A 130935-nucleotide genomic window follows, 5' to 3' on the forward strand; every position below is an offset into this window, starting at 1 on the left:
ACTTCAAACTCCTACTGCAAAATACCATATGGGCTAGGGCTCCTATAAAATGACCTAATTAATCTTGATAGAGGCAACAATGGACCACTTAATACAAAGGCATCACTTGACACCTTTTCCTCTCCAGCAGCAATGCAGCATACTTGTACTGCACTAAAAGACTGAACGAACGGTGGGGAAACCATAATCCTTCAGTCTTTCCTTATATATTATGACACAGAATTTTGAAAGTCTTCTATTCCATTCCTCAAACCAATTAAAGCTAGTTAACATATTTATAGAAAAAATATCTTTCTCTACTTACTTATCAATTTTGGTCTTAACAACCTTTTTTTTTGTTGTTGTTTTTGATGAAGTAAATGAAACAGTGCAAAAAATGTTACTAATACATGTATATACATGTGCTGCACACAATTGCATCAGGGGTCATGCAATTTACATATTTCAGGAGCTGGATTTTGCCTGCAGCCATGCACTCAGTTTCTTGAAGGTACTGAGTAAATTCCTGAGGCTATGCATGGGGAAAGGAAGAAAAAGAGTGAGGAAGAAATGACACTAAAATGTAGGTCTTCAGCAATTCATGTTAGAAGACTTCCACAGAAAGTACTGAAGTAGCTCTTGCAGAGACATTTTATTAATAGTGCTCCCTTTTGTTGCATGAATACAGAATATATGATACCGAAGCCCTGGTTTTGGCTGAGATGCATAGCTAGTGTTAAAATAGACATATGATATAATGAACACATTCTGTAGACATCTATTTTATAACAAGAACAGAACTGCATTCTTTGCATGTAGGTCTTGCAGGTCAAGAAATCAGGAGATCAAAAATAAATAAATGAATAAATAATATATTGGCCAGAATGTCTTTTCTTCCTGAAAAAGATTTATATCTCTATTTTACAGTTGCACCTTCACATGTGACAATGAGGTCCAGGAAGAGAGTTCTGTTTCTTTGAGATCTTAATAACAGAGAAATTGGTTAAAGGAGAGGAGTTCAATATATAAGTCTGATTTACAGGGAACAAAATCACTACAAGGAAGAAAAAAAAAAAGTCTAAAAAGTCTTTGTCTCTAGTTCCCATCTTTTGCGTGCAAGTGTTTCATTTTGTATTCCACATGAGTGAAGGCAGGAATTTTGAGAAAAACCACTTCTATTTATTACTTTAATTTGGAACCATTTTTGTAAGGTACTGATAAAAAAAAAAAAAAAAAAAAAAAAAGGAAGATATAAAAGTCCATAAAAAGTTATATACTCTCAGATTTCCTAGTGAAAGAAAATGAGTCTCATTTTTAAACCCATTATTCCTTCCTTTAGATTGAGTAATGCATCTGACCTAGCCTGTGCTTCCTTGTTTCCATCCTTGTTGATGAGACACATGAACAGCATTTATTTTCTGGCTGCCCTCTTCTTTTCTCCTCTCTTCTCCGTCTCTTCTCAAGTACTTGGATGCACATATAGCATATTTCATCTTCATGCATCTTCTTGCATGATGAAGCATCTGCCGGTGGTGCTGAAGCTACTGGCAGTGCCTGTGTTTGCCCCAGAGCACATTACAGATGGTAGTGTCATTGCAGATAATGATAGCCTGATATACTCGTGGTAGCAACAGGGGACAGCTGCTGCTTCTATTCAGTTTTCAGTGGCAGATCCACACTGCAGAATGGGGCGAAGGGGGGAAACTCAAAATAAGCAGACCTGGCAATTTAGGTAATGGCCACTGGGTGGGGCAAAAGTGCACATCATTAAAAAAAATAAATAAAAAATAACGCATCTGATGATTTGTCAGAAACAACATAACATGAGAATCAGAAGCACGACTCTTTAGGGTGGCCAGGAGATTCTCAAATATGTGAAAATTCATTGTCTACATATGAAATAATTCTCCATGTATTACTTCCACAACTATTACAACAGATTACATCCCACATTGGAGTATTTCAAAGCACTCTGTCTCTCAGGATATGAATGTGAGTAAATCACACCCTATAATCTTCCAGCATTCTCAGTGCTTTTTACAGGGGGGATTTACACTTATACACAACATAAGCACTTAAAAACCCACTAAAAAATGGCTAAGGACCTTTCTTACAGAGACTGTAAGCATCTAAAGTACATGCTTTTGGCCTTTGTGCAGCATAGTCTACAAAGAAAAGCCGGGACAGACCATGATAATAAGTAGAAATTTATCACTATTTTTATTGAATTATTTTTATTTTGACAGATTACATTTGTCCTATTTCTCAGCATAATAGCTTGAGATCCTAAAAGAAAATGTACGTGTTTTTAATGATTAACATGATTTTAGTGCAAATCAGCATTTTGTCCTCTTACAGTCAGCAAAAATAATAAGAGCATGGGCTTCAGATTATCCTGCATCCATGTTCAGCCAATGTATCAGAAACATAGGACTCAAGACAGCAGCTGAACAAAAAATCTCCCTGTGCATGACCTTTATTTCTTGTAGATCATCTTACCCATACTCAGATCTGCAGTCTGTTTTCAGCACTAATATGACTATTCTGCATCAGGTTCTTGAAAAGACTTATTTCCAAAGAACCGCTTTTCTTTGGTATTTTTTAATGTGAAGAATTACTGGCATGAATTCAGCAAGTCCTTAAGAAAGAAGTCATGGGGAAGAAGGGAAGAAGTAATTTTGACATTTTTAATAATATCTCCCAGACTCATCCCTGAAGCGTTATCATAAAATAAATAAATAAAAGAATCCCCATTGTGTTTCTAATGCAATTTCTGTTTTCTAAATTAGTCAAAGGAATTAATCCACATGCAGTTGTCTAAGCACTGAATTAGAGTATTGTCCTTTCTCTTCAGAGAAGGTCTTAAAAATACATATACACACATATATGGATATATATATAAAAATATTTTTCCTTGTTATCTTTCTAGTTCTTCCTGGCTACACCCACCTCTAAGTCTAGGACTCTGTATTTATGAACTCTGTAACTATTTTCACATATGTGATAGGGTCAGTGGACAGGGAAGCCTATACAATACAGTAACATTTTCTAGAGGGAGAAAACACCTCTGTATCTTATTTTCAGCAAAAATACTAAAGCAAGGTGATAAAAGCCATTATATTTCCTCAGCCATTTAACTCCATGGCACCATTTTTTCAAAACTAGTTCTTTTTTACCAGACATCTTGATTAGATCTACTTCCTATGACTAAAGTAACCATCTGCCAACATTGCCAGTCCTTCTGCTCCTAGAGAGGACTATTTCATCTAACTCTTTTTAGAGGAACTGACCACCTGGACATATTTCTACTTGCAGTGCTTGGCCTACAAAAATGAGCTGCTGATTTCAGTCTGTTTCCTGCTAGTGAGGCATAACAATCAGCAAAAATCATTAGAACAGATGTTGCTATCTGTTAGTGACTTTAAAAGAGGAGACATTGGAGAGCTGAACTACTTTTCAGAAGTTTCCAGATGTCAAATGGTCTAATGCACATCACTTTTCTTAATGGTCCTAGCCTGTGGATAAGTGAAATTAATTTTTCACTGTTGCCAACTTTGCATTTTTCAAAATATTAAAAACTAAAATTAAGGAAAGCAAACACAGTCACAGATAACAGTGAACTTATCCACAGAGCTTTGACTGCAAGGAATCATTTCGAAAGGAGTGCCTTTTGATTGCCATGCTGAGACAGTAATAATAAAAAAAAAAAAAAAAGACATTGAAAAAAAAATAATATCAACAGTATACGTAGTTTTACAAGAAGGGGAATGACTCAAATATAGAGATGCTACCCTATGCTCTCCAAGAATGTGCATAATAAAGTATATTATTATATTATGTATGTGATATTGGATATAGAACTCACAACTTCTGTCCTGTAATGACAAGATCATCTTCCCACTCCAACAAATTTATTCTTGCACTGCAAAGCTAAGCTAATAGTGCTTCTTAATAAATGTCATTACTGATAAAGCTTATTACTTAAAAGATTACACACAGTTGTAGTACAACTGCCAGTCAAACTGTATCTACTTATACCAGGGCTGAAACTGCTTTGTAAATCATTATAAACTCTGAAGTACTTCACACATGTAACTAACTATGACCCTATAAATGAAAATACTGAAACGTAAGTTTGGGACTTTACTCTGCTAACTTTCTCTTCTATCACTTGTACAGTAAAAAGCTGTCTTTCAAATTTATTCGGTTTTGGGGCCCTGTGTTGGCTTCAGCATAGTATAACTCTGCTTTCCAAGATATCTTCTTCCAAACATTAGTAGTCTGTAGGTTGTTCATCTTCAAAAAATTAGTCATGATCCCAGTATAAAATAGCTAAGACCTTCCTTTCCAACCTACACAGTGAGTGCAGTGAAGATTTCCATTTAGATTTGTATCTCCTAACTTACCATCCTTGGTAATGGCTTAGACCATTGAAAAGTTCTGCTTTGTAGCTCCTTTTTCGTAATTGTGTTGGGAATTAAATGTTGCAATACATTCAACCTGGATTTGATATTCAATAAACTATTGTCAATAGCAACTTGAAATATTCATTTAAGGCCTAAAGTAAATTTAATAAAAATTGCATATGAGTTAATTAACATAAAACAGCCAAATGCAAAATGAATTACATAAACTAAAATAAAGTTCATGTTTTAATCAGCAAAGCCTTGTTGCTTAACAGCTCCTTCAGGCTTAATGTTCAGCTTAGTTTCTGGATCACACACTTTCAAATTGCTCCACAGAGACATAAATCTGACTGTAGCTACTGTATACTCTTGTGAGAGTGAGTACATGTGTATATTTCTGAGTCGGAATGTAAAATATAGTGTGCTGGTACATTGCATATGCATTAATCTTTTCTGTAGTAGAAAAAAATATATTGTAATATTTTTATCGTACAGAACACTGTCAAAAATCTTCAATTTTCTTTTGTTTGGGGTGGCACTATTGAAATTCAAGATCGTTAGACTCAATGAGTATGCATAAAAACAGAATAAGGTTATTGACTTCACTGGAGTTTTTCAGAATAGACGTCAATAGGTTTAAAGTCCAAAATAGTCCAAAATTTCCTCCATTGAAGTATCTTCACTGCTATATTTTTATTTTCTGAGACTAAACATTCTTTTCACAATCTCTTAATTCATCATTTCAAGACACACAAATTTCAAAATTATGTCAGAATTTATACCTAAAACCAGTCAACTAGATAAATTATCCAGATTATGCCACATGCACTAACCTGTTCTGACTGATTTGCTGTGCTTCATCATGCATTCCTCTGATGACCATGATCACAAGTGAAAATACAACTTTGAGATGTCTATTTTTTTTCCTCCAGTTTCTTCCTCAAGTTAAGAAAAAAATTGACCACCACATGCTCAGTGCAACACAGAGGCCATCCTGAAGCTTCAGTAGAGAAACACAATATAGTTAGGAATGTTGTTGATTGACAAGATAGAGAAGTAAGTGATCAGTACATTAGTTGGCCACTTCTTGAATCTAAAGTGAGTAGGCTGAACTCCCAGCAGATGTCCACTGCTGACCCCCTTCCCCCCCCCCCCCCCCGTCCCCCTTCCCTGCCCATTACTCTGCCCTGGCTGTTGTGTCCCTTTCTGGGAAGATACAGAGAGAAAAGTTTTCCAACACTATTTGCAGCACAGGGTCCATATATGGTCTATGTATCAGAGAGGTATTTTTGGTGGTGGTAGCTGGCTCTTTTTTTGAGGGGGAGGGGTTAATGGGGGGGGGGGGGGGAGGTGTATACTCAAAGGTATGCCTGAGCATTCCAGATAAATGTGGGGAAAAAAATAAAAAAGAAAAAGGGAAAAAAACAAAACAAAACACAACAACAACAAAACAACAACAAAACAACACAACAACAACAACAACAAACACTTTATTTTCTGTCACTTTCTACATGGAAATCTGCTTGTATTATTTTACATGCATACTAAGAATCTAGTCTACTCTTCAGTCTCTGTTTCTGTTAAGGACTGATGATGTAAAATGTCTTGAGTTTTTCTTTTCTACTTTTCCCTATCTGTACAATCCTAATGGTGCTAGCTTGTACCACAAAGACTGTGCAATTTAATAGAAGGGTTAGGAAGAGCTTTTTGAGCCTCAGGTGGAAAGTTTCACACAAGTGCAAAGTGTCTTTTTATTTTCTGAAGGCTATAAAAGAATCTGCAGCTCAGAACAACCTTGTGAAAAGCAGTTCTCAGAGGCAAAATAGTTTATGATTCTATCTAAGCCAAGCAGGTAGATGCTGTTGTGGAAGTTGTGTAATTCATGAACAACTAATTGAATTCTAGAAACTTTTATGTGGCAGCAATCACTGAATGAAAAAATTATAATATTCACAATGAGTATCTGTTGTTGTTTGTTTTGTTGTCTGTTTTTAAGCAGTACAGATTTCAAGTACTGGGATTGGTGATTGCTGTTAAGGAAGGTCCCCTCTGCACACTATATTTTGCAAGAAATGTTTGTGAAGAAAATTCTGGTAATTCTTTTACTATTTATTTGACTTAAAGAGTCACTACATGGAAATTTCTGGAGTTAATCACATATTGAATGCAAATATTTTTAAGACAACCTATCTGACAGCTGGAAAACAAGAATCCCTCAAGTACATGTTTTATTTTAAGCTAAGTTACTAAAATACAAGCTTTTGATAACTAACATTTAAAATTGGAAATGCTTTCTCAGGAACCAACAACTCTGCATCAACATCTCACCATTAGATCCACCCTGTAAAACTGGATATGGAGGAAAGCACTCAGGCTTCTTTATATATTATTTCCACTAATTTTTCTTTGCACAAACTTTTCAAAAGAAAGAGGCCTAGTGGACTCCCAAACCAGTTTAAAGACAACAAAGTCACAGGAACATCACAAACTGTGAAAATAACTATTGAAATGAAACTATCAAATAAGTATTGGCAAGGGCTTTCCTTGTGTTGTACCCAAGGCTGTAATTTCACTTGTCCCAATGGAATCTTCTTTGGTGATACAGAGGCAAATAATACTCTTCCTAAAATAATATTTCTTGGAAAATTTTTGTTGCCTGACCACTGATATTTTCCATAAGAGAGGATGATCCTGATTAAGACATAGAAGAAAGCATGGTAAGAGATTTACTTCCATTTTAAAGCAGATCACATGAACTGAAACAGAGAAAGGATATCAGTCCTAGAGCTATAACTTGTGCAGTCTTTCCATCAGGTTCAGATACAGCACATGCTGTTGCAAAAAGAGTCACAGTGAGATTGTCAGTAAAATGCCCCCAAATCAACACAAAACTAGAGGTCAAAACAAAAGTGGAGGAAAAAATCACTTCCTGAGCAATCTCCAAAGAACTGCAAGGCCAGGTTAAGTGCAGTTTATGCAATTCTTCCTAAAGAGGAGATTCTATATATTTATAGAGCTGCAATCCTGATGCTCAGGCTCAAGCAAATGAAAGCTGAGTGCAGAATACATTTTCTTCGTATCAATCTTAGCTGTTGTGCCACAAACAACTGACCCTGTAGATGGCTTGCATCACAAGTTCTATCAGTCATTGGATCTTTCAATTGCTGTGTTTCCTTACCTGGGATCTGTGCCCAGCAGCATATTTTGTGTTCTGAGAGACTGTTCATCAGTTGTAAGGAGAACCATTCAGAGTAAAGCAGAGAATCTCACTGGACAAGGAAGAGAGGCTTATGTGCCAAGATATAACTAAAAATAAAATATTCAATATCAAAGTTAATATGCCTTACAATTAAAAATAGCATAGTTTTTAAGAACTTGCTTATTTGTAGAGTTGTTTCTAAATACAACTTACATACAATTCAAAACCTTTTGAGAAACTATATATACAAACTACAGAATCCACTTTACTGTATAAAACATTTTAATTTTAATCTTTTAATCATCTTAATAGAGCTTGTAAATAGAGCTGTAAATTCAGCATTTACGGTCATTCTAAATAGCATGGTTTTATTGATTTGACTTATAATGTCCCAGCAGATCAGTTTCATGCATTTTTTCCTCAAAACCAAGCAAATTGACTTGAAAAGTGAATTCACATTTTAGTTTCTGATTATGTCTCAGAACTACTGCTCAATATTAGATGAACCAAACAACAAACTGAAATTGTCATATTCTTGCAGTTCTTATTTTCAGAGCATATTTACTTCTTAAGATTTGATAGAAACATCCATCAATATATCTCCCAGATACACGGAACTGACTTTGAGAACTAAAGGTAGAATGATCAAAGTGTGAAGAATTGACACCTTCACAACAATGAAGATCTTACAGTACTGGGATTGTTGTTTTCAGCTTGCTCATCTGAGCATGGATGGCTTTGCTAGGGACAGAGGTTTAAGTTTAGCAAATCAGCCTAGTTTACCACATACTTAAAATTAGTTTCCATAATGATCATCACTGACTTTGATTTCAGGTGCATGCTGTAATTTTTATTTTCTCCCATAGAATAAGGCTGTGAAATCAGCATCTTGCTTTACACTGATTATTTCTTAATCACCATAGAAATTTATATATAATAAATAAGGAAACATACCCTCAAACGTTTTTTTTTCTCTCTCTCTATGTTTTTCTTCTTGTAAAAACAGATTTCTGTTGACTATTTGTATTCTGCTTTAAAATATTCTTTTTATTTCCAAAATTCATTGCTTCAAACTTTTACTTGTGATTTCTTCATTTCACATTGCAGGAAAATAGATGAGTGCATTGAATTGCTTTTTATAGGTTTCAGTGTCTAATGACTACAATTTTAAAAAATATAGAGGGCACTTGATATCCAGTTCAGTTCCTTCATGTCTATAGGAAAGTAGAAACCTCATCAGACACCAGCTTTGTAGGCTGATTCTTCTTTTCATTTAAGAAATGTTCTTTTAAAATGCATTTTCTTTTGAAAGGTCTTGTAGGAAGCAGTCATGGAATGACCTTTGCCATAATCTCTGTAATTAGAGATCAGGCCTGGGACAAAGTGACCCTATGTATTCATGATACTTCTGAAGAAATTTAGTTTGTGTGCTATTTGGGAACTTTTCTGTGTTAACATTGTTGTATTTACTGAATGTAAAATATCTTATACTAGAAAAAGTACTGTTTAGGTTCTTCAAGATGATTTTTCTACCAAGAGAAAATAAGCACTGAATTAAAAAAAAACAAAAAAACAAAAAAAACACACACACAAAAAAAACTCCTCTGATTCGTGCAAAGAAATCTTAATCTCTGTCCACATAAAAGGATGCTAATAAAAATCTAAAGTCTAAACTGTGGCTTATTCCTGTCTGTTTTTGGTAAGTTTATCCTGCTACCTTATGATGAACTTCACTTAAGTTCTGTACCAAAGGATAAGAACTGCTTTCAGGAAAAAAAAAAAAAAAAGTCTGTTTGGAACAAATAATTGGTCTAACTGGACCAAGTAATTTTGGGTGTAAATCTATAGCAGAGTTCTTGTGAAGAAATTGTGTGAGTGTTCTTACTGTTTCTGATTGTAAGGTGAGATAACCTGTATATCCCCTAGGTATCCTACAAAGACAAAAACTTTATCAAAAGTGTCGTGTTACATCAGAGTACCTGATACATTAAATAACATTATATACCTCATTATACCACTGTATATTACACTGTAGCTATTTGTGGGAACTGCCTATGAAACTGGAATTTATCTAAATTTCTGAGTTTAAACAGTATTCAAATACATGTTCTAAGAGCATGGATTGAAGGTTTCGAAGTCAGGTAAGTAGTTAGAACACCTTTATAACTGTCTCCTAATGGAAAAGCATCACAGTTATACTTGAAGTCTAGCCAAACTGAGAACAGTGTTTATTCTGAACTGGAAGTATCAAAAGTAGTCTAAAATTGCACTTCAAGTATTTTATGAAGTAGATGTTATCAGTATGGCTTAGTCTCAAATTATCCTACAGGTTGTGTTCCCTCCCCACCCCCTTATTTATTCTTAACTTAAATAGCATCCAAAGAAGTACCAGAAAATGTATAGAGGGAAAATATACTGCATGAAAATGAACGTATTAATGAAAGCCTCTGGTCTGGAAGGGAGCTTGTTCTTCTTCATGATATGCTACCCAGTGGCATTTCTTCAGGCTTAAGTAGCCTGAAAGAGTCAGGGAATATTACTTTATGGAACACTTTATCTTGGAAAGACATCTGTATCCTAAATCATCACTTTATGGCTAGTACAATTTTCCTTGTCTTCAGTGAGAGTTTTATCTAAATAAATAGTGAAGGACCTGTAGATATTTATATACACACACAGATGCATAGACATACATATATAAATACGGAATAGGCAAATTTCAAAATAGGATAAATGAAAAAGAATAAGAAGGATAACAGTAAAAAATGAGTGTCAGGTTTTAGAAATGGTGAAAATACCATTTCAACTGCCAAGTACATTGAAATTTAAACGTAAAGTGTTTCTATTTCAAAAAGAAAGCTGATGGCATTAAATTCTGTGTTATAAGGAATTTTTAGCATTGATTTTTGTCTGTTACTTTTCCTAAGGTAAAAGAGTTCAGGGTGATTCATATAGGAAAATAAGTGTTAATATATACTCTTTGGAACAAGTAGTTCATGTTTGTAAAGTGCTTTGAGGAAGCACTGTACATAGGAGGAGATATACTGCACAACTCCTCTGGCTATATCCCGTTCACACATTATGACATTTTATAATTTTTAACTGATCAGTAATTGATACAGCATTCCTTCCTGGACAAAAGCTGAGTGAAAGAGCTTATCATTGGATTGGTTCTAGTAAGGTAAAAAGGTGACACAACATATACTTAGACAAGTTTCTGCAAGGTAACTAGTTCTGTGACTGCATTATTCAATTATTATGTAGGATTTGCAGTACACATTCAGATCTGTATTGGGCTCATGTGGCAAGGTTTTGTTAGAGGGGAGGCTACAGAGGTGGCCTCTGTGAGTAGGTTTCAGAAACTGTCCCAAGTTAACTATGAGACAGTCCCAGCTAGCTCCAAAAGGGATCCGCCACTGTCCAGAGGCAAGCCAATTAGTGACACAGGTTGCGCCTTTGTAACAGGAGATTTAAGAAAGGAACAAACTGCTATGCAACATCTAGGAAAGAGGAGTGAGAAAATGATAAGAGAACCAGCTCTGCAGTCAGTGCAGCAGGAGGGCAGGAGGTGCTCCAGGCACCAGAGCACAAGTTCCCCTGCGGCCTGTGGAGAGGCCCCAGGTGGAGCAGGCTGTCCCCCTGCAGCCCATGGGTCCCACATGGCGCAGATCTCCATGCTGCAGCCCATGGAGGAGTCACCAGCGGAGCAGGTGGATGTGGCCTGGAGGAGGCTGAGGCACATGGAGAGCCCCCGCAGGAGCAGGCCCCAGTCTGGAGCTGGAGAGGAGCACATGCAGAAGCAGGGGTGGTCTGGGGGGGGGGCTGCTGCCCATGGGGGACCCGTGCTGGAGCAGTCCTTCCCTGAAGAACTGCACCCCATGGTATAGGCCTGTAGCTTCATGAAGAGCAGTTTGTGGGAAACCTGTCATTTCAAAACCTGTCCTGATCATTTCAGGAAGGATGGCATCTTATGGGAGAGACCCCATGTTGGAGATTGGGAAGGTCATTAACATGAAGGAATGGCCTAGAAGAAGTGTTATGGACTGACCAAAGTCCCCATTCCCCTGCACCACTCAAGGGAAGGGTGTTGGAGAGGGTGGATGGGATGGGGGGGGGTTAGGTGGTTGGGGGGGGGGATAAGGAGGAAAGAGAGGAAGGGGAAGGCATTTTCAATTTGCTTTTAGTTTGTCACTGCTCTAATCTGCTAATGATTAGACAATAAATGATATTAATCTCCCTACTCTGAGTCTGTTTTGCCTGTGACAGTAAGTGGTTCTTCAAGTCTTGAGCCCTTTTTCATTGTGTTTTCTCCCATAGTTGCTTTGAGGTAGGGTAGTGAGAGGGCAGTTCTGGTGCAGTTTAGCTAGACAACGATGTGAAACCAGCACAGGATCCATAGCCTATCATGAGCAGAGCCCCCTCTGAGAGAGTGTTTGGGATTGGATTCTTTAAAGTCCTGGAGCCCATTCCCCAGTCACTCCATATCATATAGTCTGCCCTGAGTTTTGAAATGTTTTTGGTTGCAAGCAATGATTCATTGGAACCCCAAGCACAAAATGTTTCAATATGTTTCAATATACAAAAATCTAATTCTTGCTATTTCCTTTGGGAAGATTTCCTTTGGGAAGTTTTTGCATTTGTACACAGACTGAACCAGTGGGCTACCATAGCTCTCATAATTATAATCATCATGAGGGATACTCAAGGAATAATGGTGTGCACAAACTCCAACTCTTGTCTGATTTTCATTCCCTAAAAGCATCTTTACCTCCATCATATCATTTTTAGTCAACTAAATTGGATCCATGTTCTGATTTTATTTCTCTGAGGTATTATTGTACTGCTTGGAGATGAAAGTGCAGTGTAAATTTCTGTATATGCTAATCCTCTCATTTATAATCTTTTCCTTATTCTGGGTTTAAACTAAGCCAAGATCAAAAACCTTCATAATCATTCAGTTTGTGTTTGGTTCAGATTATTTTGTTGATAAATCTTACTTTCCAGAGAGAAAAAGGATACTGCACAAGTGGGAAAGAGTGAAGCTCCTTTACCATGAAAACATGACTGGAGTTTTTACTAAAACCTGAATTACATTTTTAATTTATTGGCATTTCAGTCCATATTCATTGTACCTCCTATGAGCCTCTATTTAATTTAAACAAGAGAGGAGAGTAGATAGCTTTTTGCAATAGAAGACTTATTACTTTGTAGAGAAGTTGCTTACCATAGGCTCCTAATTTCAATAGGAAAAGAGTAACTGTAGTTGGTAGCCTCAAGGGCCTGGCAGAGTAAGACTTGTGAACTAAACTGAGATAATGAGTTCTCATAGGGCTATGCTCTATAGTCACCATAGTGTTGTTATGAGTATCACCTGGCCTTTCAGCATGGCCATATGCAAATGGATGCCAGAGGTTCTTGTTACTGAGAACCGTTCATAACTGAAGGGAGACCTATGAATGTCCATGAATGGATAGAATGAGCACAGTTTAACCTGAAGGGTTCCCATGGATCCATTGTGGCCTAAATCTCTGAACTGCTGTCCAGTCTTCTTGAAGGTCCTTGATTGCCCTGAGATTGCCAACCAACTACATGTAGTCATGTAATATAAGCACTAAATTAACCAGGTGATCAACCTGTATGCTAACTACAGACAACAAAAACCATGGCCTCTATAGAGAATGAAGCCACTTCAGAGATGAATGAAAAACCTTTTGGTTTCCATCAGCTTGTTTCAGGTAGAAAAAGAAAGACCATGTGGATGTTTTCATTTCCTTATAAATTCTTTCTTCCAGGTAAATAGTCAAGAACAAAACTATAACATATTGTATCCTTCAGACTAGCACATCTCTGTGGTATACCCAGTCCTAGTGTAATACAAAAAATTAAAGTTTTGAAATTGTTTTTATTTGTTTTTCCTTTAATCTGTAAGGATAGTAGATAATAATGAATGTGGTTTGGTGCAGATAAGGCTAGTTCTGGCACTGCTGTGGAAAGAAACTCACTTCTAAGTTGTGAGCAGGAATACATTCTTACTCTGTTTTCTGTCTCCTAATTAGTTTTTAATCCATAACATGACTGTGCATCATCCCCTCTCATCACTTAATATCCTCAGAAGAATGATTTTTTCAAAAGACACTTGAAATTCTAAATAAGTTACGTTGCCTGCTTCTTTATGTATTTTGTTAACTATCCCAAGTAGTAATAGTCCTTTAATAATGTAAAACTCTCTGTAATAATAAACTTTGTTGTTTGTTTGTTTGTTTGTTTTCCTTTTCATGTTTTACTCATCAGAGTTTCTTATGAACCCTGAGTGAGTGATACCAATTAAAACCATAGACATTCAGACTTAGTTACATAGTGGTCTTTCCTGTTCCTATCAGTACTGAAATTGCCTGGAATGTAATACATGTGATATGGATAACGCATCTACTAAAATATGCCTTAACTATAGCCATCCATTAATTCTCTGTAACACTGAGGGTTTAAAGATTCTTTTCTCTGGTAGCTTCTCTGCTTAAATTTTAAGGGTTAGAGTATTTGGGTTTCAGCCTATGGTCTTCTGAGGTCTATTTATGTAAGACCAGATATCACCAAATAATTTAGATATCATCAAATAATTTTGTATACCTGAATATTAATATTTGAACCATCAAAATGACCTGATGTTGTTATTATTTTTTTTTCAATATGATTTGCTACCCAGAAGGGGCTGGCACAAGCTTTTGCACGCTCAATTGTGGCATGTGTTTTTTTTTTTGCTAGTAGCATCCCAGATGAGAACTTTTTTCCTTCAAAGCATTAATCAAATCCCTTTCTGTTCGCTTGTGCCTATCTTATTAAAGTGCGTATCACCTTGGACTGACAACTGGCAAATACCCATACCCTTCCTGCCTGTCTCCTCAGCTGTATTTGACACTGTCAGTCATACATTGCTGCTTCCATGCTGTACAAATCTGGCAAGTGTAGGCAGAAGCATGCAAGTGACTGATATTTTCTGTCAGATTAATCACAGAAGTCCCCATTTCTATATCCAGATCTTACTATTGAAGTAAGATTCATTAGTAAGATCATTAGTAAGATTCAATTCCTTCCTCTTTCTCATTCAATGTCTATACTTGAGGAAATTATGACTGCAAAGGTTTGGAAAAAGACCAACAAGAAGAACATATAACCCACTAATAGAATGAGATAAAAAGAAGATAATATACCAGCAGATGTACCCAAAGACTGTTTATGTTGAGGTTCCCCAGGTTATGTGGTTGCTGAAGGAAATTTACAGTGAAGATTTCCTTATTGCTTGTTCTTGCTCTCTCATCCCTGCTATTTGTTCCACCCAATTGTGCTGATACAGACTTCTGCTTAAAAGTTGATCCTGGAAGAGGAAAACAAATGGGAAAAATCACTTTTTTTTTTTTTTTCATTGTCTAATTCAATCTGAATCATCGAGCAATGCGTTTTACTATGTAGCCTCACACACATGATGTCACCCCAGCTGACAGGAGATGGTGAGCAGTAGCACAGGGATAGGAAGGAGAAGAGGAATGTTTCAGCTGTCTTTGTTGTCAGTGTCACCAAAACACACAATTCCACACTTCACATAGCTGAAAACCATCCCTTATTTAATAGGCATTGGCCACTGTTTATTTTGTCTTGTATATTACAAATAGAAGTGAGTTTTTAGATGCAGCTCTTCAAAATTCATACACATATTATTTCCTGTGCCTTAGAGAAAACAAAGGTTTAACAAGTTCTATGAGGAAAATTTCATGATACAAACTAATATTGTCTTTAACCAGGAAAATAACTGAACTTTTATCTTGAAGATACAGACTTATTTGAGTCTTTTATTTTAAAACTCTTATTTCAATATACAGCTTTTATTTTATTTTTCCTAATATCTGTGTAACAAGCAATAGGATGAAATAGTAAAGAAAGATTGAGATATATCTCAAATTTTTATCTGTTATTCAATGAGTTAAAACCTGTTTTGTTTTGTGTTCTTGTTAAGTCAAGTAGCAGAGACTAGCATACTGCTTGGTACGTTCTTTTCTACAGCTCAACTTTTTTGAGTCAACAGGAGGGTTTTTACATATCTTTTCCCCTAGCTTCCATTTCTATACCTGTTAACTAAGCACATACAAAGATCTTTTTCCTTTCTTCTTCAGCATATTAAACTGCCTCATGAATGAGTGTATTTCAAAGGTCATGTGTTAGACTTCCATTTGAATGCACACACAGAGTAAATGCTGTAATTGCTAATTTCCCCAATCTTAAATTCTTAAATCCATGGTTTTATGAATTAACATAAACATTTTTTTTTTTTTTTTTTTTTTTTGGAGGGGGAGAGGGGCAGTCTGGTGGAATTTCCCACATACACACAGAGATTTTGCTTCCTGTCAGAGGCATCAAATAATGATGCCTCTTTTGAAGTGGTAAGTGCTTGGTGCTATGGCTTAATGCAGTACTGTATTGTTTTGTTTGACCTCAGCCTCAGAGAGCTGTTGGTCTGATCCTTCGCACAGTAGAAAATACTGTGACCTGATATCTGGGACTGAATCAAGTAATTGTAGGAGATTGGCTGTGCCAAGGAAAGGGGGAGGGTTATGCCTTCATCTTTCCCTGCTAATATGCTGTATGCTCTTATCTCACTTGATAGATTAGAAAGAATTTAAAAAGAGGTAAATACCAAATCTACATCATTTGTATTTTTTTTTCATCTCCCCTGACCCCTTAAGTTAACGGCTGTGTGGCAGTTTCGAGCTACTGAAATGGTTGATAAGATGGTAAGAAATGATGATTATTCCTCTCTAGAAATTGACAGCAGGAATAGTTTAGAGAACTTGTTGGTAATGTTTCTAACAATATTATAGCGGGGGAGAAACTGGTCTGTAATCACACTTACATCAATAATATTCCATTAAGGGTTAAAACAGCAAGTTGTTCCCCAGCCTGAACTGTCTGTGTTACTGTTTTAAATGTTTGCCAATTAAATAATTAGGTGTAACTTAATAAATGTTTGAACATCATTTTCTCTCCCCTTCTCTCAGTCCAACTGTCTTGTAGTTTATGTCACTATGGCCTACTTTTCAGCAAGAGCATGTCTTAATATTGAGTGTATCAAATCTAATCCTACGGTTTATTGTGGGCAACCCCAGTTGGTCCTGTTCTAAGGCTTTCCCTCCCTTTCTGGTGAAAAGCACTTGTACCATGGCCCTGCTGGTGGCCTGAATCACCTCAATTTGTTCTAGCAATCAGAGGCAGCTGCTCCATGTGAAAGGAGTGAGGACCACTGAACAGAGCATTAGGACTGACCTCAGGCTGAATGGAAAAGGCTGAGCCCTTTTTGCAAGGCCAGTCGAGCATGTGCAAACAGATTTGCTGAAGTACAAAATGGTCCAGTGATTTAAAGCAAGTTTTCTTCTCTCTTTCTCTCTTTTCCCTTTCAGAAATGAAACAGGATAGAGGATAGCCTGGGTACAATCTTAGCAACATCTGTTGCCTTTCACTAGGGTCTTGGCCAAGGACAATATCTATTCAAAGAGGTACTGACATTTTATTGAAAGAGAAAAAAGCCTTAAATAGAGAAGCATTTGGACATGTTTCCCAACACACACAGTTGGGTCTTTTTATGGGTCAGAATGCTTTTGGTGAAACACTTTTTTTCCTCTCTTCTCTCTCCCTTTTCTGGTGAAAGTGTCAGAAAACAAATCTTCAGAAAATTATAGAGCTCAGTGGACTTACAATGCTGAAGAACAGTTAAATTTTCCCTTGTTGCTTTCATTCTCTGAACTAAAGAACATTTGACAATTGAAATCTTAACCATGCTTAATAAGAAGAGTGAAGGAATTTATGCTTAAGATTCTTTCACATCTGTTATTTTCTAATTTCTTTTATCTTTTAAAACAGCTACTAATAGAGCTGGAGCAACTGCAGCACTTTGATGTTATTTGTTATGTTTGTTTTCCTGTATACTCTTCTCTCTTCCCCATCACCTCACTCCCCCCAAACACTAATTCTATCCAGCACTTAGGAAGAGGCAATTACCTGTTTCTGTCTCCTTTTTTTTTCCTCACACAGCTTTTCACAGGCAATTTTGCTCTGTCCAACCATGACATGCCTTCATAAAAATGACAGATGAAGCAGCTGAGTAACTGGTGGGTATATTATCCTCCGGAAGGCATCTGCTGCTGAAAAGGTACCTATTCTTTTGTTGGCCTTGGGACTGAGAATGTATATTGCATCTCATACATGAAGCCATTCTTATCAGCTTTCCAATATTTTGAAGATGATCACAGTAAATTAAATAAAAGCTATTCAAAAGAAGTTGAGTTATTCAATTATATAGTTTAGTAACAAAGCTTTGTGTAAGTACAAAATTTTAGATGAAGATAGTGCTCAAGAAGAAATTCTGCAGTGCCTCCAGTTTTATTGAATTTTGTTTGGGTTGTCTGGCCATGGTCATTAAGTAACATGAAAATGTATGGATGAACACTAACTCCATGACATGAAATGACTTAAAAGTAGCTGGCTTAAGTGTGTATTGTCTGGATGTGGGTAGTAAATTATTAATATTTATGTGTACGGTGGTAGTTCCCCCTAGGAGTTCTGTCTGTCCTGTGGTTTGTAGAAATATGTGACCTAAAAAGGTCTTGTCTTGGAAAGTTCACAACAGAAATATGACCCAAACTTTAGTGACTAAAAGAACAAAAGCAGTGCTTCTGTTGAAAAACCAAGGCATGTAGGACTGGTAACACTAAGGTCAATGTTGCTGAATGATCAGACACAGCATCCTAGTGACCAGCATCTAGTGTTTCTAAAGGCCAGACTGGAGGAAATACACTGAAAGTGTGAAGGGGATTGAATTGTTCTTAATTCTGGTGCCAGGGCACTACACCATTAACCTCCTAAATGTGGGAAGAAGAACATTCCAGAGGACTGTTATGTTCTTTCAACTGCCCTCAGCCTTTTTCTTTCTCCTTACACCTACAGGCACAAGAAGTAAGAGGAGAAAATAGGAACCGATAAACCTCGATATTGATTCCTGCAACACTATCATGTATATACTGTCTTGGGATATGCATCTTCAGAGCAATGAGAAGAGATTTTCACCGCATTCATTAGGACTTGAGCAAAGTGCTGTGCTCCATACCCTGAGTTAATTTTCAAACTGACAAGGACTTAGATGTTTCATAAAACATATTATTCTCTTATCAAATCCAGTGGTTTTTGTTCTGTTTTGTTGTTCCCCCCCCCCCCCCCCCAGTTTTAATGAACACAGAATCCATCCCAAAACAAGTAGAACTTAGATAGGATTAAGACATTTGTAATGCTTTTAATAGTTTTAACATAAAAGTAATGTTTCAGTTGATTCCTAAGAGGGGAGTGTGTGGGGGGGGGGAAGTTGGAAGCTGATTTTATTAACTTTGTTGAAAATTGATATATATAATGATGTCTCCTTTGGCCTTCACAACAAATGTTAGAATGAGCAGTTCAATATGGTGGAGATAGTCACATTTTTTTTTCTATATTTCACTTACAAAATAATTTCTATCTGCTTCCTGTACAACTGCTTACATGTCATTTTAGAATTCTCTCTCCATAAATATTCAGGTATAGGAGTTTAGCATTTAGCTTAACATTCAGACATGAAAAGTTTGATTGCCTGAAGGTGAAAAAGTAGGGTCACCAGCAAGATCCTTGCGTATAGTGTTTCTAGTGCATATAATGCTTAGACTGTACATTTTGTAAATGTTAGTGTTGTTGCATTTTATTTTTATATTTTGAAGGAGAGAGAGAGCTTGTCCAATTATTGCTGTGGTCAGGGGAAAAATATACAAATAAAATCTGTTTACTCTGCTAATGTGTTCACACAGGGAAGGTTATGAGATCTTGAATATCAGTCATGATGCAATAACGTAGTTTTAGCTAATTATTCAGAAAATCTTTCTAAAATTGCAGCTGTAATCTCTGATTTTGTTTATGAAAATATTTGAGTTTGTATTGACAAGCTATGGGCTTAGAGGTCAATGAAGGAGTTATTCACATTAGTTTCATACAGAAATGCAGAATCCAGGCTGTAACTTGAAGTGATACATCTTGCTGTGTATGAGCTTTTACTGTTGTTTTTTCTCTTTCTTTCTTTCTTTCTTTCTTTCTTTCTTTCTTTCTTTCTTTCTTTCTTTCTTTCTTTCTTTCTTTCTTTCTTTCTTTCTTTCTTTCTTTCTTTCTTTCTTTCTTTCTATATAAAATAGGGATTTTTCACATATAACTTAGCTGCAGATTTTCAGAAGGCTGTTACACAGTAGTAGCCCCCTGGAGCATGTAAAAATCCCTAAAGTCAATTGGACTTCCTATGCATAACTTTTCATAGGATCAGACAAATGCTCTCAGTCTGCAGCGCAATTCCTCTGAAAAATTGACCTTAGTTTTGCCACAGTGTGAATGCCCTGAAGAACTGAGCCTAATACCCAGCAGAAACTTATCTAACCTAATTTTTTTCTGCATACATCAGAAAAGAGAGAAGTGTTTATTATAAAAATGGTGATGCCTCTCCTCCACCAGCAGGATCTTGCTGGTATGAAGCATTAATTTGAGACCCAAGTGTTTGTGGATGTATTTGTTTGCAGTTTGAGCTATTATGTTCAACAGTATTTTAGAGATGGTCATAAATGTTGCTATGTGAGAGATCTGTTGGAAAGCTACTTTTTGACATGAGTGACACATCGTGAGGTCCAAGGATACACAAGTAGTCAGCACTTTGTTTACACTTCTCAGGAACTAGGTTTTCTTCTGTTGCTCCTATCCTGATTGTGCCTTTCCTAGCATTGTTATTTGAATGATCTCATCAAATGAAAGAGAAAAAAAAGTCTGCTTTGAAGCATTCTTCCTCTCTTAATTTTCTTATCATAGTATCTTATTTCCTATCCCTTAGTCCTAGCTCCTATTTTATAAATTCAAATGTTTTAAAAACTATTTTAATGTTTTTATTCTCAGTATCATTCTTTGCCTGATGATTCTTTTTTTCCTTATTGGTAATCCATACTTCTTGCAGAGTGCTTAGAGCACAACACTGCCAGCTTTGTCCTGCCATACTCTAGCTCAGCGCTGGCCAACTTGGTACATCCACTTATAATATGATGAATAGTATCTGGCGCCTGGCCACACATCCTACATTCTAGCGTTAGGGTTTTTTAAGCCATCTATCCTTGCTTGTACAAATTGCTCATTCCTGTGTGGCCATAATGAAATTCTTCATTTCTCTTTTCAGTCTTCTGACAGCCTGCTTAACATTTGCCACAATCTTCTCGCGAGATTTTTGAATTTATTTTTTTTTTCCCCAATTGTTTTCTGCTTGTGCTATTCTTACTACTATGTGAATGATAAATTACTCTAATTGGTAAAATCTTTTTCTTTTAATTTTGGACCCTTTTTAGGATTAAACAATCCAGTTTTCTATCTACACTTTCTTAAAATTACACTTCCTTACAATATGAACTCCATTTTTATCTGCATTCACATTTATTACCTTAGGCAATAATAAATTCTTATTAGTTTTACAGTTATATTCCCTTATATTAATCCGATTTATTTCTGAAGAAGAATAACATTCTTGAGAATATATCACCACATATGCCAGCATATGTGGGCCCACCATGTCATCAAAAGACTGTGGAAATCCAAGAGAAGATACAGAGAAATGAGAGAAGGACAGGTAGAGCTGTGATGCTAATACTGATCTGATAAAGTACCAATTCCAGAGTGGAATGGGTGATTGTGGAGGCTTAATATTTTGACCAATTGAATCACCTTTACTTTTCTTTTCTACAATTTAGTTCATATTATTATCTCAGTTGGGTTGCCAAGTCTTTAGAGGATATTCTGCATAAAGTCTTCTATGAAGCAGGTTGATGAACTTTGGGGGATTATTAAGTAAGTCCCCATAGTTACTGTGGCTTGATGGGAGGTTTCTGGAATATGGGAAACTCCTGGAACCTAGGCAACAATGTAATTAACTAAAAAACTCAGTTTAAGTATGGAATTAAGTCATAACAGGGTGGACAGAGAATGGCTGAGACATCCCTGTATTGAGTATCTTGTTAAAGGCAGTAAGTGTCTTAAATTACAATAGGATTTTTGTTTTTCCTTCTCCAATTTATAGAATTTAGAATAAAAGAAAACTAAACATCAGACAAGCAATACTTCATTTTAGATCTGAATCTGAACTTCTGTAACCACAGAAATGGATGGTGATATGAGAGGTGAGAAATGTACATCAGAATTATAGCCACCTGTAAATAATATCTCTGGACAGCAGAAGCCCGAATTTAAAAGCCATTTATAATTGCATTAGTACTCATACTAATGTGCTAATGTTGGTTAGTAATGTTTTCATTTAAAAATGATCTTAAACTGCAAGCTCTCTTATTTGCCTCATGAAAACCTAATATCTGTATAAGATTTCAGGAAACATAATGAAAAGTTAGTATTTGCCTCTAAGCATATCAAAGGAACTCTGCAAGCTGCTGCTGAGTGCATTATAGAAGTTATTTCTACCTACATAGTCAATGATTTACCAGCATCCAGGTAGCAGTTACCAGATGTTGTTTGTTTGTTTGTTTCTGAATGCATACTTTTTAAGGATAGAAATATTAATATTGAGAGACTCTCAGTGGTTCAGGGAACTGAAGAGAACTATAAAAGTTTTCCATTTTCTGCCTTAGGTCAAAATGCTCTCTAAGCAGTGCCCACCAAAGCCCTCATTGTATAAGAAGTATTCGAGAGTGTGTGAGAGCATGTTTTCTGGTCCTAGATCTGCCTATGGTTCTGCTATATAGTATGGGATCACAACTCAAATTGTTCGTTGGCATACATGACACTGAGAAGTCAAAGGAAAGGTGCCAGAACCAATAGGCTCTTTGATGCCTGCAGCTGTCTTTACAGGGCCTAAGATGCAGGTCTAATATTTGTTTTGACAAACGGTAGACTGTCCCATGGAAGTGGTACATACGTACCTCTCACGATGAGTAAATACACTACAAACCATATTAGAAAGAAATGCAACAGCACGTCAAGTATGGACTACAGCCAAAATCTTTCGGTCAATGTACTGGAACGGACTGACTCACTGGCAAAAATACACCAATAAGACAGTCAAGAACAAATTGTATTAAAAAAATATACATTTGGTTGTGTTACTAAAAATGGTGGATTGCCAAAACTGACTAAGAATAATTGCTTCTTTATATTTTCTTCTGCCAGGGCAATGAAATTAAATTGGTCTGCTTAGTCATACTTTTTGCTTGGAGTCACCGAGCTGTTTTGCTCCTGTGAAAGTCAAAGGGTACAATACATTTTATTTTGATGTGACTGTGTAAGCAGTTAGAAAAAAATAATCAGACAAAAATATCTATCCTATTTTCACACAGTAAAAATAAGTTCAAGCATTTTCACAGACATACAGTTTAATTAAAGGTTTTGCTTGAGAGAATATAGATTTTTGGAACATAAACCACATCCTTGAAAGTGGTCTGTTAAGTTAGTAGGAATGTCATGAAATACGCTGTAAAAGTCTACACATGAAAGCTTCTTAATTGGGTGATATTTGGCTATTCCAATTCTTGATTAGGAATATCAGGATCAGAATCAAAATTAAGGAGAAATAATCCTTCTATTCTAAAGATTTAAAATGATGGTAAAATTATTTAGTCCATATTTTGATTCTCAGGAACAAAGAAAGAGCTTGAAGGTGGTAAGTACAATTTATGAAGATCACTACCTTTTGTAGATTCTTCTTTCATTTTATCCCATCCCCAAACAATGAAATATTCTTAAATAAATAAATAAACCTTCATTTTTCATCACTGAAGTTACAGCTTTCAAATTAAGTATGAAAAGATAATTTTCCCAAGTACTGGTTTCATTACAGAATGAGTTTGAAAGAAGATAGAGCAAAGGTGTTTGTGATATTTTGTGAGTGAAAAGACAAATTGTCCTTGAACTTTGCTCTTTAAGGATCAGTGCAAAGAGTCTTCTTTCAATTAATTTGTGAAAGATGCATTAGGGATTGGGGGAAGGAGGACAAAGGAAAGAAGAATCCTTAATTGCAATCTTAAGCAATTGCATGCAATCATGTTTCAGGATTTTCTTGCCTGAATACATCCTATTGCATTGTAACCACACACTCGGATGCTGCTGAACATCCAGAACGAAGATTGCTTCTAGTTGCCCTCTTTAAACCACTTCTCCTGTCCTCAAATGCCATGTTGCTGAATTGCCACTCTCCGGTTAGAAGGGCGACACATCAGAAATTGCATCTCTGAAAATGAAGCTACAAGACAAGAAACACACAGAGATTAACTATTACATTTATAAAAATATATATACTTTGCACTTTTGAATTCAAAGGCTACAACCACATCCAGAAACTAAAATTATATTAAAAAAAAAAAGGAAAAAAAGAAAAATCCTGATATAAATCAATTATTTTATTTTTTAAGAAGTGACTTTGTCTTCACATTACTTCATTATTGTTGACACTACACTTTATTGTATATATATGAGGAATTAAAATTAATTACAAACACAGATTATTAGTCTGTTCATAGTAGGTTGAGAATGCTTTCCTCATAGAGCAATAAATCAAAAGACATTGGCCAAGGCTCATTTCTTGCTATTGCCCTTGGTTTGATCCATTGTTCTAAAAACAGTAAGTTAAAAATATTTTTGTCCGTGGAAAATGTCAGTTCAGCAGCTCTGCTAGCATTTGGAACCTCTGCTGCCCCCCTCCTTTTTTTTTTTTTTTTTTTTTTTTTTTTTTTAGCAGGAGGCATCCTGAGTCCTGGGTGATCGCATTTCACTGTCAGACCTCGTGCATGCTGCAGACCCAAAAGGCTTCAGTAGTGCTGAAACGAGGCAGAAAGTTTGTGCTGCCGCTTTCCCAGCCGAACCAAGTCCAGACAAAGCAGATATTCACTGCCCAGAGCTGCTTCTCCGGGCAGCTCTGGGGATGCGGGGCTGTGCGCAGCCTCCTCCTCCTACCGGTGCGCAGAGCTCCAGCACGGGCACACTGCCCCTGGCACAGGCGCCTCTTTCACCGTGTATTCTACGAGAGCACCTGGTTTATTTATTCCAGCTATTTACACACACTTTATTTTATTGTTATTATTATTCCCCCTCCCCCCTTGCAAACAGAGCTGGGGAGAGAGGAGGGACAGCGGCACTGGGGAGGCTGCGGGCACCAGGGTTGAGGGGGTTGCGGTCGCTGCGGTCGGTGACAGCTCCGTGCCCAGCGGCCCCGCGACCCCCGGCTCCCCCAGGGCCGCCCAGGCCATTTTGGGGGTGGGGTGCTGCAGGCTGGAAACACGGCAGGTTGGGGGGGCTGAAAGGGCAGAATTATGAAGGAGGGACCCCGGGTACTTTGCGTTAGTTTTGCGACTTTCCCTTCACGCCTCGGATGCTGAGTTGATCACGGCTCCTAGGACAAGCTTGTGTATGAGCGGGAAGGGGGGGAGGGGGGAAGGGGGAGAGCTGGGGGAGGGGAGAGGAAGGGAGTATTAAAAAAAAAATATCTTAAACTCTTTCCTTCAGCTCCGTGTTTTCAAATGCAAATCGGGAGATAGATTGGCTCGCGCCCCACCCCCTAGCCCTGCTCCTGATTTTTATCCAAAGGGCTCCATCTGTATATCCTGTCGAGGAGGAGAGGCGGGGGGCTCGGGGCGCGGGGCCGGGCAGGCTGCTTGCTCTCCGGGTCCCTGCTCAATAGGCACCGCTGGAGGTACAAAAAGTCGCCCTGCCTCCTCCGCGCCCGCGGACCGAGCTGGCAGCCGGCACCGGCCGCTGAGCGGTGACATCCCCTGCCCAGAGCAGCATCCCCACCTCCTCCGTCTCCTTCCCTCCCTCCCCCCTCCTTCCATCCATCCATCCCTCCCTCCCTCCTCTTTCTCCTCTTCCTCCTCCTCCTCCCGCAGCCAGGATCCGCACCCAGTCGGAGCTGGGCTTGGCACCGGCGCCCACTTCTCCCTGCGTGCGCCCCGCTGCTGGCCGCGCTGTGCCGTGCCGTGCCGTGCCGTGCCGTGCCGCGGAGGAAGAGGAGGAGGAGGAGAAGGAGGAGGAGGAGGAGCGGGGCAGCGGCGGCACTCCTGCCTCCGCGGGTGCGGGCGAGTGCGCGAGCGGGCGCGCAGCCCCGATGCCAGGCGGGTGCCCGGCCGCCGCCTGGGAGCATCCCACCAGCACTTCTCCGCAAAGGCACTGCCGGCCCTTGGGATTAAAATACTCACTGCGCTGGGCAGCCGAGGGACGGCAGGTGAGTGAGTGCCGGCTGCACCTGCCCCCGCCGCCTTCCCGTGCGGGCAGGGGGGGGTGGGAGCAGCTGCGGGCAGGGGGCTGAGCGCGGCTCCTCTCCCCCGGCCCCGCACCGCTCCTGCTCGGCAGCGGCCGCGGCAGCAGCGGCAACTTTCCTCCGTGTCTCTCCGCCGTGGTCTCCTCTCTGCCGTGCCGGGGGGCGGCGGGGAAGGGAAGAGAAGGGAAGGGAAGGGGCTGCCCGGGGCACCGCGGCTGGCAGAGGCCGCCCAAGCGCCGGTTGTGGCCGGGGAGTGGTGGGAAGTGAGAGGGAGCACGGATGCTCTACGCTTGTGTGCACCTACTGCAATAAGAAGGGAAAAAAAAAAAAAAAGAAGAAGAAGAAAAAAAAAGAACAATAGCAACCCTCTGACTCTTCGGAGAAGTCTCGCACACAAGGGGGGAGATGGAGTGGGGGAAGGGAGGGCTACAGACTTGTGTAAAATGTAGGCAGCACCAAGTCCCGACTGCCTCGGTCCTTTCCGCTAAAGCAAAGCGGTTGCCTTGCTGGCTGAGTCCAGCTTTCATGCTACAGAGCAATACTGCGGAGGCCAGGAAATTTCCCGAGAGTTATTTCCCAGAGCTTTCTTCCTTTTATGTCAAGGATGTTCTGGAGTTTGCAAATGTGAAAATGATGGGAGCTTATTTCTTTGATTAGCATTCAGCTGGTAAGGCAGGCTCTGCAGTGCTTGGCAGTTTGATACTGACCCTTCCCCCCTGCCCCGTTCCCTCATTTATCCACATATCCACACACAGACAGGTCCTGCTTTCCTGTAATAGACCGTGTGCACTAGTAGGAAGTATTTTGTGATCTGGATCCAACTTCTAGTCAGTAAACAGAGGGAAATATCCCATTTTGATATAGGATTTAGCCTTCATACCCCATGCTTTCCAAAGGTGAGGTAGTTCAGGTGAGCCAGGATTCTGCAAACAACGATAGCTTTCCCAGCAAAGCAGAGGATTTAGGGAGGGAGGGGAGACTGAGACTAGTGAAGCACTCTGATTCTAGGAACTGAAATGCTGATACTTTAATCTTTTTCCCATTGCAAGATTAAAAAAACTCTCATGTTCTGATAGATAACTTCTCAAGTCAAAGCAGAGACTTGAAAGGGCAGTGTATACTTTATAGTTTCTCTAACAAGACAAAGTGCCTTGCCATTTTCTCAGCTAAAACATAGGTGATCCTAAAGCTTTGCAGAAAACAAATTGCTTTCCAGGACAAATAAGTAAATAAGTAGATAAAGGAGCCAAACTCTTGCATGTCATTTTCTGTAACAGCCTCTCTGTGATAGTGATATGTGACTTTACTTTTTTACCTTTATCGTATCTACTAATTTTGTTACATGTTGTGAAGTCTGTAGGAGATTGTTTCTGGTAAAAGGTAGATGTTATTCTGTTTCTGGAAAAGATAGATCTATCTAATCTCAGGTGAAGAGCTATTCAGATGAGCAAGTTAAATTAACAGCATGCAAGTTGTATAAATAAGTTTGGTTAGAATTTTGCTTTTGAATGTACAACAGGTCAGAAGATAAAGATTAGTTGGGAAATGGTGCTGGTTTGCTCTTAGTAATATCCTAACAGTTTTAAAAATGCAAAAGTGAAATGAGAATGTATAGAAACAATAAGCATGCCTCATTTGAAACTAGTTCAGTGTGACTGTGGTGTTATCATTTTTGGGGGGGGAGGGGGAGGCACCAAAAAAGTCCAAACCAACTCTCTTGGGACCAAATGTGACATTCTGTTTAAATTCCTTGTACACACTTTTCTATCTCTCACAGCCTGCAAATACCAGAGGATCTAATCTAGACACGCTTCTTTTGGGGGGACATGAAGAAAGCCTAAATAAGATTAAAAAATAATTACAGTAAAATCCACAGGAAGCAGAGCAGAGCAAAAACGCTGAAAGCTGACTCTGACAACTTTTTATGTTATGTGGAATATTCTGGGTTTGAGAATTTAGTAGATTAAAAACTGCTGGGTTAATTAACTAAGTATCCAAGTTAATAATCTGAGCTACCACTGCATTTTAGAAATGTGAGTGAATGTGAAGAAAAAAAACAATCTCTGGTAAGTTAGAGTGTTTTCTTGAAACAAACAGACAAAAAAAATCATTTAATACTGGAGTTTTAGTCAGAGGGCATTTCACCCTTATAATGGAAGACTTTATTGTAATTAAAGGCTGCTGTAGGTCATTAGAAATGTGTTTGTTAATAATGTACCGCATGACAGCTTCAGAGTTCTTTTAAGTCTACTTTTATTGATATAATTGCAAAGCACTCTTGGTTATTTGCTATTGATTTAATAGCAAGGAAATCTTAACATAGAAATCTTACCATAGAATGGTTTGGGTTGGAAGGGACTTAAAGATCGTCTAATTCCAACTCCGCTGCCATGGGCAGGGACACCTTCCATTAGACTACACATATAAAAAGGTAATTGTGAATCATTTGTTTAACTGCAGATTACCCATGACCTATCTGATAAGCAGAATGGATCCTTCTCATGGATCCTCAGTGTGTTCTATCCATGTTTTTCTATGTTTCTTCAGTTGTCAGATGCTTGGCTCAAGAAAATCATTATTAATGCAAAACCCTGGTTGTTTTACTCTAAATTAAAGTCCTACTTTGCTGTAAACCTGGCTAAGCCTTTTCTCAAAGGTAATCAGCACAAAAACTGACTCCAACGTGCAATGAAAATAGAAGGTATTTCCAACTAAAAATGCTTGTCATATGAATATACTACTCAGAAGGCAGATTTAGTGGCAGATTGACTATTTTTTTTTTTTTTTTTTTGGATATTGATGTAATATCTGATCTGTTCAGTGTTTCTTCAATGAATGCTTTTCCTGAGCCATCCAATTTATTCAATTTATTTTAGTTATTTTAGTTTAACACTTCTTCTCTTCTCTATCTCTCTCTCTCTCTCTCTTTTTTTTTTTTTTTTTTTTTTTTTTTTTTATGTATGCTTTCATGCTACTACTGGGTATTGTTTTCTTGTAGGAATAAAAATCATTAAATTCTAGCTGAGGAAGGGTGTATAAAATATATGACGGCTACTTCAGTCCTGCCTGTCAAACTAGGTTTAACTCTAAGCAGTAATGCAGGAGTGCCTCCTCTGGGAATTCAGTGGTTCTGCAAGAAAATGCCACGAAGTCATTTCTTCCCTTAGGTATTATGTGAAATTCCTCAATTTAAATGAGGCTGCAGAAATTGAGCTTGTGGAAGTTTAAATATTTGACTTGATTGGTCTCACACATACAAGTACTGCTAGCGTTTCTTTTCAATAACTGATCTAATTAGCATTTTCCTTTCCAGCAACTCTAGATCTATAAAATGTACCAATGTACCATAGCAAGGTGAAAAACCAACAAAGCACTTTCATATGGAGAAAACGATATAAAATTTCTTTCGTCATTTTTTTCTAGAGGGAGGGAAAAAAAAAAAGTATGAACTCTCCAGTGACATCAAGTCTTACAATCAACTGCAGAATATTGTGAAACACCAAAAACAGTCGCTTGGTTTTCTTTCTGCATTTTGTGAAGCCATATCATTTATTGAAGTGTGCCTGGTGTTTTTCTGTTGTGTTGTCAGGTCCTTTCACCTGAGTCAGAGGGTATTGGAGCCAGCTTAGTGTAACAGTGCCATATGTTTGGAGCAGTGATAGTTTCTTGCTTGATAACCAGATGCAGACTTCAGGATGTGCTCTCCATTTACAGATCTCCCATGTGAATATTTAGGCCAGTTAGCTGCAGGAGGTTGTGGTCTGTAGATGTAATGTCATTTGGCACAGGGAGTTAACAGGTTTGATCATACTGCCTTGACTCACAGACCTTCATTTCATGGGAGGGTCCCCACTTCACTTGCTCTAAGGCACCCTCCTTTTTATTTTATTTATTTGTTTATTTCCATGAAAAAATGTTGCAACCAGATGTTGCAATCTGCAACGTAATTAAACATGTTCTCTTCTCTAACCCTTTTGTCTCAAGGATCACAGAGTTCCTGTACCTGCAAAAAGAGTCCCTGTGATATTTCAGATGTGTGACATTGTTGTGAGCTTACAGCTCCTCCAAGGGGAATTTCCTCTTCCACAGAAAGTGATACCTTTTCCAATGGGCATTGTAAAACTGAATGTCAAAACATAAATATTTCAGCAAGATTAGTTCAGCTGTCAGGGGGCTCACTTGCTGATTCTGCTGTGCTTATGGTATCCTGGTTCAAGATCCAGTGGCAATAGTCACCCTCAGAATTATCTCAACATAAAGGGTCTTGTTCTATTGAAAGGCTAAAGTGTGTATGGGGAAGGGGTGAGAGGGGAGGTTGGTAGGGGAGTGAGAGGGAGGCTGGGAAGGAAGGATAACTGTGTGCTATTGATCAAGCTAAAATAATCAAGCTAAAATAAAATTTACTCACAGGTATTTTCAGGGCTGCCATTCCAGAGACAGTGAGATCTGAGTTTAAACAGTAAATTTTTGCTATAGTATCAAAAATTGAAGCAATCTTAGGAGAGGAGAATAAGGGGTGGGGGAGGCAATAGAAATGAAAAACTCTTCACTTAAACCTTAAATGGATGCTCTGAACTGACACTGAGTTTTCAAAACAGAGAAATGTAATCCAGTCAGGTGGAGTCTAGGAAAAGGTATTGGATTTCCACCTCTTCTTCCTGAAGTATTTTATATGTTGCAAAGACTTTAGGACAATATATGCTGATGGACAAAATTCTATGTTTGGCTGACAAGGTTGATAGGGAAATAATATGGTTCATATATTAAGCTGGCACTGTGATACGAGCAGCAATGTGTGAGTGGAAATCTGTAGAAATCTGTGCTTTGGCTGAAAAGTTTAGGTGGCACCAAAAAGACCTCAAGAGCTTTCACCAAAGGCCCAACGAGACCACGGAAAATTCAGAGGTGGGGAAGGAGGCCTTTCATGAGGACATCTAGGGGACTGAATACATGTTTTGTCCGTATCTAGTGGGGCTCAGGGGTACATGAGTATAGCCAGGACTACTCTTGATGTGTTGTTTTAGAAATTATGGAGTGAAACAAAATATTCAGAGAGATTTTCAGTGGGTGTAAATTGCCCTTAATTGCTTGCAGTGAAGGGAACTATTCCTTAAAGCTGAGGATCTTATTCATGATCTGAATGTTTTCATCAAATCAAGATTGCCCCTTGGAGACAGTGCATAATGGTGTCTTTTTGACACTAGCAGATTGTTTTGGCGAAGTAGAGTAGTAACATTTTTCAGATTAGCAGTGTTCACGAGAACACTTCTGCTACTAGTCTGTGGCTTAAATATAGCCCGACTTCTCTACAGCAGATGGGAGAAAATGTAAATTTTATGGTATATATTGAATAAGGAGGTTATTATTTTTTCAGATGTGTATTTTTCATTCTGATGTTTTATAGATGAACCAAGTATTTAAGAACACACCATGAGAGAGTTGATATTCAGTGTGTGTTTGTGTGTGTGTATATATATATATATATATATATGTTCAAAAAGTATGTTATGTGATTTGGACTGTGCTTGTAGTGTGTCTTACCATATCAGTAACATGCTGTCTAAGTGAACAACTGCAAGAAATCCCATCCTCCCCCCCCCAAACTTCACATATATATTCACATGTATATTCACATATATATTTTTGGGGGGAGGATGGGATTTCTTGCAGTTGTTCACCTAGACAGCATATTACTGATATGGTAAGACACACTACAAGCACAGTCCAAATCACATAACATACTCTTTGAATTGCACACTGGTTGTTTGGGTTTATATTTTTTTATATTTGTGAATTTTGGTACTATATGTAAAGTAAATAAGGAATACGAGCTTAGATGTAGAAGGTAGAGCATCTTGCTTAAAATACATGAGCAGTCAAATTCATTTTATTTTTAAAAGCTAAATTACTTTTCATGAAGGAAAAGCTTGAAGAGACATTATTGTACCTGAGACCCCGTTTGAGGAGGGAAGTAGCATTTCATGGAATTAGAAACATTATATGAAGATGTACTAATTTCCTAGAGTAACTAAAGACATTAATTACAGGTACAAATATTTCTCATTTCTGTATACTCTGTTTGTACAGAACAGGTTACCATTTCATAAATGAGAATGCTTAAACACAAAACAGTGCAGGTCAATTTTGCCTTCATTTCTCACTCAAGTGCATAAATGCTGATGATAGAGAAGGCACCTAAATCAGAGAGCTTCATTCCATCTATTGATGTCATTGTTCTTCATATCTGTAGCTGCAAGTGCTCTCAGAACATTAAGTTTATGCCTTGGTGAAGAGAAAAAAAGCAACCTTTTAGTTTACTTCTTAGTTTTCTGAATGCCATGATATTGTTTGTGTTTTACATATCGACTTCATACATAGGCATTTCACAAAGCAGATGATAAAGTGCTAGTTATGCTTGAACAAAAACATAATATATATACATTTTACACATAACCATAAAAAATTCATATAAATATATACATCTATATCAGAACAAAAGATACAATTTAATACAATTTAAGAAGTAATTATTCCCAAAACAGAAAAAAGAATTAAACACCAGACACTTTTACTTCTGTTTTGGGAAGTATGACACTCAAAAAACAATGTGCTGAAAGAACTATAAATAAAAACCTTAAAAAAAAGGGGGGGGGGGGGAGGGTGCACTCTTAGAGGAATGGGAAGATTCCTCCTGAAGGGGAGGAAGGGAGGGAAGAGTGCTTCAGTACAAAGTGCTGCCACACAGCTGAACAAAAATAATTGGAATTCTGGAGACTGTGTGGTGAAAAGATTTGAGAATGAGTAAATGACAACATTATTTATTTATTTATTTTTTTTCCAGGGGGTGTGAGTATTCTGTTTTTCATCAGATTGTGCTGTCTAGCATATGGACTGTTTTTCAGTTGGTATTTTGGGTGCGTTTTTCAGTTCTGTGCTGTGGTGTGTGGCTGGGGACCATGGAGCTCCATATGGTGGCTTTCATACTTCCCTGCAGGTGTAAAAGAAAGGATATAAGAGAACACTGTTCGAGATAAAGGTTAGAGCAATTCTAGATTTGAAATGTCTGTTCAGAGCAAGAACAAGACATTTCAAACTGCTTAGTGGAAAGACTCTAACATATTGTAAATGTTTTACTGACATTTCTTAAGAAAATCCATTTCATATTTTTATCTCTGTTAAGTAACAATCTGCTGCTTCTTTGAAATAAACTGACAGTTTATCAATATCAGATGTATTTAACCTAATGTAGCTTAGATACAGAGAAGGAAACTAAAGGGTGTGCAAACAGCCTGTAATACAGACAATATGTTTCATACTTGAAAGGAGTGGTAGGAAGTGAATATGCCACTTGGGAAGCCCAACTACTCTCCTTAACACCTATGGTAGCCCTTTTGGTTATTACAATGTCACCTGGTCATGATTTACCCTATGGCCCACATCAAAACCTAGCTATGACTAGTTGGGATTAATCATTTTAAATTACGCTCTGCTAGTGACGATGGCACCTGCATGTTAATCCTGCTGCCAAAAAAAAAAAAATCTTGGTGCAGATTGGAGGGATGTGTTTTATAACTGTGCATCACATTTTGAAATTTAGAATGTTTAGGTAAGACAGCACCTATTCCCATTGTTTTGCATGTATAGAGACACTAAATTTTCACATATGGAAGCTTTCAAATAGCTGCTGCTTAGCATACATGCTCAGTGGGTTTGTGGTTTATCCCACCATTCTCTAAGCAAAGCCTTTCTGGTGCAGGGCAGTACCACAGAAGGGATTACTATAAAAAGGCTTTAAATACAGTCTATAATCAGAAGAGCTTTTTATTTGTTTCGTGTTTGTGCCCTCTAGGTACCTTTGGCTGCATGGTAGGTACATAGTATTGTAGCTAAAAGAGCCTGACATAGTGAAATCAGATATCAGAGATCGCATTCCAATCACTTATAATAGTAGTGGGTAGGAATATGAGTTTATCTAGAGCATTTAATGCATACGTGATTTAATGTCTACTGCATAATGTGATTTAATATAATGTATAAAGGATGCAATCTTCTTTCTTCCATGGCTTCCTAAGTAGCAACAGCTCACTCTAATTGAAAGCCTTGTTATCCGTTTTAATTTCATCCTCATTTTCACCTTGTATTTGGCACTTCTTAAATACTTCTTGTCTGCCTTATTGCTCACTCAGACAAGGAGAATGCCTGTTTCAGAGACAGCATTGCTTACTTGGGCTTAATGCAGATGATTCCCTTGAAATACAAAGCTGCATTTGGTTCTGGCTAACAGAACTTGTATAATCATTATATTATGTATATATTTTTACTTGGCCAGAGAAGGTTTGTAACTGTAAGATGCACTTTAAAAAAGGATTGATTTAAATGTTGTTCAAAGTTTTTATAGTTTTTGTAAATGATTCTTTATTCTTGGCAAGTTCCACCAATTACTAAATGATCAAGGTTTTGAAAAGGAAGCAGACAATATGCACAGAAAAATAAAACTTATGTGTATTTTTGTTGAAAAATCATTCATCATTAACGTAAGGTTTCACTGAAAACGCAAAATCAAATAATTTTCTGATCTTGCTGAACATATATGTGTTAAAGTAAGTACATAAGCTATTCTAACATGCTTCTTATCATGCCTGATATTTGCTTTAGAAATGTAGAAAAAATGAGTGGGGACACTCGGAGGGCTTTTTAGCCAGTCAGATTCAGATAAGAACAAATCATAACATCTGGTCTACTGTGACTAAGAATCAATCAAATTTTTCTGATTCATCTTATACTCCATTATTTTACTCTTCAGTTATATGGAAAAGAGAAGCTAACATATGTCCTTTCCATTAATATTGCTTCCCGTCTGTAACTGTTTTATAATTATGTCATAGTAATGTCAAGTAAAGCTGACTATAACAGGCAGAGGAGGAAAAATCAAAGATAATAACTGTAAAATAATTACACTTGTTTTGCTTATTTTAAGGAGAAGAAAATTCAGCCTTTGTACTGGGGAAATGGGTATATTAAGAGAACAGTCACAAGAAAACTTTATAAATAAAAAATACATATTGATCACTAGTAGCAAAATCCAAGGAATGAAGTCTAAACTCACAGACTAATTAGTAAACTCAACTGTGTTGATGATTAGAAAAATCATAAATAAACATTTCTGCATTATGTAAATGTTGCAAAGAATTTACATTAGTAAAATAAATAAATAAATGAAATTCCGACAACAGTTCTTGCCTTTTTTTTTTTTTTTTTTTACAGATAGGTACCTGTTATGCCATTTCTTTGGTGAAGGCTACTCAGAAGTGGTGACCACTCCACAAATTATTATCACTGGACTCCCAGCTGACACCCTGCTGGAAGCTAGAGCTGCAGAGACAACTGGAATTGTGCCTGCTCTTGTCAAAAGGAGAAAAAAAAAAGATGAAGATGGGCAAAGTGGAGTTCTGCCATTTGTTGCAGATAATAGCTCTTTTCCTGTGTCTTTCTGGGATGAATCAAGCAGAGCCCTCAAGGTCCAGGTCAAAGCCCTACTTTCAATCAGGGAGGACAAGAACCAAACGCAGCTGGGTGTGGAATCAATTCTTTGTGCTGGAAGAATACATGGGCACAGACCCACTCTATGTAGGAAAGGTAGGGGATTTAACCAAACATTGGAAAGTACAGATGCCTGCTTTTTGATGTGTTTATCTGGTGTAACCTGAAAATTGAAACGCTGTCAGTGTGTCTGACATAAACCAGGATGGGACAAAAGTTATGCAGATTGAAAAAGAAAAACCTTTAGCACTTCAAAACAGCAATGCATCATGTTTCTGATCGCTCTCGTGATTTTCTTTAAGAGTTTAATCTATTGTCTATGCTTCTTTAAGGGAGTACAATAATGAAAGTGCTTTATGATTACTGATACAAAGACAATATTTTATTACTAATATTAGTTGTTTTGTTACGTGGGAATACAGAAGTATAATAATGCATATTCTTTCCTAAGAACAAAAAACTAGTCCCAGAAAACAGCATTTCAATATTATCCTGTTTGTTCCCTAAAGACTGGCACTATTATGGTCAAGAGAGAAAGATTCAGGCATCTAGGGGTGTGACAAGTGGAAAGGAGGGCACGTCTACGTTGCTGCTATGCTTTGATGTTGCTTGGCTGGCAGAGCGGCACCTTGGGGGCCTCACTGCCCTCTGAGCATGGCATAGCCTTTTGGCTTTACCCACCCTCTGATGGGCACCAGGCCAGCACAGAACAAGCCCTTGCATCAGGGCATCCCAAATGGCTTATTGTCAGCGGCCGTAGCTGCATGTGGAACACACTGAGCACAGCTGTGAATCTGTGCCTTAGCTCATTCACTGCGTTGTGCTGGTGAGTAATATGCTTCAGCAAGTATTGAGCAAAAAAAAAAACCACCACACAAAACAAAACAAAAAAACCATCCAGCCTTCTTGTACTTCTATGTAACATTTATGTGTAATCATCTTATTGAAAGAAAAACTCATTTCTCTATGTAATATGAGAATCAATAAATGCAGTTTCTCATTAAGATATAGCAAATGCATAGAAAACAAGGGAGTGACAAATTTTTGCAAAATGGTAGGCTTACAGAAAAAAAAAAATGTAATCTGAAATCCACTACTTCAAATGTACGAGTGCAGGGAATTTCAGCTTACTTGATTTGCCCTACTGAGACAAAAACCTTAATGTTTTTGTTAACACAGCTAAGTACTTAGAATTTAATCATGCCATCAAATAATCAAGTTGAATGGCGATCTGTTCTTGTGACTAAGGCTATGGTTGTGTTTACGTGTTTTTCTGAACTGGAGCTAGTATTATGCACAACTGAGCACTAAAGGAGAACTAGAATAAACAAATATATGTATATTTCATTTCAAGCATCATGAAAGTTTTTGTTAAGTTAGAGGTTAGGTAGCAGTTTCAACTTGGAAACTACTTGGCTTTGTAAGGTCTTTTTTTTTTTTTTTTTTTTTTTTTTTTTGGAGGGGGGTGGAGTGAAGAGGAGTGAAGAGGAAAGGGAGAATAATATATTTGGAAAGGAAAATAGTATATTTGGCATTTTTACCTGGTGATATAAAAGGATGTGTGGCTTACAATTTAGAATTTCTCTCCTGGAAAATAAATGTCTTTAAATACTTGACAGAAGTCTGGTTTTGATCTGTAGCAATTCTCATATTCACTAGATTATTGTGTTTTGGCCAAATATGCTGTGGTAACACTGGAGTACACGACGTGATTATTTTTAGCTTCACAGTCTGCTTTTTCCAGTCCTTTCCAGGAGTCCTAGCATTCATATATATATATATTCTGAAAAGCAACCCCTTCACGTCTATTTTTATTTATTTTTTTACTAGTAACAGTCTGTGCCCAGCCTGCCTTTGTATCAGCAGTATGAATTGTTGGCTCAAGAATTCACATTTGTACCGGCATTTTGTAGGAAAAGCAGACATAAATTTGCACTTTCAAAAGGAAGCACATTTTCCTGGAAACAGAGCCCTTGCTGAGCATCTTATAAGATAAGATGTGCCCAGTTCCTAACCTTCACTCTGGAGAGGCTTTTTACTGTGTGGTTCCTGAGGTGCAATCACGACCAAAGCTGCATTCCCATGCAGGGGAGAAAAGAGGTGAAGAAGTGATTTTCGTTCTGTGTGTTAACATATTATATGGAGTACCACTCTGAAGTGAGCAGCAGTCACCTTCCTCCCCCTTTCTTCCCCCTAAAAATATTGCTGTGCCTGTTTCAAAGCCTCTGTAGGCAGGTAGGGACTGAGGAGATTGAGATTTGGATAGAAGGGTAGGTTTTTTTCCTTCCTCTTGGTGAGGAAAGTGAAGAGCTGGCATAACTCACTTCTCTCATCAAGTGAAGTGGAAACAGCAACCAGACTCTGCTTCATATTCTGCAGAGCATTCTGCTCCTGGGGAGGTCAGTCCTATGCTACCTGAAGTTCAGGATGCTTTGCAGGGTGCCAGTCTGACCGTGGACACCCAGGAAGGAGGAACCTGCCTTCAGATTTTAATGGCTGTGAGAGAAACTGCTTCAGAAACAAGCAGGCAAATGGAGCTGTGCTAGGGAATATTTTCTCTCTGCCACTATCCAATTTTAAAACGCCCTAGGCAGTTCTGTTTGGATGAGGCAGTATTTGGAGAATGTTAGGGTTACATTGCAAATTAGTTAAAAGTCATGAAATACCAATGTTAATTCCATGTTTGGCATTAATTCTGTCCTTCTGGCTGCATGCAATTTAACATTTTAATTACATGATCATGCAAGGTAAAATCCAATTCCTTGGAAATTATATAATAGGATTCCTATTCACTTTGTTAAGATGAGTCTTTCACTTAAAATATTTTTTTTTCAATGTTTTCATATTTAGATTTCAGATCCATATCATAAGTGTATTGAATTATTGATATGTTGTTTATTTTCAGTGGTGTTTGTTTGTTTTTAAATGTATTTATTTTTTTTGAGGTAGCAGGGTCCTGTTTCTCCCATCACTCTGGAGAAACCTTTGGAGAAACACCAATAGTTTTACAATAATTAATAGGAATCAGAGGTGATTGAAGTTTGTTGCTGTTACTGGTAGTTTGTTTTTGTTTTTTGTTTGCTTTTATATGTAGGTCTTTCCTCTCTGTGGTATGAATTTTAATCATCTTGGATTCAATCCTGAGTAATTCTGAGTGCCTCTTGGGAGGTGCTTAACAGTCCAGATTGTGGACTGAAACATATACAATTTCTTTCTATCAATCAGCACAGCATATTTTTTTTTTATTATTATTTTATTTTTAATAAAACAGTTGAAGAAATTAACTATTTAGCCCATTTACCCATCCAGATAGTCCCCATTATTTTCCAGACATTCCATGTAGGAATTGAAGCAGTTAACTATGATAATAATTTAGCTGGAAGCTTAGGTGGCTTCTGTTTTCCAGAAACAGTTTACTATTTCTCTATAAAATGTCTTACTCTGTATTTTCCATATAAATGAATTTAATTGAATCTACTTGGATATAAAAATAATAATATAGAACAGTTTAAAATGATTTGATATAAAAATACCTAAAATTACAAATGTATATAGTATAAATGTATATAGTATATTCTATAATACTGAATATTTTAAAATCTGTTTAAAGTCACATAGTTAAAATCTGGATAGGTATGCAGAGGCAAAAAAAAAAAAAAAGGATGCAGTTGAAGTCTAATTTTATGTCTGATATTCTTTTGTTGTTTTCCCATGTTTTTGTTACATAATTATGCAAACATTGTGTGTGTGTTTTTGTTTTTAGTTTGAAGGACTTTGTGTTTGTGTCCTTTTTGTTTGTTTGTGGGATTTGTGCTTTTTTGTTGTTGTTTTGTTTTGTTTTGTTCCTGGTTTTCTTTTATTTAGTTTCACCAGTGTTTGCCTGCAAGAATGTTGGTCTCCTCAAAAGCATTGGAATGACACAAAGCCACAGACAGTAATTCTTTTATTTGTCTAAGTAAACAAGCAAAAAACAACAACTGAATCAAAAGCAGCCCACAAATAAACTTGAAGTGAAACAAGGCTGAGAACTCCATGTGATTGAGTGTGAAAATTGATGGCTGACTTTATTATTTTCTTTTGAACCCAGACCAAAACTCCTTTTCCAATGGCTCTAGATTTATGGATGGTTAGAGACAGAGACAGTTTCAAGCACATAAGCACAATGGTTACTGAGATAAACTTTTAAATTATTATTATTATTATTATTATTTTATTGAGACCTTTCTAAGATGTGAAGGGCTGATAATAAAGGGTAACAAAGAAAATCATTGATACAGTGATATATCAAGCAGAATTTGCAGTTATGCACTGAAGCAAGGTGGAGAAAGGGCTTTCTAAGTAGCAGAACAGCAGAATAACCAGAAATGTATATTATTTGTTGGTATAGACTGTAGAATGCTTCTTCCAGACTCATCAGTTTGGAGGGAAGAAGGCTGTGGGTTTTTTTTTGTTGTTGTTTTGTTGTTTTTTTTTTTTTTTTTTTTTGGTGTGACAGAATTATTCACATTTGATATTTACCTATTGCAATATGTTTGCAATATGTAACAAGCCATACAGACACAGTGAAAAGTGCATCTCTTTTCCTGGCTCATTGCCTGCCATTTTCAAATGTGCGTGGTAACTTTTGGACTATGTTGGATAATAAGTGTTCTTGGTAAAATACTTTAAATCGGTAAGTACTGTGAAAGCATTGGCCACACTCTTTCAAACTCATAGCAGTGTACCAAATACCAGTCACTGAGAAACAGAGGGAACTTCATCTGTGAATGAGAAAGCTGAGAACCTCTGAATAGAAATAAGTCCAGTAGCTTTTCATCTCTCTAGAAACCCACTACAACAACTTTACTGTCACTTTGGGAAATGGAGAGGAGAAGAAGGGAAGTTATAAGGGCTAAATTTAGGCAAAATGGGCTAGGCTGCCACATTTATAGATAAGGGAGCAGGAGGCAGGTTGGTTGTGATTCTTTTTCCTCTTGTTGTCTGTGGAGGTAACCCATGGAGACCTGAGCCCAGTCTCAGCCTTGGGCTTTTGCCTCTCCAAATAGCCTGCATAAGATAAATGTTCAAGTCTGCTCTGAAAAACTGCAGCTGAGCACCCAGCTGAGAGTAGCTACAGCTCTGCACAGAAATATTTTTTTTTTTTTTCCCAAGTCCTTTTGAGAGGAAAAAAAAAAAGGTCCTTATCTTTATTTGTGTACACTATGTGGAAAACAAAGATAGCATAACGAATCAGAGAAACTTCCTTCCTCATTGTTACATATATTTTTATTCTTTTTCTATTTGTTATCTTCATTTTAACATAATCTTTGAATCAGTATTGTTTTATATACTCCCAAAAGTCAACTTCTGAAACTGAAAATGCGAATCTGCTCTTTCTGATATTTATCCATTGCAGCGACTCTTTGTTGTTCTGTGCTGTGAAAATTGATAACAGATGACCTTTTAAGAAAAATCGGACATAACCACTCTTGTCAATATTATTCCACCACAAGTTCTGCAAATGAAACAAATGACTAATCAAAATACTCAAGTACTGCATATCTGCTTTGTAGAAGGAATAGGTCTTGGTAAAAGGGTACCCCAGAAATACAGAAGAGGTATGAATTTACCAGCTCAACTTGTTATTTATAAGTTGCTAGTAGCACAGACTTTTCATCGCTGGGGAGTCACTATGGGCTTTGTGTTATTCCATGCTTTATTTTGTTTGGATTACCCCAAATAACAAAGTTGACAACCTGAATGTTTCCTACTTAGCATGTAGGGCTAAAGTATCTCTGGGGAGAACAGTGAGATTAAGGCACACAGGAAGAATTATCTGAAGGGATAACCCAAAATCTACTGTTTTTTTCTTGGTTTATTTCATTAGCCTGCACAGCTATAGTGTACTTTCCTCTTTCCCTATTTGTAGGAAGTCATTGTCTTACTCACATAGCTGAACGGATACAGAAATGGGTTTTATGCAGGGGATTTAAAGTGATGACAATTCCGCATGCTCAAGCTCTAAAAGACAATTTATATGTAATTTCATTATTAAAAGCGATAATAGAGTTGAGAGACTTATGGTTGGATACTGAACCAGGACATGAAGCTTTATGATCTTTTAGTATAATATAGAACATTGATGCTTAACATGTGGCATTACAGAAGAGGAAGGTTAGTGAAGGTGATGACAACATTTGTAAATTAAGTAGCCCTCATCACAGCTTTTTATTCGGTGGCACAGCTATGCTATTTGTATAATCGTGTAATACCAGTGCTGTACTTCAGTAGACTAATAAGCTCTACCTGCAGTGCTCTGCTCTAGATTTCTTTGGGACGTTATTTTAAACTATATTTTATGGGTCTCTCTGAAAAATCAGAAAAACAAGAGTAAAAGCTAATTTTCATACCATATGTAGATGTAAGTCTCCTGTATGCTTGGCTGGTTATCAGGAAATGCTTTATTTTCATGAGAGCTTGAGAAGTTTTACAGTTTTGATGTGAGTGAAGCTCTTGTTGCCTCAGCTGACTATTTTTTTTTTTTAATCTTTTATTCTAACATTTGCATATGCTAAAAGTGTTTTCTGTCCTATTGGCTCTCTTTATTGTCTGTCACTTGTTATCCAGTTTTACTTCTGTCCTCTAGTCTTACTGATGGTGTTGGAAATGCAGGGCTGTAGGACCGGGGCTACCAAGAAGTGCCAGTATTCACATTATTATGTGAATTCCATTATTGTTAGAGATGTCCAGTCAGGAATCAAATCCCCACCATGAGCTAGGTGCAGTGCAGGCTAAGACAAACCTCTGCCCTGAGACAGAGGTCTTGTAAAACAAGAGGCAGTAACAGATTAAGAAGTAAGAATACAATCCAGTGAAATATGGAGATATCAACCCACATCCCCAAAATAACTTGAGAACAATAACTCGCTCACATCCTTTTCCAATAAGATAAAATATTGCTTATTCTAAACACGAAAATCAAAACTATGTTTTAAACAACATGAATAGATAACAGAATGTCTTTTCCTGCCTTTATGTTCTAACCTTTATAGGTGACAATTTGGTTGAAATTCCTAAGGACGGATCTATGTTAGTATGAGGCTACTTGTCTAAAAATCTTGTTTCAGGACAGTGAAGATAAAGGAAGTTTTTCTATTGCTTTCAAAAGTTCAAACTGCACATGCTTCAAAGTTTTATATCTTGTAACCTGCTATCACTCTATATTTTCCATGTTGTCTTTTTTCTTATACCTATACTGTTCAGCACAAGTATCTGTCTACAGGTCCATTGGGTGTTCATTCCACGTATTTAGCGCTTTTCACCTCACATTCTAATATTCCATCACTATTGCTGCTCTGTCACATTTTTTTTTTTTTTCTGCCAAATTTCTTCTTTGCTCCATGGCATCTTTGTTGTTGTTGTTTTTCAATCTCACGCTTCACAACTTAAATTCCTTTTTGTGTGTATGTATGTGTGTGTTTTGGTTTTTGAGTACTCAATAAAATTATACCATGTATGTATGTCAGATTTTGATGTTAACTTTTACCTGCTGAGGTGAGTATCTGGGACAATATATTAGAGATCCTGAAAAGTCAGGCAATGGTGCTTTTGTGTCCAGTAAACCGTCTTTAACATAAGTGGTAATTAATGCTGGAAAATCTCTGCATTATAAATCTTTGTCACAACATCATGAAGTTCTCTGGAAGAAGTGGCTTAACCATGTGTTGAGGTTGGAATGGCTGAAAGAAGAAAGACGTGAATACACTACGTTGCCCACTTCTGTCAGAGTACCTGTTAGCTACCTTGTACTACCAATGTATATCTTCTTATATCTTCTCAGTGCTTTTTGTGCTAGAAGAGACAGTTTTGTCACATAAATTAGAGACAAGTTACTCTTAGAAAAATTGGTGTAAGTTATGCTGCTAGGTGAATCCTAACTGTTCAAATTATATATCCAAATATGATTACCAGCACACACTGTGAGCAGAAGTTTGAGGAGGTCCTAATGCATACTGTCATAGCTTTAAGGCTGTAAGAAATCTCTTATCTTTTATTTTTATTTTTATTTATTTTTATTTTTAAAGGGGGTAGTGAGTTTACATGGTAAAAAAATAAAAAGATAATAAAAAATAATAATGTCAACACCTAATTATAGATCACATGCCCTTCCCAAAACCCAGGAAAAAGCGAGTATATTGACACATGTTAGCTCAGCTCCGAAACCTTGACTAACTTTGTTCCAGGGTCATTACAGTAGAATTTTGTCAGTCCAAGAGAGAGACTATATTTCTCTTTTTGGTATTTTAAATAGTGACTTAAATAGATTTTACTTTCAGAGCTTTCTAATATATTTTTTTTTGACTGATACGTATTAAAAGCAGTGCAGCATAACAATTATTTTTGTTTCATTCAGTATTTCAGGAGAAAAAGGTAGTTGAAGAGAAAAGGAACACCCTTACAATTTTTGGTACAAGAAGAAGTCATGTTTGAGTTCAGGAAAATCAGTGGCTTATATCCCTCCAGTTACTATAAATGCAATCTTTGCTACATATTATGTTTGGCGGATAGTTCATCATAGTGTTGCATTTGGATTATCAGCAATTGAAAATCTACCTAAACTTTTTCAAACTTATAAGAAAAGATTTTATTATAGTAGCATATTATTGCATTTTTTATATTTTGCAGTGGCTTCATTTGAAAGAAAAAATCATACACATAAATTAACAATAATATTTTTCCTGAGCATTCCATTTTGAACAAAAATATAATACATAAATATGTTGTTGCTAAGTTATGTTCTGAGAGAGCTGGGTGGATATGATAGAAGTAAGCTCACATTTCATTTTACCCAAGACACTGATAAAAGTAAAAGAAATTAAACTAATCAAAGTAAATTATGATTTTAAATATATATATATTCAAATACTGTTGGAAATATAGAAAATAACCATTTCACCTGCATCCTAATTATAATATTGAAATCCAAATTTAAATATTTTCATGGTATCAACTGCATTTTCTTAATCATTACATTCCATACATTCAACTTTATAATTTAAATGGTAGAGAAAACATTTATCTTGTTTATTAATGTGTTCTATTTGCATTAAAAAAAAAACCACCAACAACAACAAAAAAAGCACAAATTTTGCTACTGTGTGTTTCTCCTATGTATTACTGTGTTAACTCAGTTGGGTTAAGTAAAAGAGGACAGTGATATATCTGCATTAGCATTTTTGCTTGGATCAGATGTGCATTTCTGAAGTTAATGTCTGTTGTTTCCATTTAGTATATTCCAGTTGTGGAGCAGGATTTCAGTGGGCAAGCTAGATTCCAGTTAGTCAAGACTAAATTAGAAAAGTAAGATCCATAAATGCACCGATTAAACTCCTAGTGGGACCACACTGGTCTCATTGCTAGTCTAAAGGAAAACCCCAGGACATATAGTGTGGACACTGGTCCCTCAGCACCGACTGTTTCTCCCTGAGTATCCCGACCCATTGTATTGTACTACTTGCTGACATAGCCAATGAAGGAACTCTGTTAATGACAAAAGAACCATAATAAAAGGGTGCTGATCATCAAAATCAGTAAATATGCTCATAAAGTTATACTATATATATTTAGGATTCATTCTTGCAAATGTTTGTGATTCAACTTAAAACTTGCTAACATTAATAGTGCCTTTCATTTGGTACAGTATTTGCTGGTGTTACATGCCTGTGCATGCCTGTGCAAAATGTGGAATTTTGTCCTTTATGTTGGTTTAGAACACACAGTACTGTAGTAGCACTACTACACAAATCACATATCACAAATAATATAACAAAGAATCTTTTTTTTTTTTTTATTTTATCTTTCAGGTAAATAGAAATGCCAAGACAAATATAGCTCTTTTGCACATGAAAATGTGAGAAAATACAAAATATACTTTGCTGTCTCAGGATGTTTTTCAGAATGCTCCCCTGGGACAAGGTAGTTGTAAACAGCTGAGAAAAAGGCTTTATTTTATTTTATTTTATTTTATTTTATTTTATTTTATTTTATTTTATTTTATTTTATTTTATTTTATTTTATTATTTATTTATTTATTTTATTATTATTATTTTTAATATATGCGGCTTTGTGTATTTCATGGAATAATTGAAGATTTAAACCAGAATCTTGAGAAGATCACTTTTATTTACTCTAGAAAGCCATCTGAGATCATTATTTTTTGGAATAAAACTATTTATCCATTTTAATTGATTTTTTAACTGATATTTTATTTCACTGTTTATTTAAAGAAGAATACTGCAGATTGATTGACAAGAGGTAGCAACACATTTCACATTTTTGACAGTGAAAAAATTACCTTCCTTTTGTATAGTCACATAGTGTTCTTTGAGCTCTGAAGGTCTGCTTTATGGTGTTTCATATGGGTGAATAGGATATATGTTGCAAACAGCTAAAAGCAGTCCAACATAATGTTCTACCTAAATCACAAAGGATTCTTTGGTCCTTTCCGAGTAGAAAGAAATATACCTAATAGTATTTTCCAGGTAGTACAAGAAGATTTTATTGCATGAATTCCATGAACTGTTGCCATAGTCATACCGTCCCATTTGCTCTTCCTATTTAAGTAAATCATGAGAAATTGCATTGAGGACCAGAGAGACATGAAATTTTGTTGCTGTGGAGTGCATGTGAGAAAAATTAAGCCCATAATGTTATTTTCCATTTGAAACGTTTCCAAAATGCAGAAGAACTTGGTACTTGGATACATGCATAAGGATGATAAGCTGCTTAAACATTTCATACCAAAGTATCAAATTGTAACCCTCCTGACTAGGAAATCAAACAATTCACTTTTTTTTTTTTTTTTTTTTTTTTTTTTTTAATTTCTTACAAAGTAGACAGGTGCTGCATTAGGTAAGGTTTAGCTTGTTATTCCATAACAATTGAAAGTTTTCAGACACAGCTGTGAAAAGCAGATGGTCATTTCTTAAGTTTCCATAATCAGGGTATAATAACAATACCATAAATTAGCCAAATACTTATCTTTCTTATACAATTTGCATATATCATATGGATAGAGTAAGCATTTGTGAAAGTGCTTGGCATATTTCTATGTTTAAAAACAAACAAAAAAAAAACCTACAACAAACTTTCAGGGATTTAATACTGCATAGCATTTATATGGAAAACTTTAAAATAATCCCTCTTGTTTCTGGATGTTCTTAATTTTTATATATATGTAAGCTGTCATCCTTCACACCCACATCTTCCATTTTACCACATAACCATTCCTTACCAAGCAATATATATTTCACTATTTTAAAAGCTTTCCTAGTCAGCTTTGTAATCTTTTGTTCATCTTCATGTCTCGTCTATTCACTAGGTCTATTTTTTCACTGTCTTCTTGACATCAAGGCCAGGCAGGAAAGGGCCTTGGCCAACCTGACCTAGTGGGTAGCATTTATGCCTGTGGCCGGAGGGGTTGAGTTAGATGATCTTTAAGGTCCCTTCCAACCTGAATCATTCTGTGATTCTGTGATGTGGCATGGAATATCCCTTTGGTCTCTAAGTCAGCTGCCCTCACTGACTCTCCCCACTCTTACTTCTTGCCCTTGGAGGGGGGAGGGGACCATCCACCAGATGGTCCACCCATCAAATCCATGTTTCCAATTTAGCGATTATGATGTCATGTGGGACTGTGTCAAAGGCCTTACAGAAGTCCAAGTAGATGACATCAGCAGGTCTTCTCTTGTTGACTGATGCAGATACTCCATCATGGAAGGCCACCAGATGGGTGATGCACAATTTACCCTTGAAGAAGCCATGCTGGCTGTCTTGGATCACCTCCTTGTCCTGCATGTGCCATAACATTGCCTCCAGGAGGATTCATTCCATGATCTTGCCAGGCACAGAAGTGAGACCCACCAGTCTGTAGTTTCCCAATTCTTCCTTTCTACTTTTTTAAAAAATTGGAATGATGTTTCCTTTTTTCCAGTCACCAGGGATGTTGCCTGAATGCCATAATTTTTCAAATATAACAGAGAATGGCTTGATGACTACATCAGCCAATTCCCTCAGAACCCTGGAATGCATGTCATCAGGGCCTAGACTAGTACAACTAGTAGACTAGTAACAACTAGACTTGTAGTTGAGTTGTAGTTAACTTGTAGTTAAGTTGCATCAGGAGGTCCTGAATTTGCTCTATGCTTACTTACAGTGAGTAAGACTCTGCTCCCCCACCCCCCACCTAGAGGTTCAGGGGCATGATAGATGTGGGATGCCTGATCACCAGTATATATCAAAGCAAAGAATTTTTTAAGTACTTCTGCCTTTTCCTCATCTGTTGTTACCTGTTTTCTGTCTTCATTTGTCAGAGGTGGTATGCTCTCCCTAGCATTTATTTTGCAGCCAACGTACCAGTAGAACCCCTTCTTGTTATTCTTTGCTTCCCTTGCCAAGTTTACTTCTGTCAATGCCTTGGCTTTCCTGATCCCATCCCTGCACATCTAGACAACATTTTTGTGCTCTTCCCAGGGCACATGGTCCTGTTTCCACCATCTGTGCATTTCCTTCTTTTGCCTAACTTTGACCAGCAGATCCTTAGTTAACCATACTGGTTTCCTACCTTCCCTTCTTGATTTATTACACATGAGAATAGAGAGCTCTTGCACTCCAAGGAAAATATCTTTAAAGGGTTGCCAGCTCTTATTAGATCCTCTATCCCTAAAGACCATGTCCCATGGGGTCTCACCTACTAATTCTTTGAACAGCTGGAAGTTGGCTCTTCTGAAATTCATTGTCCTGCCTTTGTTCTTAGCCAGGCCCATATCCCTCAAGATCACAAACTCAACCAGAGTGTGGGCACTGCAATGTAGGCTTCCTCCAATATTAATCTCTTTAATGGGCTCTTCTGCATTGGTAAGCACTAGGTCCCATGCCACACTCAACAACAGAAGCTGGGAAGGAGAAGAGGGGGCTCTTGTTACGAACATGTCTGTTCTCCCAAAGAACTGTTATATGTATTGAGGCACCCTGCTTCCCAGGACATGGCCAAACATTGAACCTTGCTCATTGATAGGGAGTAGAGAATAATTGTGCTGTTTTGTTTATTTATTTATTTATTTGTAACTGCTAATGTTAGCTGACTTAGGCATTGTTAGTTTAGATGGGGAAAAAAAGAGGATCTAGCCATAGATCCAGACATATTCTGGTTTGAGAATTATGCAGATGACTAGGTCTGCTAAATAGAAGGCTAAAAGGGACAAAAAGGTAAGGAAAGATCACTTGTAATGGAAGGAGGAAGATACCATGTACGACAAGGTAATCTACGTGTATGACACTTGGGAGCAGCAAAAACAAATACAATCAAGACAAAAAGTAACGGAAAGGTGATTTGATGTTTCTTTTCTGGTAACAGGGAAGCAGATGACATAAAAGGAAAAAATTAATTATTTCTTATAAAATATTTCTGCAGTAAACCAGGAAAATCAGCATTTGACCTGAATAAGTCTTAAACACGAGTATCACCATGCCAAACAACATAGGACAAGACAGAAAAGCCTCCTATCAGTATGATGTCCAAGAACTGCTGAGCCAAGCAAGATGGAGTGTAGATTAATGAAGGAGAGACAGATCTCAAGAAGTCCAAGCAAGACTAAGCTATTAGAAACTGGGGAGAAGGATGTAAGTATGTATAGCCATCAGGGCAGCATCTGGTCCTTGTCCAGCCTGTTTCCAAAGTAAAAGCTAAAAAGGAAAGGGATTAATACTGTGGTTCACCACTAAGGAAAGCTGCCTGCACCTTATGAAGTAAACTTCTTGTTGGAGTCAAGGGGATGAAATAATGATACCTCTGGGTCTTCAAGGGCTTTCAGTTTCTCTGTAGATACCTTCCCTTCTAGACTGATATTTTAACATTCATAATTTCATGTCATTGTATTTCCTTCAACCTGTTTGCAGGCTACATGAGAACATTTCCTTCAGACTAATTTTAATGTCTTATCAAAATTAGATTTTTTTTCATGTTATGTAAGCTACAGTGCCACACTCAGAACTTTCCTTTTATCTATTAATTTATAAGTGGAAGGAGGGTAGAAGGTGATGGTCCATTATGCTGGATTGATCTTATGCTGAAAAATTGTATTTTCCAGACAGTTTTTGCAAATTTTACTTCCAGAAGCACAAAGTGAAATCAATGAATGCTTTTCATAAGGGATGTTGCAGACTGAGAGCCCAGGTGCTTTGTCTTGCTTCCAAAATTATTGCCAAGTAAGCAATGAGACTGTGAGGAAGACAACGATAAGAGGAGCATCCTGATGACAGATCCTTCTGAAACCTTTAAAGATATAAGGGTCTGTCTGCAAACTACACTAAAAATGCAAGATACTTACCTTTGAATCAGGAATAATTTTACCTTCTGTGTATTAGACACAGCAGTTCACCTTTCACCTCTGACCATTTCATGCTTTCTTTATTACAATCCTTAGGCTGCAAAGAACAATTTGGAATACAGTTTGGACTGTAGCAGGGAGAGCTAAGAGGTTGTGGATCAGATTCAATTCACCAGAAAATCATTTTGTGAGGTAGCAAGATACAGGAGAAACATGCTGCAGCTTAAACATCAAGGTCAGAAGAGTTAAGTATATTACAGTGAGGAAATTTGTCAGCGATATTACAGATTTTTTCTGGAGTCTAGCATTCTTGCATATGTAAATTATCTTTTCTAACAGAACTCTGACAGAACTGATGCAAACTCAGAAGTGCCATCATAGAGAGTACTGGGATGAAACCAGAACTTTTTCCCTGATAACTATTCTGACTTGTTGGAAATAAAAATACAGTAATGATGAATGGCATGACACTTTCTTATTTTTTTTCTTGATATCAAAGTGCACCTTTGGTTTTGTTAGTGGCAACAGAAATAATGCAATTAAATAAGCTTTTTTGTTTTTGTATTTTGTATTTTTTTATTTTTTAATGCTAAAGCATTAAGATTCTATTTAATAGTGTTTGGTAGAAGACATCTTTTTTTCTGAGTGATGACTTGGAAGGCAAAGTAAGAGTTTTTCATACTCCTAAAGTTGTGTGTACCATTACCCTTCCTGAAGTTTTGCTGTAATGTTAAATACTTTTTTTTTTTTTTTAATATACTTTATTATTATTATTTTTATTTTTTTTATTTTTACTTCAAATGAAGGTTTGGATACCTTCATGGTGGAGTGTGAGACTGTCAGAAGCAGCAGCATGGAAAATGCAGCTCAGAAACATGAATCTCCACACCTTAGGTGTCTTCACTAAGTACAACAGTCAAATATGTGTCTGATTGTTTGCAGAGTAGCAGAAAATTTGCTCTTAAAAGTGACTGGATAAAATTATACTTAGTTTCTCAGTAGATGAATTCCATATGTGAGTCACACCTGCCCATTCTGCAGATAATTTTTCCTACTTATTACTGCTATTAGTCCTGCTGAGCTAACACAGCTGAGAGACAGCAAACTGCATTCTATTATTTCTTGAGTGCCATCCATGGACTTGTTTGTTATGTTCCACTAAGTTACACCTGCACAATCCCATTGTAAGCTAAGGGACCATACATTTTCACAATGAGAACAGAGTCTCAAGACAGCAGGGGTTTTACTTATGTAACCAGAGGCATAATTCATCTTGTGGAACGAGAGTTTGTCTTTACAAGACTGTACCAAGGTTGCAACACAGGAAGCCGATGTATGACTTATCCATTTAGTCTGTTTGCAATGTGAATTGCAGAAAGGCATTGCTGTTTTTGTACTACCACTTTTCAGCAAGTAGAACATTAAAAGAAAGCCTGTTCACTGTCTTAATGCCTTTTAGTGATAAAATTGGTTTACTGTGTTAATTCAGTTTGTTCTTTGCCTCTTAATATTTAACTCACTAGATTCAATATTGAACAACTATTCTCCTTCCACTCCTGTCACTATTACCACAATTTTTGAATATATATGAACAGAACTTGGGTCTCTTACTCAACTGGTACGCTTTCTCCTTGAGAAAAAAAGAGCAGTAAATAGAGCATTCTAGTTCCTGTTATACAGTCATTGTTTTTGTCTTCTAGTCTTCCACCTGTTCTAAAAGTAGCTGCAGAGCAAACTTAAGGATATTCCATATCCAGTGCTGTCATGAGCACTGACCACCAATGTTTGTTCACTTTTGTGGATAACACATTTCAAAGTTTCTCATGTACTCTTATTTGAAAACAGAAAAAATATCTTTTTTCTTCCTCTCATTTTATCTATAAAATATGAATAGAGATTGATGGTGAAACAAAATAGAAAGAAGCAATAAAACATATTTTGGAAAAAAAAAAAAAAAAAAGAAAGAAACAAAAGAGCTAATCAGCCAACCACAAACTCCCATAAGACTATGGGATCTGTGGGACCATTAAGAGGACAAACAGTTTGCCAGTTAGCAATGTGAGGAATAGAGTGAGGCTGAGGAAACACAATTGCATTTGGAAACGTATATAAATTAGGCAAAGGAGAGGAATATAAATTTCAGCTGTGAACTACAAGTGAAGTGATTAAGCAGACCTTTGTTTACTTTAGAATGCTTAATTTTAAGTGTATTTGAAGCTTATATGTCCTTTATCTTCGTTAGTTCAGCAGATCTGCTTCTGATTTTTTTTTTTTTTTTTTTTTTTTTTTTTTTTTGTGAATGTGTGGAAACATTTATTTGTGTTATTTTCAAAAGCTATATCTCCTTCATTCATAAGTAATATAACTTAGTAAACTGCATTTGTATTTAAACTACAGTCTGCACATCTTTGAAGGGAAAAAGTATGCAAAACCCAACCATAAATAAGAGATTTTTTTTTTTTCATGTGCAGAAAGTTATTATTTGGAAAATTATTGTTGAATTAAAAATAAAACTTTCTTTTTGAAAGTTATTAAATTTTATCAGTATCTAGTAATGTACAAAGCTCAAAATTTTATGAATAAGGTTATATATTTTTCCTTAAAAATATACGAGCATCTTCTCAATGATTGGAAATTGTTCTCTCTTTGCAGACCACTAAGCTGTGCTGATTCACACCAAGTGAAGCACCTTACAGAACTTCCCTGAGGGGGGTTATTTGGCACAGCTTGTTTGTTTTAATGGACCACACAGAAGGTATAAGACAAAAGTTGAAAATGCTTTGAGTATGAATTTCTGAACATTACAATTAGTGACAGAAGGCCAATCAATGAGACAATAATCCTATCAAAATACAGAAGGATCAGATTGCTTGTAGAATTAGAATAGCTTTAATATGGATGTATGCAAGGGGATAGCAAAGGAGCTGGAAAGTTTCCATCTGCTTTGTATACAAAGTGATTAGATTGTGATCACTTAGTCCAAGAGGACAGAAATGATGCACAATTCTGCCAGGATGAGACATGCAAATTGGATCAATTAAGCTTTGAGAGTGCTTAGACAATCTGGTAGAGAAGTTTACATGCTGTGTCAAGTGAAACTTAGCAAAGATCAGTCTTGAATGCTGGGGGCAAGCATGACAGTGGTTTAAACTCTAATCTCCAAAGGTAATCCATTGTTTTAAGATTTCTTTATAGTAAGAAAATGGTCAGATAGCTTAATAAAAGACCCCTTTAGGACATTCTTGATGGTATGTATATACAAGAAGTATGACAGAAAAATTAGTAACAGTCAACTAATGTCAACAGTTTAAAGTAGATGAGAATAAATTCAGATGGCTGATCTTATTTGCAGTTAATGGAATATATAATACTAACATCTTATATACCTTCACGATACTTTACAACCCCATGCAATGCTACAGGGTTGGGACAAAGTGGCTGGAAAGCTGTGCAGAGGAAAAGGAAATGGGGGTGCTGATTGATGCTCATCTGAACATGAGCTGGCAGTTTGCCCAGGTGGCCAAGAGGGCCAACATCATCCTGGCTTGTATCAGGAATAGTGTAACCAGCAGGACCAGGGAGGTGGTTGTACCCCTGTACTCTGCTCTGGTGAGGCCACATTTCAAGTTCTGTGTTCAGTTATGAGCCCCTAACTTCAAGAAAGACGTCGTGGGATATGTGGGATAAACTGGGATACTCAGCCTTCTGATCTGGAAGTCTGGGACGAGGAGCCCCCCACAGTTCAGGTGGAAACAGTTAGAGACCTGCTGCTCCACCTGGACTGTCACAAGTCCATGGGGCCATATGAGATCCACCCAAGGGTGCTGAGGGAGTTGGCAGATGTGATTGCTGGGCTGCCTTTCATCACCTATCAGCAGTCATGGTCATCCAGAGAGATCCCGGATGACTGGAGACTTGCTAATATGACACCCATCTATAAGAAGGATCATAAGGAGAACCCACAGAACTACAGGCCTGTCAGCCTGACCTTGGTGCCAGGAAAGGTGATGGAAAAGGTCATCTTGAATGCAATCACACAGCATATGCCGGACAGCTGGGGAATCAGGCCTAGTCAGCATGGGTTCATGAAAGGCAAGTTGTACTTGACCAACCTCATCTCCTTCTGGGTGACCTGTCCGGCAGATTAGGGAAAGTCTGTTTATAAGTCTACCTAGATATCAGCAAAGCCTTTGACACAGTCTCCCACAGTATTCTCCTGGAGAAGCTGGCAGCCCATGGCTTGGACAGGTACAGTCTGCTGGGTTAAAAATTGGCTGACGGCATCCTGGCTTGTATCAGGAATAGTGTAGCCATCAGGACCAGGGTCCCCTTGTACTCTTCTCTGGTGAGGCCACACCTTGAGTGCAGTGTTCAGCTTTAGGCTCCTCTGCAAGAAAGACATTGAGGCCCATGTCCAGAGAAGGGCTACGAAGCTGGTGAAGGGCCTGGAACACAAGTCCTATGAGGAGCAGCTGAAGGCACTGGGGTTGTTTAGTCTGGAGAAGATGAGGTTCAGGGGAGACCTTATTGCACTCTATAACTACCCAAAAGGAAGTTGTGGAGAGCTGGGTGTTGTTCTTTTCTCACAAATAACTAGTGATAGGACTGGAAGGAATGGCCTCTAGTTGCACCAGAGGAGTTTAGGTTGGAAATAGGAGATATTTCTTCTCAGAAACAGTAGTCAGGCATTGGAACAGGTTGCCCAGGGAGGTGGTGGCATCACCATCCCTGGGGGTGTTTAAGGAAAGGTTGGACTTGATGCTTACAGACATGGTGTAGTGGGTGACAATGGTGGTACGATGATGGTTGTACTAGGCGATCTTGAAGGTCTTTTCCAACCTTAATGATTCTGTAATGACCACAGTGCTTCAGAAGCAGGGAGTGTTCTTGTAAGAAAATCATTGTCTGTTCCATTTTCATTGAACCAGACTATACTCAGAATGGAAACAAAGTAGAAATGGTTATTAGACAGAAGTGTTCTAATTTTATCAGGGACTAGCTACGAATTTGAATTATGTACCTTATGCAAAATCTTTTATACTGCTAAAAGGACATATAGCGTTAGATAACCAGAGGGGTCTTTATGTAAATGAGAAGCTCACAATATATGTAAAGTACTGTAGCCTTCATAATTTTTTTTTTTTAAAGAAATACTTTGAAGATTCTCAGTAGAATCCAGATGGTTTTCAGAATTAGACACAGGTCTGCACAATTTGAATTTTAATGTAAATTAAACAGGTACACATGACCAACATAAAATAATATCTGCCTCTTAATAATCATTTGTTCACCAATGGCAAATACATTGATTGTGTTGCCAGCATTTAATGGTAATGACTAAGAAACATAGTAAGAATGTCTTATGGTGAAAATACAAAGAACACATAAATTTTTTTTTTTTATTTTTATTTTTTTTTTACTGAAAAACAAGTGAAATTCAGTTTTAATCCATAACTACCTTCTCTCATAATTTTAAATGTCAAAATATGGTTTAAGGAATCAAGGTGTAATGACTGCATTAGAATTTGCTGAGATTGTCTTTATTAAGCACTCCTCATACTCACCAAACAAGAAAAAGGCATCAGGAGATCATTGTCCTTTTTGTACAGCTGTTAAAATCCCTCTAAGCGGGAAGGCTTTATATACAATTAACCTAGCATTGTTCATGTTAAGGCAGTTTATTATGGTTTTGAAATACTAATGCATTATCCTCCCCCTCAAATGTTTTCTGAAAAACAGCATAAGACACAGGCATTAAAAGCTTTTTTTTTTTTTTTTTTTTTTTTCTCAGCCCTTAATCCTATGGAGTGAAAATGTCCATCAAAATATGAAGTACTAAGTACTATCTTGAGATCAGCCCTGGCAGACCTGCAAATTTTAATAATAATAATAAAAAAATTAGAAGAAATCAAACCTTTTAAAGTATTTATTCACAAGGGATCAACTTAAATTATCAGAACAATTTAAAACAGACTTTCAAACATCCATATTTACTGTGCATATCCTACTTCTTGTTCTGAATACTGAACAGCTACATTGTGAACTTAGGTAATGGAATCACTTAAGCTTTCAATGCTGCTTCTTACAATTAGTCAATGTGATGCACATTGCCGTTTATTAAAGAACCCTTTCTTTGCTCAGGGATTAAGTCTCAGGTTCAGAACGGTGCTTATGCATATGGTCGGCACAAGATTCCATAAGCAAGTCCTGAAATGTTTGAGGATGACAGAAATGAGGATGCTTTTTTAACCCAGAGAATTATAAAATACAGATTTACTTTGATGTAACATAGTGTTAAATTTCCTTACTCTTCTGAGCAAACTTTGAAAATCAAGCTGTTAATTAACTAGTCAACATAGATGGATGGATGGATATGGATATTACAAACACTTCAGGGTAAAAATGAATGTGATAAACTACCTTAAGTGAAGGAAAATAAGTGTACATAAGTGTAAGGGAAAGATAAAAATTAAAGGAACTAGTCCTATAAGCTTCTGAGAAAATAATAACTTATTTGTTATTCAGTTTTACCTTACAAACTCTGAACTTCAGTGCTATTAGTCAGTCATAACAGTTAATAGAAAGCACTACAGAAATCTTAGAGAACTTAATCAAGCCAGACTGAAAAGAGATTCTAAATGAAATACAAACACACTGCTAACAGTAATATGTTTTGAGATAAGAAGTTAAGCCAAGGGATTCTTTTGCTCTCTTTAAGTGAACTTACAAGATTTTATGACTGTTTTCACAAAAGTCAATATTAATTTAATATTTACAAAGCAAAATATAATAAAAATGTCAATACTTTGACATATATATTATCATTTCTGTAAGTAAAAAGAAAATAAAAAATATAATCTAGATGTCAACTGACATATTAATTCTTCTTTGTTTTAATAGTTTCGTAAATTTTATTTAAGTCCTTAACTGTTTGCAGAGAATTAAAAGTTAATGTGTCTATAGATGCTGTTAATTACTTCTTCTTCTTCTTCTTTTTTTTTTTTTTTTTAATGGTATTTTTTTTTTTGTAATTAAAATGATCAGATTGTGCTGTCTGCCATAGTCCAGTATTCTATAAGCTTCTATAGTCAAAATTTGTCACAGTTTACAGTTAAACATTTTATAGTTGTCTTCTAGACTGTTAGAAGTTAGGGTTTCAGCACTCCCTATTAGCACACAAGTGCATTAACTTTCAAGAGCAAATAAAATTTCAGGAATGGATACAGCATAAAAATAGACATACATACACAAAGAAAAAGGAAACGGAAAAGGAAAATAAACATAAAATAATAAGAAAAAAAAAAAGAATAAAATAAAAAGGAAAAAAAGACAAAGAAAAAACCTCTACACCCTCCAGGAATCTGTTTCTTAGTACTTGGTACTAATGTTCTTTGGAATCAGGCTCCTATGAGAAAATCATTATCAACCAAGCAGTGCTGCAAGCTATTTTGGATAGTTGAAGCAGAAACAGGATAATCACAGTAAACTATAGATCAGTAGTTTGATAAAGACACAATATGAAGGTATAATTTCTACTCGAAAATGAAGTCATTTAGTATAAGTACATACCTATCTCATAAAATACTTTAATACCAAATGAGTTTTTGTTTGTAAATTTGGTATTATTGACATGAATAGTTCAACAAAAAAGTGTGTGATTATTTTCCCACTCAGTGCTATTACATCTAATTCTTTAGGTCATGGAGTTAGAGATGAAAAAAAATATCTTTTATATGCTCTCATCTTTTATAGTTGAAATGCCAGACCTGAATTATGGATAAGTAGAAAAAGTGATAGGGGAGAAACAACTTGGTATTTTTTTGTTATTTGTGTTTCCAAGAACTGGAAAAATCCAGAAGTATTCATTTTGCATTATGTCAGGTGTATAGATTCTGCAATCAACATCGTTTCCCCTCCTGTCTCCCCTTTTTTCGTGTACTACAAGGGATAGTGCATTTATGCATTTTCTGGACTTTAAAACAAACAAACAAACAAAAAAACACAAATAAATAAATAAAATCCAAAACTTTAATACCATAAATAATTAATAAAAAGATTAATGTGTTAATATAGAATACTATAAGAACTAGAAAAAACATGCATATACACTTGTGTAAATATATATCTTTTATTTAAGGAAATTATGTATATTAGAAATAGTTCCTCAAGTATATTAAACTTACATCAGTAAGGATTGTTAGACGCATAGTGGTGAAGTAATCTGAGAAGAATAGTAAGTGAACTTACTTGAAAACTGTTTTTGTAAGATGTTACACGTGCATAAACCTTTGGACACCTATGTCCATGAACATCTGCAAGCCCAGAGATGTTCTTATATGGAGTATGCTCGGGCCTTTGGTATGTTGCATTTTATTTGCCATGTTGCGTTTTTTAAGCCTGTTCACTTTCATAAAAGCTACATGTTGGGAATGCAGGAAGAGAACATCCTTTATTATACTGCTGAAATAAAGAGCAGTGACTTTAGGAGAATTTTCTCTTGTAGCTTCAGTGATTCTCGGCAACAAAATAAATCAAATCATTGGATCAGGAAATGCATTGTTTTAGTATAGAGCAGCAAGTATTTGGATCATGTAAAAATACTAGTGGTGTGTATAAAAGAGAACTTAGTCTCTCTCTTCTGATTATAAATAAATGCAGAGACCTCCATACTGCTGGTACATTTACTAGAACAATTACTTAGGAATTCATAAATAGAATTTCACTCCAGTGGTATTTTCATGTGATTTAATCAAAAAAATAAATCTATTTATGTTGAAGCACAAATAGTTTTTGTTTTGTAATTCAGAGAGCAAATCCACTACTCTATGGCTTGGTTTGTCAGTGACACAATTTTGTTGAAAAACTCAGAATAAGAACTTCAAGGCATAACTACTAGTGTACTGAGAGTGTTTTGAAAAAAAAAATGTGATATGCATATTATTTACATAGGAAAAACTTGGAACACTGGAAAAACTTGAAGTGTGTATGTGAGGGAAAATCATTCCTGTTTTCCATTCCAACCATGTTATGTTGCCTGCAGGCTCTTGGTGGTGCTACAATACAGTATTGTTGGCCCTCTCCCCCTAGTAGATATTATGCAATTAGTACATGGTGATGCAGAGTATACAGATGGCTTTTACCTCCTAAAGCTGCCAAACTGTCTTTTAAGAGTGCGAATGACAAATAGTCATTTTGGAGAGTGACATGCCATGATGATGGCCCATTAAAACTCTTCAAGAATACTCAGCCAGATACATATGCCCACTCAGCCCCATCTACAGAAGCAGCTGCTTCTGAGTTCCTCCTGTAGCTGCACCGATCTTAATGGGCTGACTGCACAAGTCCCTGTTGCCACAGGGCATTTCATACTCTTATTAAAACTGTGGGGAGAGAGGCACAGATTTATGTGTACATCATCTGCAGAAGTAGGAAAAGAAGGCACAATAAGGAAATATATGTATATGAGTGTATATGCATACACATATCCAAATATATGTGTATGAGTGTATATGTATACACACGCATATACAGGCATCGTGTTTCTATATGTACATGATCACTATTGGTCTATATAAAGAATTGTTATACATTATACAGAAATAGAAGACACTATAGAAATAACTGAGTATTATTAAAATAAAAATGTCAAAAATATGATATGGTTGCTATTATCACATTCAGTTTTCAGTATTTCCTATTAATTATTCAGCTCACTAGCCTTTAGATGACAGTTTCTTTTATTCCTAGGGGATCCTTTCATTTGAACTTTTTTATTCACTTAGAAGCCTTGGGGTCTTACTTAGATACTAATTGGAATGTTATGAAGTATAAGTCTTAGAATTTTGGTACTTCTATTTTGAATTTTGTTTGAATAATAATCATCAAGGAGTTAAAAAGTTTCATTGTTCTCTTTTCTGCTTCACCCCCCTTTTTAAAAAAGTTGGCAAAATCAAACATTCACTTTGCTTCCTGTCGTTGAGTTGTTAAGGTTATTATCCTCCTAGAGCACTGATTAGTCACTAGAGAGTGTAAGGGCTATATACTTTTTTCTGAACTCTCCCACAGACATGTCTGAACTTTTGACTGGGGAACCTGCATGGAGGAAGAATGAGATAATGAAGCCTAGCTGCTTATTCCAAATTTGATGATGGGAGAAATATCTGAGGAAATTAATAAAATTATTTTAATTTCTTTAAACAACAAAATGTTGAAGAATCTGTTTCTGTCCCACATTACTTTTGTAACAAGACCAAAATAATTGAAATTAAAATAGAAATTTTAAAATATTTTAATTTATTATTTTAATTTCTTAGGCATAGAACCATGCATTCTGTAGCAGCAAGAAATGGTTCAGAAAGTAAATTAATAGGGGAAATAATGATTATTTTTTCAAGAATCATACCTAATTCATTTAGAGGAGGCTGATACTTAAGTTACTCTCCCTGCCCCTCAGCCAGTTTTCTTTATTTGCTCCCCTGATTCCAGAATTTTAATTCTGTTGACAATTTAAATCTCACGCCCTATTTTCTTTTTACTTCAGAGTAAAAAAAAAAAAAAAAAAAAAAAGAAAAGGAAAAAAAAAAGGACACCTGATCAGATGTCTAACAATATGATCAGATGCCTAACAATATTCAGTCACTGAAAACAACAGCTCAATTACTATTTTATGATTTTGTTTCATTAGTTGTTGTTGTTGTTGTTGTTTTCCAAAAAAAAATTCAGAATGTTTCTTCTCATTTCAACTTGTTTTTCTTTTTCTCTGTGTCCTTTTGTCCTCCTTTTCATGTTCCATCTCCTCTACCCCATCATATCCCCTGGAGTTATTTCATTAGTTTGTTTCCCATTCAGCTTCTCTGCTGGTCCCACAGAACTGGCTATGTTCTCATTCATGTTTTTGTTGTTGTTGTTTGCTTGTTTTGTTTTTAATCTCTAGTTCCTCTCTCCTTCTTTAACTTATTCATGTATTTATTTATTTATTTTATTTATTATCATGCATCTAAATGAATACTTTGACTTTAGACAGAGTGTTATTCTTACTGGCTATATATACACTGTTGAATATGAAGATCTCTAAGCCCAAGATACACGAACAGCATATAATTTGCCCGCAAGAGGGCTATTAACCACAGCTGTGGGGTGACACAGCTGGTACTCCCAAAGGGATGTTCTCTGGTTTTACCTTGAAAATGAAATGCACTCATGTGATATGTAACCTCTCATTATGCGTGTGACTTTGGGATGTTCTTGGATAGATATATTAGTTTGTGGTCATTTGTAGGACAGCAGTGTTACCAGATGCAATATAAAAGAGGATTTGGAGACAGCCTGAGTTCAGACAGACTATAAGGATGATGCTGGGAATGAAGAAATCTCAGGACCTCAGTCATTACAGCAGCTCTTAGGTCTTCTGTCAGCTCTGGGCACTCTAGATGCAATTTTCAGGGGTTTAGTTCAACACAGAGTAGAATTTTTTTCTAGGTTGACTGGGTTTTGAACAAGGCTGTCACAAGAGTGCTTTTCTCCCACAGTCAGTTCTGTGTAGTTTTATGATAGAAAGTTTTGGTTATAAAATAGGCAAGAAGATTACTCATGGCTTGGTGTTCTTTCCTTTTTTTTTTTTTTTTTTTTCTTCTTTTTTTCCCCCTTCCTTATTGCTCTGTGCTTTTAGGGACAAGGCAGAAATAAAGCTACAGTTTAGCCACTTCCACATCACCAAGAAGTACAGGTGCCTGCAAAATCATGAGTCATATTTTTATTTCTTTCCTCCCTTTCTAGCTACTTCCACATCAAGAAATGAAAGGGTGCAGGCAGGCAGGCGCTCCTTCTTGAGAAAACTTCAGTTATTTTGCAAACAAATGATTTTTTCTTCTGGCATCAAGGAGATATGGAGCTGGGTTTCACTGAAGTATCTCATGTTTGCTATGTCTGTCCCTTTGCCATCATTACTGTGTGATCCTGCTGCTGCTGCAAACCTCTTAATGTTCTCTCTGCTTTTCTTCTTCAGCCAGATTCAGCCCTAAATCTGTAGTGTCTGCAGTGAAACATCATCCATGCTACCATAGTGAGGAACTTCTATAAAGTGAGATATTTGAAGAAGAAAAAAGGAAAAGAGCATATGAATGTTGCATCTACTTTAAGGGAGCCTGAACTGAAAATCAGAGCAAGAGAAAACCTCTAATTCAGAACTCAGACAGATCAGTGGTGGCCAGATAAATTGTTTTTAATGCATTGCAGTACCTCTGCTTGCTGATAAAAATAAATGTCCTTCTCTACTGAAAATACTGCATTAGCATACTTTAATGGCAAGTGATGCAAACTACAGATCTGCACCTACAAATGCACTAAACCCAAAAAGCTATTGAGTATTAAGGATCTTGAAGGAAATGTAATATATAGGTTTGAGTATTCTCTAGAATAATCATGATTCTAAGAGTCCAAATAAGCATAAATCATTGGGTGAGACAGTATACTAAACATTTACTGCTGCAGAATGAAAAATGTATGTGAAGACAAAATTTTATTCATCGCAGGAGTTAGGGTAGACATGCCTTTGCTACTGAGTCAAACTGACTGCTCTCGTTTATCGCACATATCTAAACAAGCATTTTCTAAATCTGAGGGGAGATTTAGAGCTTGGTTTAGAAGATTTAAGTGCTCTCTTTTTAGTTTGATTTCATAGACAGTAGAAGATAGTAAGTTCTCTTCTAAAAGCAACCACAACATCAACAAAATAAAAAAAAAATAAAAATAAAAAAGCTCACTTCTAATAAGCACTGACACTCTGCCTCCACAAAACTTGTGTAGCTTTCCTTATTATATCTCTTTGCTCTCTGTTAACCTTTGCAGAACTTCAGGAGTTAAAAAGCATCTTCTCTTTCTGCAAAAGCATGCTGCTTTCTTTCTCTGTTTTTTGTGCAGTGTATTGCAGAAAACACCCAACACCAAAATGCCCAATATCTTCATGTTGTATTTATGTGGAATCTAGCAAAGAAGCAATAAGATGTGGACCGTGATGGATGTTTCATGGAGGTGGCAATGGGTGGAGTGAACTGGAAGCATGAAAACTTTCTATAGCATTCCCCCTTCAGAATGGAGCAGCAGAAGAAATGAAGATGCCTTAAACCATGGTTTAGATTTCCATCTTTTCAAAAGAGCTGTACAAGGATGAGAAATTATTTTATTTTAAATATTTATTTTTTTTTTGCAAACTGCTTCTGAAAGAAAATCTTTCTGTGATATTCCAGAATGAGATCAGATGAGATTTACCCAGTGAATCTTTGAATCTTCCATGTCTCTTGAAACAAGAATTTGAAGTTGAGTTTGTCTTGCTCCTCTGATATTATTGTCATTGTGTTCAGCTGAGCTGCAATTCCAGCTCCCATATGAATCTCTCTGTAGAAAGTCTCAGGAGCAATAGACAATCTAGTAGATGGCACAGATATATTTCTGAAGCCTACAGATTCTTCTGGAATCTTCCGGTAAAGTACAACTGTTCTGGGGACTAATACTATTTTGGATAAATACTGTCAAATCAATCACGGGAGAAAATAACAATATGTACTTAATCAGAAGTCTCATTCTTAAACATGCTTCTTCATTAAAAATAAAATAAAAATAAAAGGAAAAAGTGTATTTTCTGAAGACAACTTTATAAGGAAAATATAAATTCTCACTTCATAGACTCAATATAAATAGCTAGACAAATAAAGGTGATCTCAAAACTGCACCAAACATATGTCTGGATTCTGTAAGAATAGCTTATTTTTGTATTGTTTTCTTGTGTTGTAGTTTAAGTGACCTCACACTGACTCTAAAATATACACATAAATGTTGACACAAATCCTTGAGAGTGTTTTACATAGAATTGATTATACCATAGTGCAAGAAATGAACTAATTGTTTATCTACATCACCTTCCCTGGGGTTAAGTAGGTAGAGAATGGTGCTTTAGTAACTTGAACATGGGCCTGTGTTATTTTATAAAGGCTAAGTAGAAAAAAAAATAGCAAAAGATTCAAATAAGTTTTCTTACCCAGAACTTCAACCTTGGAGTAACAAAGGCCATTGCTAATCAATTTACTAATCCGTTTACAGTTTTCTACCAAGGCATAGTTCCAAAAAGTAGCTTCTGTTCAGTATTTCACTGCAGGGCACCAATCACTGTAGTGCAATCCATGTGGAGATTTATGGACCTCAGAGTGGTACACCTTAAAAACAATGTATTAACCAGAAATCTACTGTGTGAGCAAATGGGAAATGCTGAAGCTACAGATTTCCTTTTTTCTCTGGGATGTGAAAGCCTTAGTCAGTGCATCTTTGAGGATTTACGCTTCTGGTCTCTCCCCTGAAGGTCTCTTTTCTTTTGAAACACTGCTAGAAAGTTACTCAGGATTGATCTTGATACAAATCCAATGTGAAAAGGAGGTTGTGCAGCCCTGCAGTGTGAGACCCAGGCGTGAGTGTTACAGTATGATGGACTGACAGGTGAGGCTTCATTTCCATGAGGTAGAGTGAGGTTGTTCTCAGCAATTTCAAGTGTGGACTCAGTTCCCTTAACTGCCTGAAGAGATCTACTTTTACATCTCTAACTTTCAGATAACTGCTATACCTGATAAACAGCACATCCTTAAGTATGTGCTTAAGAAAGTGGAGTAATTTTTACAGAGATAATGGGAGCATTACAGCCACCACAGAAAGACCAATTCTCTACTAGAATATGATATATGGAAAAACTGATTTTCTTCAAGCAGAAAAATGCATTGAATCTTTGTACCCTATAGTTTCAGTTCTTAGCTAATGTGATGATCAATATTTCAGTCTACACTGCAGTAATCTGGCTATGTAGGGGAAACTACACAGTGCCTCTGCAGCACACAAGAGAACACAGAAAATGTGTCTTAGGAAAACAAACAAGCAAACAAACAAAATCCAAACAATGAAACAAATAACAAATCAACAAAACACAACAAACCAGATTCTTACTTGCATACACCACTGTTCCTTTTTAAGAAGGATGAGTACTCCTTCCAGTCAAGTTTGAAAAAACAGCAAGAGCCACTGCTGCCAGATTTGTGAGAAGAACAGCTGTATAGTTTATTGAGCGAACACATTATGGCTGAGGAATAGGCAGTTCTGTGGATATTCAAAGAGACTTGGTGTGAAATACATTTTCCCTTGATCTGCTCACAGTGTCAGCATTGACTACATCTTAGTGTGCTAAGAAGTAGGACTTTAAAGGATTAAGAAACTCCACCAAAGAAATCTCAGAATTGTGTAGGTATTTCAGGAGTTAGGAAGCAGTCGAATGAGGATAAGATATATTTTGAAATAATGTATCTAATCTGCTTTAGATACCCCACTTCTGTTTTTTCGATCCACTCTGAAGCTCAGATTCCATTCTTGCCTTAAAAGAGAAAGTGCACTGTAATTGCATGAGATAACCTGACTGTGTAAAACAGTGTAAATGAACTAATGTGTAAGAAATAGGCAGGTTTTCACCCATGTGAAAAATTTAAAACTGATCACCAGTTCTTCCCTGCTGAAAAGAGGGAAATCTTTGCAGCTGTACAAAGTTGTGCCTGAGACAGCAATTTACTGCAAATGCATTCTGGAAGTGATTAGTATCTCAAAGATAATCCCAGCTGAGAAGAAAAAAAAAAAAAAAAAGACCTCCTTAGTGGAGGACATTGTAATAATGATGACAATAGAGTTACCTCCAAACCCAGTGTGATACGGAGTTAAGAGCAGGTACAAAGTAGACAAGAGAGAAAGAATCTTATCATATTTAATATTCTCCTCATCTGTTTAAAAATAGTGATCCATTATGGTGTGTGTGTATTACTTTGACATGATATCTAGATCAATTAATTGTTGACACAAGTTTTAAAATATATCACTGGTGTTTGAGTCTGTATTCTGTAACAGGAACATGGGACTCAGTAGACATAAAGAGCTACAAAAACTATGGAATCTTGTTCCATGATTTAAAAGAGTCTTCATGATGAGGAAGACTATTGGATGATATAAAATGTATTTGAAAATGCATTTTCATTCCTTTGCAGAAAGGAATGAAATTTTCTTGCTCAGAAGAGTAAGCTGACAGATTCTAATAGTCCCTCATGTGCTGTGCCTGATAAACATTCAGCTTATCTTTCCAAGAACAATAAAATTTCATGTACTACTGTTCGACAGAGGAATTATTTTTACATATCTCCATGCCACTGACTCTCTTGTAAGTTAATCTCATCTCTCATCAATTTTTCACCAGCTTCACTCTGATGTTGATAAAGGAGATGGTTCCATCAAATACATCTTGTCAGGCGAAGGGGCAAGTTCCATTTTCATTATTGATGAGAACACAGGGGATATTCATGCTACAAAGAGGCTGGATCGAGAAGAGCAGGCCTACTACACACTCCGAGCACAAGCACTAGATAGGCTGACTAATAAACCTGTGGAACCAGAATCTGAGTTCGTCATTAAGATTCAGGACATCAATGACAATGAGCCAAAATTTCTGGATGGTCCTTATACTGCTGGAGTTCCTGAGATGTCTCCTGTGGGTAAGTGCAAAATACACTGTTGATGTTGTGGGAATTTTTTTCCTATTGCGTTTTTTTTTAAAAAATCATTATTTTTTTACTGTATCACAATAAGTTGCTTAATTATCTATGAGCCACCTGCAACAGTTAGATATTTCAAGGCTGAACTGAAAATAGCATACTAGATTTACCCCTCAAAAATGTTGTGAAACTCAAATAGCTATTCAGGGACTCAGATAAGCATTTTATGATGTATTTCTCATTCTAGTGCCCAGAGGCTTTGTCTTGTAATTCTCATTAACAATAATAAGTTTCACACCTATGCTATGGTACTTACAAGTGATAATATATCATTTTGTTCAGATAAAGTCTGTTCTTAACAAATTCTTCATATTCCTACCAATGCATAACAGTTTGGTAAGTGTTGCATATATTTGTAACAGTTTATTGTGTATCTTTTCTAATACTCAAATCCAGCTCTCTGGGAAATAAATGCAAGTAGCAGATATTGGGGTACAGCTGGGGGTAGTTGATAAAATTCCAGTAGAATCAGGGAAGAATAGCTATTAGAGGCTTCAGACCCTCTGTTAGAAAAGGAGTGAAGCTTCTATTCCTGACTTTGAATTATAAAAGAATTTCAACATCAAATACGCCATCTCTTCATTTTAGAGAGAACAAATGTTTATCTGTTGTCAGGTGCTTGTGTTCCTTCAAAACCTGTCTGATTCAAGACAGATAAGAATTTTGCCCAGAGACATTTTGTTGAATTTTAGTATATCTTCAAGTTCTAAATACAAGCGTGACATTAAAAAGCATAAGAACTTCATCTATGTCAGTGGAAATACATGTATGGGAATTCCTACCTCAGGTTAAGAAAGTTTTATGGTGATTGAAAGTAAGAATGTCTTTGTTTGACTGATTTTAGACCATAGCAAAATTTGACACTTAAGTACTTAAGTGACTTCTTAAGTAAGCTGCCAATATAGAATTTGATAGAGTGTTTTCAATACTTTTTTTAATAATTTTTTATTTTTATTTCTATTTTTATTTTTGGACGTTGAACAATGCCTCTAAATTAGAGATAGAGAGAGGAAAAAAAAAAGAAGAAAAAAATAGAAAAAAAATAAAGTCTTCCCTGCCTGTGTGCCATGCAACAATCATTCGTCAACACTGCTTTTACATTTAAATCTCAATTTAGGAGCCAACAGAATATTAGTAAAACTATGTTAATGAGTTTTCTATTTATTTATTTTACTAACCAGTGAGCATAAATACATAGACATCTTATTCATTATCACTCAAACACTATGTGAATAGCTGAAGAAGCAGTAGCATCCGTGGAAAGAAGGATGGACACCATAGCTTTTGAGCAGCATTAGGGTGGATATGATATTGTGATACACTGATGAGAACTTTTGCCTACTGAACTTGGCAAAAATAATCAGATAATATAAGACTAAAACCTATAGTTAGCACTGTAGAAACATGCTCTATATATATATAGAGAGAGAGAGAGAGAGCAATTGATGTTTTGTTTTAGAATTTGATTGTGAGCTGTAGAATGCTACAATAACTAGATTTTTACATCTTTGTCCTTCTCCTTTAAGAATAATATCTCTTAATATCTCTTAATTTCCCTCTTGGAGGAGTTATCACTTTCCTGTCCTGTAGTGATATATTGACATATGAATGACTCTGTAAATATCTGGGGTTTGCCTATACACACAGATCCTTGCCCCAACCTCCCACAGATGTTCCATTTGTTCCAAAAACACATTGGGAATCAACTCTTGGGAAGCGCATGATAAACAATGGGTGACATAAGGACTGTTTTTCAAAATGAGATGGTTTTGCATATTTTGATGAATCTTTACCACATGAGTGTTTGAAAGAAATTCTATCCCATACGGACAGCAGCACGAAATATATGTTCAATTTAGGTAGAATGTTGTACAAAATTATCATTAACTGTACCTTGTGCAGTCTCTAAGATCTGTGTTGAGGCAGGGCAGTTTCATCTTCATGAACTTCCTGGAACTGTACATTTAAAATATCTTCAGTGTTTCTATCACACATCTACTGAATACTGAAATATTACTAAATTAAGGATTACCATGAAGTGCTTATGTGGCACTTGTCTTACGTAGTTACATAGATCCATAGTTTATTCATATAACACAACTTTTAATTAACCACTCAGAGCATTTGTAAGATATTGAGGCGAAACAAAGTACATTTTTCTCCTAATTTTGCATGAAATTATATCTACGACAATGATTTTTAATTGGATATTTAGCAAAATGAAAGAGATCACAGGATTATAAACCCAAATTAACTATAAAGCTAGAACTATCACCTTTAACCTTAAGGATGGTTATGCAAATGTAATGATTCTGTATTATATTTGGCAAATATTTTAGGGCATTATCTAAGGCTAATTGAAGTCAATATTTTCTGTTATTTTAAATGACTTTGGGTCAGGTTCAAATTATATTTGGGTCTGGTCCAATTATACTGATTAAGATGAATAGGGTAAATATCTTGATGGCTTATAAATATATTCATAGCAAAACCCTCAAAGATATGGCTTATCTGAAAATCATATATATTTAAGTAGTCATTTTACTTAAAAACATCTGGCAGTTTTATATTTCAAAGAAAAAGTTTGTCAATCATACTTAAAAGAGTATTAAAAGAGAATTCCTGGGATGTGTGATGTTGTACACAAAAACAGCTGAAGTGAGACAGACCCATTTGGCTTATAACCAAGAGAACTGGCAATAAAAAATCCAATGAACAACATAGCTTTGGCTTTGTTTCATTTTCTAGACTCTCCGCACATATGAACGAACAGCCTTACTTATTACCTAACACAAGTAATGCCTTTCTTTCTTGTTACATTTGTTATATCTGATTGAGATGGATGGAAAAACTTCATATTTATAAAAAAAAAAAAAAAGTGATTCATCCAACCTTGATCCCAATCTTGGGATTTTTCCCAAGTGAAGGCAGACTAAAGAGGGATGAGTGTAGAACCTGCTTCCAGGTACTGTGCCTCCTACTTTGTGCTCTTGGAGGGGAAAAACTGTCAAGGCATTATGGCACCAGATCTAGCCCAAAGGCAGAAGCACAGAAATACCAGAAGCTGTGGAGCAAAACCAGACTAGATAATCCAGGCTAGGTAATTGCATTTAGAGATTAAGCAGGTATTATGGATACCTTGTTAATAATATTGCTTAGTATTTCTGGTAGAAACTGCTATCCTTTAGAAATATGAAGCCATCATAGAATTGTTTCGCATATTATACATCATTAATTTATAATAGTCCATATCTTTAGTAACTGTCTGCCTAGATTTAATTTTTTAATATGGCTAAAATTCTATTTTTCAGGGCTTGTGTAGTTTCAAAAATCTGTATTTGTTAAATTCATCTAATTTTGGAAACCAATTTTCCCTTAAATGATTTTACCAGTGTTAAAAACTGAAGTAACACGCATTTCTCATACAAATCTATTTTAAAACTTTGATCAAGTACTACACACTGCAATAACAATTAAAAAAAAAAAAAAAAAAAGAAAAAAAGAAAAGAAACAAAAAAACTCTGTAGAGAGGTTTCTAAAACAATAAAACAATAAACCTAGAGATTTAAAAATGATCCCTGTGAAGTATCTCCATCTCAAAACAACATCAACAACTAGCTCAACCAGCTCAGCTCACTTTTATTTGATCCTATCACAGAAAAGGCTGATCTCTGCAACATCCGACACCTCTGTGAATCTTGACTGGTAAAATGAAGTATAAATATAATTCTAAATTCTGGGTGCCTTCAACAAAAGAACCTCTTCTCTTCTTTTTGCCTCATATCAGAACTTAAACACATCATGTTCTTAGATAACTGTTATATTGTGAGATAACTGTTATATTGTGATATCTATTAGTGTCTGTTAAAGGTTAGGTTAAAAATGACAGCTTAAACATTCTGGATAAACAAAACAAACAAACAAACAATCAAACAAACACCATTAACAATAAAAGCAACAAAACAGAAGTCTGTGCTATCCATGCAGAAGCCAGTGTGTTATTAGCTATATCATCAATAGCAAAATATGTGGAACATCCATATAGCAGCACAGATTTTCCCTCAATATTTGCTGCAATTGCTTAAAAACTTTATGAAGAGGCTTTATGTAGAATTCATTTAGATGAACTGACATCGTAGCTTTGCTACAAAGCCCTAGACTATTGTATAGAAAGATAATTGTAGATAAATCCATATCCAAGAGGAAAATACATGATTTTTCAGTAAATGTCCGTTGTCTTTTCAGCCTGTATCATATACAAACTACGAGAAATATTTAAAGTTGAAGTTGTGAAGCTACAGGCTATAACTGCACGTTAATGGGTTTGAGATAGGGTTAGTGTCCTGTTTCTACCTCAATCTAGGGCTCTGAACAATGCTGCAGTATAGATTTACAGCACCAACCAGTTCATTAAATGAAAAAAAGATGTGGTTCTGTTTGTAGACTGTCCCATGTTACCTTTGATTCCACCATTACTTGGACACTTACATGATAATTGCTTGCCTCTGTTGTGAGGTCAGGGAAAGTGTTCAGGAAGAACAATTTCAGTAAAGGAACACATCTCTTGCAATGTTGATCCTCTTAAGGAATCCTTATTCTTCAAGAGAAATTTTCCTCTGGGAAAATATCTCTGGAAATCTCTACTGATCTTTCTGTGTATTATGTTTCCTTGCAACAGATCTCCTAAAAGTAGGTCTATTCACATTGTTAAAACACCTTATGTTAGATTGCCTATATTATTATCATTTTTTTAAATATATTGTGCAAAAATCTCCCTCTGGACATAGAATTTCTGGAAATTCAGTTTTTTGAACACAAATCTCAAAGAAATAATAATAGTAGCTGTTTAAAAAATATCTTTCCCATGAGCTTTGAGAAAAAAAAAAAAAGCGTAAAGGGACTAGGAAAATATCATCATTTTCTAGTTGCTGATTACAGTCAAACAGGATGAGTGCAGAAATATTTGGAGTTAGAATTTCTGCCTAATTTTGTTTGTATGATTGTTTGGTTTTGTTTCTTGTAGATATATGTGTTTGAAAGGTAAAATCATCAGTTTAGGGGAGAACCAATTAGATTCAGATACTGGCTTTACTTATCTCACAGAATGTAGAAGTCTTGCTTGCCACATCAGTAGATATTTTACAACAAACAATTCCTTCCAAGATTGCAGGATTTCTGTGATGAGATTGCAGAGTTTGTAATTTCTTTGATCTTTTATTGGTCTGAAGTCCTTGAAAGCACCAAGAACAAGGAGCAAAGGCACAGCTCCTTGAGGTTTATAAGAACTTTCGCCAATATTTGCAGACATCGTAAGCTTCACTGTCAGGGCTTAGAGACAGTGTAAATGTGGTAAGCTTTCACAAAAAACACAGGCTGTCAAATAGTCATTAGGACACCTTTGTACTCAAAAGCTTAAGAGACTCTGGAAAATTTAAAATAGGTCTCCATATGGATAACATTATAAAGTAATCTGTAAAATCAGTTTGACATACTGAATCAAAGCTCTTAATGATGAACAGAAAATTGATGTATTTTAAGCCCTGTAACTGATAAACGACTTGATGGATTAACTATCAATTTTCTTTTTAAACTTCTCATCTACTTAATAGTTGCACATGAAATTTCAGGTTGAGAGGGACCTTCTCTCTGTACAAAAATATTGAAAGAGAGAGAGAAAAAAAATACATTTGAAATAGAATTTCAAACATAATGCCTTGCCATTGATACTTTAGGAAGAGAGGTCAGGAACGTGGGTTAGTTAGGTCATATATGAATAAAGTTATCTTATGAAAGATGATTTCTGGTCAGAATTCATTCAAGTAAATCTCATCTTTTGTTATTTGTACCATTTTATAAAGGGCATCATTTTATCCTCTTTCTCTCCGAACCTTCAACCTGATCCCAAGACCCATTTACGATCTTCTACTTACCTGAGAATAGAAAAACTAAAGAGAGTGAATGGTGCACATACTATACTAAACATGAATTATTTCAGAACTTTCTCTCATCCTTTCCTGAGTAAGTCAAAATAAAACTAACCAGAGTACAATGTATGTTGAATTCATCCTGGTCACTTGTTATGGCAGTTTGTTCTTAAAGAATGATTTCTGGATTTGCTGCTCTCATTTTCACAGAACAAAAATGTGTTCAGTTGGAAAACGAACACTCTTTTTAACAAATGTTTCTCTCTAATCTTGTTTCTAAATCCAGTTTAATAGGGAATATGATCCTCAGCTGAAGATCTGCACTGGGCATCTGCCAAATTGCTACAATATTAATTTGCAACCTAACCTCCAAATGGGTCCTTGGGCTGTTGAGTAGAAGGTCTCAATGTTCCAGACAATCTGCCAGTGAGAAATAATAATCCTTTCCACCTATCAAAGGTGGTGACCACAGCCAAGACCCTGGCTCCCATGTGTTGGCTTATTCTGAACTCAGAGTGTACATCATGTACAGAACAAAAACAAATGGTAACTTACATAGAGAACATAATAAATAGGAGAGGGATGTTGAATGACATTCTCACAAATTACACCCTTCTTGCTAACCAGTTAAATATGTTGCTTTCTTATTCCTGTTAACATACAGACATTTATCCTAAAGAAATATTTATGTAGCAGATTATGACCTCGTGTTACTGAAACATTGTAGATACAGAGGAAAATGAGTACTTTTTATTTGGAGGTATTTATTTATTTGGAGGTATCTCTCACTTGTTTGTTGTCTGAGCTGAAATAGAAACTTTTCAGTCTTCTCTTGTATAAAAGGGCTAGTAATGTTATAGACTAAAATTAATTTGTATATATATGTGTGTATTTATAAATATTAAAATATGTAATTTATGTGAATATGCTTATATTTGAATCTGTATTACTCATAATTTATAATTTTAATATGTGGACTTCTCTTCAAAGGGAAATTGTTACTATATTTCATACTTGATATTTCATAACATATTTCAGGCATAATTATCAACCATACTTCAGGCTTCATCATTGCTTAAAACACTGTTCATTGGAAGTTTGTTCTTATATATACCCTCCACCAACCAAATTTATAAATAGAGAGAGGAACTACTGAGTGATGTGGTTTCTGTTACTGTGAGTTAAACTCTGAGACTATTTAGGAAGAACAAATTCTATAACGATTAATAGTATTGCTTTACAAAAAGAACCTTATATTCTAGGCAGAATCATGGAAGTGATGAACAGCTGTGAAAAAGACACCTCACACTGTTCCATTGGAACTGCATGTTGCATGTAGTTTAGATGCATGGATCTTTTATGTACAATAGTTCCTTAAACATTTTGCAGGTACCTCTGTGGTTCAAGTAACAGCCACTGATGCAGATGATCCTACTTATGGCAACAGTGCCCGAGTGGTTTACAGCATATTGCAAGGACAACCTTACTTTTCTGTGGAGCCAAAAACAGGTAACTTTTCACAAACTCTCTCTACAGTAATGCTGAGAAAAAAAAAAAAAAAAAAAAAAAGCATGTGCATTAAAATTTGCTAGGAATTTATTAATGTGATCTCTTGATTAATTGAATACCTTATGATTTTGTTGATCTTTTACTCTGTTATTCTTCTGAATATACCACAAAATTAACACATCTGAGCAATTTGATAAGCTTATATTGTTGAAACTGAAATTTTACATCTTTGTCAATCTACCAGCTCCCTGGTCTACTGCCTGTTTCAGTATTTCTGAACAATGAAAATTTCAAGATGTTGTGAACATTTGCTTCATTTGTTTGTTTTTATTTGTTTTGTTTTCAGATATTTGTTATGGAAATGTCCAAATGTCACCTACTCACCAGATTTCCTAAAGTGTAGATTTATGGCATGACCACCTCACTCCTTCACTTTTCAGACTGGGAAATGTATTTTTTATTCACTAGTTTGAACCAGAAATCATTGTACTTCCCATCCTCATCTGATACATTATCCTTCTGTCACTTTCAAAACAAATTATTATATTTTTAATTACTATTTTCTTGAAATTTTGTGAAAATGTATTGTGTATTTTCAGGCACACGAAAACACAATCTTTATTCCTTTTTTAATATTATTTTATTTTTTTTAATAAAAATTGCCCATTTAACTGTATATTTTGCTCAGTTTTGGGTCCCCCACAACAAGAAGGATATTGAGTTGGTCTTTTGTGTGCAAAGAAGAGCAACAAAGTTGGTGAAGGAACCAGACAACAAGACTTGTGAAAAGTGACTTGGGGAATTTTAACCTCATGAAGTTCATTCAACTTCATGAACTTGCAAAGAGCAAGGTCCATCTGTGCCAGAGCAATCCTAAGCACAAATACAGGCTGGGTGTACAATGGATTGACAGCAGACCTGAGGAGAAGGACCTGGGGATATTGGTTGACATGAAATTCAGAAAGGAGTTGGAAAAGTTGGAAAGACAACCATATACTAGGCTGCATCAAAAACTGTGTGGCCAGCAGGTCAAGGAAAGTGATTCTTCCCTGCTGCTCTGCTCTCGTGAGACCCCACCTGGAGCACTGCATTAGGCTCTGGGACCCCTAGCACAAGAAAAGTATGGATGTATTAGAACGAGTTCAGAGGTGGTCCATGAAGATGACTGGAACACCTCTCCTATGAAGACAGGTTGAGAGAGCTGGGGTTCTTCAGCCTGGAGAAGACAGGACTCCAGGGAGACCTTATAGTTGCCTTCCAGTACCTAAAGGGGGCCTACAGGAAACCAGAAGGACTCTATCAGGGAATGTAGTGATACGAGAAGGGGTAATCTTTAAACTAAAAAAGTGTAGATTTAGATTAGGAATTAGGAAGATATTCTTTACTCTGAGGGTGATGAGGCACTGGAACATGTTGTGTTCTGGAGAAGTTGTAGATGCTTTCAATCCTTGAAAGTATTTAAGGTCAGGTGTGATGGAGCTTTGAGCAACCTGATTCAGTGGTAGGTGTCCATGGCAGAGAGCTTGGAATCTTTGAGGTTCCTTCCAACTCAAACCACTCTATGACTGTGATTCTGTGAATTGAGGCTGCAAAGTCTGGAGAAGAGGAGGTTGAGGGGAAACTTCACACTGTCTGTAACTACCTGAAAGGAGGTTGCAGCAAGGAGTGTGTTCGTCTCTTTTCTCAGGTGACAAGTGATAGGATGTGAGGAAATGGTACCAGCTTGTACCAGGGGAGGTTTAAATTGGACATTAGGAAGAATTTCTTCAGAGGGATGTTGGTCAAAACATTAGAAGGGGCTGCCCAGGGAGTGATGGAGTGTCCACCCTTGGAAGTTTGGCTTTGTGATGAGACTCAGTAGGTCAGGTTGATGGTTGGACTTGGTGATCTTGAAAATCTTTTCCAAATTAAATGATTTTGCTATTCTAGCAAAAATTTTGCTACTTAGCATGCATGGAGAGAAATTATAATCTCCATTTCAGAGATGGACATGCTGAGGCAAAAGAGAAACAAACTATTTACTCTATTTCTCATTTAAAAAAAATGTGTTGGGAAACAGACCTGAATCCTAATGTTGTGACCAAAAAGTTACACTCCATTTAACAGCATCTAAATTTGCATAAATAAGCAGTATAAACATATTCATATTACAACAAATCTGTCCTCAATATAGTATTTTTTTCCACAAGAAGATATGATACATGGTATTTTATTTTTGGCTTTCTATGTGTATGTACAATGTATATTGTCACAATGACTGCAAACAGTCCCTGACCAATAATATGGTATTTTCTGCTAAATCAGAACCTTTAAAGATTGAGACTGGAATGTTTGCATTCTATTTGATTTTGATGTGATACTGAAATTTCCTGTGTGCCTGATAATTAGCTTCCAAATGACTGTTTAACACTGCTTGACAATTTAAATATGATAGAAAAACAAGCAGTCCAGGAAAAATATTGTAGAGACAATAAAGTTATGAAATTGTATGTTAACTGTATTTTTTAATATGTTGTAAAAGGGGTGAAATAGTGCCAGGCAGTCTGTGAAGTAAATGTTTCAGCCATGAGTTGATTAATGGAAAGTCCTGAATTCAGAAGGGAAGAAAGAAATAAAACTGTAACTAAACATTCGGCAAACATCACATGCAGAGATATGTGCCCCAATGTGCCTCTCCTTTATTTAGATTGTTTATGTTTCCTTTACTGCTGACACTAAGTGCTGCTGGAGTAAGCGGCTGCCTCTCTGGAAATCAGAGTTAGCAGCTGTACTGTGTGCTGAACATGAAATATTCATAAAGTCATCAGGTTTTGAGAAAGAGTATTTATTTTCTGATCTATATCAACAGAACTGAAAGGAGGAAGCATGGAGCTTTCTTTTGGTTTTCGTTTCAAATCAAATAATTACAAATTGTATGCAGATAATCAAATGGTTATAACAAAAACTTTATTTCAGATATAACAATATTTTCTTTAACAGAGGTATCTTAATTATGTTAATGCTTTAGAAGTAGTTATTTTTAAAGCAAATATTTGGTGAAATAAGATAATTGCATATATATGCAGAATGTGTCATGATATCAATATTTGTAAGAGTTAATGTGCTGAATGACTGTTGGGCATTGTAAAATGAATCTTGAACTTGGAATCTTGAAAGCGAGTACAGAATATGCTATTCTTACTAGCTGTAAGAGAGTGGAGATGATATCTTTCAAGGAAGGGGGTGTTACCTGAGTAACTTTGCAGTTAAGGGAGAAGATATTCTGAAAACATGGTCATGTTTTACCCAAACAATGTAACACAAACTGAAAAAAAAAATAAATAAAATGTGGTTTTCAGTGGTTTCACTACTTCTTCAATTAAGCTTGTAGTATGAAAGTTCAGTTCCTAGTAAAATATTATTAGTGTTTTTTCTTATCTTTTTTTTTTTTTTTTTTTTTTTTCAGTCATTGATTTGCTGCTACTATTTAAAGGCAAACTCAGCTTTCACGGCAATATATTTACTTCTGCAGCCATTGACATATCTTGTCTTACTGCAGGTGTAATCAAAACTGCCCTTCCAAATATGGATAGAGAAGCCAAGGATCAATATCTACTAGTTATTCAAGCAAAGGACATGGTTGGGCAAAATGGTGGATTATCAGGAACAACATCTGTAACTGTCACACTGACTGATGTAAATGACAACCCACCCCGCTTTCCACGACGTAAGTTACTTGAATTTTGGAATTATTTCTAAACATTGCTATTTTCTTTATATATTTTGTTATTTCTAAACAAAGAATAAAATTAGTCAACTTCCATGTCAAATGCTTTGAGAACCACTGACAGCAATGTATATTACTATCAATAATGTTATTATTGCTACTACTACTAAATTGGAATATTATTTTTTTGTTTGTTTAGCTAATATATTTTAGAGCATATGAAATGAAGTAGGTGCATTTATTAAAATATTTTACTTCTTCACTACCAATAAAAAGACAAAATATACATGTTAACAGATCTTTATCTCTTTCCAGTTGGACTTCAGGATACTTAATTTCTTGACTGTTAATCTTTCATATTCCTTTGGAACTTCAGCAGGATTTCTCTCGTGTATAGTGTTTCATAAAAAGTTAATCACAGAAGAGCTGGACATTCATCTTCCCTCAGTTTACTTTCTTTCACCAAGGTGGCTCTCATCCCAACGGGAGAAAGGAATACACAGTTGTTTTCTCTTACCAGTTTATTAATAACATTCTGTCTGGGATAATTTTACAAAAATCACATGATCTTATAATGTCCTTGCAAAATAACACAAAAATAATGTGAAGAACTCCAGCTTCACCTACAACAATGTAAAACAGGCTTCCTACCATTAACTGTTTCAAGTAATCATAGAATAACAAGTTATTTTTGAAGTTGAAGATATTATCGGCTACTGACTGCATTCAGATATCCTTTTGACAGCATATATATAATTTTCTACTTGAATGAAAAAGCTGGAATTTTCAAGAGTGCAGATGATGCATTTATTGTCAAAGAATATATCTCAGTTTCTAGTCATATTCAGATTGTAAATTGCCTTACCAAGATATATGAAGGGATGAAAGTCATGGACTCCCGATGGCTCTTGAACAGGAGACCCTTACTGCCATTTTCTCCACTACATATATATTCCCATAGCCCCATGTGCTGCCCATGCACCCAAATTAGAGACCCTCAGACACACGCCTCAAGCCAGCCAGCAATTGGCCACTGCACAAAGTTAATCTTTAATGCTGCAGCCAAGTTATTTAACTCAACTTTGCTCAAGTCTTTGTTTCTACCACTTACTTCCTCATTATCTCTAGTTCAGGGACGTGTGAAACATTGCAAGACCACCTATGAATTCCTTCCCCTCAGATATAGGTTTATAAAGTAGTGTCTCTATATTAATTTCATTTGATATATTTACTTCTGTTTCCTCTTTTGTAGAAAATAAAGAAGGAAAACATCTTTTTCATTGGAAAGTTGCAGACATTTGCCTCATGACTTACATTTAAGTGTGTAAAGATGTTCATGCATCTTTGTCTTGTAATTTTTGTAGAAAAAAATGAGTACCCATAGTACTCAAATTAGAGTCCATCTATAGAAGGTCCAAACCTTCTATTAAAACAGAAGAATATTTTCTGGTAGTTTGAATAAATACTCAGATGCATGAATACAGAAGAATATATATAATACAATATATATTGTATATATGTATATATTAGCTTGCAGTCTCAGGAAACTATAAATTTATTAAACTTCTAAATTTCACAGGATCATATCAATATAATGTCCCAGAGTCTTTACCTGTGGCTTCTGTGGTGGCCAGAATAAAAGCTGCAGATGCAGATGTGGGACCCAATGCTGAAATGGAGTATAAGATTGTGGATGGTGATGGTTTGGGAGTATTTAAAATTTCTGTGGACAAAGACACTCAGGAAGGAATCATCACCATTCAGAAGGTAGGTCTCATTTTTCTCACTGATTCTGCTTGGGTCTGGGCAAGATAAGGGCAGGAACTGTGAAGGTGATTTTTTGTTTGTTTGTTTCTAAAACCCTTTTCTGATGTAAGAGTTTACATTGCTGAATTTCACCATGCATGTATGTGTACCTGGTTCTGAGCTTTCTAATGCCTTACAGTGAAAATTATTGTGATTTTTTTTTTTTTTTGGCAAGGGTTATTTTGTTTTATTGTTTTGCTTGTTAGTTTATGTCTGACCCAGAACATATAAGCTTGAATGAGAATGTCAATTTTACTATCATTTTTCAGTTAAATAGAAAATGTGAAAAATATATCAGACATTAAAAATGTAAGCTCCAAATCTGAAATATATCCCAAGTCTAACAAATAAATAAATAAACAAAACAAATTATCTTTAGTCAACCTTGTTCTGTCCAGAAAGTACACATAATCTATATTAAAATTACGTATCAGTAAGACTAGCTGTTTTACAAGATAACTTACTATAAAAATATTATTTCAAAAAAAAAAAAAAATATTTAAAGAAATATTTTATTTCAGCTTTCCATATATGCAGTTAAATAACTAGCATTTTAAAACAGAAAAATCAGGTTTATATAAAATATTAAAACTGAGCATTCTTGCCATACTGCAACACATTTTAAAAAGTATCTTTTTTTCCAAAATAATAGTGGGCTGAAATATTTTGGCATAAATTTTCAATTTTGAGTAGAATAGGAAACCTAACAAAAAAAACCTTAGACAGAAGAACAAGATGTCTTAAAGTTTCACACTCTTAATATGAGAATGTTTGACAATGACTACACTGAAGCTATGGTCCTAACTGTTCTAAGCTATTAATCATCCTCTAAAATGTGGGACTTAGTATTTTAAGTGTAGCCATGTTACTGAATTCTGACATATTGTTACAATTACATTAATCCTCTAAGTGATTTCTCTTGCCTAGGTACTCTGTAATCTCTCCAAATTTCATGTACCAATTTTCATTATTTTTTCTCCTGGTGCACTGATTTCTTTCTAAAGCAATATAAATTTCAGTATCACTTCTCTTTTGAAATAAGTTAATACTGCATGATGTTGCAAAGTAACGGGCTAATTCTCTTATGCCCTGAACACCTGCTGAGAGCTGGTAAGCATCCATAGATGTCAGAGCAAATGTAGGATGTTCAGCATCCTTGAAAGATCAGGCTCTAATACATGTAAAGTAAATCATTTTTTTCAAGGCAAAAGCATTTGTCTGACACTTCTTGCATACTGTGCTAATTTCTGCTTAAAATGTTTGAAATACAAGTGATGAAAAGCTAGTTGACTCTGTTCAACAGCCAAATTAAATGTGGCTCCTTCAGCTCACTCATTTAAGGCTTTTGAGGAAAGATCTGGAAGAATTATACCCATTCTAGAGAGAGAGTGTGTTTATCAAGTGACACAGTGTGCAACACTGAATCAGTTGGGGGCTTCAACAGTCCTATTTAGGAGCTTATAAGAATGTTTTAAATTTTATGTTTTGGTAGTCACAGTGTTTGTTCTGGGACTCTCCTGATTCAAGTGAGCTAAATAATTGTCATTTATTATTTCTATCATTTCCATTAGGGAGCTGAACTGTTTTTTTCAGTAAAGAACTTTTGTTCTGAGAAATGCTCTATGAAATGGCTGTTGGACTGAACTAAAGAAGTTAACAAATTTTGACCCAGTGAAATAACCATTTGCTAATCTTTTTTAAATCTAGTGGACAATGCTGTAGATACAAGAATTCAGGCTTTTTTTTTAATTTTATGTATTTATTTATTTTTCTCCTCTGCAGCATTACAATGTTTCTCTCATTTTTGTAAGATTACTAACTACCTTTCCCCTGTTTTACCTGAAAGTGAGTCCCCGCACTGAGGGGCACCTCCCAAACCTATTTGTCCTCTTAGGTCTCCACTGAATTCCAGGGAAATTCCAGTCTTGCTCAAGGCTGAAATATTTTCCCTACTAAACCTGCAAATAAAATGGCAGAGACCATTGACTTAGAGGGAAGAAATAAAATGAAGATCCCATGCACAGTAGCTATGAGACATCTTGTTCTTCTCTGAAGCACGTGGAACAAGCACATGGAAGGCCATTAACAAGTGTACACAGGTTAAATGAATTTCAGTTACAGAGCCTAACTTTATAGGCTCTGTAACTATGGAGTCAGGTAGAATTTATCCTTGTATGATGATGTGTGATTTTCAGTAAGGAATGAGGGAAGAACTGTAGCATGGAAACTGCCTAAACATTTTACTATCTGGCACATGATGTTCTGTACACCTCTGAGTGCAATTAGCTCTTTTCTTTTCATGCTACTAAAATCAGCTGAGATACTGAGAAACAGCTCAGCCTCCAAATGTGTGCCTTTCATTTAAACTCATGTGTACATATATGTCTAGATAACACTTCTGCATCCAAATCAAGCAGTAAAATGCCATTGCACAGACTTCTGGAAAGGTGTGATTCCGTTCTAAATGTAAATACATGCTTTAATTTTGTGTACTTCTGCTCTAATAGTACATGCAAATCAAGAAGCCAAACATCCAAATCACTGTCAGTATACATGGGCAGCTGGAGGCACTACTCCATCCACTTTTGTGCTAGGTTTTGTGGAGAAAGTTGGCACTTGCTTAACAGAGTTCCACACACAAGCTGAGGATATGGTCTGTTCCTAGATAACCTTTTTGAAAAAATTTGAAACGCTGACCCCAAAACTAGTTAACTTATGTTAAAAAATATGTTTTAACTCATAACAAGAAAAAAAGAAATAAAGAAAAAAAAAAAAGAAAGAAACAAGATTTAAGCATTTGGTGAAAAATGTATAATTTTTGTATTCTCCAAGTGGATGAAATATGAAATAAAATGCCCAAGGATTGGCAAAATAAAAATTCAAACAATGCATTTATATATATAAATACAGAAAACTGAACAAGTTTGAAAAAGAGATGTAATAAGGATAGAGACTGAATGAATAAAATGTTATGTAAACATAATGTTGTATGTATTTCCCAAGCTTACTTGTCTACAATGTCCTTGACTAATGCATGCTATTGGCATGAAAGTCTGATGAATGAGATGTGGATTGGCTTATTTATTTATTTATTCATGCATATTTAAACATGTTTCTTCTCTGTACTGGAAGAACACAGAGACTTTAAAAAAATCAGAAGTCAGAAAAACAAAGAAACAAACATTATTTTATCCTAACAGTGATACTCAGTGATATTAATCAATATATGAATTGTATGCTGTTTCATTTATCTCTTTTGCATTCCTAAATTCAGATATCAGCTTGGCTTTTGTGGTTTATTCTGGATGGATTTTTCTCTAAACAGAATAAAAGTTGCTCATAATTTTTATAGCCATGGCAAGACTAGAATATAAATGTTCTTGAGCACGCTGATGCTGTTGCTGCTTATTGCCTAATGTCAGTATATACAAGCTGCTGGCCTAAATCTTAGTTCAAGGTAATAATTTTACAATAGGCTGATATTCTTATAATAATTCCCTTGAGAATATGGAATAAAAAAAAAGAATGAATGCTTTTTTCTGTATTTTCTTCCACTTGGTCTTTGCCCCTCCAAAGAGTAAAGAGAATTGTGCTACCTTATTCATTATCACTGAATAACATGCATGCACTTTATAATTTGCTGCTCTATGGCTCTTCTTATACTTGAGACACCTTATTTTCCTATGTCCTGGTCAGCATGCTTGAATATGAATTAAATGAATGAGATGTGAAGCTAATGTGAATGTGTTGCAGCAAATTTCTTAAGTTCATTCAAGGAAAACTAAACTTCTACCACAATACATTAACTAAACTCATTAACTGAAAGTGCATGCAAGTAATATATGCAGTATGCATCTAGAAGGCATATAAAAGTATGTAAGCTGTTTTTAAGATGTCATGCTCTGTTTCCAACTTAAAAATATACCAAAAAAAAAAAAAAAAAAGTCTTTGTTTTTCATAAGCTAGAATAAACAAGAAGTAAATGGGACCCATAAGCAAAGATCAGTGAGAGAGTTTGGCTGTTCTCTAGCCCCAGACTATTTCTTTATTTTTATGCCTTCACCCCATAGGCACATTCTCTTTGGTAAATTCCTAAGAAAAATTCAGTTAGATGTCTAAGTTACATTTAAGGAGGATTAGTAAAACATCCACCTTAGGTGATGTTTTTGGAAAAATTTTCTTGTACAGCTTTTGAAATGGAATCAGGCATTTATATTCTTTAGAAGTATTTGAAAATTTTATCCTCATTCACACTGTGACTCAGTTTTTCCATCTGTAGAGTAGGATCAATTCCTTCCTGTGAATTCATTTGTAATTAACATACCGCTATCAATGCTCTGTTAGAAAGGACGCAAATCATTTACATACGAGCAGTATCTCATTTGACAGTGGTGAGGGTGTTTAGAAAAAAATGTGCAATTTTTCTGCAGATATTGGAGTTATAAAACAAACAAACAAACAAACAAAAAAACCTGTTGGATTAGTCTCTCTGCAGCAGCAGACTTAGAATTGAAGTAACATTTATGGAAGTGAATGATTAATCAATTAATAGAACAAATTTTGTAGTGTTGCAAATCTATGTGTGTACAATTTCAAAGTGAATTCAGGATTACTGTTCACAGAATTCTGATCGTAATACCCATGAATGGAATTTTTGATTTAATTACTAAGGACAAGAATACAGAGACCCCATTGTTTGGAGTTTCCAAAACACTATTCCTAAAAACAGTGCATTGAGAAAAGCATCGTATAAGTATGGCTTCCACTTTCTTTATAAAGTTGCAGGCTACAGTGAGACCTCAGTAATAATAATAGATGAGTGTCAAAAAAAATGTAGGATAAAACCTGATAGATAATATGCATCCTCCTACTTACTTGGTGTTTGAAGTTGTAGTGGTATTTAAAAATTGCACACAAAAGTGTGCAAGGTATATTTTTATTATGTGCATTGTATGTAACTTTTTGAAAGGCTATGAGATCTGACTCAAGCTGTTTGAAGCCTAGGGAGAAATTTTAGCAGACTCGATTTAAAAAAATAATAATAAAAATAATGTCTGAAGACTCTGTAGAGGGTTGTCATGTCTTACTGTAGCAAGTGACCAGCATCAAGATTTTCCGCTACACAGTTATTGCTCACATTGTCTTAATTTCTCCCCCCAATACACAGCCTGACCACCAATATCATCAAACACTTTGAATGTTATATGAAGAAGTGTGAAAAGAAGTTGCAAAGTATGTACGCATAAAAAAAAACAAAAACAAACAAACAAACAAACACTAAGATACTATTCTAAAACCTGATCTCATTCTAAGAGTAATACTTGCAATTATAAATATGGATGTTTTATGTGTAAGCCTTTGAGTGAAAAGCTATCTTTCTGTTAGTGTTAACATTTCTTTTTCAGCTAGAAAATTTGCTTTCAATTCCATATCAGAGTTTACAATGTAACACCTTGAGCCTTCCATGGTTCCTTTGAGACAAAATGTTCATTTGTTTGATGTAATGCAGTTTTCAATAAAAACAAAACAAAACAAAACAAAAAAAAAACTCAATTGGGCTTAAAAATGGGATTTTCACCTCTGTAAGGTACATTATTACAAAGTTACCATACAGTAAAAAATGAACATTTCTAAAATAGGCTTTCTGTGAAAGATAACTTCATATCCAGTCTCTGTGATATAGATGACTTGTTTTGTAATTTCATTCAGACAGGACAAAATTCTCACCCTTAAAAAAAAAAAAAAAAAAAAAAAAAAAAAGACAGAAAGTAAACATGAGAGCCCCAAAAGGAGAGAATGATGAATGATCCTGCACAAGATCTAATCAGATAACACTAATACACAGATATTAATGAAGCTGTCAAGCTCTATTCACTGTACTGAAGAACTGAAGTATATATTTTCCTTTTAACCTTCAACGTTGATGTAGTGATTTGTAAGCTGCTGACTTGCTATTCTGTTATTGTAATCTGTGCTTTTGTTATGGCAGGAAATAATGAAGATATGATTCACAGGCCAGTTAAAAAATGCTCACTATATAACAAGTATCAGTGATAATTAGATAAGGAGAGAAAAAAAGGAGATCTTTTCAGTTTACTTTTTCAGTCTTCTGTTAGTGTCTGTAGTATGTAATATCTTCATTATATTTTATACGGAATGTCTAAACATTTCCTGTAGGTCAAGAACATTTGCATGCTAACAATATTTTAGAGATTTTGTTTATTTTCCCAGATTATATTCTTCATTAAATATTGATACCTGTTTACTCATCATAGGATCTAGGTATGTGTATCTTATAGGAAGAGATTGAGATTGATGACTTTAGCTTTTGTAGTCATTGTCAAACCCAACAGCAAACAGACTCTGCTGCAAAGAACTAAGAAACAGACAACAGTACTGCCCTTTTATAACTCTACACCATTTGATGATGCAACCCCTGCCTTGCCCATCCATTCTCTTCCTCTTCTAAACACCAACTGTTCCCCACCATATATATGCATACATTAGATTTATATATTTTTTGTTTGTTTGTCTTGTATGAACAGAGAACCTTAGAGCTTTTGTAAACTACTAGCAGCTTTGGGTTCCAGAGAATATCTGAGGGAATCCTCGGGCAGGATTCATTACTGGAAGCAAATGTTTATATCTTCCAGTTCTTGAGACACTCTTTTTACTGGCTGGTGAAAAACATTCATAAGTAGACCAGCTGACTCCTTCCCTAAAAGAATCTTCACTCACAGGAAGCAGCATATCGCAATTTTCTCAGATGTATGTGGCTAAGTTAGAGAAGGTGAAACAAACCTGTTAAAAATATGCATCTCCACTGTCATTAGTTTTCCATCCTTCTCAGTGAAAAAAAGCCTTTCTACTGAATGTGTATTCCCTACCAGTCTAACACTCCTGTACTCTAGTCAAATAAAAGATTATATCTTTCTATATTAAAGAATGAAATATGATGATCTTAGAGTATGTAAGCTTTGTGGTAAGAATTCACATGGAAAACAAATGGTTTTATGACTTTTAATTAAAAACAAAGGCTCTAATTTAGTCTTTTAAAAATCAATATGGAGACCTCAAATATGAAGTCTGCAAAATTTTCATTTAAATTATTATTTCACTATTGGTCTTAGACTGTAAAAATACATTTTATATAATTTGCTCTACGCACATTTTGCATTAATTCAAAATTTTCACAAACTTTTTTTTTTTTTCCTTAGGATGACTTTGGTGTTGACATTCGCATGTCATTAGAAAGTATCTTGTCTGTATCTGCCAAGATTTTCATGTTTGATTAAAAATTTCTGTATCATCCAATTTCAACAGATATTACTGATTAATGAAAACAAAGTGGCCTTCCCTTCTTCACCCTATGCAATTTTAAAGTTAGAAGGGAAATGTGAAAATAAAATAAAATTAAAAAAAAAAAAAGGAAAGAAAATAAAAGAAACACAGTCTAGCTATGCAGTACTAAATTGTTGTTTTGGAGTCACAAAACATAATATATGTAAGAAGAATTAAGTGGAAACATCACTATTTGACTTATTTTGCCTCATAATTTACCGTGTGTTGGGTACTCCTTAGTTTTGTGTTAACAGAAATTAACACTAATAATTCATCCTTTTTATTCAATAGAAAACACATCCAAGTTTAGAATATTCATGCAGCAGACCACAGGTTCAACTTTTTTATAGTGTAATTCAGTTATACAATGTTATTTGAAGCATCTAGGGCAGATTAATAATAAATGGCATGTGATATCACATTTCAATTTCAATTGAATAATAAAATAAGCAGAATCAGGAGTACTGTATAATATTGTTATATTATATATAATACTGTTCTATTTCACTTGAAAACACTAGTTTCTAATAAAAATTAAGTCAGCATAGATTATTTTTTGCCTGCAATGTAAGAGATGTACAGAAGTTGGACATATATTTTTGTTCATTGTAACAAAAAATATATAGTTTTTTATATATATAAGGCTTTTAATTATTATTATTATTATTCATCAAATCTCAGTGTTTTGTCTGTGAAGTTCTTCAGGTTATCGTTTGTTTAGTTCAAACAATGTTTCCACTTGAAAGTGAGAAGAGTATTAACATATTTGCATTTGGTTTTCTTCTCCTTAACCTCTCCACTTATCTGGTTATATCCATTGCTTCATTTTTATCATCATAGAGTATACTTTCTGAGAATTTTTTTATCATTCTAATATCACAGTACATTTGCATTATGCCTTTAAGGTGTGTTCCATAGGACATATTTTGTATTGAAATGTAAAACAAAGATTAAGATTCAAAACAATATCAACAACCTTTAGTAGTAAACACTGACCAGTTGTATATAGAGTATTGACCAGTATCCAGACCCTTCTTTTATGGCATAACCCTTTTTGGAGAACTATGGATACTTCATCTCTGATTCAATGCAGGAAGTAAGTGCTTGCATATCTTGAGGATCATAAGCATTCCTGTTCAGAAAAGCCTTTTGTTGCCACATAGATATTACAAAAGTTCAGTACGTTTCCAAATGTGATATGTTGCAATCATTTTTCATTTTTAAATCCAGGCTGTTTACAGATGTAGTGTAATGTCAGCTTAATCACTGACTTTAAGATGCTCATTTGGGATTTATTTTACTGTAACTCTATGGACAACTTATATTCTTGTATTTGTAGGTCAATAGATGTGTATTTCACCCTGCTCCTCCTCTGAGTGAATACAGGAATGTTTTGTGGATACTCTCAGATTATTTTGCAGGCTCATTTCGGATACTTATGATTTGCTCAGGATCAAAACTGCAGAAACACTTCTAAAATCTGTTTTGTACACTTGGAAACATAGTTTGAAAAGACAGTTGAGTAATTAGACTGCAGTTTTAGAAATAGTTGGGTCTGTTGTTCTTAATGTTTAAACTTGGAATTGCAAAGAAATAATTAGCCAGGCATTTGGTGCAAACTGACAGACTAAGACTGTAGAAGTGGGGTAAATAGTTCTAATATTAATATGATGTTTTCCTTCAATAATTACCTGTGAGGTAAAAAAACTTTTTGCTTCCAAAACATTTTTTTTAATGTTACCGTTATCCAGATCACAGATATACCGTGAGTTCCGGGGGCTATTTTTTTAACTCTAAAGCAGTATTAATTCTAAAGGGAATTCTACTTTAATCAAAGAAAATTAAATTGGAATGAAGATGAAAAAAAAAAATATGTTTAACAGATAAAACAAATGAATCTCCAGGCTGTATCTAAATACAAAATATTGTCATATAAGCAATGTCATGGAATTGATTGACATATTTTCTCCACAAACTTATAAGAACTTGGGAGTAATAGTTTATAGTGCCAATGTTATGCAAAAACAAAACAAAGCAAAACAAAACCATAGTTTTCTGAAAGAGGTGTTTTCACTAGTGAATATTATATAGATTTATCATGTCTGGGTTATATGGCACATTGTACCTGATATTACCTTAGAAAAATACAAATAAAGAGAATTCATTCACAGAAATGAAGTAATGAAAGAGAATTTGGTTCCCAAAGATGGCACACAAAGTTTTGGTATTAACTCAGAGAATTCTGAGTTAATAATTTAATTCACAGGGCAGAATTTTCAGAACTGTCCTTCCCATTAAATTATTGGGAAATGCTTGCTAGGAATAATTATAGTGGAATTAAGAGTATTCTTGAAAATCCCACTCGTATTTCTACAAAATCAAACATGTTTAGGCAATTATAGATTTTCTTAAAAATACTAATACACTGATGAAAAATGACTTTATTATCTCATCATTTTACAGTAGTCATTCAAGCTATGTCAGATCAGACTGAGCAAGACACTACAAAGCCAGTGTTTTGAGAAAGCCGAAAAAAGAGACATCAACTATGTTTTGCCAATCAAAAGTATTGCTTGAATACAAATGGAAAATCTCATTTTATACTCACTGAGTGTTGTGAGTGAGTATATTTTTGCTATAATATTATTGGGTAATAAAATTTCCAAATAATTTTACCTGTATAGGAGCTGGATTTTGAAGCTAAAACAAGCTATACCCTGAGGATAGAAGCAGCCAATATGCATGTTGACCCTCGCTTCCTGAGTCTTGGACCCTTCAATGACATGACAACAGTGAAGATAATTGTAGAAGATGTTGATGAGCCGCCTATGTTTACTTCACGTTTGTACTCCATGGTGGTGTCTGAAGCAGCAAAGGTTGGCACTATCATTGGAACTGTAGCAGCCCATGATCCAGATGCCTCAAATAGTCCTGTCAGGTAATTAGAGTCATAGAATCATCTAGGTTGGAATAGACTTTCAAGATCTCCAAGTCCAACCATCAACCTGACCTACTGAATCCTACTAAATCCTACTAAATCCTACTAAATCCTACTAAACCATGTCCCTTAGGGCCATGTCCACCTGTCTTTTAAATACCTCCAGGGATGGGAACTTCACCACTTCCCTGGGCAGCCCCTTCCAATGCTTGATCACCCTGTCCATGAAGGAATTCTTCCCAATATCCAATCCAAACCTCCTGTGATACAATTTGTAAGACTTCTTAATTGTTTATTTTTTTAACTTTTTTTTTTTTTAAGCGCTTGTTTTGTGATGGAAGATTTTTTGCACTGAAAGCAATTAGATTTTTTGTTTGTTTGTTTGTTTTGTTTCTTTGCACTTACAGAGGGAGAATGAAATATTCTAAGACTTTGCATATTTTAAATTTTATACTCATAAACTGCAGAACCTTTGAAAAATATTTACGTCTGTAAAATAACTAAGTAAATAAATAAATAAATAAGGAAAGTTAGAATTTCAGAATTACAAAGCAAAAATAATCCTTATTATACATATTAATTTATTTGTAAATTTAGAAAGAATCCATATCTATAACAAATCTATATATCTTTTTATAACATTTCTATAACAAATTATGTTCTGTTTAACAATCAGGATGAAAATCTCTTTCTCTCTCTCTCCATTTTGTGTGTGCAGTATGTGCAAGCAAGTAATAGGACTCTTTGACATGGTAAACCAGAATTGATGTCCCACAGAGAAAATGTATTGCTACAAACTCTTTATGTGAAAGAAATGGATAGGACATGACCTCCTGTATTTGCCAGGATGGTTAAAGGCTCTTTTGGCTTTTGTAAGTTCTGCTGCAGCCAAATATCTTCCGTTTGAAAGGGAAGAGATATGAACACTAGAGAAACATAAAAATTCTCAAGGTCTTCTTCCTTTGTCTTGTGTGAAAAAAAAATAAATATCTTCTATAATATAATGTGCAAGAACGTAGGGAACCTGTAGAAAACAACAACAAAAGAATATATATTGATATTATGTTTGTCTGTATTTAGGGAGAAAAAGTTCAGAGAAAAAGACACATCACCTAAATTAAAACACTAATTTAAACACTGAATTATTTGTTAGTTTTGTTATGCAGAATAGTAATTCTAATAGCTAAAAAATAATTAAAAAAAAATGCGAAGGGTCTGGAGCCCATGACTTCAGGGGAATTCTGAGAACTTAAACATCTTCAGGAGTAGGACAATAATACAGTTAAATGTTAGTACTAAGGTTCAGTTGTTGTTATTGTTCATCTAGAGCATACATAGAAAAAGACTTCACAGATACAGAACTCATTTAGATGTCACCTTTTTTGAGATGCTAACTTTTTACATTCATGTATTGAATATGAACTCGTGAGTCTACTGTAGCTCTGTAATTTCTGAAGCAGCAATTTCAGTTGTAAAAATAAAGCATATGTTTCACTCCTAGAGGTGATACAAGTATATATTTGCAGCAGATTCAAAATAGCTGCTTCCTATCATGTATAAACAAGTCCTAGATGGATTGGTTGGCAGGGATTCACTTGTGAAATTTATCTTTGCTGAGCTCTTTCTTTACAGTGGCAGTGTTTTCTGGCACTGATGTTAGCATCTGGTGTATAATATCTGGTTTAGCAGAACCATTTAGAGTAGGATTAAATCCAGTTCCATAAATTAAGTCTATGCTCTCTATGCTTTTGACTCCTGTGTAAGGATGAATTTATTGGCCAAGTTTTGGTTATTTTTTAGAATTTCAACATCAAAAAAAATACTATATCACAAGCTTAACAGACATCTAGATTTCTTCGGCTTCAAAGTTGTCTGGAATTTGAAGGAGATGAAAATAAGAAATAGTGAAAGTTTATCTCTATGCTTGTGAACCTACTATATATGTTGTCAGGGCTACTGACAAACTATATAATTTAAAGATGTCCTGCATCTGCTGTGATGTAAATCACAGACCAGATGCATAAAAATGGAATGTGTTAAGGAAGATTAAAGCATAATAATTTTCATGATCTACTTAAGAACTTTAAATTATTAATCTATAAATAAGTGCTCCATATTCCAAACATTGGATTATATTGATAGATTAAAATTTTTGGTTTGTTACAATTCTGAAAGTGTAGCAATTGCAAGATCAGACAAACTTAAAACCATGTCTTGACAATACTAAAATAATTAAAATACTAATATAATTAAAATAAAGAAAGAAATAAACAAAAAGAAAATGAAGTTATTTTATATGGACCTGAGAACTATTGGTGTTTGAACTACCTTAAATAAAGGATTTAAAACTCCTGCAGCTCAAAGATTTTCAAGTATTAATGGCCACAAGGAATTAAAGGATTAGGAGTGCTTAAAATAGTTTTTCAGAATTTCAACATGGATACAGTAGTTGTAAATAAAAGTTAAAGATAACTGCTTGGGTCCTATGCATAAAAACTACTTTTTCTTCTTTCACTACAATATGTTGTCTAATTTACATAGCTTGTTCTCTTGCATTCTCCCTTCCTTCCTTCCTTCCTTCCTTCCTTCCTTCCTTCCTTCCTTCCTTCCTTCCTTCCTTCCTTCCTTCCTTCCTTCCTTCCTTCCTTCCTTCCTTCCTTCCTTCCTTTCTTTCCTTCTGTCCTTTTTATTGTTTTCTTTTATTGTTTTTGTGCATTCTTTTTCATTGTTAGCCTCTTTCTCACTTCTCTCTCCCTCTCTGTTCTTTTACTTTCCCCTTTTCTCTCTTTCTTACTATGTTTTTAAGAAAGTCCTTTGGATTTTCAAGTTATGTAGTAACAGTGTTAATAATTAGGAAATGTAAAGGCTGGCAAGAGATTGAATCAAAACTACTGAACATGACATGATTGATTACATAGCAGAGGAAACAGGCATATTCCCCAGGGGAACCTTATCAAAACTAAACAAAACAAGGGAGGGGGAAAACAAACAAACAAACAAACAAACAAACAACAACAACAACAAAAACAACAAACAAACAAACAAAAACTACTGTTTACTTAGAAAAGAAGAAGAAAAGTGAAAGAGGGAGAGTTTAAATCCATGAAAACTTCTATTACTGTTGTCTTTATGACTCCTTATGCCTTTCTCTTACTGTGAGATAATGCAGTAAAGCAATTCTTAATGCATAACAAGTCTCTACTCTAGACATTTTGCAGCCAGGAGGGTTAGATATAATCACAATACAGCAGAGTAGAAGCTAGTATATTACAACACAGAACAAGCAAATAGTGCTGTCATATCATTATGTCTGGGAAGTCCTGTCTTTGCACTATCTTCCATTATTCTTTCCTTCCACATTGTTCAAAGGTTTTGATTAACGCTATATCAATAATCTAATATATCATCAGTGTGACAGTAATTGTAATGATCAAACTTGGTCTCAGACATTTTAATTCATTTTGAGTGTAGGGAAGTGCTCTGAAATACTTGATCTAAATGATCTAAATGACACTGCAAGAATCTGACCCAATATTAAGCCAAATATCAAGAATACTATAGTTTTAAATCTAACACTGCCTAATCAACTATCCCTTTCTCTCAAAAGGGATATAAGCAAAATACCCACAGGAAGTCTGACCTTTTCACTTATGCAATTTTCTATTTGCTAAGGAGCTAGTTCTCCCTTCCTAAAACAAGTTTGGAGGCAAAAGATATGCTAAGACAAAGAGTCTAGAGCATAAGCCTGTGTTTGTCAAATGACAGTTAAGCACTGGGAGCTGAAGGTGATGACACGCAATCCCTTGACTTACTCTACATTATCTTTCTTTTCTTTTCCCCGCCCTGGCAGCTCTGGGTGACTCAGGGGCTCTATTGCTGTTGATAGAAAACCGTGCTCAGGCTGTCAGCCCCCATGGGATCCATGCCTTACTGGTACAGCCACACAGCAAACTTCCAACTCTTCTTCTTGTTAGCTTGGGCTCAGTAGGATGCTATTCCATAAGTAAATGAATAGCTGCTTTACAATGGAGAGGGTGATAGAAAAGAGAGGGGAAAGCCTATAATCTTGCTTAACAGGTCACTGTGGTAATGGAGCCTGACACTGTCAGCATAGGTCACTGCCTGTGTGGTCTTGCCTTTGCTTACAGCTTTCCTTCTGCTAATAACCTAGAGAAACTGGACAAAACCAATCCCCAAATGGGGAAACAATGGAAACACTTTCTCTCTAATGAGAAATCAATGAAACATTTCTACAAGCTTTAATTGAACATAAATCAAAAGTTTTCATTCATTCTTCACCTAGGTACTCAATAGATCGAAACACAGACCTTGAGAGGTATTTCAATATTGATGCCAACAGTGGAGTCATTACAACTGCTAAGTCTTTGGACAGGGAAACGAATGCTGTTCATAATATCACAGTCTTGGCTATGGAGAGTCGTAAGTAACAATTTAAAGATTTTATTAGTTGTTTATTTATAAAAGTTCAGGTTTAGTTGGGATAAGCTGCACAAAGTGAAAATATGACAATGTTTCAAAACATGGCAGATAATTCTTCTTACTCAATGTAAAAGACATGTATGTGATATAAATACAGAAATACAACAGATTAAGCATTTACACTTTCTTTTGCCTCACACTTCATGTATTTTTTTGACTTTAGAAAAGCAAGCACAAAAGAAGCTGAAAATGTCAGGAGTCTCAGACTAAGTATAATTAGAGCAAAAATGATACGAAATAGAGGACAGCAGTTAACTCCTCTTAGTGATGACACCCAGGTTGATTTCTGTTCATCAATCACAACACTCTTAAAAAGGATGAAGTAAAGGACATGTCAATACCTATGTTATTTTACTTTCCTGAATCTCAAGTAAGATGGTAGAGGATATTTAGTAAACAATATTTTTTTATGGTGTAAGTTGAAAAAGGATAAAGAATCAAACTCTTCAGGTACGTACAATAATTCTGTATGAAAATTTAAACCTAAACTTGTTCAGCTCTGAATACATTCTGTGAAATGTGGTTCTTCAAGAACTGCTCCAACATGGGTTCATACCATGGAGTGCAGGCCATCAGGAGTAGACTGCTTCACCACAGGTCCCCCAAGGGCCACAGTTACTGCCAGAAAAACTGCTCCTGTGTTAGTTCCTCTCCACAGGTTACAGCTTCCACCAGGGCACCCACTGCAGTGTGGAGTTCTCCATGGGCTGCAGGGGGACATCATGCTTCATCATGATCTTCTCCATGGTCTGCAGGGGAATCTCTGCTCCAGAGCCTGGAGAATCTCCTCCTCCTCCTTCTTCACTGACCTTGGTGTCTGCAGGGGTTCTTTCTCTCACATCTTCTCACACCTTTTCCAGATAAAAAAAAAAAAAAAAAAAAAGACATTGTGAACTACCATAGGCAAGGATGCTACTCACTAAATCAGGTTGCCCAGGGCCCCATCCAACCTGGTCTTAAAAACCTTCAGGGATGGGGCATCCACAACTTCTCTGGCCAACTTGTTCCAGTGCCTCATCACCCTCTGAGTCTAGATCTCTAATCTAAATCTCTACTCTTTTAGTTTAAAACTTTTCCCCCCGTTCTATCATTATCTGATTGAGCAAAGTCACTCTCCATCTTTTTTATGTAAGACTCTTTTAAGTACTGAAAAGCTGCAATGAAGTCACCCCAGAGCCTTCTCTTCTGTAGGCAGAACAGCCCCAGCTCTCTCACCCTTTCTTCATAGGAGAGGTGCTCCAGCCCTCTGATCATCCTCATGGCCCTCCTCTGGACCTGTTCTAACAGATCAACATCCTCCTCATGCTGGGGGCTCCAGACTCCAAGTGGGGCTTCCTGAGGGCAGAGTAGAGGGAAACAATCACCTCCCTGTACTGGGTCTGGCTGGAATGTTAACTTTCCCAGCAGCAGCCCATACAGTGCCGTACTCTGTACTTGTAGCTGGAACAGCAGTGTTATCACACCAGTGTTGTGTCTACTGCTGAGCAGCAGTGGCACAGCATCAGGCCTCTCTCTAACCCTCCTAGGGGGTGGGCAAAAAGTGAGGAGAGAAACATCACCAGGGCAGCTGACCTAAACCAATCAAAGGGATATTCCATACCATGTGATGGCACACTCAGCAATAAAAGGTGGAAACAGGAAGAAGAGGGGAGGGGTGGGCTCTCATTGGGAAAACGTCGGTCCTCCTCTCAAACACTGGCTGCGTGTGTTGAGGCCTTGCTTCAAGGACGTGGTCAATCATCACTCATTTGTGGGAAGTAGAGAGTAATTTCTTTCCTCTGCACTTCCATATAGCCTTCATTTATTTTGTTTGTTTGTTTTCCTCCCTTCTTTTTATTTTTTCTTTTCCCCTCCCTTTTCCCCTTTCCCTTTTTATTTCCCCTTAGTTAAATTGTTTAATTCATGGTAGTCTTTATTTAATTGTTATTATTATTTCCTTTTAATTAAATTATCCTTATCTCAACCTGCGAGTTGTTCTTTGCTTTACTTCTCCCCCTCCTCATCTAAAGGAGGGGGAGTGAGAGAACGGTTGTGGGGTTTAGCTGCCCAGCACGGTAAAACCACCACACTCCCTCGACCTGCTGGCTACTCCTCTGTTGATGCAGCCCAGGATGCAGTTGGCCTTCTGGGCTGCAAGTACACACTGGTGGCCCATGATGAGCTTCTGCCAGTACCCCCAAGTCCTTTTCTGCAGGGCTGCTCTCAGTGAGTTCTATACACATGTCCAGGATTGTCCAGACCCAGAGCAGCACCTTGCACTTTGACTTGCTGAACCTCATTAGGTTCACGTGGATCTAATCCTCAAGCTCGTCCAGGTCCCTTTTGACGGCATCCCTTCCTTCTGGTGTATCAACTGCACCACTCAGTTTGGGGTCATCTGCAAACTTGCTGAGGGTGCACTCAATCTCACTATGTCACTGATAAAGATACTGAACAGTACCGATTCTAGGACAGGCCCCAGTGGCACACAACTCATCTCTGGCCTCCACTTGGACATAGAGCCATTGACCACCACTCTCTGGGAGGAGCCTTCAAACTAACTCCTTATCCACTGAATGGTCCACCCATCAAATCAATATCTTTCCAATTTGGAGGCAAGGTTGTCACGTGGGACTGTGTCAAAGGCCTTACAGAAGTCCAGGTAGATGATATCAGTAGCTCTTCGTTTGTCAACTGATGCAGTCACTCCATCATAGACGGCCATCAGATTGGTCAGGCACAATTCACCCTTGGTGAAGCCATGCTGGCTGTCTTGGATTACCTCTTTGTCTTGCATGCCTTGCATGTGCTTTGACATTACTTCCACGAGGATGTTTTCCATGATCTTGCCTGGCACAGAGATTAAGCTGGTATTCCATTCTACCCTTTTAAAAATGGGAGTGATGTTTCTCTTTTCACAGTCACTGGGTCTTTGCCCAACTGCCAGGACTTTTCAAATATGATGGAGAGAGTCTTGGCAACTACATCATCCATTTCCCCCAGGACCCTGGAATACATGTCATCAGGCCCCATAGACTTGTAGGTGTTCAGTTTCATCAGGTGGTCTCGAACTTGCTGTTCACTTACAGTGGGTGAGACTTTACTCCCACAGCCTCCATCTATGGGTGCAGGGAAGCAAAATACTTGGCAAGCCTGACTGGCAGTGAAGACTGAGGCAAAGAAGTTGTTGAGTACCTCTGCCTTCTCCATGTCTGTTATTATCATTTCACCCTTCTCATTCATCAGAGGGGGTACAAATTCCTTGGCCTTTCTTTTCCGAGCAATGTAATTTTAGAATCTCTTCCTGTTATTTTTTGCACCCCTTGCCAAGCTCAGTTCCATCTATGCCTTGGCTTTCCTTGTCCCATCCCTGCATATCCGGACTGCATCCCTATACTATTTCCATGCCATGTGTCCCTGCTTCCACTGTGTGTGCATTTCCTTCTTAGACCTCAGTTTGACCAACAGGTCCTCGCTTAGCCATCCCAGTTGTCTGCCCTCCCTGCCTGCTTTTATTCAGAGGGATGGAGAGTTGCACTTTAAGGAAAACATCCTTAAAAAGCTGCCAGCTCTGCTTAGCTCCTTTGTCCCTAAGGATGGTGTTCCAGGGGATCACAGCTATTAGGTCTTTAAATAGCTTGAAATTTGCTGATTCAGAAGTTCAGGGTCCTGACTTTGCTCCTTGCCAGGCCTGTACTCCTCGAGATCACAAACTCAACTAGGATATTGTCAGTGCATCCCAGACTGCCTCCAGTCTTGACCTCTTTAATCACAGAATCATAGAATATCCCGAGTTGGAAGGGACCCACAAGGATCATTGAGTTCAACTCCTGGCACCACACAGGTCTACCCAAAATTTCAGACCATGGGACTAAGTGCACAGTCCAAACGCTTCTTAAACTCCAACAGGCTTGGTGCAGTGACCGCTTCACTGGGGAGCCTGTTCCAGTATGCCACAACCCTCTCAGTGAAAAACCTCTTCCTGATGTCTAGCCTAAACACTGCCTCAGCTTGACACCATTCCCGCGGGTCCTATCACTGGTGACTAAAGAGAATACATAGGTGCCTGCCCCTCCACTCCACCTCATGAGGAAGCTGTAGACCGCAATGAGGTCTCCCCTCAGCCTCCTCTTTTCCAGGCTGAACAGGCCAGGTGACCTCAGCTGCACCTCTTACGTCTTCCCCTCTAGGCCCTTCACCATCTTTGTAGCCTTTCTCTGGACACTCTCCAACAGTTTTTCATCCTTTTTGTACTGCGGTGCCCAAAACTGCACACAGTACTCGAGGTGAGGCTGCTCCAGTGCAGAGTGAGACAATCACTTCTCTTGACCAACTAGCAATGCTGTGCTTGATGCACCCCAGGATACGGTTGGCCCTCCTGGCTGCCAGGACACACTGCTGGTTCATATTCAACTTGCTGTCAACCACAAACCCCAGATCCCTCTCCATGGGGTTACTCTCCAGCATCTTATCACTCAGTCTGTACGTATACAGAGGTACAGACTGAGTGATGACAGACTGGGTTGCCCTGTCCCAGGTGCAGGACCCAGCTCCTCTGCATTGCTGAACACCAAGTCCAGCAATAATTCTCCTCTCGTTGATTTTTCTAATACCAGAAAGTTATCCTCAACATGCTCTAGGAATCTCTTGTATTGCTCACAGCCTTCTGTGTAGTTTTCTCAGTAGACATTTGGGTGGTTGAAGTCCCCCATCAGGATGAGAGTACACGAGCGTGATGGTTCTTATAGTTGAAGCAAGAATGCCTCATCCACAGGCTTCCCTTGAAAGGGTGGTCTGTAGTAAACCCCAACCACAAGATGTCCTTTATTGGTATGGTCCTTAACTCTCACCTGCAAGCTCTCAGCCTGTCTGTGGCTGTTTCTCAGAGGCATCTCTTCATGATCAATCCCTTCCCTAATGTAGAGGGGAACACCCCCTCCCTTCCTTCCCTGTTTATGGCTTCTGAAGAGTTTGTATCCCTCCATTCCAGTTTTCCAATTATGTGATCCATTGCACCACATTTCCATGACAGCAATCAGGTAATATTTGTCTAATTAAGCTATGGTTTCCAATTCCTCTTATTTGATTTCCATGCAGTGTGTGTTGGTGTAGAGGCACTTCAGCAGGGTATTTCTTTAAAAACTGCTAATATTTAATAAAACATAAAATATTTTATAAAATTTGTTTGCAGTATATTGTTTGAAATAGATATATCTTTTAATGTTTGTGCAGTTTTTCTTTCTGCCCTGCAATCTCACTCATGTCACCACCTACGATGTTTCTGTTCCTTGCTCCAAACCAGAAGTGTTATCTTGCAAAATAGGTGTAGTAGACACTTATGTCCATTATGTTTAGTCCACCAACTATCTACTGTTTGAGATTAAATTATGACATTAGGTCTTTCACAGACTTGTATTTTAGCTAGAGATGTACATCAGTTTGAGAATATGATTCCACTTCAGTTTTGCTTGGAAATACACCTCTTTTTTTTTTTAACTTCTTAATAGCCTGATCAGTTAGAGTTGCAACATATTATTTCATCCATGATATCTGGGCTATTCCTAGTTTGAATAGTGTTGTTTTGGTTCACTGTGCACCCTGGGTGATGGTTCTACATCACTGTGCTCTTATCTTTCCATATGATGTAAATTAATGTTTTTATTAGTGAGTTAGATTTTCAGCTTATCCCTGAAAGTAAAACCTCAATTACATTTATGCTGTTGGAAAACACAAACATTGTTTTCTTTTTGTCCAAAAGATCAAACCAAGAGCTTCCTTTGTCTTTCTAGAAGGGATTGTAATTGATTTGACAAGCATATGCAAAAGAAAATTGCAAATGGAAAACATACTGACCCAAAGCATAACTCTCAAGGAGCTCTATTTCATTGTATTGTTGGCTTCTTCTCAGAGAATCCAGCACAGATTGGGAGAGGATATGTAGCCATCACCATCCTTGACATCAATGACAATGCCCCTGAGTTTGCCATGGAGTATGAGACAACTGTCTGTGAAAATGCTCAACCTGGACAGGTATGGCTTTATACTTTTTAAATATTTACTTTTATCAGATAGGTAGTCATTCAGTTCAGAAGCCTGACAGCTTTAAGATAAAATATAATCTGTTTATGAGAGTAAAAACAATGTTTTGATGTGCAGCACAAGCAAATTTTACTCAACTCCTAACATATCCACCCTACTTTTGAAGAAAAAGATGCAGATATAAAAATAATGTGTTCGAGGTAGGGTTAAAAGGCTCCAAATTTTCTCAAACTAACTTAAAACCTACACAAGTAGGTTCCCTTACAACATAACTGACACATTTTTAAGCTCACCAAAATGTGAGTAACATTAAGAATATATACTTCCTCCTAATTTTACTGGGAAGTGGGAAATCTTAACATGGAGTTTATTCTGAAACTATACCATTCCTAAAATGAGCACATACTTTTATTTCCCTTAGGAAATATAGGTCAGAATTTCACAAAACATATTCCTACCAAACTGTTTTTAACTCCCAACATGATTTACAAACAGTCCTAGACTTAACTAACAGCATCTGGTATTGGTTATCTTTGGTGTCTGTCATATTTTAGCTTTTCCAATTTGGTATTTAAGGCCTAAGGAAATATATGTTTTCTAATTCTCTCTTCTCTCTCCCAGAAAAGTAGTAGATGTCTCATACATATAGATCCCACATAGTCCCTGGGAGGCTTTGCACTTTCGGGCCTTCTCCCAGAATATTTTCCTTTCTGTGGGAGATGTTGTCTATTATATATTTCAAAAGTACAGCAGAACTGAACTCTTCAACAGAAAACACTATTGTTATCTTGCATTCATGAGAAGCACAGGAATAGAATAAGAGTGTTCTTATTGGAATACTTGTTTCTTGTCCCTGTGATTCAGTCAGAACTGTTACCTCTACTATTCATTCCTTTATGAATTGTAAGCAATTTTGAAATCTTTCCTTTAGAGACAAGTTTTGACTGAATTTTACAAAATATATATATTAAAAAAAAAAAAGGAATATATTAATATATTTAGGACTTGGCTTTTTCCTTTTCAACTGGATGCTCGTAAACATAATCCTTTGCAAAAGATTACAGCTCAACACTGATCACAGCAACAGGTAACTAACTATAAGAGGGCCATGTTATAGGCATCTGGAATATATGATTCTTCCACTGCTGTGCAATTTATACTTCAAATACCAGTGCATGACAGGACCTAACTCTCTCATAAGCACTGCAGAGAATTGCTTTTGGTAAATAAAGTAAATTAAGTAAATTTTGGTAAATACAGGTAAATAAAGATACAGGGAAAGTAAGGAAAAGAGTCACATTATACATGTAATAGTATCTCTACATGCATAGGAGTTTAGAAAATTAAAAAAACAAAACAAAACAAAACAAAACACAATATAAGCAGGACTCATGAGAGGGTTGATACTTTGATATGTAACAGAGGAGTTATGTAATGTGCATGTATTTGTGCTTCTTCACATTTCATATAACGAAACCTCAGTGTATTTCGTTACAGGTCATACAGAAAATCAGTGCAATTGATAAAGATGACCCGCCAAATGGCCATCAGTTCTATTTCAGTTTAACAGCAGAGGCAGCAAATAACCACAATTTTACACTTCAGGACAACAAAGGTAGATAACTTGGTTTTTTTTTTTGCTTTTTTTTTGGGGGGGAGGGGTAAATATTCACAACCAACACCTTTCATTTTGAATATATCATGCTGATAATGACCTACATAAACACTGGTAAGGACATAAATTAAAGTGCAATCAGCTTCAAAAGTATTTTTATAGATTGTCTGTCAAGGGAATAAAGCTGCTGTCTGAATCATTTAAAGTCTTGAGCCAAACAGAGTAGCTTCTTTCTTATTGTATTTTTTTCCAGAAGGCAGTCTTTTCACATTTTTCCCTTGTATTTATATTTTTGTTTTATTTTGTTTTAATCCAAAATAGATTATACTTTGGGGCAATAACTGAAAAATGTCCATGAATCAATATTTTATTAATTCAACTCAGGGCAAAAAAAAATGCGTGCACAAGTTTTTTGTTTGTTTGTTTTTGTTTTTGTTTTTCTTATTTTTTGTTGTTTTTATTTTGTTTTGTTTTGTTTTATGCACCGTTTCAATAAGTATACTACCTACAGAGGAATGATTTTGAAAACAAAAGCATTTACACTGAGTTCTTACTATTATTTCCCCAGACATTTATGAAAAGACTCCTGTTGACATAAAGTTTTTATTAGTTAAATATCTGAGAACATGCTTCTAATTAGTGCTCTCATTAGTTGCACTGCACAGTATAGCATCTGAGCATGTATCAGTCAGTTTAGCTGTTAGCTGAGGCAAGTAGAACTAAATAGACACCATCTTAGTCTTGCATTGCTCTTCTGTGCACCAGCCTGGAGAAAAGGAGGCTCAGGGGTGACCTTATTGCTCTTTACAGGTACCTTAGAGGAGGCTGTAGTGAGGTAAGGGTTGGTCTGCTCTCCTGTGTGCCTGGTGACAGGACGAGGGGGAATGGGCTTAAGTTGCGCCAGGGGAGTTTTAGGTTGGATCTTAGGAAGAACTTCTTTACCGAAAGGGTTGTTAGACATTGGAACAGGCTGCCCAGGGAAGTGGTGGAGTCACCATACCTAGAAGTCTTTGAAAGACGTTTAGATGTAGAGCTTAGGGATACGGTTTAGTGGGGACTGTGTTAGGTCAGAGATTGGACTCGATGATCTTGAGGTCTCTTCCAACCTAGAAATTCTGTGATTCTGTGATTCTATGTATCAGCATTATCCAGAGTTACAAAGCGATCATTATTAATAAGAAAAAAGAAGCATATGGTGGACTAAGGTGTACTGTTTGTACAGAAAGACCTTGAACAACAGTCACTAAGTACATGGGAACTAATAAAGACCTCTCACACAGGCATTTATTGCCTTAGTCTTCATGTAGTATTGACATGTTTAACTTTCTTCATATTAGCAGCATACAATTTGAAACTAAAATTTGTAAATAGTGGTCAAAATAATAAAAATGCATTAGAATAAGACTAAGAAGTCTGATGCTGTTACAAGTTCTGCAAAGTACTCAATAAAAAGACAGTCCATCTTCCAAAGAACTTACAATTTGCAAAGGGTAATAACAGACCATTGCAATGCCAGTAAAATCAATGGAGTTACGAGGCAGAACCAGTTGCCTCTTCTGATGTTTTAGCTTTAGATATATTTCACATGGTTCTGTATGAGGAAATGTTTGTATTTTTTTGCCAGATAGGTCATAATAGATGACACAATAAGATACCTATACTAGATTATCAATGAATCTGACTATACATAGACAGATAGATAGATGATACATGTAGCTAGACAGACCGACCGACCAACCTTTTCTATACATTTCTAGGAGATGTATCTCCCTACCTCTCAGGAGCGGTCAACCTGTATTGAACACAGTGAGTTATGCACATATTTTCTGGAACACCTGGACATTTTAGTCACCCAAATCAGCAACGTCGAAGCACATGTGATTATATTAGCCAACTTGCTGACTCTCAGCTGAGACTGAAAACAAACACGTCTTTGTTATACATGCAATTACATGTATTTGTGCTCCAAGAGGTTATTTTTATATTTCAAAAAATATATATTAATTGGTGTTCAGAACCTACTCACCTATGCATATATTCTCTTATTCCATGCTCTCTATATCTGTGAATAATTGAAATAGATCCATGGAAATTAGACCTGAAACATGAATATAAATACTTAAACTGATTACTGAAGTGTGATTTTTTTTTCTTCTCTTTTACGATACTCTCATCTTCAGCTGTATATTGAGACTGTGGAACTGTGAGCATACTAAAAACAAATAGACCTCTGCAATTTTGAAATAGTTTTTCATGGACAACAGGAATATTTTTTTTTAGTTGAACATGAATTCTCAGCTAATCCTACCTCTGCAGATTAAGGAATATACGATCCATATAAATTCATTGAAATAATAAAAATGCGTTTCTAAAGTCTTCTGAGAGAAAGGCTGTATTTCTTATAGACTTATATTCTTGAAAGGCCAAGTATTTTACATTTATCTTTTTATTCCTTTATATAGATAACACAGCAACAGTATTAACCAGAAGAAATGGCTTCCGAAGACAGGAACAATCTGTTTTTTATTTGCCAATATTCATTGTGGACAGTGGGTCACCTTCACTAAGTAGCACTAATACACTCACCATCAGAGTCTGTGACTGTGATGCAGATGGTATTGCTCAGACATGCAATGCAGAGGCATACATATTGCCTGCAGGACTTAGCACTGGAGCCCTGATAGCAATATTGGCTTGTGTATTAACTCTGCTGGGTAAGTCTTCTTTCTGTTACAATTTTTTTCAATGCAATGTATTGTAATTAGCAAAAGAAAAAAGAAAAAATATGTATAGATATACACACACTATTTCATTTATTTATTTATTTTTAATCACTAAATTAAGCACATTCCAGGAAGAACAGCATTTTGTATCACGAGCCACACAAAACCTTCCTTCTGTGATTTTCAAGATCAGATACTTTCTAATTTAAGCTGACTCCAGAGGTATATATGAAATAATATTAGAAGAAAAAAGATTATTTACAACAAATTTAATATTTAAAAAATGCAGCTTATGTATGTATTTCTCTAGTTTAGTATAAGAGCTGTTTTTTTCCAGATTAATTACTTTGTAATCAGTGTGTGTTCTTTTCAGAGATGCAACTTTTTTCAAAAATTGATTTGTAGAGAACAAAAGATACCCAGGAAATACAACAGATATAATTTACTGATTAGAATCATCTTATTTAATTGAACATTTTCTACAGAATGATCTTTTGTTATTCCTGCAACTGGTGTCTCTCTTGGATTTTATGTTGTGCAGTGAAACTACTGCTAGATAGAAGACAAAGGGAGAAACCAGCTTGTGAATAGCAGAACAGTGTCACGAGCTTAGTTTGTTTAGCATTTTTCATTTCATGAAAAGTCCTGAAACAAAATGCCTAGATGATACTACACAGGTACAAATCAGGGAATAAAGATGAAGGATCATCCTTGCAACTGTGATATGCAGATAAGGAGAGGTGCAATTTTACTTATTGTCAGAGAGATCTACTGTAAAAAGGTCCTGATTCAGCACACAAGAATTCTCACGAGTGTTATCACTAAAGAGATTCGTCTATTCCTTTACTGCACATATCAGCCTAAGGGGAAGGAGAAGACTGAAGTCTCCTCAAATTTATATGATCATAAATCAAATCAAAAGATTTTTGTCTGCATTTTTGTTCAAGCCAGTATTTTAACCACATATGGGAAATTTCTCATTGACTGATTCACCTCACAGTAAGCCATTAGAAGGAAATGTTTCTTTTGCTACAAACAATTCCAAAGGACTCAGAAAAAGGAATCTTCTTGTACTGTTGTTAGAGAATAAGAAAAATCACTACTTCTACAATGAACCCAAACAACTTACTCAATGTCTGTGTATAGGAGACATTTCCCAAGTTTTTCAGCTTTTTGACCAAAGGAAAAAAAAAGTTAAAAACATAAGGTTGTTTAATCTCACTCAACATGTGTAAAGACCAAGGCTTAAGGAGAAATACAAATGAATGATCATCAACAATTCTAATCAACATTTTTAATACATTTTCCTCTAGCAATATTTCTAGTCCATATCTATTCCCAAATGAACTTTATTTGCACATGCAGGTAAATAGAAACAAATAGGAAAAAATATTTTCAAATAAATATATAATGTTAGGCTTTTCTCTTGTATCAAATGGCATTGACATTAATGGACATTAATTGACATTAATCACCTGTTGAAAACATTGGTTCAATGTATTTAAGAATTCTGTAATGATAGCAATTAACTTAAACCCAAACTGAAATGTCACCATTTCTGTTATATATAAACAAGGGAATTTCTGAATAATGCATTAGAAACTACTGTAGCTAAAAGTTAGGTTGGCCTGGGCATGAGCTTCTCAGAAATATGAACCATATTTGAAGTTCTATACCGTAGTTGAAGAAGACTGTTCAGTGGAAACACAGCATTGTGCCAGAGACTGCTTATTCCACTCAGTGTAGCACAGCTCAAACACAACCAATAGATAAGGTAACCTGAGGTTTTATCCCAGTCACTTCTAGATTGTGCTGAACAAGCATTTCGTAAAGAACTGAGGATAAACTATGCGAACATAGTGTTTAAATAACTGGTTGTGCACTGAAAATGAATCTGACAGACAACCACCTCACCATTGATTTTAGTTGTCAAAGAATTGGACTTCAAATTTAGCTATCTGAAAGTGTTACTGTTGTTTATCCAAGTAGATATTTCTATGTAATCTCATCACTTTTCCTTCTGGATACAATTCGGAGTTGAAGGCAGTTTAGTCTGTGTTTCTGTGCTAAACTTGGCTTTGAGTCCTGCACTGAGTTGCTGGATCCTGCAGCTGCTTTATTCCTGGTATCAGTCTTAATAAAGAAGAGGTACCAAAGCATCACTGATGACCAGTGAAACACTAATCAAGTGTTGCTTGTCTTGTTCCAGAGCCTTTCTTTTTCTCTTATTTCTTCCCAGAAGGCAGTTGTTGGCTCAGCTGAATGGCAATAATGCTCGGAATTTTCTTTTTACATTAATTCCCAAGGAAAGCAAAGAAACAAACAAAAATCAAAAATGAGGAAACAAAAAACACCAAACAAACAAAGAAATAAAATAATGAAGATCAACTAGTACTACATAAAAAATAAGTTTAAACTTGTGTGCTTCCAGGGCTGAGACAGGTTACTGGATCAAAACTTTTTTTTTTTTTTTTCCTCTGATTAAAATTTAAAATACACTGCAAATCCAGTCACATTCATCAATGTCATCTCAATGTAAGTTTCAGTTGCAAAGCAGAGGAGAGATTTGTATAACTGTCATGAATGAATGCATTCTGGTTGTAATATCTTGAAATTGCAACAAACTCTTATCTGCTTAAAGTTAGAATGATATGCTTTGATATTCGTTCCTCCCTACACATCCTTTTGCCTAATAACCATTTGTCTAAAAGAAGACTCGGATTGTCTCAGTGGGATTTCTTAGTGTTCTTATTTTTACTTAAACAACTGATCAATTTTAGACAAGCACAATGGTTTCAGTGATTGTAAGAAGAAAAAAAGTTACTACATTATACCAACTTATTATAATCACATATAATGTGGCATAGTTGTTTTTTTTTTTTTCAAAGTTAAATAATTTTAAAAGTTATAAACATTTTACCACATTTTTTCTCCTTCTTAGATTGATTTATGGAGATTAAATTCTAAATTTTATTCCACATTCAAGCTTCACCGGTACTTTGTTAATTACCCTAAAACCTCTATAATCATTCACTCTGCAGTGAGGCTGTGTTTTAAAGAAAAACAAACAAACAAACAAACAAACAACAAAAAAAAACTGCTTGCAAATTATTCTATTAAAAGCATATGAAAAGCTAGTTTGTATTTATTTTAGACTGTACATAATTTTTAGAGAAGTAAAAAGGAATTTTACCTGCTTTTAAAATTACATGGTAATTTAATTCAATGTAATTTGTTTTTCAGTTAGCATCTTCCAGACAAAATAACTGCTTTTGTAACAAGTGCTTAGCATAAAATGTATACATAAAATCATACATACAAAAATAATATTCACCTGTAAATAACCCAATCATATTTGAGAGGTTAAATATTTTATTTGTATTGAAGCAATAGAAATTCGTTATTTTTATCTTCCATATTTCAGAATAAAATTTATTAGCCCCAGCATTTTTCTCAAAACAATGTAGCAAACCTCCTCTTAATCTGGCTTTAGATTTTACAAGTTAATGATAGGTTGATTACCTTTCGAAATACAGATTTAAAGTATTACTTGTTTTCAATTAAGGGACCAGTAAATAATTGTAAGTAATATTAACATATTACTTACAAAAGCCTAATACAATCAGCCATGTAATTTTGTGACTCTTAAACAGGAAGAAACAGTACTAGTAATAAGGATCTTATGACTAAATGGGTAAAATGGATATGGGATAGGACAATGCAGTATGTATGGACTGGGTCTTACAGTTGAAAAATGATAAATCAATAATTGTTTCAGTTTGGAGGTAATTCAAATTGAGTCATTTAAAAGGTGGCTGACTATGCAATGCAGAACCTGTTTTCTGAAAATTATAGAGCCTACTAATGTTACTCAGTCTAGGCATTCAAAGGTTACAATCACTTTGCAAAAAGCAATCTAAACTGATTAAGCAACAGTTATACATGAAGCTTGTTAACTGGAAATTAAATATACATTTCCTGAGTCTTGGCCTCTGTATTCTCAAATCTCTTCTGACTGTACTAGTAACTGCAATGTGTAATTAAACAGGTTTGTGTGCTTCTCGGATGGCTGAGGGTCTCCAATCTTCAACTTTATAACTCATGACACACCTAAGGCATAAAGCAATGGCATGTTCATTTGCAGCTGACATGGCTTACTGCTATAGTAAATGCCAGGCTTAGGAGCGAAGTATATACAGGGTATGATAATGATTGTGATTTAGCTCTGTCCTTTTACAGCTCTGCCTGTTTCTGAGTGTAGGCTTCTCCTTTAGGTTTTTTGAGGGCTATTATAGCTTCTTTACAATGACACTGTAGTTGCCCTGAGTACAAACAGAAATTTTAATGCTAAAACAGAGAAGCACAGGTAAACTAAACCTAACTTTTTGCAAGATCACACTAAAGTGAAAACGTGATAATAATTCCACAAAGCACAATGCAATGTAGCAAACTAAAAACTTTTCTTATATTCAAGGGCATTAGTTTAAAAACTGATTTAGGTGAACTGAAACTACTGATACTATGATTGTAGTTATACCAACACAAAGATAAAATTACATTTTATCACAGATAATATAAATACAAATGCCAAGGTTCTGCCAGTTGTTGTACCTATTAAACAAAATAAACATTTCCAACAATTCTGGTAAACCAGAACAAAAAGTTAGTTTAGATATTTCTCTATTAGTTTTAGTTATTCACTTATAATCATTAGTTTCAATATCATTTATTTATTTATTTTAATCGCATACGGAATCAGTATTGACATTTCATCAGCTTGGCATCAGTTTGGTGTGCTGGTATAGAGACAATGGCCAAAATGTACAATACATGTGTTACTAAAACTTTTTCACTGTGTTTTATTTCTTCTCTATGATACTGTGTTCTCTATATGTTCAGACAGTCACTGACTTGATCTCTGCTTTTGTGATAAATTTAGGGGTAAAAATGACAATGAGAAATGGATAAGCTTTACAAATCATTTTCACTTTATTTAGTTACCAATATAATGTGGTTTGCACTTGTATACATCTGTGCAGTTGCTGAAATGCAGCTAAAGCTTTGTTCATTTAGAGGTTAAACATTATTGTTCATAGCTGTTGGAATGCAGATAAATTAATAATCTCATAAAGCCATCTACATGCTAAAAGGTTTAACCTTTAGAAAGACTCCATATTTTTCTTGACTTCAAACGGGGATGTGATGTATAAGGAATACTACATAAAACACTCATTGCATCATGACTTTATTTCACCTTCAGCCAGACTTACCTACTGAGCTTCATATTTTTCACTTATTAAAGGTATTTAACTTTGAAAATTAAGTCTGTTAAGAATGACAGTGGTGTGAAAACACGTGCACTTGATTAAAGGAAATGATTATCTGCTTACTTACTTGGCAATAAAAAATGTCGATACATTTTAAAAATGCTCAAAAAATAGAAATCAATAGCAATCTTGACTTAAATGTATTTTAGTACTGTCAACAACCTAATTTGTCTCTCACTTAAAAATACCTTTTATAATAAGGAAAAAACAGTAAGAGTAGAATCCAACTGTTGTCTATATAATTATGATAATTTTATGTTATCTGTTTTATAATTTACAACTTAATTTGTATTATACAATGATCAAAATGTTTTGAAATTTCATAAAAAACACTTTAAAGGTCAAAATCCTATATCATCAAACTACTTATGTAAATACTGTTGAAAGCAAAGTGCCCCAAACCAGTGGCTCCTGAATTTAATACACAAGACATAATTCAGTGAGATGCCAGGAGGAAAAAAAAGTGAAAGAGTGATGATGATACTGAAGTGTTATAAAGTCATAAGACATCTGTTAATAGATGGATCATTGAACCTGTACCTCATATTTACTATAAATATATATATATATAAATAAATTAAAAATATTTTCCTAATTTATTTTCCTAAAATATTAATATATTTAAAAAAGGGAAAAAATGAACTTGTTCTAGTTTTCCTTTTAAACAAACATTACTCCAAAGGAAATTATGACAATATCAGTGGAAATATAGCAGTTTTCTACATGTACAATCTCTGAATGACTGGTTTAATCCTAACCAAGTGATCCCCATACTAAGTCATGTCTCACAATGACTAGATTGATAATGATTTTCAAAAGTTCCTCCCTGAAAAGAAAGGCTTTCAACCATATTCTGTATTATTAAATTTATGGAGGGCATTTCTGAGACAGCCTAGAGAATATCAATCTTAATTTTATCTCAACCAGTTGTTCCTTTTTTCAGAAATGTATACAGAATTTAGTAGGCATATCAAAGTACTGTAAGTAATGATGGCAAACCTTAGATATTTCAATATAAAAAATAGTATATTCTTAACATTAAAAATATAGATAATATTATAAGGAATGATCAATTGAATATGGAATGATACTTACTTTTCAATGTACCATTATTTTTACAGTCGTAGAGATGCCTGCTCTTTTCTAGGATTATCATTAACTCAGCAAATGTTATCCAGATGCTACAGGACAGTATTAATCACTTTGTGATTAATATGACTCACATTTCATCATGTCCCACATATGGGCGCAATATTCATATTGCAGGTTCCATACTTTGTGTATCAGTAATGGTGTTTCTCTACCAAATCTGTATTTGAAAAAGATGAATCTTGAGTTTGTTTTTCTCAGTTTTTTTGGCTGTCACTGACACTTAATATTAGATTTCAGTCTGATGAAAAATTTAAGGATTATAATTCTAAAATGATTACCTTGTCTAGAACTGGCTGATCCAGCAAATTTCAGTCCTAGAATTTCTCATAAGAAGTAATTCATAAATCTGAAGAACAGTGCTTTGCACTTAAAAGGAAAGTGCATTCTTATATATTCTTTTAGTCCACAAGCTAAGACTGTTTTATGTTACACATTGCTTAATAATTAAGTCTTCACCAGTCTAGGAAGACTTTTTGTTTGTTTGTTTGTTGTTTGTTTGTTTGTTTCCCAGCAGAGATTGGCCATATACTTTAATTCAGTGACTTCCCAAACTATGGTCATTAAATTCTATTCAGTTACTTTGCAAATGTGCTTTTACCGCTTGGGCAATTAAGAGTTCAGGAAATTTTTTTTTTTTTAATTATTATTATTTCATAGCTATGACATTGTAACACTCATACTGAAACAGTATTAAAATTTGCATTTAAAAGATAGCATAGGATATAGAGTTAGAGAAGAAAACATTAATTCACAATGTTTTTTGAAATAGATTCTTTAACATCTAAAAAGCTCGTGGTTTAAAAGCCATTTTATAACCTGCTAGATTTGAAATCTAACTCTATAAATTACCTGCTACTCCTTGTGTCGTTATCCATATAAATTAATGAGTGCTTCAACCACTACCAAAATATGAGCAAATTTTAGTATTGCTAAAACTTCAGTCTTTTTGCATTCCAGTTCTCGTCTTGCTGATTGTCACCATGAGGCGACGGAAAAAAGAGCCCCTCATTTTTGATGAAGAGAGAGATATCAGAGAGAACATTGTCAGGTATGATGATGAGGGTGGTGGAGAAGAAGACACTGAGGCTTTTGACATGGCTGCCTTGAGAAACCTCAACATCATCCGAGACACCAAGACCAGGAGGGACGTGACACCTGAGATTCAGTTCTTGAGCAGACCAACTTTTAAAAGCATCCCAGATAATGTAATTTTTAGGGAATTTATCTGGGAGAGACTAAAAGAAGCTGATGTGGACCCCTGCGCACCACCCTATGACTCCCTGCAGACATACGCCTTTGAGGGAAATGGCTCAGTGGCAGAGTCACTCAGCTCCTTAGATTCGATCAGCTCAAACTCTGACCAGAACTACGATTACCTCAGTGACTGGGGCCCTCGCTTTAAAAGGCTTGCAGATATGTATGGGACTGGACCAGACTGCTTATACTCATAGCCTTGGAACCTTTCTCTGAAAATGCACTGAAGAATACTAAAATAAAAAACTCAACTTTACAGACAGAAGAAAGTTGTAAATAGTTCTCCATTTTTAATATTTTTTTCTTTTTTTCTTTTTGACTTGGTGGAACATATCTTCATTAAACTTGTCCTAGGGATTGCACTGACCACATAGCATATGAGCATTTGAGGCATTTTTGATAAAATGAAATGCTCAGACATGTTCAAATAGATAGCATCATAAGATACCTTCAGAGGCAACTCACTTTCAAGAGTGTTATGCACTGTAACCTTAATGAGTCAATTACACTCTGTAGATGCCTTTACAGTATTGCTATATCTAGAACACAAAGTCTTTGATATAAGTGTAAGAAGCAAATTAACAAATATAATTCAGTACCATATGACAATATATAGTATTTGCAAATGTAGGCCTTTTAGCAAACTTTTTTTTACAATGCTGCATGCAGCTTGCTAAACTAAAAAAAAAGTACAGAAATGAAAACAAACAAAAACCCAGATCATTTTTTTGTTTGTCCCTGCTTTTTTCAAATTTAGTTAATTGAAAGTCTCTGTAAATTCCTGGATAGTTTTATGAATATATATATGAAGAGATACATATTACTATTTGTTCTAAGAAACTCCATGTTTGTCATCAACTTACTGATGTGGTTTACACACCACATAAAATCAGAAATATGGAGTGGTATCCTCAAGGTTGAAAAGTTTTGTGATGCCCATGTAGGTATAGAAAATATGTTGCTATCTATTTGTTATTTTTTATTATCTCTTCTGATTTGTACAGGAGAATTTATCCTTTTTTATTATTATTTGACATAAAGCATTATATTTATTTTGGAGCTCTAATCTCCACTAAATTCAGGTCCATTTTACTGCCTCATGGTATTAGACTTGTCAGAACATGCTGATTTTTCTCCAGTCTCAGATAAATGAAGCGTGGAAATAGAGAAATTACAGTAAAGCAATTGAGCCCACCATTCATCTCTCAGAAATGAGAGCAGCCACAAGGACACACAGTTGTTCTTCTGAGCCACTACAATGTCTGAGACATTTAAATAAAATATTTGTACATTGCAGTTCTGGAAAGAAGACCACAGAGTAGCTGGGCGTGTCTTTAATGCAAGATATAATTTTCAAGGTCAAATATCCTATATACTTCAAAGACTTTAAACACCCTGCTTTTCCCCCTCCCGTTATCTTTTGCTGCTGATGACAGTAAAAGACTCTTAAATTTCTTTCTTATGTTAAGCAATGTAATGGTATTAATTCCAGAAACTATCTTTAGATCTTTCTGCACATATGTATTTTCCCCAAAGGTGTTAACTCAGTATACATAATTTCTACACTGGTTCAGGAGTGCCAAAACAGAAAGAAAACTACTGTTGCTTAAAATACTGTATGGTTTTGAAGTAGGATTTCTTAGAATAAGATAACTTTTTTATTATTCTATTTATACTTTATCTTTCATGATTTATTATTAGACAATAAGGCATATAATCAAGTAAAGTAGTGTTTTTAAGTATTATTTCAGATTATTTTGTTTGAGATAATCTGTAGATGAGTTTCTAAATTAGACTATGCTCCTACGAACTCTTTTGCTTGTACCTAACTTGCAATGATTTGACTTGCCAGCAATTACTGAGAGTCATTCAGAATTGTTTGCAGGATTTTATCTGTGAATAGAAGGTACTACATAGAGAATGATCACTCCAAAAGTACGTATTTCTGAAAGAAAGATCCTTGTACTGAAATGTATGGGTGACAGAAGGCTGGGAGAATGGAAATTATCGTTAAGGCTTTTTTTTGCAGCCCAGCATTATCAATTTACTATGTGAAAGTGGCCTTCAGCTTCATCAGAGAAAAGCAAAATAATTTTAATCATCTGCAACATGGATGTTTAATTTTGAGTTACACTTTGGTAGACAATCATTGATTCATAATTCAGTAGATTTGCTTCTAGTTGTACTAAATATATATATATGTATGTATATATATATATATGACAGATTTTGTAATGGAACTGAAAGATATTGCCTATGACTTTTAGTCATACCTGTAAGATTTTCAATAAAAATTAAAAAAAGAAAAAAAGAGAGAATGATCCACGTTTATAGTTCAATGAGAGTGAAAAATACTGCAGGAGTTAATTGGGTATTAGATCAGCAAGGTGTCAGGAGAACAGTTTTTGATTAATCTACTTTTTGTTTGTGGGAAGACTAAAATTAAGGTGTCAAAAGATGCTGATTGTAGCACATAACACTTAAAGGAGATTTAAACATGGTTTAGAGTAAACACAGTTTTCTTGCTGTTCTATGGTATATTTTTGGGAAAAACAAACAAACAAAACCAAAAACAAGCAAACAAACACAGAAACCCCCCTTCCTATAGCTCAACTGCATTAGTTTTATGTAAGTGTGTGTTTTCTGTGGAAAGAAGTATGTTTCATTCTAATGCCATAAAAAATCCTGCATATATTTGTTTGCTGTTCTGATATAATCTAGTAAATTTTTGTTACACTACATATGTTTACCTATTAACAATTATTTCAGCAAAAGAGAAAGAGGGAAATCCCTTACATTCAGTGACAGATGTTACCATAGTATATACATTTGCATAATATAATGCTCTCTGTAAGTTACCATTTGTCTATATGTTTTCACGGTTAAGGTCCTGATTCAAATTCTTTCTTTTAGTGTTATTTATGTTGTATAATCTGATGTCATAATCTATAGTTTACTGTCCAAATATAAGAAATATTTTCTCTATCCCTGAAAAATTATGGAAATGTTGATCAGATTAATTAGAAAAGCTTTTTAAAAAAAAAAATCCCTATTTTATTTATTTGCTAAACTTTCTGAAGAGCTGTAGTATCAACCTACAGGCCTCAAGTCCTCCTTAAAGAGTATGTCAACCTTTGCAGTAACATCCATCTTAGAGTAACATCCTTTCATCATATGACAACTGAATAGATTTTTTAAAATTGAGATTTCCAAGCCCCTTGAAAAGTCTACTTTAAGAGTGCCACTAAAAATAGCACTCTTGGTAAATTCAGATTGTAAATTATACCATCTGAATTATACCATCTAAAGATTTAAGGCAAGACTCAGCTTTCACCAGTGTAAAAATCTACTGCATTGAGCAATTCAGAAGTTACATTATTGTAAAGAGTGGATGTCTTTTTTTTTTTTTTTTTTTTTTTTTTAAGACTAGATTTACATGTACATATTTCTCTTCTGAATCCAAAAGGTGAAAAATCATCAATATATTTAAAAATTCCACCCACCTACTGTTTATTTTAAAATGCCTTATTAAACTAGAAAATATCCCAACAAATTAACCCTACCCTCAAATTTATCCCCATTAATTCACAGAATATTTGATTGACATTGTCACCGAATGAATCATAGAATAGCTTGGGCTGGAAGTGACCTTAAAGATAATCTAGTTCCAGCTCCTCTGCCACAGGCAGGCATGCGACTAAATCAGGTTGCCCAGGGCCTCATCTAACCTGGTCTTAAACACCTCCAGGAATGGGGCATCCACAACCTCTCTGGGCAACCTGTTTCAGTGCCTCACCAGCCTCTGAATTTCCTCCTAATCTCTAATCTAAATCCCCACTCTTTTAGTTTAAAACCATTCCCCCTTTTCCTGTCATTATCTGATTGAGTATAGTAGAAAATTATTTCTGGACTCAGGCAAAACTTTTAAGACTGCCCATGCAATAAAACCTTATTTTTTTACTTATTTTTTTTCCTCTTAATATTGTTACCAAAAATAGTTTAATATCTGTTAGAAATTTGTCAAGAACTACTATTTCTACAATGCTGTAAAGCCATGGATTATTTACTATAGAATCAGATTGAAATTCTTATTCCTAGAAGCGATGTAAATATTAATGGAGTTTAATGGCTGCTTGATTAATTAAGGTCATAAAGCAATTGTACATCATAACAATGAGCTTAAAGTTGAACCAAAACTAGAAAAAAAGTTAAAAGTTTTGTTTTCTCCTACTCCCCAACCTTTCTGCCAAATCCAGAATTTGTTTTAATTGTATATGAAAGCAAAAAGAGTCTAAGCTAGACAGAGCAGACAATTGGATCTTGGTCTCCTAAGAGACCAAAGCTGAGAGAACAAAGGCTAATAGACTCTTTGCTAGGTCATGCAATTCAATTATTCCAGTGTGATGATGTCTTGACTCACAGGTCATACTAACCTGGACCTGTAAAGTTTTTTGTTAGTTTGTTTGTTTCTGTTAAATCTAGTTTTCTTGGTGAAAGGCTTATGCTTGGATGATTTTTTTTTTTAATTTTTGTTTGTTTTTGTTTTTCTTTTGGTCAAGAACATACAAGCCAAAATATATCTTGACTCTTCTGCAGTCTTGACTAGAAACCCATCTTATTGTCTTCTGTTAATGAGACAGAATAAAGTCCTGAGATGTTCAAGAAGTTGTGGAGAAAAAGCTAAAGACAGCATCAGCAGACTGCAGTGAAACAAATGCATCACTTTATCTAAACATGAGCTCACAAAAACAAAGCTGTCATTAACACCATTCAAATCATGATATGGGTCTAATCTAACAACTTAAAACATGATGTCATTTTCTAGCATTAATATCAGTAATATTTACATTCTTAGCAAAGACTTTAGAATAGTTGAGGTTCTTCACTTGGCAGTTTCACCATTACTATTTATATCATATTCTTGATGCATGGAAAAAGACGGGAAAGTTACAAAAAGTAAAACAGTACAAGTACAAAATGGCCCTGTGTGCACTGACTTTTAATACAGTATTTTAGTCATCATTCTCCCTTAGTGCTCCCCAATGCACTGATTTCTTTTCCTTTCATTGAAACCAGCTACTCATCTATTAGACATATGATATCTAGCCAGGTATTTAAGTCACTTTAGACCGTTCAAGTCTGAAAAGAATGGTCAGGCAGAATTTTGATGTCTTAATGACATTATGTTTTAATCTCTTATTTACTTATTGACCAAAATATCCTTTATTATTATCACACTGTTGAAATGATATGAGGAAGTGTTTACCAATGCACCTATAAGAGGCCAGGTGAAATCCTGATCATGTTGAATTACCTTGACAGTGACTTTCAAGATGTACCAAATTTATGCTTTTTTAGGGGAGTCTGATAAATGACCACTGATAGCATCAAGATGACAGAGTGTCAGTTTGAACTGGATACTTTTTCTTTTTGCACAATCTTTTACTTTCAATAAGCCACAATTCTCATTTTTTGATGGTAAAACAAATATATTATTAGGAAAGTTTTAATAGAATAAGCTATTTGCTACCAGCACAGTACATACAACATTTTTGTGTGAGTACTCTTTCTGTCAAAGTTCATTTCTGATATTTATAGACAGTATAGACAAATATAGAAAGTATATAAAGCTCTTCCTCCCTATAATTAAGAACATATAGAATTTTCATGCTATCAAAATCAAATTATGACACTTCACTTTTAATAGGACTTTGTGACCATCATCCATGACATACAACCTAAATAGATTATGATCTTCCTGTTTTGGAGTCTGTTATCTTGCTCTTGCTTGAGATTTTACTAACACAGAAAGTGGTAGCAGCAACTAAACAAAAAGGAAATTTAAAACACCTTTTATTTTTTATTGCTTCATACCTGATCTAATGATGTGAAAAATAACATTTTAGCAGATGCTGCTGGAATATGAAAATTCCTCTGAACTAGCAATGTTTCCATACTGTGGAATGAGATCTTCCAACACTCTATGGTATTTGTCCTAGTCTCATCTTATTCGAATATATAAATTAAAACAAACAAACAAACAAAAAAACTATGAAGGAGAAAGATTAAATATCTCAGTGGCAAGCTTAATATGAAACTTGATATTCCTCAAAACATTAAGCTTTCCTAGTTTGTGTGTAATGAATCTGTGAATGAGCTCTCATAGGATGTATAATCTGTTGATGTGGTCACCATTCCTACATAAGAATGGCTGGATATTTGTTCAATTTCTTCTTCCCCTCAATTTCTAGTAGAGCTTGACTTTGATATATAGAAACAACTACAGGGATAAAAAAGTACTGTGTAATTGCGACCAAAGACATTAGTACATTGTGAACATTCACGCAGTAAGAAATAAATAAATTAATTAATTAATAAATAAATACTTCTTTAAAGAGTTTAGTAAAAAGAAAAAGATTTTGTCTCCCCCTTCCTCTTTTGTCCTCAGTCCCTTCAAAGATAACATATGACTCTAAATCTTTCTCTAATATATCATTTTGTTGTTTTGGGTACACATTCATTATGTTTTGTAGTAGTCACATGTAGAAGGTGAATGGAGAACAAACTAGCATCAAAGTCAACACCTGAGAATTAGGAAAAAGATTTAATAGTTTCCTACACTTTACTGCTATATGACCTTGACAAACTTGATTCAAGGTAGAATTATCCTTTATCTTTCAGTGTAACTTATATGATAGCAAAATAAAATAATATGAAAAAATGATACCTAGGAACAACTGATCATGAGAAATTGATTAATATATTATGCATGAAATCAATATCTCTTTTTCACTGTGGCTTAACACAGGTCAATAAACTTTATTAGGATTCCAAGATAAATATAGACTTCTTGGCTTATGTACAGAGAACATTCAAGAAGAAATTTTCAAACAGCTCCAGCAAAAATCTGAGGTTATTTCACTATTCAAAAGACAAGGGTTCTTGGAAATAAACACATGACCAAAAATCCAAATTTCTTGTCTTTACAGGTAGATATATACAGAGATGATAGGACGGGATTTCCCTTCCTGTTAGCACTTAAGATCTGTAGTGAATGTGAATTTAAATCTAAATGACTACAACTGAAAGCAAGACAGAAGCAGAGGAGACATCTTTCAATGATGTGCATTTTAATCAGCTTCACTTGGCCTGATATAAATAAATTGTTATTTATATTAAAAGTTGCCTGGCTCTAACTTGGCCTTTATATATTCTACAAAACCCACAACTTCAGAAATGGAAAAGACTTCTGTTGTCTTCTGGTAAGTTTGCATTCATGAAGAGGTAAAGCAAATATGTAACAAAGCTGTGGCTGACTATTAGTCTGGTCTCACCTGCAGTATAGTTAAGATTGATGATACAGAGACCACACCAAATGACAATGTCTTACTGTCTCATTTTTCATCCTTTCCTGTATACACTTGTTACTTATCTCTTTCTTTAGTTGCTATTTCCATGAGAAAAGTGGGTTTTGTTTGTTTGTTTGTTTTTGAATTCTTTTAGTATTGTACTTCATATAATTGGTCCCAGACTCTGATCAAACCTTCTAAGAAGAAAAGCACTGCTACGGTTACTTTAACTACTACTAATAATGATGCTGGGTAAATGTGACATTGTTGGCCTTGGAGTCAGAATATCAGGTTATCTGCCCAGCTTTATCACAGATCTGTTTTGGTTGGTTGATTCATCCAACTTTTGTATCTGTTGATATAGAGGCCTGAAGAGAAACAGCATGTTTCTAATATATTTTAGAACGAAAATGGTATTGCAATATCTATATAATAAATTTGGTGGGTTTTGTTTGTTTACTTGTTTTGTTTAATATAAACTATGAGATATACTTATGGATAAAATTCAGTCCTGGTTCTAAGTCTGGAGTAATCATCCTGAGCCAAAGTCAGCAGCAATGTAATTTCAGTTTTGCATATGGGATGACAAAATAACATCAAGAGACAATAAGCATTCCTGAAAATTATTTGGCATTTCTAAAGCACATGAATGCAATGTGATAAACATGCCAGTGGGAAGGAATGTTGTAGGAAACAAAAACAAACAAACAAACAAAATAAACAAACAAAAAGGCTGCTTTTTTTTACAAGATCATCTCATACAACTTTTGTTCCATGGAGTTTCAGATGAAGAAAGAGAGGTTGACCTGATTTGTTTATTCATTCTGTCTTTGAAGTAAATGTACTCTCAAATCCATGATGAAACAGTGGTATTGAAGAAAGCTTTCTTTTACAAAGAAAGTTGTGTATGAAGGTAGATAATACAAGGACTTCACTGATGCTTTACTGTGGAAGGAGCCATCTTTGCAAGTAATCAAGAAACGATTTGAGAATACAGATTGTCTTCAGTTAATTTATTTCAACAACTAAAACTTGCTAAAATCTACTCCTAATATAAAATGAATCTTTGTAAGCCTAAGGTTTAACTAATGAGATTAATAAATATAAATTTTATCGACATGGAAGCTTCATCAGAGGAGGGAAAGTTCATTCATCCTGTTTGCCATTTATCATTTAATAATAATAATAATAATAAACCTATAGTTTTGTAAATTTTAAACCTGCCTTTGGAAATGTGTAATTAATGTCACCCAAGTCATATTGGCAAAGCAAAGCAATGTATGGAAAATCTTATGGTCTTGAACAGACTACTTCATTGCATAATATATCTGAAGTTTATCTACCATGTGCAACAGGAATCACTGCTCTGTTGTAAATTCAAATGAAGCAGCTTAGGTAAGCCATCATCAGCTCCAGTAACAAAATTTGCTCTGTCACTTTATCTTTGTGATTTGATGGTGGATAGAAATGATATAAGAAAGTTGATACAGACAAATTTGATACATTGGTAATTTAAAGTTGATCATACTCCTTGAAAATGTTTTCTGTGAAATAATTTATCAAGTTTCAGGTCTGAAGTTGGACTGTTCATTCTTTACTAAAAGTGAATTGAAAAGGATGCCCATGGTATGATACTGAAGTACTTTTCTAATCTAAATAGGATCACACAGAACGCGTTTCACTGTTTGCTTTCCACATGTCTAAATGACATGTCAGAAGAAACAGAGGACGTAGAAGATAAGTTCAAAGAACTCAAACATGACTTTTTATAACTACAGCAGCTATTAGTAGTATATTTTGTCATCCAATAACTCATATTCGGTGTAATATGTTGGCAATAACTTTGTAGAGCAGTAGATTGACCAAGAGAATGGGATAAATCAGGCTGTGGTTCAGCTCTTCAAAGGTGTTTAGGCAATGTGTGTGGCAATTAAAGACCTCTAAAGGCCAGGACCAGAGCTGTTCCCTCATCGTCTAAGTTCCCCGGAAACCAGACATCTGAACACAACTCTCTTTAAACAATGAACTATGTCAAGACTCCCTACCTTAGGAAATCTAGTTACAAGAGAAAAAAAGGTCATATGTAACTTCCATTGTTATTATAGAAAAAGAGATCATACCAGTCTTTTATCTACAAATGTCCAAAATATTGCATGAAACTTCAGCTGAACAATTCTCATTAAAACTGTATAAGTTAGATTCTTTAGAAAGCCTCCCTGACCTTTCTTGGGAATCTTTGGTAGTTCATAATGAATTATTTTATCATTTCTAATTATTTATCTGTTGCTATGCCTCCTTTCTTTACTTGCTGCATGAAGAACTATACAGTAGGTCAATAATAAAGCTTCTGGAAAAAAAAAAAAAAAAAAAAAAAAAAAAGAGAGAAGTAAAATCTGCTTGTTTTATTTGTTTTTTTAATAATTTTGTCTTTTGATGGTTGAATATGAACTGAAGTGTAGAATCAGACATGGTTTAGAATAGCAAGATATTTGGGCTTAGAATACAGCTGTAATTGCTCATGAAGCATTCTTTTATTTTTCTTTCTGATATTTTTCCTGTTTCCTATAAGACAGATGGAAAATTATATAGTTTTTATACATATTATCCTAGGAGCTAGCAACACATCTTATTTACAGACAACAGGCAGAAGATTGAGCATATGCAAGATGACATGATGGTAGACTATGACTTTAACCAGCTCAGAAACTTGTTTACCATGGAGAGCTAATCAGAGAGCTGTTAAGTACAAGTTATTAAACCTAGTGCACTTCAGATAATGTAACTGAATATGGGAGACGAAAAATAAAAATTACAGTTTGCAAACAAATAAATAAATTAAACCTTCTCCTATATCTAAAATGCATTTAAATATATAATATATATATAATATAATTATAATATATAATGTAAGAAGAGGATTTAGAAGTAATCATATTGGTAGTTCATCAGTATTTTATAGGTTAGCCAAGTTGGCAGCTTGAAAAATAAATGATGTGTCACATGATTCTACAGACTTCTGTTAAGCCTGTATCCCTTCACTCATCTGTCTTTTCCCTCTTCTCATTCCCCTTCACTTCTCTGCTTTATAAATTTATTATATTATACAACCTCTCAGTCTCTTAAAGGTTAGGATGTACCAGGTGCTCTCACTACATAGAAACAAAACCTTTGTGCTTTTTAAAACAGTGCTTCTGGTAGTGCTGCCTTCTAGGTCTGTTTAGAAAAAAATTCTCCAGCAGTTTATACCTGTGTTCAGTATTTTCCTTGTTTCTCATGAAAGATATAAAACAAATACATTACCCAATGTCTTCCTCTTCTGCCATGTAGTCTATGAATTCTAAAATAAAAACTTTTCAAGATAACATTGTACTGCGTAGAGAAAATAATAGAGTGAGAAAAGGGACTTGATATCTCCAGAAGTTAATAACGAATTAAGACCCCCTGCCTATATAAACTGAGTTGTGAGTGGAAAGGAGATGATAGTCAACAATATTTGAAGTATCATTATACTTGGCTGGCTACCAGGGAGCCTACATCAAATGATTTGTGGTTTGAAATTAAGTTCATAGAGGGTAAGTGTTCATATTACTGCTGACCGTTAAAGTAACATCTTTGTTGGCAGACTCATTAAAGAACAAAAAGTACTGAACTAACACAGACGCTAAACTATGGATGTCTTTCCATCTCATTTCAAAAGTTCTCTTCAGGTCATTTTTCTTTTAGTCATACCTGTGGAGAAAGCCTGCATTAGCTATTACAGAACAAGATCAAGAAAGCCTCAGATGTTAATGGACTGTTCATTCAGCACTTTTATAAGAACATTAGAAATTAAAATAGTAAGCTAAGCAAACACAATTCAAGTTAAGATCAGTCATAAAACCTTACTGATAGTTAATCAGATGCCATACTCAACTTTCAAAACTTCTAGTAGTTATGTTAAAATAAGTCAAAAGTACTCCTCAAGCTATGGATGCATTTGATTACTTTACACAAAACTTTGATTCAGTTTCAAACAAAATTCTGATGTCTTTTTTTTTTTTTCTCTTACTACTTTTTTTTTTTTTTTTTTTTCCTTTAAACTATATGATATTGTAAACGTTCAGTATGTAAAAACCTCATTAGATATCTGGAAGAAATAAATAGCAGACCCAGTGCATTGGGCTTGCAGATATCTGAAATGAGAGACCAAATCTGAAATGAGGGAGTGAAATCAGTTGTTTTAGATCAGCAAGCACAAAGTATTTTATAACAGAATTAGCCACGTAAAGTAATATGTGACTGATGCATTGAAGTTCAAGACAAAAATAAGCCTCTGAAGTTTTAGTTTCTTTCTTCTAATTGATGATGTTGACTAGACTGAAGGAGGGTTTAAAGTCTCTGAATGTGGAAAAAAAGAAATATTTTCTCTTAAAAGAGCAACTTTGAACTAGATCTTGTATTCAAAGCAGAAGGGCAAAATAATGGATATAGAAAAAATATGAGATTTATTGCCTGAATGAACATTTCCAAAATAATATTAATAACACAAGCACAAAGAAAGGAGAAAGAATCTGTGAGAAGAGTGACTATGAATTGATTTAAAGAAAAAACAGGAATATAGTGAAAATAGTTACAATCTAGTTAAGCTAAACAACAGCTGTCATAGAAAAAGGTGAGCAAAAATAGGAAACAGAAGAAAATTGAAAAGAGAATGTACTAAAAAAGGATTAAAGATCAAGGTTAATCTATTCTAGTTGCCCAAGGGATATTTTGCCTCATATTTTTTTTTTTTTTTTTTTAATGTGACTGCTAAAGAGAAAAATAATGGAACATACTGGTAACCTATTAAAAAAAAAAAAAAAAATAGATGCTGTAACAGAAATAAGGATATCTGAAGACAAAGCTTAGACTGCATACATTAGCAAAGTCAGGATACTCCATTGTATAGAGATTATATGGCAAGGTTTTGGAATACGTTTTGGTAGCGGGGGACTGCAGGGGTTGCCTCTGTGAGAAGAGTCCAGTAGCTGCCCCATGTTAGAAAAAGGCCAGTTTCAGCCCTTTCCAAAGAGACCTGCTGCTGGCCAGAGCCAAGCCAATAAGCAATGTTATTTGGGCCTCTGTGACAGCATATTTAAGAAAGTGAAATAAAAACTACTGGTCAGCAGCAGCTGGGAGATTAAGGAGTGAGAAACTGCCTTGCAGACACCAAGGTCAGTGCAGGAGGGCAGGAGGTACTCCAGGCATGCAGCAGCAGTTCCCCTGCGGCCTGTGGAGAGGCCCCTGGTGGAGCAGACTGTGCCCCTGCAGACCATGGGTTCCACATGGAGCAGATCTCCACGCTGCAGCCCATGGAGGAGGCCCCAGTGGAGCAGGTGGATGTGGCCTGGAGGAGGCTGCGGTCCATGGAGAGCCCCCACAGGAGCAGGCCCCAGGCCAGAGCTGCAGCCCGTGGAGAGGAGCCCCCGCAGGAGCAGTGATCTGGGGGGAGCTGCCACACATGGGGGGACCTGTGCTGGAGCAGTTTGTTCCTGATGGATGGACCGTGTGGTACAGACCCATGTTGGAGCAGTTCTTGAAGGACTGCTACCTGTGGGCAGCCCCCACAGGCTCAGTTTGGCAAGGACAACATCCTGTGGGAGGGACCCCACATGGAGCAGGGGCAGAGAGTGACTGTGAAGGAGACTAAATGTTGGGGACTGACCGCAGCCCCCATTCCTCGTTCCCCTCTGCTGCTCATAGGGATGATGTGGAAGAGGGTGGATGGGTGGAAGACATTTCAGGTTTGCTTTTTAGTCTCTTTCTGTGCTAGTCTCCTAGTGATAGGCAATAAATTTGATTAATCTACCTATGCTGAGTCTTTGACGATAATTGTTGAGTCATCTCCCTGTCCTTATCTCTACCCTTGAGCCCTTTCATTGTATTTTCTCCTCCTTTCATTTTGGGGAGGGGCAATAAGAGAGCAATTGTGGTGGAGTTCAGCTTTCCATCTGGGTAAAACCACCACATCCATTAATCTCTGTCTCTGAAGAATCTATGCCTTGAAAGACTCATCACTTGAGGTTAGAAGTCCAGTACTACAAATTAATGGTGGCAATGCTCTCAGAATGGATAGGAGCAAGTAAAAACATTCTACAAAGAGCAGATGTCTAATAGGTCTCAATGTTGCAAAACACATTAGAACATATTTTGGAGAAAAAAAAAAATACCAAATCCATGGAAATCTGCAGACCCTTGAGCAAGTAACAAAATTCTTTTAAAGAGATATGACATCTGATTTACTTCTGTCTTGGTTTCATCTGGGATAGAGTTAATTTTTTTCCTCATAGTTGGTGTGGTGTTGTGTTTTGTATTTAGGATGAGAATAATGTTGATAACACACCAATGTTTTAGTTGTTGCTGAGCAGGGCTTACACTTAGACAAGGACTTTTCAGCTTTTCATTCTGCCCAGCCAGCAAGGAGGCTGTGGGTGCACAAAAATCTGGAAGGAGACAGAACCCAGACTGGCCAAAGGGACATTCTATACCATATAACATCATGCTGAACAATAAGACTGAAGGGGGGTTGACTTGAGGGGAGAGGTCACTGTTTGGGGTCTGGCTGGTCATCAGTCGGTGGATGGCAAGAAATTGCATTGTGTATCACTTACTCTTTATATTCTTTTATCATTATTATTATTGTTATTGTCATTGTCATTTTCCCTTCCTCTTCCTGTCCGATTAAACTGTCTTCATCACAACCCAGGAGTTATTTCCCCCCTCCCCCCCCCCTTTTTTTTTAGGGTTAGGGGGGGGATCAAACAGTGAGCAAATGTCTGTATGGTGCTTAGCTGCCTTTTTGTTAAAACCAGAACAGCTTCAAATATGTTTGTAAATACATATATATTTGCATATTTGAAGATCTCTGATGTATTAGATCATCATAGTAAAGTCAGTCCTACCTATGTAGTCTTAAGAAAGCACTTGATACATCTGCTATAGAAAGTGATATTTCAAATGCTCTTATATTCTTATATTCATCAATAATGGCCAACCATCACTTGTTGATGGGAAGGTTATTTTTGCTCTCTCTGTGCCTCCATGTGGCCTTTCCTAGTTTTTTTTTTTGTTGTTTTTTTTTTTTTTTTTTTTCCTCTCTTCCTTTTCCTTTTAATTTATCCTCATCTCAACCTGCAATCCTTTTTTTTTTTCTTTTTTTTTTTTCCTTTTTTATTAATTTTTTTTTTTTTTTTTTTTGCTTTCCAGCATACTGGAAAAGTATACTGGGGGAGTGAGAGAGCAGTTGTTGAGTTTGGCTGCCCGGCTGGGTAAAACCACCACAGGGAACTAAATGCAGGAACTAAATGTGTGCTCTGATATGCACAGGTGGCACCAAATTGAAAGTATTATGAATACATCTGGAAGATCAGATCAATAAGTGGAAGATTCAAATGAACTTGTGGACTAAAATTATGGAAATAAAATTAAATGAAATAACACAAAGTACAAAGATTTACACTTTAGTTTTAAATAGAATTTAAGCCTACAAATAGAAACTACATCAATTATACGTGACAAAGGGAGAAATCTAAATACAGGATGACATGTCTGTGAAAAAGCTAATGAGATTCTGGGATGAATCAAAATATTCTTAACAGAGACAGAAAAACATTCCTCCCATTGTGTAACATGTTTGCAGGTTCTTACTCAAAATATTCTATACAGTCTTAATGATCTGATGATGAAATTAACCTGTATGAAGTGCAGAGAAAGCCTATGTATGACCATGAGAATGGAAAACTCCCTACAAATATAAGAACAGGAAGGATTTGTTTTAGAAGACCACCATATACATGACCATATGGATGTAACTATGCATGTAACTATGCATGACACTACATAGAAGTTACATGTCTCTGAGATTGCCTCCTAGATGGATATATATTTATTTATATTTACCTATTATATTTATTGTAATAAATATATATTCGTTTATTTATTAATAAATAATAAATAAATAATATTTAATATTTATTTATTTATTTATTGCTGCATTGTTTAATTTTATTTATTTATTTTCCATCCTGTAAAGCATTTGGAGCAGTACTGAAAATCTTTCATGTACCCTCTCAGCATTTCTTGCTCAGACACTCAGACAATCATCACACATCATTAAACTAGTGGTCAAGAAGTCCTTTTGAAGGCTGAGTGGCAGAAAACATCAGAAAGCTGGTATAATTTGCTTTTCAGTGGCCTTAGTTAGATGGTGTCGTCCAATATATGCTCACATTCTTACAGGAATCAAAGATAATATCAATTCCTATCATGTCCTGAGCTATATTTCCCATACATTTAGCTTTTTATATTGTGTAGAATCAGTGAAGTCTTTGGTTTGTTGAAAGTTCTAAGTATTATGATTTATAATACATTCTGTTAAGTATTTTTTTGTGCCTATTCAATTAAATGTTGTTTAAATAGTAATCTATATCTGGTGAGCACTGGACTCCATAGCTACATTTTTGTTTGTTTGTTTTCCTACCAGTTCTATTTCCTTACTTATTTGTGTTAATTTCTGAGTGTAAACTGTATTCTTGATTCTTTTCCCAACCTGATAACAGAGGTAATACCACACTTACTGTTTTTTGAGACACTAAACAACATTCTGGGTTCATTAACTAAATAAGTATAAATCTGATTTAGGGTTAGATGAAATACATGTAATATTATAAAATTTAGGGTAGATATTGGAAAGAACAATATTCTAGTTGTTAGAGGTTCTTAAACACTGCATGTGTACATACTTACCAAATCACTGATTTTAGAGAGGTGCTTTTAAGTTTTCATTTTTTTTCCTTTACTGGTGCTCATCTAACCTTTCCTAATTTCTGTTATTTCTGGCTGAACAACTGAAACTACCTATTATAATTCCCCTACTTTACTCAAGACCACTTTAATTAGGAAAAAGCATCTCACCCTGGCAGATTCTCACCTCATAATATTTGTGCACAGGAGTCTTTATCACTCAGTTATCGTGACTATTCAGAAAGTATCTTCATTATTTTTTGGTACAGTGTTTAAGGAAAGAATAATGGCAAAAAAAAAAATATTCTAAGGTTCAGAGAGAGAAAGAGAGAAGATTAATTGAGATTTAGCAAAGGGAAATTCATATTTTTAATACTGAAGCGGAAACACATTTCCATGTTTTCAATTAACATTTTTTCTATTTTTAACATACAAAAATAAAAAAGTGTAAGACATTATGAAAACAGGCTTGTGTTGATTCTCTAATGGGAAATTGTAGATGGTATTTTCTCAATTCTTTTGTTGTCTGTTTTGAAGCAGCATTTAGTAATCTATGCATAATAACTTGATACAGTACATATTTTTGAAATAAATATCTGATCTTAGAAAGCAGAATGTCTTCTAATATGAGTTTCATTTTTCTGACACCTGAATCATGCTACTTTTAAATCAGTAATGTGATTGTTTCCCTTAATTAGAGAAAGGTCAGTGTAGAATGAGAATAATAATCAGTAATGAAAGTACACTTTTATTATTTGTTCTGTGTGAAGAATTCAAAGTATTTTTTCAAGCTTAATAGCATCTAGATAAGTGTTAGTGGTTTATTTACAGAGAAGGTAAAAAACAAGGCACAGACAGTTTAAGTAACTTACCCAAGGCCACACAGCAATTCAATTCCAGCAATAAAAATAAGACCCCATAATTTCAGTATCTTTTTTTTTTTTTTTTTTTTTCCCTGGCTAGACCTCATTCCTGCTAAGTACCTGTCTTATAGACAAATATCCTTGCTCTCAATTGTGAAGTGAAATAGAAGGAAATGAAGTCACCGTGTGTGATTTTATTAGCTGACCTGTCTTGATGAAATATTGCATCCTTTAAAGATGGTGCATAGAATTTTTCTTTCTGCTCCTAAATACGTTAATAATATTCTTTTTATCTTACTCTTGGAGAACTTTTGGATATAAGAGAAATAGGGTTGTGTCACCAAACACTCATCCTTACAGCACCATCTTCTGCAGCTGGCTAGACTCAAGAGTATAAGAGAGCAGATGTGATAGCAAAGAACTGACTGCATTAACAGCTTAAAGAAAAAGCAAATGGCATATCATACAGAAATTTGAAGGAAGTGAAATACCTTCTATCTAAATATACACATGCAGTCGCAGCTGTTTCCGAGGTAACACAATGCGCCTTTCTCAACAGTAATTCCCAAAAGCAGGTATAACTTTCAAGGGATGAGTCAGTACAGAGAGACATTTAGACTCATAACATTTCTAACATCAGCAGTTAGTTATTTTAGTTGATTTTTAGCTTGTCATGTACTTTTATATAACCACTAAATAAAAGTTTGCCAGGAAAATAGCTGCACTCTGCTGGCAATCTCTGTCTCAGTTTCCTGAAGAATGATCTGTGCATGTCAGTAAAAACAAGAACAGCAAAAAAATGTTGATAAAAAAGTCAGGAGGAGCATTTGATTAAGATTTCACTGCCTGTTAGAACAGCTACCAATGCATCTTTTATGCATCTTTTACTTTTGCAAAATTGGGCACTAGTCAGAAGTGTACAATGTAGGGAATCCAATTCTCTACTGCTGAAAGCCTGACTACATTCTCACAGCTTTTCAGAGTGCCTATAAAATACCACTATTTTGATCATATTCACACTTAAGGCATGAGATAGTTACTACCTAGGGCAGTGTTATATCAGACCAAGAAAGAAATAAAAATATAATATTTTTTCCTTACGATAGATGTTGAAGCAAGAAAATATGTAACAAAAACAAGTACATGCATTTGTATGAGCTTTCACCTTTTTATCCAGAGTTTGCAATAGCATTAATCAAATTCTAATTATGAATTCAGGCAAGAGTTAAAATATTCAAAAAGTCTAAAATTTTCCAGTGGTTTCCCAATGCATTCAAACCTGCTTTAAATTACATTTTTTAGCATACCTATAAAAAACTTAATCATCTCTGCAGAAAATAAATTTTAAATTTATGCAGAGATTTAGAAAACCAGAGACTTTTTGTATTACTTTTGGGTGCTATAATGTACTTAGTACATTGTTGAAAGTGCTAGTGGTCTAAAATATACAACAATGCACAATGTGAAACATTTATTAGTTAATCTTTTATCTGATTTTATCTTTCTGAACCATAGTTAATTTGTCGCATACCTTAAGGGTGGTTTACAGTACAGGACTACAGGTTTGAAATGTTAACAAACTTTGTAGGATTCTTGTTGTATGATGTCCTACAAAAGCTTTTACAAGATGTGATTAACCATTTGTTTCACATTTGTATTATATTTCTATTATCATTCATACTTATATTTTTCATTCACATA

The 130935-nt window shown here is 35.6% G+C and overlaps 1 protein-coding gene across 3 annotated transcripts; it reads left to right on the plus strand.

The window, feature by feature from the left end:
• Positions 1-25200: 25200 nt before the first annotated feature.
• On the plus strand, positions 25201-115649 carry LOC101798188 (cadherin-7). 3 transcript variants are annotated; one of them, XM_027451921.3, is made up of 12 exons: positions 25201-25885; positions 35186-35557; positions 66095-66389; positions 73763-73882; positions 77421-77588; positions 79168-79355; positions 89420-89673; positions 93977-94113; positions 100061-100182; positions 101689-101806; positions 103564-103612; positions 104269-104398. In XM_027451921.3, exons 2-11 carry the CDS (start codon positions 35348-35350, stop codon positions 103605-103607), a joined length of 1656 nt encoding a protein of 551 aa, XP_027307722.2. In that variant the 5' UTR covers positions 25201-25885; positions 35186-35347; the 3' UTR covers positions 103608-103612; positions 104269-104398. The 3 variants fall into 3 exon arrangements, with proteins under 3 accessions (XP_027307722.2, XP_027307721.2, XP_021127092.1); XM_027451920.3 differs by lacking the exon at positions 103564-103612 and adding an exon at positions 111966-115641 and having other exon boundaries at positions 25203-25885; positions 104269-104520; XM_021271417.4 differs by lacking the exons at positions 25201-25885; positions 35186-35557; positions 66095-66389; ... (3 more) ...; positions 89420-89673; positions 93977-94113 and adding an exon at positions 111966-115649 and having other exon boundaries at positions 100161-100182; positions 104269-104520.
• The last annotated feature ends 15286 nt before the right edge of the window (positions 115650-130935 follow it).

Source organism: Anas platyrhynchos, chromosome 2 (assembly GCF_047663525.1).
Source record: "Anas platyrhynchos isolate ZD024472 breed Pekin duck chromosome 2, IASCAAS_PekinDuck_T2T, whole genome shotgun sequence".
In the NCBI taxonomy this organism is placed as follows: domain Eukaryota; kingdom Metazoa; phylum Chordata; class Aves; order Anseriformes; family Anatidae; genus Anas; species Anas platyrhynchos.

Excerpts from the sequence above, each read along its gene's own strand:
- LOC101798188 (XM_027451920.3), top strand. The coding sequence starts at position 35,348 with ATGAAGATGGGCAAAGTGGAGTTCTGCCATTTGTTGCAGATAATAGCT. Across the intron at positions 73,883-77,420 it reads TTCTGTGGAGCCAAAAACAG|GTGTAATCAAAACTGCCCTT; the intron begins GTAACTTTTCAC and ends GTCTTACTGCAG. Across the intron at positions 79,356-89,419 it reads GAATCATCACCATTCAGAAG|GAGCTGGATTTTGAAGCTAA; the intron begins GTAGGTCTCATT and ends TTACCTGTATAG.